Source organism: Scyliorhinus torazame, chromosome 14, assembly GCF_047496885.1.
Source record: "Scyliorhinus torazame isolate Kashiwa2021f chromosome 14, sScyTor2.1, whole genome shotgun sequence".
Classification (NCBI taxonomy): Eukaryota; Metazoa; Chordata; class Chondrichthyes; order Carcharhiniformes; family Scyliorhinidae; genus Scyliorhinus; species Scyliorhinus torazame.
The window spans coordinates 208588639-208732817 of NC_092720.1; the positions used below are offsets into that span (position 1 = coordinate 208588639).

A 144179-nucleotide genomic window follows, 5' to 3' on the forward strand; every position below is an offset into this window, starting at 1 on the left:
GTCAGTCTGTCTGTATTGAACATGATGTGTGAAGTGGTGTGGTTTGTATGCGCTTCATATCATCACTGTTCACATCTGCAAAACAGTTCTTAAATCACCAATTTGTGATGATCAGTTTTATTAAAGGATTATTGAAGATCTTTATCTATGTACCTGTCCATATTAACGACTTGGATTCAATGATAGAAGGTCCTAAAACAAATTTGTAGATGAAACTACAATAGATGGGACACCAAGTTGCAATGAGGAAATAAGAACCTTACAGATAGGTATAGATAGGTCAGGAGAGTGGGCCAAAATGTGGCGGATGGAGTTTAATGTGGATAAGTGTGAAGTCATCCATTTTGGTCGGAAAAATGGAATAGCAACTTTTATCTAAATGGTGACAGACTTCAGGGTGCTCGGATGCAGAGGGATCTGGGCGTCCTCCTGTCTGAGTCGCAGAACACTAGCCTGGTACAGCCGGTAACAATAAAGCAAAGTTGGCATTTATTGATAAAGGAATAGAGGATAAAGGTCAGGAAATAGTGTAGCAACTGTACAAGGCCGGGAGTATTGTGCACAGTTTTGGTCCTCTTATTTGAGGAAAGGGGAGAGGGGAGGGAGGGTGGGGGGGGGGGTGAGGAGAGGAGGAAGGGGGGAGGTGGGAAGGGAGGGTGGGGGGAGAGGAGGGAGGGTGGGGGGTGAGGAGAGGAGGGTGGGGGAGGAGGGAAGGGAGGGTGGGGAGGGAGAGAAGGGCGGGGAGGAGGGAAGAGGGTGGGGGAAGGGGAGCCTCTCAAACATCTCAGGAACAGTCGATGAAGCTGTTGTGCACATTGTCCGGTTATTAGGCACAGACGTGTATGATGTGCAGCTGATGGTCACATATCACTGCACGTTTGAGTGGAGCCCCTTTCGGTTTGTGTAGGGTGGCCTGTGATCTGCACGTGCTCGTAGGGGGACATGCATCCCGTCTATCACCCTGTGGACCGGGGCATGTCGGCGATGGTGGCCTTGCCCGGACAGCCTGGTGGGCTCGGTCCACATTGCAAAAGATGTATTGAGCCGTGGGTATATAGGCCTCTCTGACGCCACGGATGCACCTGTGCACTGAGGCCTGTGGGATTCCAAACAGGTCCCCACTCGGTGCCTGGAAAGACCTTGTGGCGTAAAGTTTCAGGGCACCCTTCACCTTCACCATCACCTTGGGAGCGGGTGTCCTCCCCCAAACCCCCTGCGGTGCCTGGTGTGCCATCATCTGGCAGATATGTCACCTTGTCTCTCTGCTCAGCCGGAGTCTTCGACAGCATGCCCGGTGGTGCTGGTACACACAAGGCCTCAAGTGGCACCTTCTCGGAACCTCCTCTTCGGTCTGTTACACATCTGGTTCTCCATCCTGGACAGCTTCCAGCTGCCCCTTTGAAATGAAATAAAAATGAAAATCGCTTCTTGTCACAAGTAGGCTTCAAATTAAGTTACTGTGAAAAGCCCCTAGTCACCACATTCCGGCGCCTGTTCGGGGAGGCTGATATGGGAATCGAACCGTGCTGCTGGCCTGCCTTGGGTCTGCTTTCAAAGCCAGTGATTTAGCCCTGTGCTAAACTGCTCCACTGCTGCCTGCTCCGCTGCTGCAACATCCTCCTCCTCCTCGAGGAGCTCCCGCTCGTACAGCCGCAGCGCATCCCCCAGGGCTGAGGCGACCAGCAGGAAGGCCACCATTGCTGGTTGAATTCCAATATCCATTGTCTGCAGGCGGTGAATGGCCGACATTTTAGCATGGTGCGTACCCCTGTGCCCAACCTGGTCCACCGGGCTGCACGGTGGGCCCGGTTGACACTGCGGATTCTGCCGCTGCATGTCTCTCCCCCCACATCCCTGGCCCTGTCGGTGTCCGGCACCAGGTGTGGGGACCTCTAGCCCTGCCACCCATCCCTGATGCCAGGGGTCTTGTCAGCTGACACTGCTCTTGCCAGAGGTATACACCGTGGCCCCCTTAGGGGCTGCCCTGGGTGGGCTGCCGGAGGGTGGTGGCCGGGTGGAGGGGGTGGTGTAGCGCAGATGTGGGGATTCGGGGTGGGGGCACCCATACGGCCAGTGTCACTCTGCAGAACCAGGGGCAAAGATGGGCGATCAGTGGGGTGTGCAGCAAGTTGGCTGCGGCAATGGCGGTCTGGGGCCGGACACTGCCCCAATCCTGTGGGGGGTTACCCCAGCCGCTTGACCTGTTCCTCCATCACCTCTCCCTACCCTAGCCCTGGCAGGACCCCAGCATCCCCAGCCAGCCTGGCCAGTGTCCAGCCCGGCAGCCCACAGTCGCTCCTCTCTGTGTCCGACTTCCACTCTCTCCCTCATCAGCCACGGCGGCAGTTTCACGATCTGTAAAAGCACAAGTGAACCGCGCGTTCGGGAACTCAGCCCACAGGAGGAGGAGAATCGCGGAGGCCCTGGAGAATACCGGGTCAGGCCCGCTAATGATATGCAAATGGTGTTTACTGTTCGTGCCTTCCAGAATGCATTGACGCCGCTGTCAAAGAACAAAGAACAAAGAGAATGACAGCACAGGAACAGGCCCTTCAGCCCTCCCAGCCTGCGCCGATCCAGATCCTTTGTCTAAACCTGTCACCTATTTTCCAAGGATCTACTTCCCTCTGTTCACCGCCCATTCATATATCTGTCTAGATACATCTTAAATGATGCTATCGTGCCCGCCTCTACCACCTCCGCTGGCAAAGCATTCCAGGCACCCACCACCCTCTGCGTAAAAAACATTCCACGCACATCTCACTTAAACTTTCCCCCTCTCACCTTGAAATCATGACCCCTTGAAATTGAAACCCCCATTCTTGAAAAAAGCTTGTTGCTATCCACCCTGTCCATACCTCTCATAATTTTGTAGACCTCAATCAGTTCCCCCCTCAACCTCCATCTTTCCGACGAAAACAATCCTAATCTACCCAACCTTTCTTCATAGCTAGCACCCTCCATACCAGGCAACATCCTGGTGAACCTCCTCTGCACCCTCTCTAAAGCATCCACATCCTTCTGGTAATGTGACGACCAGAACTGCACGCAGTATTCCAAATGTGGCCTAACCAAAGTCCTATACAACTGTAACATGACCTGCGACTCTTGTACTCAATACCCCGTCTGATGAAGGCAAGCATGCTGTATGCCTTCTTGACCACTCTATCGACCTGCGTTGCCACCTTCAAGGTACAATGGACCTGAACTCCCAGATCTCTCTGTACATCAATTTTCCCCAGGACTCTTCCATTGACTGTACAGTCCGCTCTTGAATTAGATCTTCCAAAATGCATCACCTCGCATTTGCCTGGATTGAACTCCATCTGCCATTTCTCTGTCCAACTCTCCAATCTATCTATATTTTGCTGTATTCTCTGACAGTCCCTCTCGCTATCTGCAACTCCACCAATCTTAGTATCATCTGCAAACTTGCTAATCAGACCACCTATACCTTCGTCCAGATCATTTATGTATATCACAAACAACAGTGGTCCGAGCACAGATCCCTGTGGAATACCACTAGTTACCTTTCTCCGTTTTCATAGAATTTACAGTGCAGAAGGAGGCCATTCGGCCCATCGAGTCTGCACCAGCTCTTGGAAAGAGCACCCGACCCAAGGTCAACACCTCCCCCCTATCCCCATAACCCAGTACCTCCACCCAACACTAAGGGCAATTTTGGACACTAAGGGCAATTTATCACGGCCAATCCACCTAACCTGCACATCTTTGGACTGTGGGAGGAAACCGGAGCACGCGGAGGAAACCCACGCACACACAGGGAGGATGTGCAGACTCCGCACAGACAGTGACCCAAGCCGGAATCGAACCTGGGACCCTGGAGCTGTGAAGCAATTGTGCTATCCACAATGCTACCGTGCTGCCCCATTTTGAGACACTCCCTTCCACCACCACTCACTGTCTCCTGTTGCCCAGCCAGTTCTTTATCCATCCAGCTAGTACACCCTGAACCCCATACGACTTCACTTTTTCCATCAACCTGCCATGGGAAACTATCAAACTCCTCACTGAAGTCCATGTCTATGACATCTACAGCCCTTCCCTCATCAATTAACGTTGTCACTTCCTCAAAGAATTCTATTAGGTTTGTTAGACATGACCTTCCCTGCACAAAACCATGCTGCCTATCACTGATCAGTCTATTTTCTTCCAAATGTGAATAGATCCTATCCCTCAGTATCCTCTCCAACAGTTTGCCTACCACAAACGTCAAGATCACAGGTCTATAATTCCCTGGATTATCCCTGCTACCCTTCTTAAACAAAGGGACAACAGTAGCAATTCTCCAGTCCTCCGGGACCTCAGCTGTGCTCAAGGACGCTGCAAAGATATCTGTTAAGGCCCCAGCTATTTCGTCCATCGCTTCACTCAATAACCTGGGATAGATCCCATCTGGACCTGGGGACTTGTCCACCTTAATGCCTTTTAGAATACCCAAAACTTCCCCCTTCCTTATGCCGACTTGACCTAGAGTATTTAAACATCCATCCCTAGCCTCAACATCCATCATGTCCTTCTCCTTGGTGAATACCGATGCAAAGTACTCATTAAGAATCTCACCCATTTCCTCTGACTCCACGCATAAATTTCCTCTTTTGTCTTTGAGTGGGCCAATCCATCTCTAGTTACCCTCTTGCTCCTTATATACGAATAAAAGGCTTTGGGATTTTTCCTAACCCTGTTAGTCAAAGATATTTCATGACCCCTTTTACCCCTCTTTATTGCACGATTCAGATTTGTCCTACTTTCCCGATATTCCTCCAAAGCTTCATCAGTTTTAAGTCACCTAGATCTTATGTATGCTTCCTTTTTCATCTTAGCTAGTCTCACAATTCCACCCGTCATCTATGGTTCCCTAATCTTGGCATTTCTATCCCTCATTTTCACAGGGACATGTCTGTCCTGCACTCTAATTAACCTTTCCTTAAAAGACTTCCACATTTCAAATGTGGATTTAACCTTAAACAGCTTCTCCCAATCCACATTCCCTAGCTCTAGCCGAATTTTGTTATACTTGGCCTTCCCCAATTTAGCACTCTTCCTTTAGGACCACTCTCGTCTTTGTCCATGAGTATTCTAACTTACGGAATTGTGATCGCTATTCCCAAAGTAATCACCGACTGAAACTTCAACCACCTGGCCAGGATCATTCCCCAATACCAGGTCCAGTATGGCCCCTTCCCAAGTTGGACTATTTACATACTGTTCTAAAAAACTCTCCTGGATGCTCCTTACAAATTCTGCTCCATTTACGCCTCCAACATTACATGAGTCCTATTCAATGTTGGGGAAGTTAAAATCTCCCATCACGACCACCCTATGGCTCCTACATTTTTCTATAATCTGTCTACATATTTGTACCTCTCCTTCACGCTCGCTTTTGGAAGGCCTGTAGTAAAATCCCAACAATGTTACTGCGCCCTTCCTATTTCTTAGCTCTACGCATATTGCCTCAGTGCTCGAATCCTCCATCGTGCCCTCCTTAATCACAGCTGTGATATCATCTCTGACCAGTAATGCAACTCCTCCACCCCTTTTACCGCCCTCTCTATCCCTCCTGAAGCATCTATACCCTGGGATATTTCGTTGTCAGTCTTGCCCTTCCCTCATCCAAATCTCAGTAATACCAATAACATCATATTCCCAGGAACTAATCCAAGCTCTAAATTAATCTGCCTTACCTGCTACACTTCTCACATTGAAACAAATGCACCTCAGACCACCTGTCCCTTTGCGTTCATCATCTCTTCCCTGTCTACTCTTCCCCTTAGTCACATTGAGTTTATTGTCTCGTACCTTACTGGCTTTAGTTGCTGCCTCTTTACTGACCTCTAACTTCCTAATCTGGTTCCCATTCCCCTGCCACATTAGTTTAAAACCTCTCCAACAGCGTTAGCAAAAGCACCCCCTCGGACATTGGTTCCAGTGCTGCCCAGGTGTAGACCATCCAATTTGTAATGGTCCCACGGCTTCTAGGACCGGTTCCAATGTCCCAAAAATCTGAACCCCTCCCTCCTGCACCATCTCTCAAACCACGTATTCATTCTGACAATTCTTGAATTTCTACTCTGACTGTCTCGTGGCACTGGTAGCAATCCTGACATTACTACCTTTGAGGTCCTACCTTTTAACTTATCTCCTAACTCCCTAAATTCTGATTGCAGGACCTCATCCCGTTTTTTACCTATATCGTTGGTGCCTATATAACTATAGCCCTGTCAGTCTTTTTCCCGCCCTTCTGTGCAGCAGGGCCAGCCACAGTGCCATGAGCCTGGCTACTACTGCCTTCCTCTGGTGAGTCATCCCGCCCAACAGTATCCAAAACGGTATGCCTGTTTAGGAAGGAGATGACCGCAGGGGACATCTGCACTGCCTTCCTGCTCTTTCTCTGCCTTTTGGTCACCCATTCCCTGTCTCCCTCACCAATCCTAATCTGCAGTGTGACCAACTCACTGAACGTGCTATCCATGACCTCCTCAGCATCACGGATGCTCCAAAGTGAGTCCATCCGCAGCTCCATAGCCGTCATGCGGTCTAACAGGAGCTGCAGCTGGACACACTTCCCGCACATGAAGGAGTCAGGGGCATCGGCCGCGTCCCTGAACTCCCACATTGAGCACGAGGAGCATAACACGGGTCTGGGATCTCCTGCCATTTTTACACTTTAACTTAACTGATTACAAATATAATATCAAATAATGAATAAGTGAAAGGAGTAAAGATTTTTTTAAACTTACCAATCACAATACTTACCAACACACGAAGAGTTAAATGTCTCTTGCTAATTGGAGCACTTTCCTTGCCAGCCAATCAGGTCACTACTTTGCTGTGATGTCACTCTTCAAGGTAAGTTTTTAAAGTTTGCAAAGAGGAAAACGTACCTTCCCGACAGACCCCTGGCCACTGTTCCCGCCAAAAATCTGAAGGCCGCTTCTCCGGCAGCTGTGTCCCCGCCGCACTCCTCGCGTTCTTTTATCCTGTGTCCCGTCGCTCTCCTCACGCTTTTTTATCCTGTGTCCCCGCTGCTCTCCTCGCGCTCTTTTATCCTGTGTCTCCGCCACTCTCCTCGCGTTCTTTTATCCTGTGTCCCCACCGCTCTCCTCGCGCTCTTTTATCCTGTGTCCCCGCCGCACTCCTCGCGTTCTTTTATCCTGTGTCCCCGCCGCTCTCCTCGCGCTCTTTCAATGAGTCGCCGCCGCTCTCCTCACGCTTTTTCACTGAGTCTCCGCCGCTCTCCTCGTGCTCTTTTGTCCTGTGTCCCCGCTGTGTCAAGGTGACGGAGATTTGTGATTTTCCATTAAATTGGCACCCGCCGCGAGTTTGGCGTCTGAACTGATTCTCCGCCCAATCGCATTTTGCAATTTCGCCGTTGGGCAGTGGAGAATCCCGCCCCTGATGTTTCTTTGTCAATTCCTGTGTGGGCGTTGACCTTAACATTTGCCTCACAGGAAATTATGCTTTCTAGGTAGGGGAAGTGATAGGTGCCACCAATATTTTGTTGCCCAATAGTGATTGGTTTTTTTTAATAAACATTTTATTGAGGTATTTTTGGTATGGTAACGAGAATAAAATAAACAATATACATGAAACCATAAACATAGTGAAAAAGCCATTTACCTATCATTCAGGTCCCACTCTTATTAGCCCCCCACCCCCCACTCTATTCTAAAGTTCTCTCCCCCCACCCCCCCCCCCTCCCCCCAGTCTGCTGACGATTAATTTCCTGCAAAGAAGTCGACGAACAGTAGCCACCTCCGGGTGAACCCTAACAGTGACCCTCTCAAGGCGAACTTGACTTGCTCCAAAGAGAGAAAGCTAGCCATGTCCGATAGCCAGGTCTCCGACTTCGGGGGCTTTGAGTCCGTCCACGCAAATAGATTTCAAAACCAGCTCATTAATGCAACATGTATAAACTAATGCAGAGCTTTAATACGTAAACATTATTCTTGCACAATTGTAGATGTGAATGTCACATTCTCCAGCTAATCTTTCCAATGGAATGACATTTCCCAGAGGACATGAGGACCCTGGGCTGCTCTCCTCTTTGAAAATGAGAGCTGATTGGTGCTGGTTTAACCTGAGGGTCATTCCCCTACCTTTTTTCTGTACCCCGGTATATTTTTTATATTCAAGTAATCATCTAATTCGCTCGAATATGTCAACTGAACCTGCCTCCACCACACTTCCAGACAAAACATTCCAGGTACTACCCACATTTCGAAACATTTTTTTTTCTCGCAGAACTTTAAGGTCTTTTGCAATTCACTTTAAATCTGTGCCCTCTCGCTCTTGATCCTTCTACGAACGGGAACAGTTTCTCCTCACCTGCTGTGTCCAGCCCCCTCTTGATTTTGAAAATTTCGATCAAATCTCCGCTTAACCTTCTCTCCAAGGAGACCAGTCCCTGTCTATCCTCATGACTGAAGTTTCTCATCCCTGGAAATATTCTTGTAAACCTCATCCTCACTCTGTCCAATGTGTTCACATATTTCCTATAGTGTGACGCCCAGAACTGAACACAATATTCCAGCTGAGTTTAACCAGTGTCTTGTATAAGTTTAGCATAACATCCATGTACTTGCCCCCGATAGCCCTATTAGTAAAGCCCAGAATCCTTTATGTTTTATGAACTGCTCTCTCCACCTGTCATTGACCCAGGGCCAGGATTCGAACCCAGGTCCTCAGCGCCGTAGGCAGCAATGCTAAGCACTGTTCCTCCTCTCAGTTTTAAAGGATCATCCCTTCAGTCTGAGCCCTCGAGTTCTTGTTTTTCCCACAAGTGGAAACTTCCTCTCCATGTCCACTCTATCCAGGCCTCTCAGTATCTTGTGAGTTTCAAAAGGATCCCTGCTCATCCTTCTAAACACAATGACACAGAGTCCTCAACCATTCCTCGTATGACAAGTTCTTCATTCCAGATACCATTCTCTGGACCCTTACCAAGGCCAGCACATCCTTTGTTAGATACAGGGCCCAAAACTGCCACAATACTCCAAATGGGATCTGACCAGAGCCTTTTACAGCCTCAGAAGTACATCCCTGCTCTTGTATTCTAGCCCTCTTGACATGAATGTTTGTTATTTTACCACAACAAACTGTTGTTGAGTCTTTAGAGTCAAAGAAGCAGGAAAATATTGACTTCTACAGTTAGCACTGTTGCCTCAGGGCACCAGGGACATGGGTTCAATTCCGGCTATGGGTGACTGTCTGTGTTGAGTCTGTACATTCTTCTCTTGTCTCCATGGGTTTCTTCCCGGTGCTCCAGCTTCCTCCCACAGTCCAAAGATGTACAGGTTGGGCGGATTGGTCATGATCAATTGCCCGTTAGTGTTTAGATATGTGCAGGTTAGGTTATGGGAATAGAGCGAGGTGGACGGGGAAGGAACATGGCTAGAGTGTTCATCACCGTGAAGAATGGAGAGGATTTGGGAGGTTTGGGGTGGAAACATTGACAGCTGCTCAATGCAGAACCAACACAAAGTCCTGGGAATTCATACAAAGCAGAAGAGTTGAGATATTTTATACATAGTTACATGAAGAGAGGAGCAGGAGGAAGCCTTTTGGCCCTTCGAGCCTGCTCCGCGATTCATCACGATCATGGTTGATCATCCAACTCAATAGCCTAATCCTGCTTTCTCCCCATAGCCTTTGATCCCATTCTCCCCAAGTGCTATGTCCAGCCGCCTCTTGAATATAAAGATTCAGCATCAACTACTTCCTGGTGGTAATGAATTCCACAGGCTCACCACTCTTTGTGTGAAGAAGTATCTCCTTATCTCTGTCCAAAATGGTTTACCCTAAATCCTCAGGCTGCAACCCCTGGTTCTGGACACACCTATCATTGGTAACTTCTTCCATGCATCTACATTGTCAAGTCCTGTTAGAATTTTATAAGTCTCTATGACATTTCCCCCTCATTCTTCTGAACTCCAGCGAGAACAATCCTAACCTAGTAAACCTCTCCTCATATGACAATCCCCCCGTCCATGGAATCAGTCTGGTAAACCTTCGCTGCACTCCCTCAAGAGCAAGAACATCCTTCCTCAGAGAAGGAGACCAAAACTGCACACAATACTCCAAGTGTGGCCTCACCAAGGCACTGTCAAATTGCAGCAACACATCCTTGCTTCTATACTCGAAACCTCTTGCAATGAAGGCCAACATACCATTAGCCTTCTTTACCGCCTGCTGCACCTGCATTCGCATTCAGCGAATGGTGCACGAGGACACCCAGGTCCCGCTGCACACTCGCCTCTCCCAATTTACAACCATTCAGGTAGTAATCTGCCTTCCTGTTTTTGCTTCCAAAATGAATAACTTCACACTTATCCAAATTATACTGCATCTGCCATTGGTTTGTCCACTCGCCCAACCTGTCCAGATGTTGCTGTAGGATCCCTGCATCCTCGTCACAATTCAGCCTCCCACTTAATTTGGTTTCATCTGCAAACTTTGAGCTGTTACATTTTGTTCCCTCATACAAATCATTGATATATATTGTGAATAGCTGTGATCCCGTGGTACCCCACTGGTTACTGGCTGCGCAATTTGAAAAGGACTCATTAACCCCTACTCTTTGTTTCCTCTCTGCCAACCAATCCTATGCGCTTTAACTTTGCACAATAATCTCTTATGTGGGACTTTGTCAAACGCCTTCTGAAAGTCCAAATATACCACATCGACTGGCTCCCCCTTGTCGACTGTACTGGTTACCTCTTCAAAGAATTCCAACAGATTTGTCAAGCATGATTTTCCCGTCATAAATCCATGCTGTCTCTGACTGATCTTGCCACTGCTTTCTAAATGTTCCGCTATAAAGTCCTTGATAATGGATTCAAGCATTTTCCCCACTGCCGATGTGAGGCTTACTGGTCTATAATTCCCTGCTTTCTCTCTACCTCCCTTTTTGAATATCGGAGTGACGTGAGCTACCCTCCAATCTGCAGGGACAGTTCCAGAGTCTATAGAATCCCGGAAGATGACCACCAATGCATCCACTATTTCCACAGCCACCTCCTAAGCACTCTGGGATGCAGATTCTCTTGGGGATTTATCCACCTTCAATCCATTAGTTTTCCCAGCACCATTTCTCTACTAATGTTGATCTCCCTCAGTTCTTCCCTCTCACTAAACCTTTCACTCTCCAACATTTCTGGGATCTGATTTGTGTCCTCATTTGTGAAGACAGAACCAAAGTATGTATTTAATTGCTCAGCCATTTCTTTGTCCCTTATTATGCATTTCCCTGTTTCTGTCTACAATGGGCCTACGTTTCTCTTTCCCAATCTCTTTCTCTTCACATATCCGTGGAAACTCTTCGTGTCACTTCATTTCCTCTCTCTCTTGTGCTTCTCTCTCTCTCTCTCCTGCCCTCTGGAGAAATTATTTCTGGATCCCCTGGAAAGACTTGCCGAATTCCAGTTTGAGAATCACTGAACTGATTCATTTTAAACATGGTGATGTCCCACCAGCTCCACCTATGGAGAAACATGAATATATTAAACAGGATGCAGAATATATTTGAGAAGTAGAACAGCAAAAACAGGAGGTAGTGCAGGTTGCCTTTGAGGTTGTTTTTTCTTGGATGAGCTTGAACATATGCATGGCAACTGTTGTATGTTACACCTACTGATCCAAATATTGCACAATGATTCTTTAGATTTAAATTAGGCTTCCTTGATAATTTGCTGGTTAAACAAAGCCATAGGAGGGCCCCAAATTTTGGGTTCCTGATCTATTTTATGAGGCGACATTCGAGTGGCTGCAGTTGGCCTCGACTGAACTGGTGTTGGGAGTGGAAAGTCAGGAAAGTAGGATTCTCTATGCAATGGCAATCCAGCAATCCATCCCCTGCCACTCAGCATGCTCTCCCTGCCGCCCAGATGTGCAGGTCAGGTAATGTGGTTCTGGGGATAGGGCAAGGTGGATTGGGGGTGTGGACAAGGGCAGAGTGCTCATTTGAAGGGTCGGCGCAGACTCGATGGGCTGAATAGCCTCCTTCTGCACTGTCTATGATTCTATGATATCCCCGTGAACATGACATTCTGGACAATATTTACAGACCTGTACAACCCAGTCCAGTTTGTCAGTGTTCTTTAATCATACAAGGAAGTTACATTATTAAAACACGGTGAGAGTTTGAAGTGAGTCAAACTGACAGATTTATCACGATTACAAGAAGCAAACCAATTAGAAATTAATATTAACAGAGAATGATGGAAATACTCAGCAGGCCGGGCAGCTCGATAACGGCACTTACTCACTGCCTGAGCCCAAACTGAAGACAGCGAGTATCACAGCAGCAGCTGGTCTCCCACCTCCCCTCCCCTCCCCTCCTACTGAAAGTCAATGTGAGACTCACCGCTGAAAACCATGACAGTGAAATGTCCATCACCGTGAAAGAGGGAGAAAATGCGGGAGGATAGGGGGTCGAAATATCGACAGCTGCTCAATACTGAATGAACACTAAATTATTTTTGTTTCATTTTCTCACCCACCTTGTTTTGTGTTCTCCCTCTCTTTTCCTCCCTCTCTCCATCTCCCATCCTCTCAGATAAATTGGAGAATCCTGGAAAGACTATTCAGACCCCAGTATGAGAATCACTGAACTGATTCATCTCAAACACGGTGATCTATCGCCACCTTCCGCCTGTGGAGCAACATTACAGGCAGGAAGGACACCGGCTTCCTGCAGTTCACAACTCATTCTACCCAGTAAGTTCCTCTCTACAATTGAGCTTCTATTTGTTTCTTCTCTCTCCTGGTTTCTCTCTGCACCTGTGACTGACCTTTAATCCCGCAGATTGTCAATGGTGCGGTGTTTCCCGCACCGTCATTCAGTCCCGGAAAGGAGATGGGAAAGATTCAGTGAAAGTGAGGGTGAAAGTGTGGAGATGGGACATGCTGTCCACATTGTAAAATGACATCTGTCCAGCCTCCTAGTCCAGGAAAACCCCGATCCTTTGGGGAAGCTCACTCAGGCTGAGGGGAGTCTCAGAGGGGGAGGTCTTGGAAAAATAGCCACTTCCAGGTTCTAGTTTAACAATCCAAATTCCAAACTCGGACCTGAGGGCGATTAGCTCTTTCCTGCTCACAGACTCTCGGGTCACTCCCAGCCACCACTAGGTTTTCTCCCTCGCCCCCACCTCCCAGTAATGTCTCCCTGATGTGAATCCCTCTGATCCCAGGACACATTCCCAGGGGTTAAACCTTGCCGGGGTGTCCGGGAGCGGCTGCTGTTTGTCGCCGGGTCTCACACTGGTCGGGTCCTCAGACAGGATGAGCCGGGGACTCGCTGTGGTCAGATCCAGAGTCAGAGAGACTGGAGCTGGGGGAAAGTTAAAATAACACAGTCAGTGATTTAAGAGGGAGGGGGACAGCATGAGGAGTGAGGAAGAATCCCAACAGGAAAGAGGGGCGGTGAGGCGTGAGATGGAGGACAAAGGGTGGGGCTCTGGGGAGATGTGAGATGGAAGGGGATGAAATGGGAGTTTTGAGAAAGGGAAGGGGAGCACGTGTGAGAGAGATAGAGCAGACCGTCAGGGGAGGCGAGAGCAGTGTTTTTTCAAACTTTTTTCCCGGGACCCACTTTTGTCAACTGGCCGAACTTCGGGACCCACACTGTGACAGGGAAGCCTTTTTAAAAATAAATTTAGAACACACAAATGTGACATGTAAGCCTGCTTGGTCCACATGATCGCGTTCCAATGAGCCTCATGTCTTGTAGCCTGCCTACCCAGCTTTGTTTCATTTCCTGCCCACAACCCTCCGTTGAATTTCGGCTACTTGCCACCTACATCTTCCACTATCTGCTGCTGCCATTGAGCCAACTAATCTTGAACTTTTTTTGGTCTTGTATTTATTCCACTCATACTTTTAATTGCGATTTTCGATTGTAAGCATAATGATATGGAACATGTTTTGGGGGCTTAGCCAGAGAGAGCGGTACAGCTAGCAGAAAGCATTTGGAAGTTGGGAAGCGATAAAATAACGGGATTGTTCATTGTCCATCCGGCACTGCTCACATTTCTAAGAAACTATTGATCTGTGATCACAGATCCGGGTTCGCCCTGCAGCTTCATGTAATTCTCTCATTCTTAATTCTATTGGGTTTTATACAGACCGGAACACGAGCTAACAACAGCAGTCGGAGCGAAATCATTGACAACCGGTAGGGATTGCCCCGTTCTGGCTGAAATCCTGCCATGATGTTTCCAATATCTCTCAATTTGTTGTCAGATTAAAGCAGACTTTTTTTCCGGGGGTGGGGGGGGGGGGGGGGTAATCATGCATTCCACAGAATTTTTAAAAGTACATTTCAACACTATGAAACATTTTGGTGATACTTCTTCACAGTCATTCCTGTTGGATCAATCCGTCTTGCGACTGGTTCTCGATAAAATCCACAACAGACATCACACTGATCGGCTTTTAATTTCCTCATGGCCAGGTGTTGGAAATCGCCAGTGTGTTGGGAATGTAACCATGTGCAGGCACGGGCTGCTATTGAATCAAATGTCAACAGGTGTAGAGAAACTGACAATGTAGCCCATGTGCTTAAAATGGATCTACCTTGTGAATTTCAGCAGACACCCAATGCTGCCGCTCGATTTGACTGCGGCTGTCGAAATAGTTTCAATAATTGTCTTCAGTGTCAGTATCAATCATGGCATTTTCTAATTGGGTCAATGCCGATGTCCTTTACTTATCAGGATTACTATCAAACTATCAAACTACGAGTCAACACAAAGGTGACAAAATTCAATATTTATTGGAACGCAGCTGAAGGATTCAAACCAAATCGCGTGGTATCAAAGTGAGGAAATAGCAAAATTGCACCGTTCTTGAGTGTGGCCGAACCACCACGCTAACAGTCGATTGCGCTGCCCGATGGAGCTGCAGAGACAGCAACCGCTACTAAAACCAGAATATTGCATGGGACATTTATGATGGGCACATGAGAACGGTCTTGTCTCCTCCATTCTGCAAACATCCATGTCACCATGAATAACTTACCCAGCAGCCTTTGACATTCCGGCCGTTTATTGGCGTTTATGTTTCCAGATTGTCATGAAGCCAATATTACGCTTTATTTCCTGATGTACAATAACTAAAGTCTGGTCAGTTACTAATTCTGCCAATTGCTCCAATCGGTTCAGAATACATCTTTCAGAGTCTGAAAGATGGCAAAAGTGCTTTGGCTATCGCTGTGCAGCCAGCGATCACACTTCATTGACATTTGTTTCCATTCCCCAAAACTCTTCCCAAGACTCATAAAGCTGCAGACTGTGTTTTCTGCCTTGTTCCGTTTCCATTTTACCCTCCCTCAAATGGCAATATTTTACAAAACATTGTGCGTTCTTCCACCTTGCGGAATGTCCAGGGATGTGGAAATTTAATTCGGCAGAGAGCATATGGCCGGCATTCTTCCGTTATATTTTCCCCCTGTTCCTGGGGGAGGAATCATCAATTAAACATACAGTTACTTGTTCAAAAGTCAGTGACTTGAACAGATTTCTGGCCCATTTCCTTAAATATAGCCACCACTTAACTTTACAAATTGCTTAAAATGTATCATGTGGTTTTTATGGGAATTATTATGAATGCCAGATGGGTTGTGCGGGTGGAGTGTCCGTTGTTGGAACAGCATTGCATCGTAACACTCCAGAATTGGCTTGGGGGAAACTTACATAGTGCCTTCAGGTGAAAAGTGCCGATCCAACATTTTGTTTTACAATGGTGTGAACACGGGAATCGTTTCGTTACCTGCCAGGTAAAAGCTGGAGAAGTAATGCTTGCTCTATCAGAAATGAAGCGCAGGAGGGTCAGATATCCAGATACTAAGAATATAAAATCCATCCATTGCAAAGCTGTTTAAGACCGTGGCGGGAAGGTCGCGACCCTGAGCTCCGCGACCCTTCTTCCACCCTCCAGTGACCCACCCGCGGGTCGCGACCCACACTTTGATGACCCCTGATCAACAGGGAAGGCGGTGGGGCAGTTGAGGAAGGCGAGAGGGTCGATATATGAGTATGGTGAGAAGGCGAGAAGGGGTGACATGTGGCGCTGTGAATAGCACTGGGACTGCGGCGCTGAGGGCCCGGGTTCAAGTCCCAGCTCTGGGTCACTGTCTGTGTGGAGTTTGCACATTCTCCCCCTGTTTACGTGGGTTTCATCCCCACACCCCAAAGATGTGCAGGGTAGGTGGATTGGCCACGCTAAATTGCCCCTTAATTGGGAAAAAAAAAGAATTGGGTACTCCAAATTTAAAGAAAAGAGAAGACCAGGAGGATGCTAGCACGCCAGCTCAGGAAAAGGGAGGCGGCCAGGAAGATAGGTAGAGTGAAGGAGGACAGAGGGGGGAACACAGTCTTGGACACAGCCCCAGCGGGGGTGAATGGGGTGTTTCAGGAGTTTTACCGTCGGTTGTATGAGTCGGAGCGCCCAGCTGGGGTGGAGGGGGTGAGGCAGTTTTTGGAAGGTTTGGAGTTTCCAATGGTGGAGGGAGGGTTGGTGAAGGGGTTTGGGAGCCCGATCGGGATTGTAGAAGTAGTAGAGGGATTGGAGGCCATGCAGTCGGGTAAGGCCCCGGGAACCGGACAGTTACCCAGTGGAAGTTTAGAAGAAGTTTTCTGGGATGCTGGGTCAGCTGTTGGTGAGGGCATTTAATGAGGCAAGGGAGCGGGGTGTTCTTTCCCCAACAATGTCCCAATCATTGATCCTGAAGCGGGAGAAGGAATCAGAACAATGCGGGTCATACAGACCAATCTCCCTACTGAATGTGGATGCCAAATTGCTGGCCAAAGACCTGGCCTTGAGGATAAAGGACTGTGTTCCATGGATGAGAGGGTAAGACCAGGCGCGGTTAGTTGGGAATTATCTGTGGGCGAGCCTGGGATGGTTTGGGTTTGGGTAGGGGTTTGTTAACTGTGTTGCTTGCTGTACCAGGCAACGGTGACGAGTGTGCAGACAAACCGGGTGAGTTCAGGCTACTTTAGACTGCACTGGGGATCAAGGCAGGGGTGCCCCTCTCCTCACTGTTGATTGCCTTGGCCGTAGCGCCATTGGCGATGGCACTGAGAGCATCAAAGGCCTGCAAAGTGCTACTCTGGGGGAGGGGGAACACAGGGTCTTGTTATATACAGACGACCTACTCCGATATATTTCTGACCTGTTGGGGGGGATGGGGGAGATTATGCGGATCTTAGGGGAGTTTGGTCGGTTTTTGGGGCACAAATTGAACATGGGTAAGAGTGAGGTTTTTGTGATCCAGGTGAGGGAGCAGGGGAAGGGACTTGTGGAATGGCCATTTAAAGTGGTGGGAGGTTTTGTTACTTGAGTATTCAGGTGGCACGGGGATGGGAGCAGATACATAAATAGCAACATAAATAGCTACATAAAGAGTAGTTTAGCTCAGTGGGCTAGACAGCTGATCTATGATGCAGAACAATGCTAGCAACCAGCTGAGAATTCTGAATTTTCCCTCTGTGTACCCAAACAGGCGTCGGAATGTGGTGACTAGGGGCTTTTACGCAGCAACCTCATTGCAGTGTTAACGTAAACCTACTTGTGACAATAAAGGCTATTTATTTTATTTAATTAAATTTGGCGCGGCCGAACTTAAGGAACTATTAATGGTTGACAATTATCGCCATGATTAGGAAGTGGGTAGTGGGGGAGGAGTCGGTGTGGGAGCAGGTAGAGGTGGTGTCATGTCAGGGCACACGTTTGGGGGCATTGGTAATGAATGCTCTGCCGATCTTGCCGGTCCAGTATGCTACAAGCGCGGTGGTAGTGGCGGCTCTGAGATTTGGGGATGTGGCGAAAGCATATGGGAGCAGACGGAGCATCAGTGTGGGCTCCAATTTGTGATAATCGTCGGTTTGTCCCAGGAATGTTGGATGGGGGGGGTTTCGGAGGTGGCAGAGCGTGGGGATTGAGAGGCTTGGAAGTCCGTTTATTGGTGGGAGCTTTCCCTGTTTGGAGGATCTGGAGAGGAGTTTGAATTGCCGGGAGGGAATGGATTTCGTTATCTGCAGGTGAGGGATTTTGTGCGAAGGCAGGTTTTGACCTTTCCACTTCTACCGCCACAGTGGATACGTGACAAGGTAGTCGCTGTAACGAGAGTGGAAGAGGGGAAGATCTCGGAAATCTATAAAGAACTTATGGAGTTGGAGGAAATCTAGATAGGGGAGATAAAGCGTAAATGGGAAGATGAGTTGGGAACGGAGTTAGAGGCGGGTCTGTGGGAGGATGCGCTGAGCAGAGTCAACATGTCCTCATCATGTGCCAGGTTCAGCCTGATACAATTCAAGGTGGCGCACCGGGCACACATGTGGCCCGGATGAGCAGGGTTTTTGAGGTTGAGGTGTGCAGGAGGGCCCACAAATCATGTCCACATGTTTTGGCCATGTCCAAAGCTTAGGGGATACTGGCAGGGATTTGCGGATATCATGTCCATGGTGCTAAAAATGAGGGTGGCACCGAGTCCAGAGGTGGCGATTTTTGGAGTGTCAGAAGACCCAGGTGGCGCGAGAGGCCAACGTTTTGGCCTTTGCCTCCTTGGTAGCCCAGAGACAGATCTTATTAGCGTGGAGGGACTCGGAACCCCCGAAATCAGGGGTATGCGTTAGTGACATGGCTGTAAGTTTGCCCTGAGAGGATCAATATTAAAGTTCGTTTGGAGTTGGCAGCCATTTATCGACTTCTTCGGGGAAAACTTAACTGTCAGCAGATACAATAAGGGTGGGGTGGGGTGAGGGAGTAAGGGGTCAGCGGAAGTTAGGTTAGTTTGGTTTAGCTCAGGCAGGAACAGTGAGAGGTGGAGGGGATGTGACACACTGCATTATGTTTACATTTGTCTTTGTATCTTTTGTTGTTATAAAATCATCAATGCCTCAATTAAATGTTTGTTCAAAAAAAATCTCTATGGCCTGAGGGCCTTTTACAGTTAGCAGTAACGCTATTTTCCATTCATCAGGCTGCACTTGTAAACCTAAAGCTGCCACGTACAAGGTAAACTGCTGCTTAAACTCGCGTCAATTTGCACCGACGTTACCAGTTACATGAAAACTTTGTGGTGTTTTCAAACCATCCATCTTTTTCTTCTGTGACCAGTTCAGCATTGAGATATTTCTGGTGATGCTCTCCATTTATTAGGTTTTCTTTGTCGTATCATTTCCGAATTTCTTCACTTCAAATCTTCAATTCGCCGATCACCACGGTATCATGTCACGTTCTTCTCTGTTGCAATGATTGAGTAAGTGCACCAAATATCGTTTAGTTCTTGACTAGTTAGATTTCAACTACAATGGGAGAGGTAACACTGAACATGACTATCCATGACGGACTTCTCACTCCGAATCCGCGAGGCTGCAGTGTCGCATGGTGTAACTCGGCTGCCACCTACTGGTTGGAGGTCCAACATATATATACATATCTATATACATCTAGAATTGCTTATGCATATCTTTACAGTTAGCACCGCTGCCTTAGATTGGGCCTGGGTGGGGAGCTGTTTCAGAAGGTCAATGCAGACTCGATGGGTCGAATGTCTCCTTTGGCACTGTAGGAATTCTATGTTGTTTTATATTATTTATGCAAAAAGCGCAGACTCGTATGAATTAGGAGATAAAACATCCCCAGAAAATCGGCATTGAACTCACAGAATATCAGACAATATCACTGCTATAAAACAAGTTATTTATTTCCAACCTACAGTGGACTCTCGTCTCCTCGTTTCCCCTTTCGCGTTACGTTCCCATCAGGAATGCACAAAGAGTTTTAACAAGTCTTTCCAATGTGATTCTGTAAACTCCCCGAAAATGGAACAACGGGATTTTCGAGGCGATGCATGACACGGGAGCAAAAGTGAAAATGCTGGAAAATCTCAGCAGGTCTGGCAGCATCTGTAGGGAAAGAAAAGAGCTCACGTTTCGAGTCCGATGACTCTTTGTCAAAGCTTGACACAGGAGGTTCAGAAGGGGATGGTGACAATATTGATCAGGCAGAGGGAGATGTACTGGTCACAGGAATCTTCGGTCTGGCAATGAGTCTGCTTTTCATTGATTCATTTACCGTGTTCGACAGTGATTGCACATCCACAGAATGTGGAGCAGATTGGTTGAAATATTATTTGGATTCATTAAGTAGTAAAGATCGATGTAAGGTGTAGGAATCTGAAAGTCCTGCTTGTTTCAGGTATGGGGATGACAACATTTTAAAATGACATTTTAAAAGTTACTGGATAGAGTGGTGATTCGGTGGAGGAGAGCTGGGGTCAGCCACTTTCTCAACACAGATGTTGTATCGGGTGAGATACCCTTGCTGCTGAGCAAGCCATGCATGAAAAAGGCACGAAGGGAATTGGACGTAGAACATGACAAAAAAAATAGCCTTTGGAAAGCCAGCAGATTTGCAATTTCCTTGATCCGTTTAACAAATCCCAGCATCTCCACTCAGAATGTTAAAGACGGTTTAACAATATCAGGTGAAAGGAGTTTGAGGAAAAAAATCAAATCAAAATGTTATACTAACAATTTGCTCACCCCTCCTACCATAGATTAAGCAGAGGGCAGCACGGTAGCACAGTGGTTAGCACTGTTGCATCACAGCTCCAGTTCCCCAGGTTCGACCCCGGCTTGGGTCACTGTCTGTGCGGAGTCTGCACGTTCTCCCCGTGTCTGCCTGGGTTTCCACCGGGTGCTCCAGTTTCCTCCCACAGTCCAAAGATGTGCAGGTTCGGTGGATTGGCCATGATAAATTGCCCTTAGTGTCCAAAAAGGTTAGGTGAGGCTACTGGGTTACGGGGATAGGGTGGAGGTGTGGGGATAAGGTAGGGTGCTCTTTCCAAGGGCCGGTGCAGACTCGATGGGCCGAATGGCCTCCTTCTGCATTGTAAATTCTATGATTCTATGAATGTCCTCTCTGCTCCTTTGGGAGGAGGGATTTTACACGGAAGAGTTTCCAAATCGATCCCAATAAAATGCGGTTTCAGTCCGCCCCATTTCCATTGCTCTACTTCACATTGACACGCCCATAACCTGTCAAGTACTTCCTGATGATGGGCGGCATTGTGCGGGACATGAATCCACAGAATTCCTGATCCAGAGTTTGGGGTCACAATCAGATACAAAACAAGCTCTACATACATTCTGTGCGTGTTAAAGTCATTTTTGAATTCAAGCTTCCCTGTCAATGTATTAACTCTCTCTGCCTCAATCAATTCACTGTGACAGCATGTTTCATATTCTCACCACTGTCTCTGTGAAGAAACCGCTCAGGATATTGGAGGATAGATGATGCTCCAAGTCCTTCCAACATCAGTTGATGATATTGTTTGGGCCTCTGACCCTGTGAGGGATGCAGTGAACACAGAGAGTTGTGTTCTGGACAGAGAGCTGTGTTATGGACAGGAAGCTGTGATATGGACAGAGAGCTGTGATATGGACAGAGAGCTGCGTTATGGACAGGAAGCTGTAATATGGACAGAGAGCTGTGATATGGACACATTGACTTCACATTTTTGTGCTTCATTACGAGCGCAATGACAAACGCATTTCAATGAATGGATGCAGATCTTCCTGGTAATGGCAGCGAGTTCAGACTGAAGGACAATACAATGGAATCTCAATTCCGCCCATCCCCCTCGGAAAGGGCACCCTACCTAAGCCCACTCCTCCACCCTATCTCCATAACTCAGGAACCCCATCTAACCATTTTGGACATTAAGGGCAATTTAGAATGGCCAATCCACCTAACCTGAACATCTTTGGACTGTGGGAGGAAACTGGAGCACCCGGAGGAAACCGAGGCAGACTTGGGGAGAACGTGCATACTCCGCACAGACAGCTGCAACACATTCCAGCAGAAGCACTGGATTACCATCAAGCAGTGGGGAGGTGGGGGAAGAGGGCAGCATCTCCGCCTCCTCCCTTATTTCAAGGGCACTTAAAACTAATTGAAATACCTTTAACAGTGCCATACTAAAGATCAACAAACCCCACACAAAACAAGGACCGAACTCCGAACCTTCTGGTCAGTGAGTTCAAGCTAGTGTGCTTGCCTATTTAATGTCTACTAGCCTAAAACCGACATCTACCAGATATTCACTCATTTATTTTGCGTTAGGCCAATGTTTGTTAAACTTGTGGGTTTCCAGTACAGGTATGTTTTTAAATTTCAGGTTTCCAGTAACTTTTATGTTTTGATCTTCATAAAATCAGAATTCTTGATGATTTGGACACCCCTCTCCCCCAAACAAAAAATCAGTATCATATGCACATCCATTTAACTGAGAGAGATTATAATTATCAAGGCAAGTAATTACCTGTAGCGCACCTGTTCAAAAGCAAATTGCGACAAGCTTCTCGGTATTTTGCACCCCCCCCCCCTAAGTTTTACTTCTCTCAGTATTTTGCACACCCCTCTAAGTTTTACTTCTCTGTTGTTCTCTTAAATATTAATGTTGTCGCTTCACAGCACCAGGGTCCCAGGTTCCATTCCGGGTTTGGGAAACTGTCTGTGTGGAGACTGCACGTTCTCCCAGTGTCTGCGTGGGTTTCCTCTGGGTGCTCCGGTTTCCTCCCACAGTCCAAAGATGTGCAGGTTAGGCGGATTGGCCATGATAAATTGCACTTAGTGTCCAAAAAGAGGGTAGGTGGGGTTACGGGGATAGAGTGGAGATGTCGTCATTAGTAAGAATCAGCTATTTGCTTGGATTGCATTTTAGCTCATGACCCCTGCACAGGAGCTGTATAATCATGACCCTTGCACAGGCTCAGTTATATTAATGGATTCCACAACACCGACCACTGGAGCCCAGGCAGTTTCCCACCTGTTTCTGGAATATTTCTTTGCCCAGCAGGTCTGGAGAGATGATGCGATGGGTTTCCTGATGTGGCCGGTTCCTCCCAGACAATTTCATAATTCAGGAAGAAAAGCAAAATACTGCAGAAGTTGGAAATCTGAAATAAAGACACAAATGCAGGAAATATTCAGCAGGTCAGGCAGCATCTGTGGAGGGGAATACAATTAATGTTTCACGTTTCAGAACACTGATGAAAGGTCATCTCGGCCTTTAGTGAAGGAATCATGTGGAATTTTCTCCATCTGCAGCCTGTGGATACTGGGACAATTGCAGCTTCCCAGAGTATCCAGGGTTGTGGAGCTGAGGTGGGTAAATGAAGCTGGGATAAACTCAAACATGATCGACTTGAAAGGCGGAAACATTGGAGAGACTGATTGCCCAACTTGTTCCATTCTCCCTCCGGCCAGCTCAGTCCTTCAGGTGAGATATTAAACCTCGGCCGCGTCCGCTTCAAGTGGGTGCTTCAGATTCCACGGTAAAGAGGAGGAGGGGAGTTCTCCCGGTGTCCTGGACAACATTCCTCCCTCAATCAACACCGTCAAAGAGAGGTTAACTCATGTTCTGTGGCATCTAGCTGTGTGTAAATTGGCCTGTGTATTTTTCTACATATCAACGGTTTCTGTACTTGTGAGTAATCCATTGCACATTCAGTAAGTTTCTGGGATGCGTTGAGACTCTGTGTGAAGTTATCGGCTGGATTCTCTGACTAAGTGCTGGTGCTGGGCAGGATTTGGGGATTTCCATGACAGCAGACCTGGTGCTGCACCTGGGTGGATTCAGTGACTGTTAAGACACCTCGGAGGTCGAGTCCGGGAATAAAACTGTTTTCCTGTCACAGTGTCTCCAACACCATCCACCATCCCAGAGATACTCACTTTGAAGAGGCCCATGGGACACCGTCTGGTGCGTACCACATAGATGTTGCGGTTCAGCAAGTGGAGGTAGGAACTACCAAAGGGCCCGAGGGTCAGAGGGCGAGCCTACCCCAGGCAGTCAGCGGGCATGGGATAGGGGTACGATCAGCCCCGGGAGGGGATAGCTAGCACAGGAGGTGCGAGAGCAAGCGGGGGCCGCGGCTCACCTCCCAGTAGGGACGTAGCATGTCGAGGTGGGGGGGGGGGGCAGGGCCGGGGGGAATGCTAAGGGCGGGTTGGAGAGGGGATTGCACGGGGGTGGGGGGGGAGGGAGGGACAGTAGGGGAATGAGGGGAGAAAGAACACAAAGGGAACACGAAGGGAAGAAAGGGTTGGTCTCCAGATTGGCTTCAGCGGGTAAGCCACAGGTTCAGAGAACAAGATGGCGCAGCAAGCAGCCACTTTGGAGGGTCCCTGAACAAAGGGAAACCCTGGACTGCAGGGGCGCATCTACCAGGTTAGTCTGGCTGATTCCGCAGGAAGGGGGGGGGGGACAAAACCCGCCCCCACCAGGATTATCACCTGGAATGTTAGGGGACTTAATAACAGAATGCGGATCATATCGACCCATTTCACTGCTCAATGTGAATGCAAACCTACTTGTGAAAGTCATGGCTAAGAGACTTGATACGGTCCCACCCAGCAAGAGTGGTTACTGGGAGATCAGATTGGGAGCCAACAATGGGAGAAGGAGGGATTGTCCTCCCGGTAACAGGCCCAGGTAAGAGGGGCTTCCTTTTCATTGAGGCTGTGAGGGGGTGGGGAAGGGGAAATGTCTTTCTCACAAGACCTGTATCTTAAAGCACACACTAGAGCGTGGTACAGTGGTTAACACTGCTGCATCACTGTGCCAAAGACCCAGCTTCAATTCCAGCCTTGGCTGTCTGTGCGGAGTCTGCACTTTCTCCCAGTGTCTGCCTGGGTTTCCTCCGGTTTCCTCCCACAGTCCAAAGATGTGCAGATTAGGTGGATTTGACACGTTAAATTGCCCCTGAGTGTCTGAAAGTATAGGTGGGGTTACTGGATTGGTGCAGACTCGATGGGAAAACTCACAGGGATTCTATGATTCTTCGGGAATTTTCACTGCCCTAAACTGTACAGAATATTGTGTCAGAACAATTCAGTGTCTTTTACACTCATGGGGTTTGAGGCAAAATTCTCCTTAAAGCACATGAAGAAATACAGAGTCAGTCTGAGAAAGTGGATTCAAATTATTTGCTGGTGTTTCTTGTTCCACCTCCACTAAAGGCTCAATGACCTGAAACAGAACGATTGCAACTCAGAAAACCCAAGTTCGATTTGATTTAAACAAAGTATTATTAAAATCAAACTTTTCATGCTCTCTGTTGTTGTTAAAAGCTAATTGTTTGCCCCGCGACTCTTTTGCTCCCCGTTTTCGAAATGAAATGTAAATGTTCCGGTCTTCTGAGCCGGGCTTCAATTCTGGGGCCATTCTGTCCGGAAGTAATATCAACCAGGGATCCTAACAATATTTACAGCATGATTATTTAACTCTTAGACTACAACTACGTTTAACAGAGACAAGAGTTGACGGCGAACTCATTAAATGAATAATAAAATAATATAAGGAGGCATTTTCGGTTCCAAGCACGGACTCCATCAATTCTATTGGATTGCGTTAGTCTCTGATCGTGCGCGGTATGGAACGAGATCAGTGGGGAGAGTTGAACTTCCCGCCACTGAAACCCAGACTGACAAGGATCCTGTTCAGTTTCACAATTATCCACACATTTCTTCCCCACCATTATTGCACTGAAATTGTCCTCGAGACACAGCACTGCCTTGGTGTCAATCTGATTCGGGGAGGTGGCGCGTTTTAAATCTAACTAAATACTGCGACAAATGTCAAAACTTACCCATTTATGGCGATCCTGATGTGTCTGCATTTCCCACACAATTGTACCGATTAAGTGACATGTAATAACAAATCCTCCCCAATGGTAGCCAAGGAATATAATCCAACAATTAAATTGATTGAAATCAATTTTCAGAATGTGGAATTAATCAGATCCAGTGTAAAATGCCCAACAATCAAAATATGATCCAACACAGGCGGAGTTCGGTCCCTCCCATCCGTCCGTGAACCTACAAAGGCACTCCCCATTTCTCGGGCTGTTTTGAATGGGCACCGTAAGAAGTCTTGGTGAAAGTCCAACAGGTGTGTTTCGGATCAGTAGCTTTCGGAGCACAGCTCCTTCCTCAGGTGAATGAAGAGGTCGGTTCCATAAACACATATATAGACAAAGTCAACAATGCACGACTGATTGATATTTATTGTCACATGCACCGAAGTACAGTGAAAAGTATTTTTCTGCGGCCAAGGGAACGTACACGGTACATAGTAGACAAAAGAATAATCGACAGAGTACATTGACAGTGGTGCATCAACAAATCGTGATTGGTTACAGTGTGGAACAAGGCCAAACAAGAGCAGCATAGGGCGTCGTGAATAGTGTTCTTACAGGGAACAGATCAGTCCGAGGGGGAGTTGTTGAGGAGTCTCGTAGCTGTGGGGAAGAAGCTGTTCCTATGTCTGGATGTGCAGGTCTTCAGACCTCTGTATCTTCTGCCTAGTGAAAGGGTCTGGTAGAGGGCAAAGCCTGGGAGTGAGGGGTCTCTGACAATGTCTGCCTTTCTGAGGCAGCAGGAGGTGTATAAAGAATCAATAGGAGGATGGCAAACGTGTGTGATGCGTTGGGTTGAGTTCACCACACTCTGCAGGTTCTTGCGATCTTGGGCCAAGTAGTTGCCACACCAAGCTGTGATGGAGCCAGATAGGATGCTCTCTATGGTACATCTGTCGAGGTTTGTGAGAGTCGTTGCAGACATGCTGAATTTCTTTAGCTTCCGTAGGAAGTAGAGATGCTGTTGGGTTTTCCTGACTGTTGCATCAACGTGAGTGGACCAGGACAGACTGTTGGTGATGGTGACCCCCCAGGAAATTAAAGCTATCAACCATCTCTACAGTCTCAGCAGTTTTATAATCTTTGTTGTCACAAGTAGGCTTACATTAACACTGCAATAATGTTACTGTGAAAAGCCCCTAGTCGCCATATTCCGTCGCCAGTTCGGGTACACTGAGGGAGAATTCAGAATGTGCAATTCGCCTAACAAGCACACCTTTCGGGACTTGTGGGAGGAAACCGGTGCACCCGGAGGAAACCCACGCAGACACAGGAAGAAGGTGCAGACTCCACACAGACAGTGACCCAAACGGGAAATGAACCCGGGTCTCAGGCGCTGTGAAGCAGCAGTGCTAACCACTGTGTCACCATCACCGCCCAGAAACTTACTGCATTCGCAATGAATTATTCGCAAAGGGAGAAAGTCGTTATCGTGGAAATGAAGCGGCTTTCGAAACACAAAGAAGTCACATTCGACTTGAATCCTTAACTCTGCTTCTCCCAGGGAAGTGCGGGCTTTGTTCCCGCGCTATGAAAACTGTGGCGGGAAAAGGGGGCGCAGGAAGGAGGGGGCCTCACATGCAGGGAGGCTAAGGATAAACGGGGGAAGCCGAGGTCAGCCAGAGTTTGCTGACGCCAGGAAGCAATATGGGGGGAGCAATCAAGCTAGAGGGGAATCTAGCGGGGGGGGGGGATTAACTGGGTTGCTGCTGCTAAGGGGAAGGGGGAGCTGTTACGGGATGGGATGGTCGGAATGGGAGGGCGCCGTCTGGGGGACAAGCGGATGCGTGGGAACCGGGTGAGGAGCTGGTTTAAAAAAGGAGATGGCTAGTCGACGATGGGAGGGGGGTAAAGAGCCCCCCAACCCGGTTGATCACGTGGAACGTGAGAGGGTTGAATGGGCCGATTAAGAGGGCAAGGGTATTTGCGCACCTAAAGAAGCTAAAGGCAGACGTGGTCATGCTTCAGGGGACGCACCTGAAACTGGCGGATCACGTCAGATTAAGAAAAGGATGGGTGGGACAGGTATTCCACTCGGGCTTGGATGCAAAAAATAGAGGGGTGGCAATACTGGTGGGGAAACGGGTATCGTTTGAGGCGAAGACCATAGTGGTGGACAGTGGGTGTAGGTACGTGATGGTGAGTGGCAGGTTGCAATGTGAAGCGGTGGTGCTGGTGAACGTTTATGCCCCGAACTGGGATGATGCGAACTTTATGAAGCGTATGTTGGGGCGCATCCCGGACCTGGAGATGGGAAAGTTGGTAATGGGGGGGAACTTCAACATGGTGCTGGACCCAGGGTTGGACCGGTCCAGATCTAGGACTGGGAGGAGGCCGGCAGCGGCCAAGGTGCTTAAGGGCTTTATGGAGCAGATGGGAGGAGTGGATCCCTGGAGATTTACTAGACCGAGGAGTAAAGAGTTTTCCTTCTTCTCCCACGTCCATAAAGTGTACTCCCGGATAGACTTCTTTGTCCTGGGAAGGGCGCTGATCCCAAAGGTGGCAGGAACGAAGTATTCGGCTATAGCCATTTCAGATCATGCCCCACATTGGGTAGATCTGGAACTAGGTGAGGAAAAGGAGCAGCGTCCACTTTGGAGATTGGACATGGGACTGTTGGCGGACGAGGGGGTATGTGGAAGGGTGAGGGGATGTATTGAAAGATACCTAGAGGTCAATGATGACGGAGAGGTCCAGGTGGCAGTAGTCTGGGAGGTGTTGAAGGCAGTGGTTAGAGGGGAGCTGATCTTCATAAGGGCGCATAAGGGGAAACAAGAGGGTAAAGAAAGTGAGAGACTGATGGAGGAGATTCTGAGGGTGGATAGGCAATATGCGGAGGCTCCGGACGAAGGGCTATACAGGGAAAGACGGAGACTACACACGGACTTTGACTTGTTGACCACGGGTAAGGCGGAGACGTAATGGAGGAAGGCACAGGGAGTACAGTATGAATACGGAGAGAAGGCGAGCTGACTGCTGGCCCAACAACTTAGGAAGAGGGGGGGCGGCGAGAGAGATCGGAGGGGTTAGAGACAAGGAGGGAAGGATGGAACAGAGAGCGGAGAGGGTGAACGGGGTGTTTAAGGTATTCTACGAGAGGCTGTATAAGGCCCAACCCCCAGAAGGGAAAGAGGGAATGATGCATTTCCTAGACCAGTTGGAGTTCCTGAAGGTTGAGGAGCAGGAGATGACAGGACTAGGAGCGCAGATTGAGGTGGAGGAGGTGGTAAAAGGAATCGGGAACATGCAGGCAGGGAAGGCCCCGGGACCAGATGGGTTCCCGGTGAAATTTTATAGGAAATATGTGGACCTGCTGGCCCCACTTCTGACAAGAACCTTCAATGAGGCTAAGGAAAGGGGGACACTACCCCCGACGACGTCGGAGGCGACGATATCGCTGATCCTGAAAAGAGACAAAGACCCGCTGCAGTGCGGGTGATACAGGCCTATCTCCCTCCTGAACTTAGATTCCAAGTTATTGGCCAAAGTGATGGCGGCAAGGATGGAGGACTGTGTCCCTGGGGTGGTGCATGGTGACCAAACAGGGTTTGTTAAAGGGAGGCAATTGAATACCAATATACAAAGGTTGTTGGGGGTGATGATGATGCCCCCACCGGAGGGGGAGGTGGAGATAGTGGTGGCTGTGGATGCAGAGAAGGCATTTGATAGAGTGGAGTGGGACTACCTGTGGGAGGTACTGAAGAGATTTGGATTTGGAGAGGGGTTCATTAGATGGGTTCAGCTCCTGTACGGGGCCCCGGTGGCAAGTGTGACTACAAACAGGCAACGATCCGACTACTTCCGACTATATAGGGGCACAAGACAGGGGTGCCCCCTGTCCCCGTTACTGCTTGCGTTGGCAATTGAGCCATTGGCCATAGCGCTGAGGGGTTCTAGGAAGTGGAGAGGGGTACTTAGAGGAGGAGAAGAACATTGGGTGTCATTGTACGCGGATGATTTGTTGTTATATGTCGCGGACTCAGTGGAGGGGATGCCTGAGATAATGCAGACACTCAGGGAGTTTGGAGAGTTTTCGGGATACAATTTGAATATGGGGAAGAGTGAACTGTTTGTGATGCACCCCGGGGAACAGGGCAGGGGAATAGACGATCTGCCGTTGAGGAGGGTAACAAGAGATTTCCGGTATTTAGGGATCCAGGTGGCCAGGAACTGGGGAACCTTGCGGACGCTTAACTTGACACGACTGGTAGAGCAGATGGAGGAGGACTTTAAGAGGTGGGACATGATGCCCCTGTCATTGGCGGGCAGGGTGCAGGCGGTTAAAATGGTGGTCCTCCCGAGGTTTCTTTTTGTGTTTCAGTGCCTCCCCATACTGATTACAAAGGCCTTTTTTAAGAAGGTGGACAGAAGTATCATGAGCTTTGTGTGGGCCGGAAAGACCCCAAGGGTAAAGAGGGGGATCCTGGAGCGCAGTAGGGATAGAGGGGGACTGGCACTGCCAAGTCTGAGTGATTATTATTGGGCCACCAACGTATCTATGATATGTAAGTGGATGAGGGAAGAAGAAGGAGCGGCGTGGAAAAGGCTGGAGATGGCGTCCTGTAGGGGAACTAGCTTAAAAGCACTGGCGACGGTGCCGTTATCGTTCTCCCTGAAAAAATACACCACAAACCCAGTGGTGGTGGCGACTCTGAAGACTTGGGGGCAGTGGAGACGACATAGGGGAGTGACGGGTGCCTCAGTGTGGTCCCCGATAAGGAACAACCACAGGTTCGTCCTGGGAAGGATAGATGGGGGATTTCAATCTTGGCAGCGAGCAGGAATTACGAAGCTGAAGGACTTGTTCTTGGACGGGACGTTCGCGAGTCTGGGAGCACTGACAGACAAATACGGGTTGCCACCTGGGAATGCATTTCGGTACATGCAAGTGAGGGCATTTGTGAGGCAACAGGTGAGGGAATTTCCGCACCTCCCGGCGCAAGGGATCCAGGACAGAGTGATTTCGGGGGCATGGGTGGGTGATGGTAGGGTGTCCGATATATACAGGGAAATGAGAGACGAGGGGGAGACGATGGTAGAGGAGCTGAAAGGAAAATGGGAGGAGGAGCTGGGGGAAGAGATTGAGGAGGGGCTGTGGGCAGATGCCCTAAGTAGGGTAAATTCCTCGTCCTCGTGTGCCAGGCTCAGCCTTATCCAATTCAAGGTTCTACACAGGGCGCATATGACGGGAGCAAGATTGAGCAGGTTTTTTGGGGTAGAGGATAGGTGTGGGAGGTGCGCGGGAAGCCCGGCGAACCACACCCACATGTTTTGGTCATATCCGGTATTACACGGGTTCTGGGTTGGTGTGGCAAAGGTGATTTCAAAGGTGGTGGGGGCCCGGGTCGAACCAAGCTGGGGGTTGGCTATATTTAGGGTTGCAGATGAGCCGGGAGTGCAGGAGGCGAGAGAGGCCGATGTTTTGGCCTTTGCGTCCCTAGTAGCCCGGCAAAGGATTCTACTTATGTGGAAAGAAGCTAAACCCCCAGGCGTGGAGGCCTGGATAAACGACATGGCAGGGTTTATAAAACTGGAGCGGATAAAGTCTGCACTAAGAGATTCGGCTCAGGGGTTCACCAGGCGGTGGCAACCATTCCTCGACTATCTTGCAGAGCGATAAGGGAAAATAGGAAAGATAGCAGCAGCAACCCGGGCGGGGGGGGGGGGGGAGGGTGCATTTGGGTCTTCGGGATTTTTTTGTGTGGTGTTATATATTAGATGCTCATATTTATTTTCTCAATGTTATTATTTCTTTTTGTTTATTATTTGTTGATGGCACTTGCCATTAGTTAATATATTATTTTAAAAACGATCAATGTATATATTGTTACAAGTTGTAAAAATTGAAAATTCTTGGTTGATCGAAAAACTTTAATAAAATATATATTTTTTAAAAGAAACTGACGAGGGATTTGAGCACAGGGGGCTGTAATGAAGTGACGGGGCTGTCAGACTGGAATCTGCCTTGTGTCTCTTTAAAAGCGAGCCTGCACTGAGGGGAGAGCCGCCAGCAGTCAGCCAGACTCGATCATTTGAACTGATAACACGAAAGCTCAGCGAGTGATGCTCTGGAAGTGTGCGCACCATGGAGACTCCAGGAGAGACTTTAAAGACTTGTTTTACTGTCCCTCGCCATTATTATTGTCTGTACATAAAATTATCAAATTCTACAGTGAGAATATGCTCTCAAATATACAACTGGGCTTCATAACAAAAAAAAACTCTGCTTCTCCCTCCACAGATGGGTTTTGCCAGCACTTTGTGTTTTCATTATCTATCCCTTTGGGATGTGGTTTTCAGCCCCTCCCATTTTCCATTGGTCTGCCCCACATTCTTTCCCCCACAGCTGGAATGTACTTTCTCAATGCCTGGGAGGGCAGCCCTGTCTGAGATGTGAATTCACAGATACAAGGTTCCTGATCCAGTCTTTGAGGATCTGAAGATTTTGTTTTCTATTTTCAAACATGACCTTAATTTCCTCAAACAGATAAAAAAAAACAAGTTTCGTGTTCATTCTGTGCGATACAAAGTCATCTTGGAATTCGAGTGTCGCTGTCAATGTGTCAACTCTCTCTCCCTGAATCAATGCCTGTGACAGCGAGTTCCCCATTCTCCCCACTCTCTGTGAAGAACAGTCCTCAACACATAACCCTGCTTTGTAGTCACATTGCTAATGCGTTACCGCACTTTGCAATAAGGTCTCCGCTTCTAAAATATTGAATCGGACAGGAGGGGCTTTGAGACGGGCGGGGTTAGTGGAATGCGCTGCAAAACCGCAGGACTTCACTTGCTGGCAAATAACATCAAACCTCAGGTTCAAACCCTTTAAAGATCTTCTCTGTCGCCGTTATGAAAATTACACTTTGACATTTGTGACACTTCCTGTCCCAGGTCGAGCGCGACAATTCTGAACACAATCCCGTTCATGGAACTTGCACCTTGTTTCACCAGAGGCTTTTTATTCGGCAGCGAGTTCAGGCTGGAGACATGGGCAATGCAATGGGCAATGCAACATCGACTCCCCCCCGCCCCCACCCCCCCCCCCCCCCCCCACCCACCCAACCACTCCCCCTCTCTCTCCCTGTCAACATTCCTGGAGCCCAAAAGGGTTCCATTTTTCCCCTCTGGACTTTGACCCAGTTTATTCTTCACACTGCGCGAGGATTAATCAACTCGTGTGAAAGTCGAGATCACATAGAGCAGTTTGTGATATTTATCTTGAGTATCGCAGCGAAGGTCATCAGCAAATCGCGGAACTGAAGATGTGTAGGAATGCAGTAACACCCAAAAGCGAAACCAGTTTGAATCAGGAAGTGCTGAGTGTGAACATGGCTCTCAGACAGCAGGTCCAGAGTTTGGCCGAGGAGACAATTTGTCCCATTTGTCTTGATTTCTTCACTGATCCGGTAATACTGGATTGTGGACACAACTTCTGCCGCTCCTGTATCTCCCAGTGTTGGGAAAAGGAGATAAACTCCTGCCCGGAATGTAGAGAGGAGTTTCCGGAAAGAAACCTCAGGATAAATCGGGCCTTGGGGAATCTGGCCGAGAAAACTCGAAAATTAAATCTGAATCGGAAAGAGAAGGAAAGTAAACTTCACTGTGAGGAACATCAGGAAGAACTGAAGCTGTTTTGTGAAACTGACAAGAAATTGATCTGTCTGATTTGTAGAGATTCGCGGGAACACAGAGAGCACCGCTTCCTTCCGGTTAGAGAAGCTGCTGAAATCTACAAGGTAAAGGGGAAATATTTTATAAACCGATCAGTTTTATCACATTTTTATGGTCTAACACTTTCATTCTGTGATTTTTACTCCCAATCTCAGGATCAGCTGAAATCTTCCTTAGATTCTCTCACAGTGAAGAAATCGGAGTTTCTCGAAACGGAACTGAAACAGAAAGGGAAGATTTCTGAAGTTAGGGTAAGGTCTCCCTGTGCTGATTTTCTGGGATCTCGGTTAGTTTTGTTCCCTTTATCGCGGGACATTGATTATGTTTCACATTTCATTTGGTAGGAACAATCGAGCAGTCTGCAGACCCACATCACATCCGAGTTCAGTAAAATGCACCAGATTCTCATTGGGAAAGAGCAGCGTTTACTCAGAGATCTCAGGGAAGAAGAGAAGAGGATTCTAGAACCAATGGAGAAAAACCTTCGAGAGATTCAGGAGAATTTAAATTCTATTGAGGAGAAACTCTCAAAGTTTCAGAAACAGATGGAGCAAAAAGACGAGCTGATATTTTTGAAGGTGAGGGAATATATTGCGGGTCAGTTGAGTGAAACTTCACAATTACAAAGTAACTTGATTGTCACATTTTTATTGTCACATGTACCAAAGTACAGTGAAAAGTATTTTTCTGCGCCCAAGGGAACGTACACAGTACGCACATAGGAGACAAAAATTATAATCAACAGAGTACATTGACAAATGGTACATGAACAGTGATTGGTTACATCGTGGAATAAGGGGCCAAGCAAAGCAAATACATGAGAAAGAGCAGCACAGGGCATCGTAAATAGTGTTCTTACAGGTATCAGATCAGTCTGAGGGGAGTCGTTGAAGAGTCTAGTAGCTGTGGGGAGGAACTGTTCCTATGTCTTCAGACTTGCCTGATGTAAGGGCCTGGAAGAAGGCAACGCCTGGGTGGGAGGGGTCTCTGATAATGCTGTCTGCCTTCCTGAGGCAGCGGGAGGTGTAGACAGAATCAATGTGGGGGTGGCAAGCTTGTGTGATGCGTTGGGCTGAGTTCTCCACACTCTACAGTTTCTTGTGATCTTGGACCGAGCAGTTCCCATACCAATCTGTAATGCAGCCAGATAGGATGCTCTCTATGGCACATCTGTAGACGTTTGTTAGAGTCGATACAGACAGGCCGAATTTCTTGAGCTTCCGTAGAAAGTAGAGACATTGTTGGGCTTTCTTGACTGTTGCATCAACGTGACTAGACCAGGACAGACTGTTGGTGATGGTGATCGCCAGGAACTTTAACCTATCGGCCATCTCACTTCAGAGCCATTGATGCAGACAGGAGTGTGAGTGTGAGTCGTGCTACGCTTCCTGAAGTCGCAGTTCCTTGGCATTTCCGACATTTAGAGAGAGGTTGTTTTCGGAATACCATGCCACCAAGTGATTTATCTCCCTTAAATAGTCTGATTCATCATTGTTTGAGATGTGGCACACCTCAGATAACTGATGATAATTGTGAAATAAATATAGAATTTACTGACATAAGAGAAGCGGAATTCAACTGAAATTGTTTCCCTTCCTGAACTGTTCTGCTGTTGGGAACTAACGGTTTCCACACTGTCTGCAGATTCCTGGGAATACATGTCACCTCCTGAGGATGAATTTTCTAGATCTTTGTTTTGCCCAAATTTAATTTTCTCCTGGAACTCCCATTGTAATCTAGTTCCAGTTCCATATTGTGAGTGTGTGGGTGTGTCTGGTACGGTGTGTGAGAGTCACTGTGTCTGTAAACTTTGAACTGTGATGCTCAGTTCCAGTTTATTTGACTCTCCACAACCTTCCTTCCAAAATCCATCACTTCACACCTACGTGTGAAATCTCATCTGCTCTGAGTCTGCTCATTTCACCAGCCTGTCTAACTCCTCCTGGAATCTGTTACAGTCGTCTTCACTGTTCCCCATTCATTTCTTTCAGGAGGAAGCTTGTCGGAAGAGAAGGTAGGACATGTTCTTTCCTGAAACTCTGCAGAGTTTCCTTTCAAAAAGCCTTCGAATTATGTTCTGATTTTTCATTATTTACTGAAATAACTCAGTATAGTGTTCTTAGGGTTTTATTTCTTTGTTGTTGTCCATCAGGCCATGAAAACTCGGTGTATAGTTCACGGACGAGTATTTTATAATAGCCATCTTTATGGTTGTGATTAAACATAGAACATAGAACATAGAAAATACAGCACAGAACAGGCCCTTCGGCCCACGATGTTGTGCCGAACCTTTGTCCTAGATTAATCATAGATTATCATTGAATTTACAGTGCAGAAGGAGGCCATTCGGCCCTTTGAGTCTGCACCAGCTCTTGGAAAGAGCACCATACCCAAACTCAACACCTCCACCCAACACCAAGGGCATTTTGGACATTAAGGGCAATTTATCATTGGCCAATTCACCTAACCCACCCGACGTGCAGACTCCGCACAGACAATGACCCAAGCCGGAATCGAACCTGGGACCATGGAGCTGTGAAGCAATTGCGCTATCCACAATGCTACCGTGCTGCCCTTAAGAACAAATAAATCTACACTATATCATTTTACCGTCATCCATGTACCTATCCAATAGCTGCTTGAAGGTCCCTAATGTTTCCGACTCAACTACTTCCACAGGCAGTGCATTCCATGCCCCCACTACTCTCTGGGTAAAGAACCTACCTCTGATATCCCTCCTATATCTTCCACCTTTCACCTTAAATTTATGTCCCCTTGTAATGGTGTGTTCCACCCGGGGAAAAAGTCTCTGACTGTCTACTCTATCTATTCCCCTGATCATCTTATAAACCTCTTATCAAGTCGCCCCTCATCCTTCTCCGCCCTAATGAAAAAATGCCTCGCACCCTCAACCTTTCCTCGTAAGACCTACTCTCCATTCCAGGCAACATCCTGGTAAATCTTCTTTGCACCTTTTCCAGAGCTTCCACATCCTTCCTAAAATGAGGCGACCAGAACTGTACACAGTACTCCAAATGTGGCCTTACCAAAGTTTTGTACAGCTGCATCATCACCTCACGGCTCTTAAATTCAATCCCTCTGTTAATGAACGCGAGCACACCATAGGCCTTCTTCACAGCTCTATCCACTTGAGTGGCAACTTTCAAAGATGTATGAACATAGATCCCAAGATCTCTCTGCTCCTCCACATTGCCAAGAAATCTACCGTTAACCCTGTATTCCGCATTCATATTTGTCCTTCCAAAATGGACAACCTCACACTTTTCAGGGTTAAACTCCATCTGCCACTTCTCAGCCCAGCTCTGCATCCTATCTATGTCTCTTTGCAGCCGACAACAGCCCTCCTTACTATCCACAACTCCACCAATCTTCGTATCGTCTGCAAATTTACTGACCCACCCTTCAACTCCCTCATCCAAGTCATTAATGAAAATCACAAACAGCAGAGGACCCAGAACTGATCCCTGCGGTACGCCACTGGTAACAGGGATCCAGGCTGAATATTTGCCATCCACCACCACTCTCTGACTTCTATCGGTTAGCCAGTTCGTTATCCAACTGGCCAAATTTCCCACTATCCCATGCCTCCTTACTTTCTGCATAAGCCTACCATGGGGAACTTTATCAAATGCCTTACTAAAATCCATGTACATTACATCCACTGCTTTACCTTCATCCACATGCTTGGTCACCTCCTCAAAGAATTCAATAAGATTTGTAAGGCAAGACCTACCCCTCACAAATCCGTGCTGACTATCCCTAGTCAAGCAGTGTCTTTCCAGATGCTCAGAAATCCTATCTTTCAGTACCCTTTCCATTACTTTGCCTACCACCGAAGTAAGACTAACTGGCCTGTAATTCCCAGGGTTATCCCTAGTTCCTTTTTTGAACAGGGGCACGACATTCGCCACTCTCCAATCCCCTGGTACCACCCCTGTTGACAGTGAGGACGAAAAGATCATTGCCAACGGCTCTGCAATTTCATCTCTTGCTTCCCATAGAATCCTTGGATATATCCCGTCAGGCCCGGGGGACTTGTCTATCCTCAAGTTTTTCAAAATGCCCAACACATCTTCCTTCCTGACAAGTATTTCCTCGAGCTTACCAATCTGTTTCACACTGTCCTCTCCAACAATATCGCCCCTCTCATTTGTAAATACAGAAGAAAAATACTCATTCAAGACCTCTCCTATCTCTTCAGACTCAATACACAATCTCCCGCTACTGTCCTTGATCGGACCTACCCTCGCTCTAGTCATTCTCATATTTCTCACATATGTGTAAAAGGCCTTGGGGTTTTCCTTGATCCTACCCGCCAAAGATTGTTCATGCCCTCTCTTAGCTCTCCTAATCCCTTTCTTCAGTTCCCTCCTGGCTATCTTGTATCCCTCCAATGCCCTGTCTGAACCTTGTTTCCTCAGCCTTACATAAGTCACCTTTTTCCTCTTAACAAGACATCTAACCTCTCTTGTCAACCATGGTTCCCTCACTCGACCATCTCTTCCCTGCCTGACAGGGACATACATATCAAGGACACGTAGCACCTGTTCCTTGAACAAGTTCCACATTTCACTTGTGTCCTTCCCTGCCAGCCTATGTTCCCAACTTATGCACTTCAATTCTTGTCTGACAACATCGTATTTACCCTTCCCCCAATTGTAAACCTTGCCCTGTTGCACGTACCTATCCCTCTCCATTACTAAAGTGAAAGTCACAGAATTGTGGTCACTATCTCCAAAATGCTCCCCCACTAACAAATCTATCACTTGCCCTGGTTCATTACCCAGTACTAAATCCAATATTGCCCCTCCTCTGGTCGGACAATCTACATACTGTGTTAGAAAAGCTTCCTGGACACACTGCACAAACACCACCCCATCCAAACTATTTGATCTAAAGAGTTTCCACTCAATATTTGGGAAGTTAAAGTCGCCCATGACTACTACCCCATGACTTCTGCACCTTTCCAAAATCTGTTTCCCAATCTGTTCCTCCACATCTCTGTTACTATTGGGGGGCCTATAGAAAACTCCTAACAAGGTGACTGCTCCTTTACTATTTCTGACTTCAACCCATACTACCTCAATAGGGTGATACTCCTCGAACTGCCTTTCTGCAGCTGTTATACTATCTCTAATTAATAATGCCACCCCCCACCTCTTTTACCACCCTCCCTAATCTTATTGAAACATCTATAACCAGGGACCTCCAACAACCATTTCTGCCCCTCTTCTATCCAAGTTTCCGTGATGGCCACCACATCGTAGTCCCAAGTACTGATCCATGCCTTAAGTTCACCCACCTTATTCCTGATGCTTCTTGCGTTGAAGTATACACACTTCAACCCATCTCCGTGCCTGCAAATACTCTCCTTTGTCAGTGTTCCCTTCCCCACTGCCTCATTACATGCTTTGGCGTCCTGAATATCGGCTACCTTAGTTGCTGGACTACAAATCCGGTTCCCATTCCCCTGCCAAATTAGTTTAAACCCTACCGAAGAGTACTAGCAAACCTCCCTCCCAGGATATTGGTGCCCCTCTGGTTCAGATGCAACCCGTCCTGCTTGTACAGGTCCCACCTTCCCCAGAATGCGCTCCAATTATCCAAATACCTGAAGCCCTCCCTCCTGCACCATTCCTGCAGCCACGTGTTCAACTGCACTCTCTCCCTATTCCTAGCCTTGCTATCACGTGGCACCGGCAACAAACCAGAGATGACAACTCTGTCTGTCCTGGCTTTCAACTTCCAGCCTAACTCCCTAAACTTGTTTATTACCTCCACACCCCTTTTCCTACCTATGTCGTTGGTACCAATGTGCACCACGACTTCTGGCTGCTCACCCTCCCCCTTAAGGATCCTGAAGACACGATCCGAGACATCCCTGGCCCTGGCACCCGGGAGGCAACATACCTTCCGGGAGTCTCGCTCGCGACCACAGAATCTCCTATCTATTCCCCTAACCATTGAATCTCCTACAACTATTGCTTTTCTATTCTCCCCCCTTCCCTTCTGAGCCCCAGAGCCAGACTCCGTGCCAGAGACCTGACCGCTAGGGCCTTCCCCCGGTAGGTCATCCCCCCAACAGCATCCAAAACGGTATACTTGTTTTGAAGGGGAACGGCCACGAGGGATCCCTGCACTGTCTGCCTGTTTGTTTTTTTCCCCCTGACTGTAACCCAGCTATTCTTGTCCTGTACCTTGGGTGTGGTTACCTCCCTGTAACTCTTCTCAATCTCCCCCTCTGCCTCCCGGATGATCCGAAGTTCATCCAGCTTCAGCTCCAGTTCCCTAACACGGTCTTTGAGGAGCTGAAGTTGGGTGCACTTCCCGCAGGTATAGTCAGTGGGGACACCGGTGGTATCCCTCACCACCCACATCCTACAGGAGGAGCATGTAACTGGCCTAGCCTCCATCCCCTCTTACCTTAAAGAATATAGCTGCTGTGTGGACTAACTAGATCTCCGCCCTCCAACTCTGCTCCCAGTCAGCTACACTTCCTGTAAACTCCTGGCTCTCTTCGCACTCTTTGTGGAAATGTCGGAAACAAAATGAAAGGAGCACCTTACTCCCTCCTCACCTAACTCCCTCGGTCACCAAACTCTCACTATCGCACTCAAAAAGCACCAAATTCAGCACTCAGTGATTATTCAGCAAACAGTATTAGACTTTTTTATATAACTGTTCTACAATATTGTATAAATGACAAGATGTCAGGTAAATAATACAACCTGGTCCCCAAGCTGGAAGAGATCACTTGCCTGATGTTGGCTGTTAGTGTCTGTGACCTTCCGACTGACCCTGAGAGAGCCGCACGGTCCATGTATCCAAGGAGAGGGTCATCCATGTCCCTGCATGGAGCCTGAGCAACCCGAGAAAGTCAGACGTTAAAGGGGGAACGGGTGCTAATTTTATTCGATAACATAAACTGGCTCCGTGTCCTTAACAAAAACAACAGCAACTACTTGTATTTATATAGCACCTTTAATGTAATATAAAGTCTGAAGGAGTTTCCCAGGAGTGTCAAAAGGCACAAATCGACACATACGCACATCAGGAAATATTAATCCGGACGACGGAGGTGGATTTTAGAGAGTGTGATTGAGGAAGAAAGAGAGACGGAGAGGATCAGGGAGGGAATTCCAGAGCTCAGGACCTGGGCAGCTGAAGGTCCAGCTCCCAATGGGGGAGTGACTAAAATCAGAGATATTCAAGATGCCAGTAGAGGAGAGCAGGATTCTCGGTGGGTTGTGGGATCAGTTATTAAGGATGAACATTAAGTTGCAGATGTTTTCAGACTGTCTTTGTTCTCCAAACTTTGTTTGTAAAACAGCAAGTGGACAGGCTAAATGTTTCTCTTCCCCTGTGATTTGTGATATCCCGGTAACTAATCTGTTATCAGACTGTGAACCTTTTTCAGGACATGGGGGTCTCCATTCTCTGCCTTTGAATCTCCAAGTTATCCCTTTCCCAGTTATAGAAACGTGATTAATATTTCACTAAGTATATTTTCTCTATCATCAAAAATGCTGAAAACGTGACCATTTACATACGTTCTAAAATCTTCTAACAAAAATAAATTGATTGCATTTTTTTAACATACAGGATTAGTGAGGAGATTCACAAACTCTCCGTATCTGCTGCCGCCCTGTCTATCGGAAAGTTCAAAGGCCCTTTACAGTACACAGCGTGGAGAGAAATGATAAACTCCATTAACCCCGGTAAAACTCTTCTATTCATTTTCCTGATTTTAAATCCAGTTGTGAAGGGACTAAAGGGTCTCCAAGGTCCCAGATTAAATATTCACTTTACCGGTTGTTAATCCCCGGGAGCCTCTCCATTCTCATATTTGACTCTCTGTGGGTTCCTCTGGGTGAGTGTCTGTAGCCATCAGCACCGTGTGTCAAAGCAGTGAAGGGATCTGTATAACCAGAGGAATCGAGCACCAATCTCAGGATGGGAAACCCAATTTGTAGAGGAGACTGGACTGGTCCCGTCTGTCATTCTGGGAAACATTTTTTATCATTGTTTATCGGGAAGACATTGAGACATTAGAGAGCAAGTGTTAAACAGCAGATAATCTGGTTGTTGGAATTGGACACCTTCATCAAGAGGAGGGGCTGCAGAAACTGTGAGTCTGCACTGGATAAGGGAGGGAGTGTGGTGATCTTATTTCATAGAATTTACAGTGCAGAATGAGGCCATTCGGCACATCGAGTCTGCACCGGCTCTTGGAAAGAGCACCCTACCCAAGGTCCATACCTCCACCCTATCCCCATAACCCAGTAACCCCACCCAACACTAAGCACAATTTTGGACACTATGGGAGATTTAGCATGGCCAATCCACCTAACCCACACATCTTTGGACTGTGGGAGGAAACCGGAGCACCCGGAGGAAACCCACGCACACACGGGGAGGTTGTGCAGACTCCGCACAGACAGTGACCCAAGCCGGGAATCAAACCTGGGACCATGGAGCTGTGAAGCAATTGTGCTATCCACAATGCTACCGTGCTGCATTATTGAAATGTTCAAGGTTCAAAACAGAAGGGAGAATGTAAAAGTACACAGGTTTAACACAGTCACAGAGTCCAGATCAAAGTCAGTATACGTTTCAATCTAGAATAGGGATTTTGGATTGAGTGAGGTTGATTTTTTGAGTGACTCCATTGATGGAGCAGATAGTGAACCAGTGAAGCCACTGCTCACTCTGTGAATTTGCTCAGAGGCCCAGTCCATTCTGAGGGCTGATCTTCAGAACAATATCACTGTCCAGTTTAGAACATAGAACATTACAGCGCAGTACAGGCCCTTCGGCCCGAAATGTCGCGCCGACCTGTGAAACCACTCTAAAGCCCATCTACACTATTCCCTTGTCATCCATATGTCTATCCAATGACCATTTGAATGCCCTTAGTGTTGGCGAGTCCACTACTGTTGCAGGCAGGGCATTTCACGCCCTTACTACTCTCTGAGTAAAGAACCTACCTCTGACATCTGTCCTATATCTATCTCCCCTCAATTTAAAGCTATGTCCCCTCATGCTAGACATCACCATACGAGGAAGAAGGCTCTCACTGTCCACCCTATCCAATCCTCTGATCATCTTGTATGCCTCAATTAAGTCACCTCTTAACCTTCTTCTCTCTAATGAAAACAGCCTCGAGTCCCTCAGCCTTTCCTCATAAGATCTTCCCTCTATACCAGGCAACATTCTGGTAAATCTCCTCTGCACCCTTTCCATCCTTCCTATAATTCGGCGACCAGAATTGCACGCAATACTCCAAATGCGGCCGCACCAGAGTTTTGTACAGCTGCAACATAACCTCATGGCTCCTAAACTCAATCCCTCTACCAATAAAAGCTAACACACAGTACGCTTTCTTAACAACCCTCTCAACCTGGGTGGCAACTTTCAGGGATCTATGTACATGGACACCGAGATCTCTCTGCTCATCCACACTGCCAAGAATCTTACCATTAGCCCAGTACTCTGTCTTCCTGTTATTCCTTCCAAAATGAATCACCTCACACTTTTCTGCATTAAACTCCATTTGCCACCTCTCAGCCCAGCGCTGCAGCTTATCTATGTCCCTCTGTGACTTGCAACATCCGTCCGCACTGTCCACAACTCCACCGGCTTTCGTGTCATCTGCAAATTTACTCACCCATCCTTCTACGCCCTCCTCCAGGTCATTTAAAAAAATGACAAACAGCAGTGGCCCCAAGGCAGATCCTTGTGGTACACCACTAGTAACTGGACTCCAGTCTGAATATTTCCCATCAACCACCACCCTTTGTCTTCTTCCAGCTAGCCAATTTCTGATCCAAACTGCTAAATCACTCTGAATCCCATGCCTCCGTATTTTTGGCAGTAGCCTACCGTGGGGAACCTTATCAAACGCTTTACTGAAATCCAAATACACCACATCAACTGCTTTACCCTCATCCACCTGTTTGGTCACCTTCTCAAAGAACTCAATAAGGTTTGTGAGGCATGACCTATCCTTCATAAAACCGTGTTGACTATCTCTAATCAATTTATTCCTTTCCAGATGATTATACACCCTATCTCTTATAAACCTTTCCAAGATTTTTTTGCCCACAACAGAGGTGAGGCTCACTGGTCTATAGTTACCGGCATTGTCTCTACTCCCCTTCTTGAACAAGGGGACAACATTTGCTATACTCCAGTCTTCTTGCACTATTCCTGTAGACAAAGATGACTTAAAGATCAAAGCCAAAGGCTCAGCAATCTCCTCCCTAGCTTCCAAGAGAATCCTAGGATAAATCCCATCCGGCCCAGGGGACTTATCTATTTTCACAATTTCCAGAATTGCTAACACCTCCTCCTTATGAACCTCAAGCCCTTCTAGTCTAGTAGCGTGAATCTCAGTATTCTCCTCGACAAAATTGTCTTTTTCCTGTGTGAATATTGATGAAAAATATTCATTTCGCACCTCTCCTATCTCCTCGGACTCCAAGTACAACTTCCCACTACTGTCCTTGACTGGCCCTACTCTTACCCTAGTCATTCGTTTATTCCTGACATATCTATAGAAAGCTTTAGGGTTATCCTTGATCCTACCTTCCAAAGACTTCTCATGTCCCCTCCTGGCTCTTCTTAGCTCTCTCTTTAGGTCCTTCCTAGCTAACTTGTAACTCTCGAGCGCCCTAACTGAACCTTCATGTCTCATCTTTACATAAGCCTCCTTCTTCCTCTTGACAAGGGAACCACGGTTCCCTTGCTCGACCACTTCCTCCCTGCCTGACAGGTACATACTTATCAAGGACACACAGTAGCTGTTCCTTGAACAAGCTTCACATTTCCATTGTGCCTATCCCCTGCAGTTTTCCTCTCCATCCGATGCAGCCTAAGTCTTGCCTCATCGCATCATAATTGCCTTTCCCCCAGATATAACTCTTGCCCTGCGGTATATACCTATCCCTTTCCATCACTAAAGTAAAGGTAATCAAATTGTGGTCACTATCACCGAAGTGCTCACCTACCTCCAAATCTAACACCTGTCCTGGTTCATTACCCAGTACCAAATCCAATATGGCCTCACCTCTCGTTGGCCTATCTACATACTGTGTCAGGAAACCCTCTTGCACACATTGGACAAAGACGGACCCATCTAAAGTACTCAAACTATAGCGTTTCCAGTCAATATTTGGAAAGTTAAAGTCCCCCATAACAACTACCCTGTTGCTTTCGCTCCTATTCCAGATTCATCTTTGAAAAACTTTCCTCTACATCTCTGGAACTTTTCGAGGCCTATAAAAAACCCCTAACAGGGTGACCTCTCCTTTCCTGTTTCTAACCTCAGCCCATAGTACCTCAGTAGATGAGTCCTCATCAATCATCCTTTCTGCCACCGTAATACTGTCCTTGACTAACAATGCCACCCCTCCCCCTCTTTTACCACCTTCCCTGCGTTTACTGAAATATCTAAGGCACGGCACCTGCAACAACCATTCCTGTCCCTGCTCTATCCATGTCTCTGAAATGGCCACAACATCGAAGTCCCAGGTACCAACCCATGCCGCAAGTTCACCCACCTTATTCCGGATGCTCCTGGCATTGAAGAAGACACACTTTAAACCACCTTCCTGCCTGCTGGTACACTCTTGCAACTTTGAAACCTTACTCATGACCTCAGTACTCTCAACCGCCTGTATACTGGAGCTACAATTCAGGTTCCCAAGCCCCTGCTGAACTAGTTTAAACCCTCCCGAAGGGCATTCGCAAATTTCCCCTCCAGGATATTGGTACCCCTCTGGTCCCGGTGTAGACCATCCTGTTTGTAGAGGTCCCACCGACCCCAGAATATCCCCAATTATCCACAAATCTGAAACCATCCCTCCTACACCATCCCTGTAGCCACGTGTTCAACTCCTCACTCTCCCTATTCCTCGGCTCGCTATCACGTGGCACGGGTCACAACCCAGAGATAATAACTCTGTTTGTCCTAGATCTAAGTTTCCACCCTAGCTCCCTGAATTCCTGCCTTACATCCCTATCCCTTTTCCTACCTATGTCATTTGTACCGATGTGGACCACTACTTGGGGCTGCTCCTCCTCCCCCTTAAGCTTCCCATGGGTTTGCAGTGTGGGAAGATGTTCTGTGGTTCCTGAGGAGGGGACAGGAGACAGGAAATCCTCCTCTGACTCCTGTGAGGGGAGTGGGGGTGACATGAATATACAGCAGGGGTGAGAGAGGGAAAAGAGCGGCGAATAGCGGCAAGAAAAATCTCATCTCCTGGTCACAGAGAAATCATTACAAAATTGGGAAATAATGGACCTTGAACTTAAAAACTGCCCTCATTCCCGCAGTGTGACCCAAAATGCTTCCGAACCAGTGGAATATTGTTGAGGAACAGTCACTGTTGTAATGTAGGAAATGAGAAAACAAATTTGTGAACAACAAGATCCCAGAAACAGCATTGTGAAAATGATGAAGGTTTCTGTTTTGATGATGTTGTTTGGGGCGGCACTGTTCCACAGTGGTTAACACTGTTGCTTCACAGAGCCCGGGTCCCAGGTTTGATTCCCGGCTTAGGTCACTGTCTGTGCCGAGTCTGCACGTTCTCCCTGTGTCTGCGTGGGTTTCCTTCGGATCCTCAGATTACCTCCCACAAATCCCAAAAGACGTACTGTTAGGTGAATGCGATATTCCGAATTCTCTCTCTGTGTACCGGAAAAGGTGCCGGAGTGTGGGGAGGGGATTTACACAATAACTTCATTGCATTGTTAATGGAAGCCGACTTGTGACAATAATAAAGATTATTGATAAAGTTCATTGGGCAGGACACAGAGAAAATGATCTCCTCACATCATTTCGATGGAGTTTCCGGAGGTCACTTTCAGACTAGTGATTCAACTATTCTACAGACTGTTCCTCTGGATGGGGCACCACGATCTACTGGAGGATCAAGATTGTATTGACTCCCCATCTGAATCAAATGTCTCCAGTTTGTGGAGACAATGAGGCTTCTTCTTGTGTTCAGTGTGGGAACACTGGATACCTGCAGCTGCTACATAACTGCAGAGGGTTTGGTGACATTAGTGGGAGTTGGGTAGTAAGTTCTGTGAATGATTTTGGTCTCCTAACGGCTCCGTTTACTGTGTAAATCTGGAGGATTCTGAAATGAATTTTGCCTGAAGAATCTGCATCTTTCCCTGTGAGGCAGGATTGGATTTGGACCAGCAAACGGCAGGTCAGAATGACCTTGAGGTGGATGGTAAGGGAGCAATCCCCACCCTCCCTCCAGCTTTGTTATCAGGGGAAGCCAGGGTCACCTTGTCTTCACTGGACAGCCCAGTCGTTGTTGAATCTGTGGAAAATCAGGCCTATTTGGACATTGTTATTTATGTTATTTAGCTTAATTTACTCAATCCATTAACTTAGCATCATTCCCATGTATAACACACCACATCCCGGGGGAGGGGGGGGAAGTATAACACACCACATCCCGGGGGAGGGGGGGGGAAGTATAACACACCACATCCCGGGGGGGGATGTATAACACACCACATCCCGGGGGGGAGAGGATGTATAACACACCACATCCCGGGGGGGGGGATGTATAAGACACCACATCCCGGGGGGGGGGATGTATAAGACACCACATCCCGGGGGGGGGATGTATAAGACACCACATCCCGGGGCGAGGAGGATGTATAACACACCACATCCCGGGGGGGGATGTATAACACACCACATCCCGGGGGGGGGGGGGATGTAGAACACACCACATCCCGGAGGGGTGGATGTATAAGACAACACATCCCGGGAGGGGGGAGGATGTATAACACACCACATCCCGGGGGAGGGGGGGGGGGGGGAAGGATGTATAACACACCACATCCCGGGAAGGGGGGGGAGGGGGAGTATGTTTTTAAAAATATATATTTTCTTCAAGATTTTCGATCAAAAAGAATTTTCCATTTTTACAACTTTGTAACAAAATATACATTGACCGTTATTTAAACAATATATTAAATTAACAACAAGTGCAGAAAAAGAACAAGAAAAGAGAAATGATAATACTGAAAAAATAAATATAAACAACTAGCATGGAAAGAAAGAAAAGAAGAAAAAAAAAACCAAACACCGAATACACCCTCCACCCCCCCCCCCCCCCCCCCCCACCTCTCCCCCCTGGGTTGCTGCTGCTGTCTTTCCTGTTTTCCCTTATCGCTCTGCGAGATAGTCAAGGAACGGTTGCCACCGCCTGGTGAACCCCTGAGCCGAACCTCTTAGTGCAGACTTTATCCGCTCCAGTTTTATAATCCCTGCCATGTTGTTTATCCAGGCCTCCACGCCCGGGGGTTTAGCTACTTTCCACATAAGTAGAATCCTTCGCCGGGCTACTAGGGACGCAAAGGCCGAAATATCGGCCTCTCTCGCCTCCCGCACTCCCGGCTCTTCTGCAACCCCAAATATAGCTAACCCCCCGCTCGGTTCGACCCGGACCCCCACCACCTTTGAGATCACCCTTGCCACACCCACCCAGAACCCATGCAATACCGGACATGACCAAAACATGTGGGTGTGGTTCGCCGGGCTTCCCGCGTACCTCCCGCACCTATCCTCCACTCCAAATAATCTACTCAGCCTTGCTCCCGTCATATGCGCCCTGTGTAGAACCTTGAATTGGATCAGGCTATGCCTGGTACACAAGGAGGAGGAATTTACCCCACTTAGGGCATCTGCCCACAGCCCCTCCTCAATCTCTTCCCCCAGCTCCTCCTCCCATTTACCCTTCAGCTCCTCTACCATCGTCTCCTCCTCGTCTCTCATTTCCCTGTATATATCGGACACTTTACCTTCACCGACCCATGCCCCGAAATCACTCTGTCCTGGATCCCTTGCGCCGGGAGCTGCGGAAATTCCCTCACCTGTTGTCTCGCAAATGCCCTCACTTGCATATATCAGAAGGCATTCCCAGGTGGCAACCCATATTTTTCTACCAATGCTCCCAAACTCGCGAACGTCCCGTCCAAGAACAAGTCCTTCAACTTCCCAATTCCTGCTCGCTGCCAAGATTGGAACCCCCATCTATCCTCCCCGGGACGAACCTGTGATTGTTCCTTATCGGGGACCACACCGAGGCACCCGTCACTCCCTATGTCGTCTCCACTGCCCCCAAATCTTCAAAGTCTGGGTTTGTGGTGTATTTTTTCGGGGGGAACGGTAACGGCGCCGTCGCCAGTGCTTTTAAACTTGTTGCTTACAGGACGCCATCTCCAGCCTTTTCCATGCCGCCCCTTCAGGGGGCACCCCTGTCTTGTGCCCCTATGTAATCGGAAATAGTCGGATCATTGCCTGTTTGTAACCACGCTTGCCAACGGGGCCCCGTACAGGAGCTGAACCCATCTGATGAACCCCTCTCTCCAAATCCAAATCTCAGTACCTCCCACAGGTAGTCCCACTCCACTCTATCAAATGCCTTCTCTGCATCCATCGCCACCACTATCTCCGCCTCCCCCTCCGGTGGGGGCATCATCATCACCCCCAGCAACTTTTGTATATTGGCATTCATTTGCCTCCCTTTAACAAACCCTGTCTGGTCGTCATGTACCACCCCTGGGACACAGGCCTCTATCCTTGTCGCCATCACTTTGGCCAGTAACTTGGCATCTACATTTAGGAGGGAGATGGGCCTGTATGACCCGCACTGCAGCAGGTCTTTGTCTTGTTTCAGGATCAATGATATCGTCGCCTCCGACATTGTCGGGGGTAGTGTCCCCCTTTCCTTAGCCTCATTGAAGGTTCTCGTCAGGAGTGGGGCCAGTAGGTCCACATATTTTGTGTAAAATTCCACCGGGAACCCATCTGGTCCCGGGGCCTTTCCTGCCTGCATGTTCCCAATTCCTTCAATCACCTCCTCCACCTCAATCTGCGCTCCCAAACCTGCCACCTCCTGCTCCTCAACCCTCGGGAACTCCAGCTGGTCCAGGAAGTGTATCATTCCCTCTTTCCCCTCCGGGGGTTGGGACTTATACAGCCTCTCATAAAATGACTTAAACACCCCGTTCACCCTCCCCGCTCTCTGCTCCATCCTTCCCTCCCCGTCCCTAACTCCTCCGATCTCTCTCGCCGCCCCCCTCTTCCTAAGTTGTTGTGCCAGCAATTGGCTCGCCTTTTCCCCATATTCGTATTGTATTCCCTGTGCCTTCCTCCACTGCGTCTCCACCTTACCCGTGGTCAGCAGGTCAAACACCGTCTGTAGTCTCCGTCTTTCCCTGTATAGCCCTTCATCCGGGGCCTCCGCATATTGCCTATCCACCCTCAGAGTCTCCCCAATCAGTCTCTCCCTTTCTTTACCCTCTTGTTTCCCTCTGTGGGCTCTTATGGAAATCAGCTCCCCCCTAACCACCGCCTTCAGCGCCGCCCATACTACTCCCACCTGGACCGCTCCATCATCATTGACCTTTAGGTATCTTTCAATACATCCCCTCACCCTTCCACATACCCCCTCGTCCGCCAACAGTCCCATGTCTAATCTCCAAAGTGGGCGCTGCTCCTTCTCCTCTCCTAGATCCAGATCCACGCAATGTGGGGCGTGATCTGAAACGGCTATAGCCGAATATTCTGTTCCTACCACTTTCGGGATCAGCGCCCTTCCTAGGATAAAGAAGTCTATCCGGGAGTACACTTTATGGACGTGGGAGAAGAAGGAAAACTCTTTACTCCTCGGTCTAGCAAATCTCCAGGGATCTACTCCTCCCATCTGCTCCATAAACCCCTTAAGCACCTTGGCCGCTGCCGGCCTCCTCCAGGTCCTAGGTCTGGACCGTTCCAGCCCTGAGTCCAGCACCGTGTTAAAGTCCCCCCCCATTACCAAATTTCCCATCTCTAGGTCCGGGATGCGCCCCAACATACGCTTCATAAAACCCGCGTCATCCCAGTTCGGGGCATATACGTTCACCAGCACCACCGCCTTACCTTGCAATCTGCCACTCACCATCACGTACCTGCCCCCACTGTCCACCACTATGGTCATAGCCTCAAACGATACCCGTTTCCCCACCAGTATTGCCACCCCTCTATTTTTTGTATCTAAGCCTGAGTGGAATACCTGTCCCACCCATCCTTTCCTTAATCTGACCTGATCCGCCAATTTCAGGTGCGTCTCCTGAAGCACAACCACATCCACCTTCAGTCTCTTTAGGTGCGCAAATACCCTTGCTCTCTTAATCGGCATATTCAGCCCTCTCACGTTCCACGTGATCAACCGGGTTGGGGGGCCCCATAACCCCCCCCCCCCCCCCCCCCCCCCACCCCATCGTCGACTACCCATCCCCTTTTTTAAACCAGCTCCTCACCCGGGTCCCACGCACCCGTTTGTCCCCCAGACGGTGCCCTCCCGTCCCGACCATCCCATCCCCTTTCAGCTCCCCCTTACCCTCAGCAGCAGCAACCCAGTTAATCCGCCCCCCGCTAGATTCCCTTCTAGCTTGATTGCTCCCCCCATATTGCTTCCGGGAGTCAGCAAACTCTGTCTGACCTCGGCTTCTCCCGTTTACCCTTGGCCTCCCTGCGTGTGAGGCCCCCTTCCTTCCTGCGCCCACTTTTCCCGCTGTAATTTCCATAGCGCGGGAAAAAAACCCGCGCTTCCCTCTCAGCCCCGCCCCAAGTGGCGCAGTTCCCTCTCCCCTTCCCTGTCCCCTTCCCCGCCGGAGCCCACATTTCTTCGTGTCCCCCCCCTCAGGGGGGGGGGGGGGGGGGAGGGGGGAGAAAAATTCTCCCGTCTAACATTTTTACAGATAAACCCTCCCCCTCTCCCCCCTTTGCATTTCTTTGCCACCACCTCGCTACTTCTTTCCAAACATCAATTCCTCAAATCTAGTCCAACTTTTCTTCTTGAATAAATGTCCACGCCTCCTCTGCCGTCTCGAAGTAGTGGTGTTTGCCCTGGTGTGTAACCCACAGTCTTGCCGGCTGCAGCATTCCAAATTTTACTTTCTTCCTGTGGAGCACCGCCTTGGCCCGATTGAAACTCGCCCTCCTTCTCGCCACCTCCGCACTCCAATCCTGATACACACGGATCACCGTGTTCTCCCACCTACTACTCCGTGTCTTCTTAGCCCATCTCAGGACCATCTCCCTGTCCTTGTAGCGGTGGAACCTCACCACTATTGCTCGCGGTATTTCCCCTGCCTTTGGTCTTCTCACGAAGACCCGGTATGCTCCCTCCACTTCCAGGGGGCCTGTCGGGGCCTCAGCTTCCATTAAAGTCTGGAGCATCGTACTCACATACGCCCCAACATCAGCTCCCTCTGTCCCTTCGGGAAGACCCAAAATCCTTAGATTCTTCCTCCTCGAGCTATTTTCCAGGGCTTCCAGCCTTTCTATGCACCTCTTGTGTAGTGCCTCGTGCGTCTCCGTCTTCACCACCAAGGCCTGTATCTCGTCTTCATTCTCGGCTGCCTTTGCCTTCACTCCACGGAGTTCCATCGCCTGGGTCTTTTGCGTCTCCTTCAATCCCTCAATCGCCAGCAACATCGGTGCCAGCACCTCCTTCTTGAGCTCCTCCACACATCGACGGAGGAACTCCTGTTGTTCCGGGCCCCAGACCATCTGGGCTCCCTCAGCCGCCATCTTGCTTCTCCCTTCTCTCCTCTACCGCTGCTCCAGAGGATCCTTCCCAATCTGGCCACTATTATCGCTTCTTTCCATCCACACCCGGGGGGACTCCTTCCTTTGTCGCCTCACACTGGGTCTGGCCGTAAAAAATTTCCGGTGGGGCTCCCGATAAGAGCCCAAAAGTCCGTTAAAACGGGAGGTGCCGAAACGTGCGGCTTAGCTGGTCATCGCCGCAACCGGAAGTCCAGGGGGGAGTATGTATAACACACCACATCCAGGGGGGGTGGGGAGGATGTATAACACACCACATCCTGGGGGGGGGGAATGTATAACACACCACATCCCGGTGGGGGGATGTATAACACACCACATCCTGGGGGTGGGGGGGCGGTGATGTATAACACACCACATCCCGGGGGTGGGTGGGGGGAGGATGTATAACGCACCACATCCCGGGGGGGGGGGGGGGGGAGGATGTTTAACACACCACATCCGGGGGGGTAGGGGAGGGGTGATGTATAACACACCACATCCCGGGGGGTGGGGGGGTGATGTATAACACACCACATCCCAGGGGGGGTGGTGATGTATAACACACCACATCCCGTGGGGGAGGAGGGGGGATGTAGAACACACCACATCCCGGGGGGGGGGGGTGTGAATGTATAACACACCACATCCTGGGGGGGGGGTGTATATCACACCACATCCCGGGGGGGGGGGGGGGTGATGTATAACACAATACATCCCGGTGGGGGGGGGGGGGGGATGTATAACTCACCACATCCCGGGAGGGTGGGGGAGAGGATGTATAACACACCACATCACGGGGGAGGAGGGGGGGGAGGATGTCTTCCACACCACATCCCGGGGGAGGGGGGCGGGGTGGATGTATAACACACCACATCCTGGTGGGGCGGGGGGGGGGGGGATGTACAACACACCACATCCTGGGGGCGGCGGGGGGGGGGGGTGATGTATAACACACCACATCCCGGGGAGGGGGGCGGAGGGGAGGATGTATAACACACCACATCCGGGGGAGGGGGGGAGGATGTATAACACACCACATCCCGGGGAGGGGGGTGGGGGGGGAGATTTATAACGCACCACATCCCGGGGAGGGGGGCGGAGGGGAGGATGTATAACACACCACATCCGGGGGAGGGGGGGGGATGTATAACACACCACATCCCTGGGGGGGGGAGGGGGGGGAATGTATAACACACCACATACCGGGGAGGGGGGTGGGATGTATAACACACCACATCCTGGGGAGGGGGGGGGGGATGTATAACACGCCACATCCCGTGGGGGTGGGGGGGGGGTGGTGGCGGGGGGTGATGTATAACACATCACATCCCGGGGAGGGGCAGGGGAGGATGTATAACACACCAAATCCCTGGGGGGGGGGGGGGGGGGGATGTATAACACACCACATCCCTGGGGGGGGGGGGAGGGGGGGGGAATGTATAACACACCACATACCGGGGAGGGGGGTGGGATGTATAACACACCACATCCAGGGGTGGTGGGGAGGATGTATAACACACCACATCCTGGGGGGGGGATGTATAACACACCACATCCGGGGAGGTAGGGGGGGGCTGATGTATAACACACCACATCCCGGGGGGTGGGGGGGTGATGTATAACACACCACATCCTGGGGGTGGGGGGGGTGATGTATAACACACCACACCCGGGGGTGGGTCGGGGGAGGATGTATAACGCACCACATCCCGCGGGGGGGGTGGGGGAGGATGTTTAACACACCACATCCGGCGGGGGTGGGGGGGGGGGGGGTGATGTATAACACACCACATCCCGGGGGGTGGGGGGGGTGATGTATAACACACCACATCTCGTGGGGGAGGAGGGGGGATGTAGAACACACCACATCCCGGGGGGGGATGTGAATGTATAACACACCACATCCTGGGGGGGGGGGGGGGGGGGGGGGATGTATATCACACCACATCCCGGCGGGGGGGGGGTGATGTATAACACAATACATCCCGGTGGAGGGGGGGAAGTATAACTCACCACATCCCGGGAGGGTGGGGGAGAGGATGTATAACACACCACATCACGGGGGAGGAGGGGGGGGAGGATGTCTTCCACCCCACATCCCGGGGGAGGGGGGCGGGGTGGATGTATAACACACCACATACTGGTGGGGGGGGGGGGTTGTACAACACACCACATCCTGGGGGCGGCGGGGGGGGGTGATGTATAACACACCACATCCCGGGGAGGGGGGCGGAGGGGAGGATGTATAACACACCACATCCGGGGGAGGGGGGGGAGGATGTATAACACACCACATCCCGGGGGGGGGGGGAGATTTATAACGCACCACATCCCGGGGAGGGGGGGGGGAGGATGTATAACACACCAAATCCCTGGGGGGGGGGGGATGTATAACACACCACATCCCTGGGGGGGAAGGGGGGGGGAATGTATAACACACCACATACCGGGGAGGGGGGTGGGATGTATAACACATCACATCCCGGGGAGGGGCAGGGGGGAGGAATGTATAACACACCAGATCCCGGGGGGGGGGGGGGGGGTGTATAACGCACCACATCCCGGAGGGGGGGGGAGGGGGGGGGGAATGTATAACATACCACATACCGGGGAGGGGGGTGGGATGTATAACACACCACATCCAGGGGTGGTGGGGAGGATGTATAACACACCACATCCTGCGGGGGGGGATGTATAACACACCACATCCGGGGGGGTGGGGGGGGCTGATGTATAACACACCACATCCCGGGGGGTGGGGGGGGGGTGATGTATAACACACCACATCCCGGGGGGTGGGGGGGTGATGTATAACACACCACATCCTGGGGGTGGGGGGGGGTGATGTATAACACACCACATCCCGGGGGTGTGTCGGGGGAGGATGTATAACGCACCACATCCCGCGGGGGGGTGGGGGAGGATGTTTAACACACCACATCCGGCGGGGTAGGGGGGGGGGGTGATGTATAACACACCACATCCCGGGGGGTGGGGGGGTGATGTATAACACACCACATCCCGGGGGGGTGGTGATGTATAACACACCACATCTCGTGGGGGAGGAGGGGGGATGTAGAACACACCACATCCCGGGGGGGGGGATGTGAATGTATAACACACCACATCCTGGGGGGGGGGATGTATATCACACCACATCCCGGCGGGGTGGGGGGGGGGGGGGGGGTGATGTATAACACAATACATCCCGGTGGAGGGGGGGGGATGTATAACTCACCACATCCCGGGAGGGTGGGGGAGAGGATGTGGGGGGGGGGGGGGGGGGGGAGGGGAGGATGTATAACACACCACATCACGGGGGAGGAGGGGGGGGGAGGATGTCTTCCACACCACATCCCGGGGGAGGGGGGCGGGGTGGATGTATAACACACCACATCCTGGTGGGGGGGGGGGGGGTGTACAACACACCACATCCTGGGGGCGGCGGGGGGGGTGATGTATAACACACCACATCCCGGGGAGGGGGGCGGAGGGGAGGATGTATAACACACCACATCCGGGGGAGGGGGGGGAGGATGTATAACACACCACATCCCGGGGAGGGGGGGGGGGTGGGGAGATTTATAACGCACCACATCCCGGGGAGGGGGGGGGAGGATGTATAACACACCAAATCCCTGGGGGGGGGGGGATGTATAACACACCACATCCCTGGGGGGGAAGGGGGGGGGAATGTATAACACACCACATACCGGGGAGGGGGGTGGGAAGTATAACACACCACATCCTGGGGAGGGGGGGGGATGTATAACACACCACATCCCGTGGGGGTAGGGGGGGGTGGTGGCGGGGGGTGATGTATAACACATCGCATCCCGGGGAGGGGCAGGGGGGAGGAATGTATAACACACCAGATCCCGGGGGGGGGGGGGGGGGGGGGGGGGATGTATAACGCACCACATCCCGGAGGGGGGGGGGGTGATGTAAAACACAATACATCCAGGTGGGGGGGGGGATGTATACCACACCACATCTCGGGGGGGTGGGGGGGAGAGAATGTATAACACATCACATCCCGGGGAGGGGGGGGATGTATAACACACCACATACCGTGGGGGGGTTTGGGGTAGGGGGGGTGATGTATAACACACCACATCCCGGAGGGGGGAGGGGGGGTGATGTGTAACACACCACATCCCGGGGGGGGGGGGGGGTCAGGGGGGAGAGGATGTATAACACACCACATCCTTGGGGGGGGGGGGTGAGGCGGATGTATAACACACCACATCCCGGAGGGGGGGGGTGATGTATAACACGATATGTCCCGGTGGGGTGGGGGATGTATAACACACCACATCCCCGGGAGGGGGGGAGCGGGGGGGAGAAGATGTATCACACACCACATCCCGGGGAGGGGGGAGGGGATGTATAACACACCACATACCGGGGAGGGGGGGGATGTATAACACACCACACCCCGGTGCGGGGGGGGGGATGTATAACACACCACATCCCGGGGGGGGGGGGGCTGGGGGTAGGGGGGATGTATAACACACCACATCCCGGGGGGGTGGGGGGTGGGAGTGGGGGGGGGGGGAAGAGGATGTATAACACACCAAATCCCGGGGGAGGGGGAGGAGGATGTACAACACACCACATCCTCAAGGGCGGGGGGTGGGGAGCATGTATAACACACCACATCCCGGGGGGATGGATAACACACCACATCTAGGGCGGGGGGGGGGGAAGGGGGATGGAAAACACTGTTGCTCTTTTTAGCCTTAGTTTATTAGCTCACCTCCCGGTAGGGACGTAGCATCTGTCAGGGGGAGGGGGGGGGGGGACGACACAGGGCCATGGGGAATGCTAAGGGCGGGTTGGAGAGGGGTTGGCACGTGGAGGGGGGGGGGTGTTGCTCTTTTTAGCCTTAGCTTTATTAGCTCTGATAATGTCACCTTTGCTCACGAGTCGCCAGGTATCTTTCTGATACCGCCACGTGTTTCAAGCTCGAGTTTTGATTAATAAGTCAGCTCACCGCTTAGTAAGATTGAAACCAACGGTCATTTATTATATACAACAATTAATGCTTACACAATAATCCTACTATCTATATAGAAACCTACCACTACTGGCCAATACTTAACTTTAGGAAGGGCCCAGCAGGTCAGGGAAATGAATGGCTTATCGAATCGGATCTGGCCCGCGGGATTCAAAAGGCTGATACGGGTCGATGGCTAGGAGTCTTTATCGGGTAGCGATCGCTGGAGTCAAACTTACAGTTTCTGGTCGATGTTCTTGCGAAGGTCTCGAGCAGGAGAAGAAGGGAGAGAGAGCGAGATCTGACCTTGGCCCCTCACTTTATAGGGCTCAGGGGCTTCCCTTCTCTCAGGGCGGCCCTTGACCCTGAGTCCCAAGTGATTGGACTTGTTCCCAATCACTGGGTTCGATATGTCCAATAACGGGGCGATTTCTCGATCGGGGGGTGGTCGTTCACCTGTCTTTGTTTCGGCCACTGCTGGCGCCGACAGGTCTGGCCCAGCATTCAATCGCTAATATGTTGCAATTGTTCCCGGGGATAGCCGATTAAACTGCAGATGTCTGGGTTGATGTGCTGCTAATAGTCTTGAGTATCGATCTGGGCTGACTTCCCCAGAGCCGAATACGCTATTCTGTCTGCAGCTGTCCGTTTGTGTCCTGTTGGCTGCTTTTCCCATCAGCCTTTCCGGTTAGCCATTTTAAATCGGGTTTTGGCCAAATTAATAGGGGGGGATGTATAACACACCACATCCCGGGGGGGGGGTGGAGATGTATCACACACCACAGCCCGGGGGTGGGGGCCGGGGAGGGGGGGTGGGAGCAGGGACACACAACGTGAAATTGGTGACCCCAGAGGACATGGCGGAACTCAAACAGGATTACAAAAAAGTGAAACTCCGCTTTGAGGTCATGGTGTCTGGGGAAGCAGTCAAGTGGAAAATTGAGATGTTGTTTATCCTTAGAGGTGTTCAGAGGGTGAGAGAGACAAAAGGAAATGTCCTGACTCGAGAAAAGCAAATAGAATCTGCTCCTGCTGATGATGATCGGGGTCAATATCAAGAGAGAGAGAGAGAGTCAGGGAGAGAGATAGAGAAACAGAGAGATAGAGAGAGAGAGAGAGAGACAGAGATAGAGAGAGAGAGAGACAGAGTCAGAGAGACAGAGAGGTAGATAGATAGAGAGACAGAAAGAGAGAGCGAGAGAGAGAGAGTGAGTGTGAGAGAGAGAGAGAGAGACAGAGATAGAGAGAGACAGAGAGAGAGAGAGAGAGCAAGAGAGAGAGTGAGAGAAAGAGACAGAAAGAGAGAGAGACAGAGAGAGAGTGAGAGAGGGACAGAGAGCGAGAGAGAGAGACAGAGAGAAACAGAGAGTGAGAGACAGAGAGCGAGAGAGAGAGGCAGAGAGAGACAGAAAGAGAGAGAGAGAGACAGAGAGAGAGACAGAGAGAGTGAGAGAGAGCTCTGTGATCAACAGCCTGAAGGATGAAGTTGGTTCAGTGACATCATCGCAGTCTGACATAGGATCAGCAAATCCTTTTGTGCCAGATTGTGTGACATGAAGCCCACAGCACCACCACCCCACCCCCCACCCCCACCCCCCAGCCTTACTGTCCTCTATCACAGAAATCTTAGATGACACGAGAAAATACACTAAATTTGGTCGAGTTGACACAAACTGCCAGCTCCTTGAGAGGAAGTGACAGTTCATCAGGTCATTTGTGTTTGACTCTGTGAGACTGGATCAGTGTGTGAGAGTTTGATTCTGACTGATAAGCTTTTAGAATCCATGAGGAAAGGCTTCCTCACCTTCACCTACAAGTGGAAGAGAAGAGAGAGGATTTAGAAATTGGTGACATTTCACTGCTTAACATGGACAACAGAATTCTGCCCAAGGTCATCAATCGAGTCAAGTCTGCTCTAGAGTTGGTGATCTACTTTAATCAGACCTCGGCTGCATCCGGAAGGAAGATCTCTGATAGCCTTGTGCTCCTCAGAGATGGAGTACGCAATGGAGTACGGACCCGAGTACTTTGGTGACAGGAATGTGCTGGGGTTGTATACGGAGAGCATGACTTGCTGTCCTACACTGAACTCAGTCGCATGCACTGTCTTATCGAAACAGGCCTTGCTCTGTTTCTTTCTTGTGCCCAATTTCACTGCGGCTGCTAGCTGAGCCGTTTTAACATTTTCCACTAATTGTTTGACTACGTTCTCGTGGGTGAGGGCCGTTACTTCGGGGCTGGTCAAGTCTAAACCTAATAAAAATTCTGTGCCTTTCATGGGGCGTCCGGTCATGAGGGTGTGTAGGGTGTAACCTGTGGATGTGGAAACTGTATTTCGCAAAAACATCAGCGCTAAAGGGAGGACTGAGTCCCAAGTGGTGTTGTTTTGCTGGACCATTTGTCTGAGGATGGATTTTAGGGTCCGATTCATGCGCTCCACGATACCACTCGACTGGGGGTGGTATGCAATGTGGAATTTTTGGGTAATGCCAAATATCGTGAGGACGTTCTTCATGACACGGCCCTTAAAATGGGAATCTTGGTCGGATTCAATGCTGCGGGGGAGTCCCCATCTCGCAAAGATGTGGTGGGTTAAAATCTTGGCTGTGGTCTTTGCCGTGTTAGTTCTGGCTGGGAATGCATCCACCCATTTTGTAAACGTGTCTATCACCACGAGTACATATGTACAAGCATTCCTACAAGGGGGCAATGGTCCTATAAAATCAATCTGGAGGTTAGTCCAGGGGCCATTAACGGGTCGGGTGTGACTGAGTTGAGCCTTCTTGGCATATCTGTCCGGATTATTCTGTGCACAGATAAGACAATTCTCAACGTAGTGAGTAACATCTTCTTTTAAACTCAGCCACCAGCAGAGCTGCCTGAGGTGGGCTGTCGTGGGATCAATTCCCTGATGTCCATGACTGTCATAGAACAAACAAATCAGTTGATTCCTGTCCTGTGCAGGAACCACATAAAGGGTGTCTTTTAACACCACACCATCCTGTGTGGTCAGCGTATTCTTAAACCTCTCCTAGGGTGCTGGATAGTTTCCTTTTAAAATCTCCCTGAGATTGCTGTCCTGCTTCTGGGCCTGCACTAAATCCTCGATCTTAGTCTGCGAGACCTGAACTGCATTCACTGGTGCGCTTTCGGGGGGTGTCCAAAAATATCCATGCCTGCAACCTGCTTTAGCCAGTGCATTGTCTTTTACATTTCCATGGGGGGGAGGAACGATGGTGACTTCGAACTTTGACTATCCCGAACGTCCGGTTTTGTGCTCTCTCTAAAATGTGACGGAGGAATGGGGCTGAGGGGAGGGGTTTTCCGTCTGCGGAAACAAATCCTCTTGCTTTCCACAGGGGCAGGAATTCCGTAAGGCTGTTGCAGACATAGAGGCTGTCCGAGTATATGTCTGCTGGGCTGGGGAAGGAATCTGGGTGTTCCACTATGTATGTGATGGCCGCACGTTCTGCTGCCTGCGCGCCGAAGTGTCCTGGATGTTTTATTGCTATTTCTTCTACGGCGCGTCCCTGCGCGTCCTCGACATAAATACCGCATCCTGTTGTGCGCTTCCCTTCTAATATTGTGGAAGATCCATCCACATATATCTTTATGGGTTTGCACGTGTGTGTGTGCTTGGGGCTCTGGGTTGAACTACCTATCTTTCTGGGGGGTGTTTTAGCAATAAAGGGGCCTGTGTTGTGGTGTGGAGAGATAATTTCACATTCATGGGGGGTTCTGGGGTACTGTAGGTTGTCGGCTAAAAAAGTGTGGGTCTTTGTCCTTTTAACAGTGATGTCCCGTCCCTGCAAAAGAAGGGTCCATCTAGCTGCTCTAATCTGACTGACTGTACCATCCTTGAGTCATCCGTCCAGTAAAAGTTGGGTGGGGGGGTGTATTCTGTGAGGATTGTGATGGGGTTCAGTCCGGTAATGTACGAAAAATACTGTACTGCACAGAATACTGCGAGCAAGTGCCTCTCACAGGCTGAAAATCCCTGCTCCACAGCATCTAAAACTCTGAAGGCGTAAGCCACGGGCCTTAACTGTTCGTGCCGTTCCTGAAGGAGCATGGCCGAAAGGGTGTGGTCTGTGCTTGCTACCTCTATAGCGTAGGGGGAAAGCGGATCTGGAACTTGTAGTGTGGGGGCTGCTATGAGTGCTTCCTTCAACGCATCCACAGCATCCGTATGCTGCGGAAGCCATTCCCAGGTGACTCCTTTCTTTAGGAGGTCTGAGAGGGGCGCTGCCTTGATGGCGAAAATGTCAATGTGGTTTCGGCAGTAGCCAACTTGTCCAAAAAACGACCGGAGGGCTGAAACGCTCTGGGGAAGGGGCAATTTAGCAATCGAGTCAATCCTTTTATGCTCGATCTCACGTTTACCGTGTGTGATAATTGTACCCAAATATATCACCTTATCTTCCAAAATCTGGGCCTTTTTGGGGTTAACTTTACAACCAATTGAGTGTAAGAGTTCCAGGAGTTCGGACAGAAGCTCAATGTGCTCTTCCTTGGTGTCTGTCTGCAGTAGTAGGCCGTCTACGTACTGGACCAGACATTCGGGGCGAGAAAATTTGGCAAAACCATTTGCCAGCTGTCGGTGGAAAATGGAGGTGGAGTTGTGGAATCCTTGTGGAAGGCACGTCCACGTGGACTGTTGGTTTTTAAAGGTGAAGGCAAATTTGTACTGGCACGCCTTTGCCAATGGAGTGGACCAGAATCCATTACTGACATCCAAAACCGTGAAGTATCGGGAATTGAGTCCCTGCTTGAGCATGGTCTCGGGACTTGTGGCTACTGTGGGGGCTGCTGCGGGGGTGATTTTGTTGAGTTCCTGGTAATTGATGATCAGTCGCCATGATCCATCGGGCTTACTCACTGGCCAAATCGGGGCATTATTAGTGCTGGCTACTGATCTAAGTACGCCCTGCTCTAATAATCTGTCTATTACCTTTGAGATTTCTCCCTCTGCCTCCTGGGGAAATCCATACTGTTTTTGGGGTCTTGGGTCAGGTCCTGTGATTTGTACGGAGCCAGTCATTAGGCCACAGTCATGTTTGCGGGTCGCGAATGCTGTCCTGTTTTTCTGTAAAACTGCCCTAACCTGCTTGTCCGTGCTAAGCGTGGACGGGTTGAACCAAAATTCGCCTACTGCGCTAATTTTGTTCGTGTATTCACCTAAGTTGAACGTTGCGGGGCTCTTGCGGATATTGCCACTTTCCAGACACATTGGTTGACTGGATCAAATGATAGGTTGTGGGAATTCATAAAATCGATTCCCAGAATGTGTTCTGCTGTGTGGGGTAGATTGACTAAAACTACGGGGTGCTTGGTGGTGACGTTGCGGATTTGAATGGGTACAGGGGCTGTGATGTGTCCCTGCTGTGAGTGGCCTGTAAAGCCGCTGAGGGTGATAATGGCTGTAGTGGGCCACGTGTCCTTCTGGAACATGGTGGAGGAATTTATTGTGGTGCGGGACCCTCCTGTGTCCCATAGAAATTCGATGGGCTGTCCCCGAATTTTCGCTGCAACTACCGGTCGTCCGGACCTATCCCAAAGGGTGTCGCAGATCCAACTGGGGGAGCCCGAACACCGTCAGTCCGTTCCATTCAGGTCCGTCTGAGCCGAACGGGTGCTAACACTATGAATGGGCTCTGTCTTATTCTTACAGAGAGTGCCTGTCTGCTGGGCTCTCTGTGGCTTTCGTGGGGCATTGCACTCTCTTGCAAAGTGTCCTAAATGGCCACAGTTGGAACACTCCTGTAACTTTTGTGGGGGCTGTTCGTTCCTTCATTTACCCATGCGGGGTTCTGGTGTGTTTTAACGGCTTGTATGTCTATTTCTGCCTGCTTTTCTTCGGGATTTTTAACTGCGGGTTTGTTTTGTACAGACTGCTCCCAGGTGCGGGACAATGTTTATACAACCCATTTCTCGTTATGAGCCTCCTCTGAGGGATCATAATTCGCACCAGCTTTTTGTCCTGTTTCTGTGGCATGGGAGATAAGGGTGCGGGTCCATTTGGCCATGTTGTCTCGGGACAAATGGGTGCTGTCTAAGTCTCCAAAAAGAGCTGCAAAGTGGATCCACAGGCGTCCAGCAAACGCTGTGGGGTGCTCGGTTTTCTTTTGCCTGCATTTGTTGAGGCCATCTACGGGGTCACCCCCGTTATACCCGATCGGGTCTAGGACCGCGGTATGCATTTCTGCAAGGGTGCCTCCTCCTACATTCTGTGGGTCGGGAAGGGCTGCTACGACCGAAGGGTCTAAACTCAAAACTGTGAGCTTTACGTGCTCTCACTCATCCAGGCCGTACATGGTCGCCTGATGCTTTACTCTGGCAAAGAAATGGTGGGGGTCTGAGGTGGGGAGGAACGGTGTGATTTTCTCGCACGTGTCCCATAATTGGGTCACTGTTAAGGGGGTGGTATACAAATATTCCGTATTGTCCGATGTGGCTGTGCGGTGGGTGGTTACTGGGTTCATTGGAGCCTGAACTATCTGCTCTGTGGGGGGTTGGGGCGCTTTTCTCTTTTGTGGCTTTCCCTGCGCACATGTTCCCTGAACATATCTCTGCGCTGTCTCATTTAACTCTTCCCAATCAGGGCCGTCTTCCTCTTCTAACTTTGCTCCAAAGGTTTCCTGGAATCCTTTTTGGACTGAAAGCAGAGATTGCAGCTCTGCAATCTGCTTCTGGCACTTTGCGTGGTCTAGTGAGCTTTGTCTTTGCTCTGTGGTGGCAGCATGGAGTGCTCTTAACGCTGCCTTCAGGTCACTACACTGCCTCTGCAATGCTTCTACCTGCTTCTCGGTTTCTTCACGTACCAGGACTGCGTGTCCTGATAGGCCTTTTCATATGGACTGGAAGCTGCTTAAGTGCGCCAGGCAAGACTGGTCTGCCCACTTGGCATCCTCCACCTCTCCGTCTTTTGCTGCCAACATCCTCCTCAACTCTTAAGTTCTCTCTTTCTACCTCACTGACATCGACCTTACTCATTCGATGTATGCCTTCTACCTCTTTCCAGAGCGTCCTAACGACCTCCTCTGTGCCTTGCAACTGTGCCAAGCAGGACATGATTGCCATCGGCTTGCGAGCTTTCCCTAAGCTCTTCTTGTGAATCTTGCTCAGGTTCTCCCACCAAGTATGTCCTATACTCCCGGGACCTGATTCCTCATTGTTACAGAATTCGCTCCAAAGGGGCCATCCTTTCCCTTTGAGGTACTTCCTGATTTCTTCCTCCCATACGGGACATTGTCCTACTCTACTGCTGCTGGTCACTGCGACCGCAAATTCCTCTGGGTTCATGAGGCGCTGCATTGCCTGCATTGCCATCTTTCCTATTCGAATGGTTCTTTTAAATTTGGAACAGGGGGACTAAGGTGGTGCTGTAATTACGGGTACGGCTTTCACTAATTTCCGAAATACAAACTCCCGACAGTTTTGTTGCAACAAATAATCTATCAGTATTACCTTATAGCCCTGTTAGTTAAGCATGCATACACACACTTGCGAATTATGAGGATTGATCAGAACTGCTTGAACACTTGTGGTTTTCTGTTCCCAATTGGATCTCTAATTCAAATTTTTGGGTACTCCCGGAGAGTTTAAGCCACTTCTAGTTCGGGATTCCAACAGAATGTTGCCAGTAATATGTTGCTAACTTTTGGTTGGTTCAATTGGCTCTGTTTTATAACCTTTGCTCTCGAGCCACCAGGTATCTTTATGATACCGCCACGAGGTTCAAGTCCAAGTAATGATCAATAACTCAACACACCAATTAGTAAGATCCACATCAAAGCACATTTATTATACACAGTAATTGCTACTCATGCACAAATTCTACGTCTAAGCTACTTCTGCAACTAACAGGCCTATACTTAACTTCGGACTGGCCCACCAGGTCTGGGGAACAAATGGCCTTTCGTTCGGAATCTGAAACTGCGGGATTCAAAGCCGGTACGGACTGGGAGCTAGGAGCGCCTATCTCGTAGCGAGCGTCGACTTGAGACTTACTTCAGGGATGTGGCAGCTTGGACCGTTCACTCTCAGGGGTTGCTTCGTGTTGCTGAGTGACCCGGTCAAGGAGAACGATTTGAACTTGGGGCTTAACTTTTATAATCCCCAGGGGCTTCCCGCCTTTCGGGGCGGACCCTGTACCTGGTTCGAGGTGATTGGACTTCGTTCCAATCGCTTGGTTCGATTTCTCCAATACTGGAGCGGTTCCCTGATCGATGGGCGGTCTTGAGGTGTTCGTTAACCTCTTTTCGTTAACCCTGCTGGCGCCGGGGAGTCTGGCTTAGTTTTGTGTGTCCCAAATGTTGCTATTGTTCCCGGGGATTGCTCATTAGTATGTAGATGGCTGCTACATTATTATGCTGATGGTCGCTGGTATCGATGTTATCTGGGCTTCTGCAGAGTTAAATACACAGCAAACCTGCACCTGCTGGTTTCTGCCTGTGTTGGCTGAATTTCCCTTCAGCCTTTGCCGTTCACCATTTTAAATCGGGACTTGGCCAACGTAGGTGGCTACAAAGCCCCACTTCAAAATCCCCAAACTCGATCCCTCTGTATTTATAATTGTTCTCTGACCTTACATTCTTCTACAAAGTCTTCCAGAAATGATCACTCCTGAAATAAATGTACAATTTTTCTGCACATGGATATTTGAACCACAGCAACCAGATTTTCATCCCGATCACAGCGCAGAATGGTCCTAATAAATGACACACATAACGGGTATAATACATTATCCCTCCTCATCCCTCTGAACCTCTCTGCAAACATTGACATGGTCAACACCACTATTCTCATCCAAACTATCTCCTCTATTGCTCGACTCTGTGGCACTGTCTTTATTTGGTTCCACACTTGCTGATTGTATCACAGCCAGAGTATCTCCAGCAATAGTTTCATTTCCCACCTCCATACTGCACCCTAGGGGTGCAGCACAGTAGCACAGTGGTTAGCACTGTTGCTTCACAGTTCCACGGTCCCAGGTTCGATTCCCGGCTTGGGTCTCTCTTTACGGAGTCTGCACGTTTTACCCGTGTCTGGGTGGGTTTCCTCCGGGTGCTCCGGTTTCCACCCACAAGTTTTGAAAGATGTGCGGTTTGGTAATTTGGACATTCTTAATTCTCCCTCTGTGTACCCGAACAGGCACCAGAATGTGGTGACAGTAACTTCATTGCAGTGTAAATGTAAGCCTACTTGTGACAATAAAGATTATTATCGGAGACTCTCAAGCATTTTATCCATGATCGTCTCCTTTTTCTGATCTACTTGCTGCCACTAAGTAACCTCACCCACAGAAAGAGGGACAGTTTTCAGGTGACACCCAGTTCGAACTCTCCATTACCTCTCTTGACCCCCCCACTGCCAGTGTCTTGTCAGCTTATCTGCAGCTCCATCAACACTAAAGAAGTTCAACACCATCCAGGACAAAGTCGCCCGTTTTATCGCTCCCCCTTCCACAAACATGCAATCCCTTTAACCAGAATGAACAATGTCAGCCGTGTGTACCGTCTACAAGATGCACTGCAGAAACTTGCCAAGGCTTCTTAGGCAGCACTTTCCAAACCCACAACCGCTCCCATCTCGGAGGACAAGAGCAGCAGATGCCTGGACACACCACCACCTGGAAGTTCCCCTCTCAGCCACACACTATGCTGACTTGGAAATATATCGCCATTCCTTCATTGTCACTGTGTCAAGATCCTGGAATTCCCTTCCTAACAGCACTGTGGGTGTACCTACACCACATAGACTGCAGAAGTTAAGAAAGTAACGCACCAACACTGTCTCCCTCCCCTGCTTTCTCCCCACCCCTAGCCTATTTAGACCCTTCCCCTCTCCATTCCTCCATTCCTCTCCCCTTCTGCTCCCTAATTCTCTCTGCCCTCCCACTCATCCAGAAGTTGCTGCCAGCCACCTCCCCTTTCGCTGCAGTTTTCTCTCTCGCCTCCCATTCCTCTGCCCTCTCTACCCTCTATCTACACCCCTTCTGCCCACGACCCACAGCTCTCTCCTCGCCATCTCACACATGCTCTGCTCCCTGTACATCCTCTCTCCCACTATCTATCCTTCCCTCGTCTCCCATCCCATCACTCTCACCATTCTGCTGTTCCACACCCCTCAATCCCACACTCTCTCTCCTACTCCCACACACTGTTCCCCACAATCTCCATTCCTTCACTTCCAGCTTCCCTAACCGTCTCTCCCTCTCCTCCAGCATATGCCCTGTCCCCTCTAGCTCACTCGATCCTCCCTCAGTCCATTCACACTCTCCCCGACTCCAAAGTGATGTTCATCACAGAATTTACAGTGCAGAAGAGGCCATTGGCCCATTGAGTCTGTACTGGCCCTTGGAAAGTGCACCCTACTTAAGCCCAGGCTCCCACCCTATCCCTGTAACCCAGTAACCCAACCTAACCTTTTGGACACTAAGGGGCAATTTAGCATGGCCAATCCACCTAACCTGTACATCTTTGGACTGTGGGAGGAAACCGGAGCACCCGGAGGAAACCCACGCACAGGGAGAAAGTGCAAACTCCACACAGACAGTCACCCGAGGCCGGAATTGAACCTGGGACCCTGGAGCTGTGAGGCAGCAGTGCTAACCACTGTGTCACCGTGCCGTGTGTTGATAGTTCAGTTAGTAGATGGAGTATAATGTGGGAAAAGGCAGGAAGAATATAAAGAGAATATATTAATTACATGGAGAGGGTGAGGAAATATATATTCTGGAGATTGTCTTGTGTTGGTTTTCAGTGTGGAACACATGTGGGAGTGACCTTTGAGTTGACTGGAGATTGTAACGTTTCAGGTTCAGGATGTCCCGAGGGTTGACACATTCAGATCCTGGCTCAGGGCAGGAGGCTGAACCCTGATGTGGGGTCACAGGTCAGAGGTCAGCTCAAGGGTCAGTGAACAACAGTTTGTGTTCAGTGTTTTTAGTTTAAGGAGCTGGGAGCAGCAGTTGTTGGCAGCAGCTCAGCTGAGGAGCTGGGACTGTGGGACCGACAGGGCCAGGGGTGAGGGGATGGGGTGAAGGAGATTTGGGGGTAGATCCAAGGAGCACAGGGAGTGGACCATCTCCACCTGGGACTGCGCCAGAACAGACTGCTGCTGTGCCACCTCCCTCTGGGACTGGGCCACCTCCCTCTGGGACTGGGCCACCTCCTTCTGGGACTGGGCCACCTCCTTCTGGGACTGGGCCACCTCCTTCTGGGACTGGGCCACCTCCCTCTGGGACTGGGCCACCTCCCTCTGGGACTGGGCCACCTCCCTCTGGGACTGGGCCACCTCCCTCTGTGTCTGCGCCACGTTGGCCAGGGCCTGGGCAATGCTGCTGACGTTCCCAGCCATGGCCCGCTGTGACTGGGCCATGCTCCGGAGCACCGCTGCAATTTCCAGGTGGCTCTGGGACATGGTCGCCTGTGGGGCCTGAACCCTGTCCTGGGCCTCGGCCAGCGCCTGCACAGAATGCCCCAGGCCTTGGGCATGCCGATCCTTAGTCAAAACCATCGCCCCAATCCCTCCACTCTGGACCCCACCCATGCGGTGTTGCCCTGGGTGACACGCATGGTCGGCACCACCTCCTGCTCCGGCACGCGGTTGGACTCCTCCACCTGCGCCTGCAGGTGTTGGATGCTCGCCGACATCCCCTCATGTAGTCCCTGGCTCTGCGACTGCATCTCCACTATCGATGGGACTGTCTGTTCCAGACTCCCGAGTACATCTGGACGGCAGCTAGTCCCTGGGATCGGCCCTCCGACCGTCCTCCCCCTCGGGTACTCCTACCTCCACCTGCTGTACCGGGTCAGCTGTGTGCTGAGCACCAGAGAGTGTCCCAGGAGCCTCTTCACTAACATGGCCAACCGAGGTGAGTGTCTCTGGGATGGGGGAGGGTGTTGGAGACGCTGTGACGGGAAGTCAGTGTCATCCTCCGACCTGAGCTCTGTGTTGTCCTGGGCCTCGGGCCTCGGGCTGGTGTCCGAGCTGCTCCCATCACTGCTCGGTCACGGGGGGAGGGGGCTCCGGCTGTGGCACTGGCTGGGACGGGGGACGCCAGGTAGACCCACCCTATCTCCAGCAGGTCCTGCAACTCACAAGATAAAATAAACGCTGGTGGGGTGGGGGGAGTGGGGGTGGGCGGTGTTAGTGTGGGGGTGAGGGCGGTGTGGGGGTGAGGGAGGTATGGGGGTGAGGGTAGTGTGTGGGTGAGGGTGGTGTTGGGGGCAAGGGTGGTGTGGGGATGAGGGTGGTGTTGGGGGTGAGGGTGGTGTGGGGGTGAGGGTGGTGTGGGGTGAGGGTGGTGTGGGGGTGAGGGTGGTGTTGGTGGTGAGGGTGGTGTGGGGGCGAGGGTGGTGTTGGGGGTGAGTGTGGTGTGGGGGTGAGGGTGGTATGGGGTGAGGGTGGTGTGGGGGTGAGGGTGGTGTGGGGATGAGGGTGGTTTTTGTGGGTGAGGGTGGTGTGGGGGTGAGGGTGGTGTGGGGGTGAGGTTGGTGCGGGGGTTAGGGTGGTGTTGGGGGTGAGTGTGGGGTGAGGGTGGTGTGGGGGTGAGGGTGGTGTGGGGGTGAGGGTGGTGTGCGGGTGAGGGTGGTGTTAGGGGTGAGGGTGGTGCGGGGTGAGGGTGGTGCGGGGGTGAGGGTGGTGTGGGGGTGAGGTTGGTGTGTGGGTGAGGGTGGTGCGGGGTGAGGGTGGTGTGGGGGTGAGGGTGGTGTGTGGGGGGGAGGGTGGTGTGGGGGGGAGGGTGCTGTTGGGGGTGAGGGTGGTGTGGGGGTGAGGGTGGTGTGGGGGTGAGGGTGGTGTGGGGGTGAGGGTGGTGTGCGGGTGAGGGTGGTGTTGGGGTGAGGGTGGTGCGGGGTGAGGGTGGTGCGGGGATGAGGGTGGTGTGGGGGTGAGGTTGGTGTGCGGGGTGAGGGTGGTGCGGGGGTGAGGGTGGTGTGGGGGTGAGGTTGGTGTGCGGGTGAGGGTGGTGCGGGGTTGAGGGTGATGTTGGGGGTGAGGTTGGTGTGCGGGTGAGGGTGGTGCGGGGTGAGGGTGGTGAGGGTGGTGTGGGGGTGAGGGTGGTGTGGGGGTGAGTTTGGGGGGGGTTCACACATGTTTCCTGGGGAAACGCAGCTCAGCGGAGTGTCAGTCCTTCAATCGTGGCCGAGCTCCACCTCGGCGACCTCCCTTTCCTCCGGACCGCTGGCCACGTCCGGAGGTTGTGTGCGACCTTCTCCTGGGGGGGGAGTGGAGGACACACACTCAGAAACAAAACAGTGTTAAACAATCTGACTAATGCAGCCCAATGGGTGGGTCGCTGGTTCGGGCACCCAGCCATGGCGGCCGGTATGTGGGGCAGGGTGGGGCAGCCTTCTTCCCGGGCCGGGGTACAGGGTCGCCCTAGTCTCCTCCACGGCGTCCAAGAGGGTCTCGAGCTCTGTGTCCGTGAACCTTGGTGCCGCTCTCCTTACAGCCACCGTGTTGGCTGGGATGGTGTGTGTGGGGGGAGAATTGTTTCTGTGCGGCTGCAGCTTGTCAGCCTCCCGAGTGTCAATCACAGACCCGGCGAATCCCACACCGTTTTTCATTCGAATCGATTGTGTTCCACGTGGCGCCGGTGCGAGCCCCTTAATAGTAGCAGAATCGGTGCAGGTGTGGCACCAATGTTTCTGACGTGAAAGTCCACGGATTCTCCGTTGGTGTCAACACTCAGGGCGGGATTCTCCGATTGCCGACGCCGAGATCACGTTCAGCGATTGGCTGGAGAATCCGTGTTTATGCCGAAACCGGGGGTGGTGCAGTTATTCCGATGTTCCGGCCCTTAATAATGGCGGACCCGCTGACTGCGCCGCACGCCGTTGGGACGTTCTCCGCCCTCGATGGGCTGACTTCCCAAAGGCGTGGGGCGCATTTCCTCCGTGATCAGGGACCTCGCGTGGTGGCTGCGGTCCGTGTCCAGCGCCGCCACAGTTGGGGGGGCAATCCGCTGGCCGGGTGTCGCTCCCTCTTCTCCCCCTTCCTTCCCTCCATCTGCACTTTCCCTCTCCCCTGTTCCTCCCAGCCTATTACTCCCACACACTCTCTCTCTCTCTGTTTCATATCCGCTCTCCTTACCTCTGCCCTTCCCACAATCTCTCTCTCCCTGCCATGCACTCACACTGTCCCCTCTGCTCAATCTAACATCTTTCCCTCCCACTCTCTATCTCCTGTCCCCCTCCCACCCTCTCTCTCAGCCCCTTCCATTCTATCTTCCACCTAACCACACTCTCTCTTCCATTTCTCTCCTTCCCTCTTCCCTCATCATTCCGCTATACCTCTCCCTCCACCCTCCCCTCCTCCTGCTCTCTCCCTCCACCCTCCCCTCCTCCCACTCTCTCCCTCCACCCTCCCCTCCTCCTGCTCTCTCCCTCCCCCTCACAATCCCCCATCCCTTCACTTTCTTCCTCATCCCATCTTGTACATTCTCTCCCCCACTCTCTCTCTTCCCCTCCCATTTCCCCTCCCACCTTCTTTCGGTTACGAATATCCCCCCCCCCCCCTCTCTTTTTAACACTCTCCCACTTTTGCACTCATTCCTCGGCACTCTCTCTCACCCTCACACTCTCCCTGCTAACCTGCTGCCTCTACTCCTCCACCTCAGTCTCTCACACCCTCCTACACTCCCTGTCACTTCCTGTTCTCCCTGCCACACCCTCTATTTCCCAACCCTCTCCCAATCTCTCTGTAATCCGGCTCCCACACTCTCAAACCCTCCAGCTTTCCGTCACCCACTTCTGCCTCACTTTCACTCCATTCTCACACTCCCTCTCTCCTTTCCTGCTCTCTCCCTTCACCCACTCCCTGGCTCTGCTGCTCTGATTTCTTTCCCCTGACCCCCTCCCCCTCCCTCACTCTCCTCTCCCTCACCTACCCCGTTGGCCCCTCTCTACCCCTCCCTCTCCCTTCCCTCCCCCTCCCTCTCTAAATCACTGACTGTGTTATTTTAACTTTCCCCCAGCTCCAGCCTCTCTGACTCTGGATCCGAACACAGCGCATCCCCGGCTCATCCTGTCTGAGGACCGGACCAGTGTGAGACTCGGAGACAAACAGCAGCCGCTGCCTGACACCCCGGAGAGGTTTAATTCCTGGCCCTGTGTCCTGGGATCAGAGGGATTCACATCAGGGAGACATTACTGGGAGGTGGGGGTGGGGGTGGGGGGGAAGACTGGGTGGTGGCTGGGAGTGGCCCGAGAGTCTGTGACCAGGAAAGCGGGAATCTCCCTGATCCCTGAGTCTGGATTCTGGGTTTTGGGGCTTGGGCCCGGATTTGGTTATTTTGCCGCCACCTCCCCCTCTGAGACCCGCCTCACCCCGAGTGTGAATCCCGGGAAGATCGGGGTTTTCCTGGACTATGAGGGGGGGCAGGTGTCATTTTACAATGTGGACAACATGTCCCATCTCCACACTTTCACCCTCACTTTCACTGAGAGAATCTTTCCCTTCTTCTGTCCGGGATGGATTAGTGACGGGAAAGACTCGGCCCCGCTGACAATCTGCGGGATCAAAGGTCACTAACAGATCCATCCCATAATTTCACACCATCTCCCTGCCTCCTGCCAGCTGTCAGCTGCTGGGTGTGGGTCTCAGTCACAGGGGGTGCGGATGGTTCCAATGGTTCCTGAGCTCAGGGTGATTCCAGCTGAGTGACAATAATGTTTTGGAGATTTTGTTTTTTGTTTCCTTACTCGGTGAGGAGCAACAAACCCGCGGCAACTTTTCCAGTGACTCCTGGAAAATAGATTAAAATCCCCAAGATAATGGAGAATAATCAAAGCGCAGAGGCGATGGAGAATTAAAACCCAGACAGAAATAAACTCAGGGTCTCCGAGACTCCGGGTGGGAAATTGAACGTTAAGCGGGGCAGGGAAGAGGAACTAGGGTGAGATTGATCACCAATGGCAAGGAAATGACAAAGGAGAAAATCCAAGAGCGGGAAAATTAAATAATACCCAGGGAAGTACAAAGGAAAATTCACAAGTATATAGAAGCAAAACCAATAGGGAACAGGCAGGAGAATCAGAAACACTCACAAACCAGGGGTTGGAAATGAACAAAACAGCCTGGAGTGTTTAAAGGTGTGGAGAGAGAAACCAGGTTAACATTCCGGGTATAAACCCTGTATGGGAACTGGGAACTGAAGATCAGCAAGGACCTCTGTAGGGCTGGGGGGAAAGAGGAGGGAGAGAGAAGAAACAAATAGAAACTCAATTGTAGAGAGGAACTTACTGGGTAGAATGAGCTGTGACCTGCAGGAAGCCGGTGACCTTCCTGCCTGTAATGTTGCTCCACAGGCGGAAGGTGGCGATAGATCACCGTGTTTGAGATGAATCAGTTCAGTGATTCTCAAACTGGGGTCGGGCAGCTTTCCAGGGGGTTTAAAAATAATTTCTCCAGAGAGCGAGAGAGAGAGAAACACAAGAGAGGAAATGAAATGAAACAATCTTAACTATTGCACTTTGTCGAAATTCCCAGGAGTTAGTGTTAGTTCTGCATTGAGCAGCTGTCAATATTCCCACCCAAACCTCCCGAATCCTCTCCCTTCTTCACGGTGATGGACATTTCACTGTCATGGTTTTCAGCGGTGAATCTCACATTGGCTTTCAGTGGGAGGGGAGCGGAGGTGGGAGATCAGCTGCTGCTGTGATACTCGCTGTCTTCAGTTTGGGCTCAGGCAGTGAGTAAGTGCCGTTATCGAGCTGCCCGGCCTGCTGAGTATTTCCATCATTTTCTGTTAATATTAATCTCCAGTTAGTTTCTGTCTTGACATTGTGATAAATCTGTCAGTTTATCTCACTTCAAACTCTCACCGACTTTCAATAATGTAACTTCCTTGTGTAATTAAATAACACTGACAAACTGGGCTGGGTTTGTACAGGTCTGTAAATAGTGTCCAGAATGTCATTGGCCCAGTGGGTAATCTGTAATAAAATTGGAGGGAAATAAATTTGTGTTTCTTTATTTTATTTTATTTAACATTAAAACAGTTTAAAGATGTAAATGATGTGACACTGCTGTGAATGCTGATTTGACAGTCTGTCTGTATTTGACATGATGTGTGAACTGGTGTGGTTTGTATGCGCTTCATATCATCACTGTTTACATCTGCAAAACAGTTCTTAAATCACCAATTTTTGATGATCAGTTTTATTAAAGGATTATTGAAGATCTTTATCTATGTATCTGTCCATATTAACGACTTGGATTCAATGATAGAAGGTCCTAAAACAAATTTGTAGATGACACTACAATAGATGGGACACCAAGTTGCAATGAGGAAATAAGAACCTTACAGATAGGTAGAGATATGTCAGGAGAGTGGGCCAAAATGTGGCGGATGGAGTTTAATGTGGATAAGTGTGAAGTCATCCAGTTTGGTCAGAAAAATGGAATAGCAACTTTTATCTAAATGGTGACAGACCTCAGGGTGCTCGGATGCAGAGGGATCTGGGCGTCCTCCTGTCTGAGTCGCAGAACACTAGCCTGGTACAGCCGGGAACAATAAAGCAAAGTTGGCATTTATTGATAAAGGAATATAGGATAAAGGTCAGGAAATAGTGTAGCAACTGTACAAGGCCGGGGGTATTGTGCGAGGTTTTGGTCCTCTTATTTGAGGAAAGGGGAGAGGGGAGTGAGGGTGGGGGGTGAGGAGAGGAGGAAGTGGGGAGGTGGGAAGGGAGGGTGAGGGGAGAGGAGGGAGGGTGGGGGGGGGTGAGGAGAGGAGGATGGGGGAGGAGGGAAAGGAGGGTGGGGAGGGAGAGAAGGGCGGGGAGGAGGGAAGAGGGTGGGGGAAGGGGAGCCTCTCAAACATCTCAGGAACAGTCGATGTGCCAGGATGAAGGTGTTGTGCACATTGTCCAGGTATCGGGCACAGACGTGTATGATGTGCAGCTGATGGTCACATATCACTGCACGTTTGAGTGGAGCCCCTTTCGGTTTGTGTAGGGTGGCCTGTGATCTGCACGTGCTCGTAGGGGGACATGCATCCCGTCTATCACCCTGTGGACCGGGGCATGTCGGCGATGGTGGCCTTGCCCGGACAGCCTGGTGGGCTCGGTCCACATTGCAAAAGATGTATTGAGCCGTGGGTATATAGGCCTCTCTGATGCCACGGATGCACCTGTGCACTGAGGCCTGTGGGATTCCAAACAGGTCCCCACTCGGTGTCTGGAAAGACCTTGTGGCGTAAAGTTTCAGGGCGCCCTTCACCTTCACCATCACCTTGGGAGCTGGTGTCTTCCCCCATACCCCCTGCGGTGCCAGGTGTGCCATCATCTGGCAGATATGTCACCTTGTCTCTCTGCTCAGCCGGAGTCTTCGACAGCATGCCCGGTGGTGCTGGTGCACACAAGGTCTCATGTGGCACCTTCTAGGAACCTCCTCTTCGGCCTGTTACACATCTGGCTCTTGCCAGAGGTATACGCCGTGGCCCCCTTAGGGGCTGCCCTTGGTTGGCTGCCGGAGTGTGGTGGCCGGGTGGAGGGGGTGGTGTACGTAGGTGTGGGGATTCGGGGTGGGGGCACCCAAACGGCCAGTGTCGCTCTGCAGAACTAGGGGCAAAGATGGGCGATCAGTGGGGTGTGCAGCAAGTTGGCTGCGGTAATGGCGGTCTGTGCCCGGACACTGCCCCAATCCTGTGGGGGGGTTACCCCAGCCGCTTGACCTGTTCCTCCACCACCTCTCCCTACCCTAGCCCTGGCAGGACACCAGCTTCCCCAGCCAGCCTGGCCAGTGTCCAGCCCGGCAGCCCACAGTCGATCCTCTCTGTGTCCTACTTCCACTCTCTCCCTCATCAGCCACGGCGTCAGTTTCACGATCTGTAAAAGCACAAGTGAACCGCGCGTTCGGGAACTCAGCCCACGGGAGGAGGAGAATCGCGGAGGCCCTGGAGAATACCGGGTCAGGCCCGCTAATGATATGCAAATGGTGTTTACTGTTCGTGCCTTCCAGAATGCATTGACGCCGCTGTCAAAGAACAAAGAACAAAGAGAATGACAGCACAGGAACAGGCCCTTCAGCATCCCAGCCTGCGCCGATCCAGATCCTTTGTCCAAACCTGTCTTCTATTTTCCAAGGATCTACTTCCCTCTGTTCCCCGCCCGTTCATATATCTGTCTAGATGCATCTTAAATGATGCTATCGTCCCCACCTCTACCACCTCCGCTGGCAAAGCATTCCAGGCACCTACCACCCTCTGCGTAAAAAACTTTCCACGCACATCTCCCTTAAACTTTCCCCCTCTCACCTTGAAATCGTGACCCCTTGTAATTGACACCCCCACTCTTGGAAAAAGCTTGTTGCTATCCACCCTGTCCATACCTCTCATAATTTTGTAGACCTCAATCAGGTCCCCCCTCAACCTCCGTCTTTCCGACGAAAACAATCCTAATCTACTCAACCTTTCTTCATAGCTAGCACCCTCCATACCAGGCAACATCCTGGTGAACCTCCTCTGCACCCTCTCTAAAGGATCCACATCCTTCTGGTAATGTGGCGACCAGAACTGCACGCAGTATTCCAAATGTGGCCTAACCAAAGTCCTATACAACTGTAACATGACCTGCGACTCTTGTACTCAATACTCATACAGCAAGCATGCTGTATGCCTTCTTGACCACTCTATCGACCTGCATTGCCACCTTCAGGGTACAATGGACCTGAACTCGCAGATCTCTCTGTACATCAATTTTCCCCAGTACTCTTCCATTGACTGTATAGTCCGCTCTTGAATTAGATCTTCCAAAATGCATCATCACGCATTTGCCTGGATTGAACTCCATCTGCCATTTCTCTGACCAACTCTCCAATCTATCTATATTTTGCTGTATTCTCTGACAGTCCCCCTCGCTATCTGCAACTCCACCAATCTTAGTATCATCTGCAAACTTGCTAATCAAACCACCTATACCTTCGTCCAGATCATTTATGTATATCACAAACAACAGTGGTCCGAGCACAGATCCCTGTGGAAGACCACTAGTCACCTTTCTCCATTTTGAGACACTCCCTTCCACCACTACTCTCTGTCTCCTGTTGCCCAGCCAGTTCTTCATCCATCTAGCTAGTATACCCTGAACCACATGCGACTTCACTTTTTCCATCAATCTGCCAAGGGAAACTATCAAATGCCTTACTGAAGTCCATGCATATGACATCTACAGCCCTTCCCTCATCAATTAACGTTGTCACTTCCTCAAAGAATTCTATTAGGTTTGTAAGACATGACCTTCCCTGCACAAAACCATGCTGCCTATCACTAATAAGTCTATTTTCTTCCAAATGTGAATAGATCATATCCCTCAGTATCTTCTCCAACAGTTTGCCTACCACTGACGTCAAGCTCACAGGTCTATAATTCCCCTGATTATCCCTGCTACCCTTCTTAAACAAAGGGACAACATTAGCAATTCTCCAGTCCTACGGGACCTCACCTGTGCTCAAGGACACTGCAAAGATATCTGTTAAGGCCACAGCTATTTCGTCCCTTGCTTCCCTCAGTAACCTGGGATAGATCCCATCCGGACCTTGGGACTTGTCCACTTTAATGCCTTTTAGAATACCCAAAACTTCCCTCTTCCTTATGCCGACTTGACCTAGAGTATTTAAACATCCATCCCTAGCCTCAACACCCATCATGTCCCTCTCCTTGGTGAATACCGATGCAAAGTACTCATTAAGAATCTCACCCATTTCCTCTGACTCCACGCATAAATTTCTTCTTTTGTCTTTGAGTGGGCCAATACTTTCTCTAGTTACCCTCTTGTTCCTTATATACGAATAAAAGGCTTTGGGATTTTTCTTAACCCTGTTAGTCAAAGATATTTCATGACCCCTTTTAGCCCTCTTTATTGCGCGTTTGAGATTTGTCCTACTTTCCCGATATTCCTCCAAAGCTTCATCAGTTTTAAGTCGCCTAGATCTTATGTATGCTTCCTTTTTCATCTTAGCTAGTCTCACAATTCTACCCGTCATCTATGGTTCCCTAATCTTGCCATTTCTATCCCTCATTTTCACAGGGACATGTCTGTCCTGCACTCTAATCAACCTTTCCTTAAAAGACTTCCACATTTCAAATGTGGATTTACCCTTAAACAGCTGCTCCCAAACCACATTCCCTAGCTCCTGCCGAATTTTGTTATACTTGGCCTTTCCCCAATTTAGCACTCTTCCTTTAGGACCACTCTCGTCTTTGTCCATGAGTATTCTAACTTACGGAATTGTGATCGCTATTCCCAAAGTAATCACCGACTGAAACTTCAACCACCTGGCCAGGATCATTCCCCAATACCAGGTCCAGTATGGCCCCTTCCCGAGTTGGACTATTTACATACTGTCCAAAAAACTCTCCTGGATGCTCCTTACAAATTCTGCACAATCTACGCCTCCAACATTACATGAGTCACATTCAATGTTGGGGAAGTTAAAATCCCCGATCACGACGACCCTATTGCTCCTACATTTTTGTATAATCTGTCTACATATTTGTATCTCTCCTTCACGCTCGCTTTTGGAAGGCCTGTAGTAAAGTCCCAACAATGTTACTGCACCCTTCCTATTTCATAGCTCTACCCATATTGCCTCAGTGCTCGAATCCTCCATCGTGCCCTCCTTAATCACAGCTGTGATATCATCTCTGACCAGTAATGCAACTCCTCCACCCCTTTTACCTCCCTCTCTATCCCTCCTGAAGCATCTATACCCTGGGATATTTAGTTGCCAGTCTTGCCCTTCCCTCAGCCAAGTCTCAGTAATACGAATAACATCATATTCCCAGGAACTAATCCAAGCTCTAAGTTAATCTGCCTTACCTGCTACACTTCTCGCATTGAAACAAATGCATCTCAGACCACCTGTCCCTTTGCGTTCATCATCTCTTCCCTGTCTACTCTTCCCCTTAGTCACATTGAGTTTATTGTCTAGTACCTTACTGGCTTTAGTTGCTGCCTCTTTACTGACCTCTAACTTCCTAATCTGGTTCCCATCCCCCTGCCACATTAGTTTAAAACCTCTCCAACAGTGTGAGCAAAAGCACCCCCTAGGACATTGGTTCCAGTACTGCCCAGGTGTAGACCATCCGATTTGTAATGGTCCCACCGCCTCTAGAACCGGTTCCAATGTCCCAAAAATCTGAACCCCTCCCTCCTGCACCATCTCTCAAACCACGTATTCATTCTGACAATTCTTGAATTTCTAAACTGACTGTCTCGTGGCACTGGTAGCAATCCTGAGATTACTACCTTTGAGGTCCTACCTTTTAACTTGTCTCCTAACTCCCTAAATTCTGATTATAGGACCTCATCCCCTTTGTTACCTATATCATTGGTGCCTATATGACTATAGCCCTGCCAGTCTTTTTCTCGCCCGTCTGTACAGCAGGGCCAGCCACAGTGCCATGAGCCTGGCTACGACTGCCTTCCCCTGGTGAGTCATCTCCCCCAACAGTATCCAAAATGGTATACCTGTTTTGGAGGGAGACGACCGCAGGGGACATCTGCACTTCCTTCCTGCTCTTTCTCTGCCTTTTGGTCACCCATTCCCTGTCTCCCTCACCAATCCTAATCTGTGGTGTGACCAACTCACTGAACGTGCTATCCACGACCGCCTCAGCATCGCAGATGCTCCAAAGTGAGTCCATCCGCAGCTCCATAGCCGTCATGCGGTCTAACAGGAGCTGCAGCTGGACACACTTGCCACACATGAAGGAGTCAGTCCCTGAACTCCCACATTGAGCACGAGGAGCATAACACGGGTCTGGGATCTCCTGCCATTTTTACACTTTACCGTAACTGATTACACATATAATATCAAATAATGAATAAGTGAAAGGAATAAAGATTTTTTTTAACTTACCAATCACAATACTTACCAACACACGAAGAGTTAAATGTCTCTTGCTAATTGGAGCACTTTCCTGACCAGCCAATCAGGTCACTGCTTTGCTGTGATGTCATTCTTCAAGGTAAGTTTTTAAAGTTTTTAAAGAGGAAAACTTACCTTCCCGACAGACCCCTGGCCACTGTTCCCACCGAAAATCTGAAGGCCGCTTCTCCGACAGCTGTGTCCCCGCCGCACTCCTCTCATTCTTATATCCTGTGTCCCGTCGCTCTCCTCGCGCTCTTTTATCCTGTGTCCCCGCCGCTCTCCTCGCGCTCTTTTATCCTGTGTCCCCGCCGCTCTCCTCGCGCTCTTTTATCCTGTGTCCCAGCCGCACTGCTCGCGCTCTTTTATCCTGTGTCCCCGCCGCTCTCCTCGCGCTCTTTCATCCTGTGTCCCCGCCGCTCTCCTCGCGCTCTTTTATCCTGTGTCCCCGCCGCACTGCTCGCGCTCTTTTATCCTGTGTCCCCGCCGCTCTCCTCGTGCTCTTTTATCCTGTGTCCCCGCTGCTCTCCTCGCGCTTTTTCACTGAGTCTCCGACACTCTCCTCGCGCTCTTTTATCCTGTGTCCCCGCCGCTCTCCTCGCGCTTTTTCACTGAGTCTCCGCCGCTCTCCTCGCGCTCTTTTATCCTGTGTCCCCGCTATGTCAAGGTGACGGAGATTTGTGATTTTCCATTAAATTGGCACCCGCCGCGAGTTTGGCGTCTGAACTGATTCTCCGCCCAATCGCATTTTGCAATTTCGGCGTTGGGCAGTGGAGAATCCCGCCCCTGATGTTTCTTTGTCAATTCCTGTGTGGGCGTTGACCTTAACATTTGCCTCACAGGAAATTATGCTTTCTAGGTAGGGGAAGTGATAGGTGCCACCAATATTTTCTTGCCCAATAGTGATTGTTTTTTTTAAATTAACATTTTATTGAGGTATTTTTGGTATAGTAACAAGAATAAAATAAACAATATACATGAAACCATAAACATAGTGAAAAAGCCATTTACCTCTCATACAGGTCCCACTCTTATTAACCCCCTCCTCTAATCTAAAGTACTCCCCCCACCCCCCCTCCCCCCAGGCTGCTGACGATTAATTTCCTGCAAAGAAGTCGACGAACAGTAGCCACCTCCGGGTGGAACCCTAACAGTGACCCTCTCAAGGCGAACTTGACTTGCTCCAAACAGAGAAAGCTAGCCATGTCCGATAGCCAGGTCTCCGCCTTTGGGGGCTTTGAGTCCGTCCACGCGAATAGATTTCAAAACCAGCTCATTAATGCAACATGTATTAACTAATGCAGAGCTTTAATACGTAAACATTATTCTTGCACAATTGTAGATGTGAATGTCACATTCTCCAGCTAATCTTTCCACTGGAATGACATTTCCCAGAGGACATGAGGACCCTGGGCTGCTCTCCTCTTTGAAAATGAGAGCTGATTGGTGCTGGTTTAACCTGAGGGTCATTCCCCTACCTTTTCTCTGTACCCCGGTATATTTTTTATATTCAAGTAATCATCTAATTCGCTCGAATATGTCAACTGAACCTGCCTCCACCACACTTCCAGACAAAACATTCCCGATACTACCCACATTTTGAAATATTTTTTTTTCTCGCAGAACTTTAAGGTCTTTTGCAATTCACTTTAAATCTGTGCCCTCTCGCTCTCGATCCTTCTACGAACGGGAACAGTTTCTCCTCACCTGCTGTGTCCCTCTTGATTTTGAAAATTTCGATCAAATCTCCGCTTAACCTTCTCTCCAAGGAGACCAGTCCCTGTCTATCCTCATGGCTGAAGTTTCTCATCCCTGGAAATATTCTTGTAAACCTCATCCTCACTCTGTCCAATGTGTTCACATATTTCCTATAGTGTGACGCCCAGAACTGAACACAATATTCCAGCTGAGTTTAACCAGTGTCTTGTATAAGTTTAGCATAACATCCATGTACTTCCCCCGATAGCCCTATTAGTAAAGCCCAGAATCCTTTATGTTTTATGAACTGCTCTCTCCACCTGTCATTGACCCTGGGCCAGGATTCGAACCCAGGTCCTCAGCGCCGTAGGCAGCAATGCTAAGCACTGTTCCTCCTCTCAGGTTAAAAGGATCGTCCCTACAGTCTGAGCCCTCGAGTTCTTGTTTTTCCCACAAGTGGAAACTTCCTCTCCATGTCCACTCTATCCAGGCCTCTCAGTATCTTGTGAGTTTCAAAAGGATCCCTGCTCATCCTTCTAAACACAATGACACAGAGTCCTCAACCTGCAGCTTGTCAGCCTCCCGAGTGTCAATCACAGACCCGGCGAATCCCACACCGTTTTTCATTCGAATCGATTGTGTTCCACGTGGTGCCGGTGAGAGCCCCTTAATAGTAGCAGAATCGGTGCAGGTGTGGCACCAATTTTACTGACGTGAAAGTCCACGGATTCTCGGTTGGTGTCAACACTCAGGGCGGGATTCTCCGATTGCCGACGCCGAGATCGCGTTCAGCGATTGGCTGGAGAATCCGTGTTTATCCCGAAACCGGGGGTGGTGCAGTTATTCCGATGTTCCGGCCCTTAATAATGGCGGACCCGCTGACTGCGCCGCACGCCGTTGGGACGATCTCTGCCTCGATGGGCTGACTTCCCAAAGGCGTGGGGCGCAGTTCCTCCGTGTTCAGGGATCTCGCGTGGTGGCTGCGGTCCGTGTCCAGTGCCGCCACAGTTGGGGGGGCAATCCGCTGGCTGGGTGTCGCTCCCTCTTCTCCCCCTTCCTTCCCTCCATCTGCACTTTCCCTCTCCCCTGTTCCTCCCAGCCTATTACTCCCACACACGCTCTCTCTCTGTTTCATATCCGCTCTCCTTACCTCTGCCCTTCCCACAATCTCTCTCTCCCTGCCATGCACTCACACTCTCCCCTCTGCTCAATCTAACATTTTTCCCTCCCACTCTCTATCTCCTGTCCCCCTCCCACCCTCTCTCTCAGCCTCTTCCATTCTCTCTTCCACCTTACCACACTCTCTCTTCCATTTCTCTCCTTCCCTCTTCCCTCATCATTCCGCTATACCTCTCCCTCCACCCTCCCCTCCTCCCGCTCTCTGCCTCTCCACTCTCCTCCCACTCTCTCCCTCCCCCCTTGCAATCCCCCCCGTCCCTTCACTTTCTTCCTCATCCCATCTTGTACATTCTCTCCCCCACTCTCTGTCTTACCCTCCCACCTTCCTACTGTTGCGAACACCCCCTCTCTTTTTCACACTCTCCAACTTTTGCACTCATTCCTCTGCACTCTCTCTTCTCTCACCCTCACACTCTCCCTGCTAACCTGCTGCCTCTACTCCTCCACCTCAGTCTCTCACACCCTCCTACACTCCCTGTCACTTCCTGTTCTCCCTGCCACACCCTCTATTTCTCAACCCTCTCCCAATCTCTCTGTAATCCGGCTCCCACACTCAAACCCTCCAGCTTTCCGTCACCCACTTCTGCTTCACTTTCACTCCATTCTCAGACTCCCTCTCTCCTTTCCTGTTCTCTCCCTTCACCCACTCCCTGGCTGCTCTGATTTCTCTGCCCCCTCCCTCACTATCCTCTCCCTCACCTACCCCGTTGGCCCCTCTCTACTCCTCCCTCTCTCTTCCCTCCCCCTCCCTCTCTCTTCCCTCCCCCCCTCCCTCTCTAAATCACTGACTGTGTTATTTTAACTTTCCCCCAGCTCCAGCCTCTCTGACTCTAGATCTGAACACAGCGAACCCCGGCTCATCCTGTCTGAGGACCGGACCAGTGTGAGATTCGGAGAAAAACAGCAGCCGCTCCCGGACACCCCGGAGAGGTTTGATTCCTGGCTCTGTGTCCTGGGATCAGAGGGATTCACATCAGGGAGTCATTACTGGGAGGTGGGGGTTGGGGAGAAGACTGAGTGGTGGCTGGGAGTGGTTCGAGAGTTTGTGGACAGAAAAGCGGGAATCAACCCGAGATCTGGGGCGTCATTCTCCGACCCCCCGCCGGGTCGGAGAATGGCCGTTGGCCGCCGTGAATCCCGCCCCCGCCCCCGCCGAAGTCTCCGAAGGGAGAAAAGTCGGCGGGGCGTTAATGGCGCCGCTGCCGCGGAGAATGTCACGGGTCTGCGCAAGGCAGCCGATTTTCGGCCTGCCGATATTCTCCCTTCCGGATGGGCCGAAGTCCCGTCGACGTGATGACCGTTCACGTCGACGTGAATCAAACCTCCTTTTCATCGGCGTGACCCGGTGCTCCAGGCTCACGCCGACCAGCGAGAAGGTGAGTGACGGCCTGGGGGGTTGGCTCTGGGCAGGAAATGGCGTGGCCGCAGACTGATTGCGTGAGGAGAGGTGTGTCTCGGCTTGTGTGTGTGTGTGTGCGGCGGGGCGGGGGGGGGGTGGTTAGAGTAGGCTGGGCTCCGGGGGAGTACCGGGAGGGGGTCCGTGCCGGGGTGGAGGTTGGGGGTTGGGGGGGGTCCGTGCTGGGGTGGAGGTTGGGGAGGGGGTCCGTGCCGGGGTGGAGGTTGGGGAGGGGGTCCGTGCCGGGGTGGAGGTTGGGGGTTGGGGGGGGGGGGGTCCGTGCTGGGGTGGAGGTTGGGGAGGGGGTCCGTGCCGGGGTGGAGGTTGGGGAGGGGTCCGTGCCGGGGTGGAGGTTGGGGGGGGGTCCGTGCCGGGGTGGAGGTTGGGGAGGGGGTCCGTGCCGGGGTGGAGGTTGGGGGGGGGTCCGTGCCGGGGTGGAGGTTGGGGGTTGGGGGGGGGGGTCCGTGCTGGGGTGGAGGTTGGGGAGGGGGTCCGTGCCGGGGTGGAGGTTGGGGAGGGGGTCCGTGCCGGGGTGGAGGTTGGGGGTTGGGGGGGGGTCCGTGCTGGGGTTGAGGTTGGGGAGGGGGTCCGTGCCGGGGTGGTTGGGGAGGGGGTCCGTGCCGGGGTGGAGGTTGGGGGTTGGGGGGGGGTCCGTGCTGGGGTGGAGGTTGGGGAGGGGGTCCGTGCCGGGGTGGAGGTTGGGTGTTGGGGGGGTCCGTGCTGGGGTGGAGGTTGGGGAGGGGGTCCGTGCCGGGGTGGAGGTTGGGGAGGGGGTTCGTGCCGGGGTGGAGGTTGGGGAGGGGGTCCGCGCCGGGGTGGGTGATGGGAGGGCAAATGAGTTGGTCCACCTGGCCAGGTGCCAGCCTCCAACAGTTGGACCCATGCGGTCCATGCCACCTGGCTGGGGGGAGGAGGGGATATGGGCAATGATGACATGTGGTCGTTCCCCTCCCCCCCACCAGGCCGTCATGTTTTCAGACCATCCAGCGATGTTGGCCGCCGTGGTGGCAGCCGCTCATGTCTATGTTGCCCTGGATGAGGAGGAGGAGGAGGAGGAGGAGCGTGCCAGAGAGGCGGCGCAGGCTGCCGCACAGGGGCAGGCGGCAGCCGCCCAGGCTGGAGGGACACCTGACCGACAGGACGAGGCGGGGGAGGAGGACGTCGCGGCCCCACGGCAACGGAAGCACCCGAGGGCACCCCGTGTGTACCGGCCCCGGCAGTCATACCAGGACCTCACGGACCGGGAATGCAGGAGGAGACTCCGGATGAGCCGGGAAACCGTGGCACACATCTGCCACCTGCTGGCACACCTGTCACCGCGTGGCACTGGCGGGGGACACCCTCTCCCCGTGTCCGTCAAGGTTACGGTGGCCCTGAACTTTTATGCAACGGGGTCATTCCAGGCACCGAGTGGGGACCTGTCCGGCATATCGCAGACATCGGTGCATCGGTGCATCCGGGCAGTGACAGATGCCCTTTATGCCATGGCGCACCACTACATCCGCTTCCCCGTGGACCGGGCCAGCCAAGATGCCCGGGCCGTGGGCTTCTCTGCCGTTGCCGGGTTCCCCATGGTCCAGGGCGCGATCGATGGGATGCACGTCGCCGTGCGGCCACCTGCAGAGAACAGGGCCGTGTTCACTAATAGGAAGGGGACCTATTCAATGAACGTACAGGTGGTCTGCGACCACCGCATGATGATCCTGCACGTCTGCGCCCGTCACCCAGGCAGTGTACACGACTCATTCGTGTTGTCGCGGTCATCCATCCCCGGCATGTACGAGGGACGCCATCCCCGGCTGAGGGGCTGGTTGCTGGGCGACAGGGGCTACCCATTGCGATCGTGGCTGATGACGCCTATACGGAGGCCACGCAATGAGGCGGAGAACCGCTACAATGATGCCCATGTAGCGACAAGGGGAGTGATCGAGAGGTGCTTTGGCGTGCTGAAGATGCGTTTCAGGTGCCTGGACCTCTCTGGGGGCGCCCTCCAGTATCGGTCAGATAGGGTCGGCCGCATCATTGTGGTGTGCTGCGTCCTGCACAACATAGCCCAGCAGAGGGGCGATGTGCCGCAGGCAGAGGAGGGCGGAGTGGAGGAGCAGCAGGAAGAGGCCCAGTCCTCCCCAGATGAGGGGGATGGGGGCAATGGTCAGGGCAGACGGGGTAGACACAGGCGGGTGGCTGTCCACCGTTACCGGCTGGCCCAGCGGGCACGGGACAGACTGATAGACGCCCGCTTCACTGACTAGATGGGCGTGGGAATCGGGTAGTATGGCCACAGACCGCACACCATGACAACAGCCAACCACCCACACCCCCCACCCATCCACCCACCCAGCACCCTCAACCCCCTCCCCAACCCCACACACCCCACCCGCATGCACACCACCCCCCCACCCCCAATTGCCGATCCACCGGCGGCACAACGGGCCGGGCTCACCCAGTTGCGGGTGGACGCGTGTCTAACGCAGGCCATGGAGGATGATGACAACCTGCCTCCGATGAGCTCCTGGCTCTACATCGTTGGACTATGTCTGACCCATGGCCACAGTACCACCATCCACCCGGACCATCCCTGCATGCGGCTGTGACACTGCAGCGCACGGTCCCGTCCTCTGCCCGGGGGATGTTGATGGCGGCCCAGGGGGAAGGGGGCAGACTCACCTGGGGCTGAGGTAAGACCACCCGTCACACACACACTTGCGCTCAACGTACATGACACGCCCGCACACTTTGGACAGAGCACAAAGGCAGCTTCGGTAGGTGTAACATTGACTTTAATAACCAAAGGAGTTCATGCACGTGCCCTAGCGCCTAAAACTCATCTGTGCCCTGCACCCGTGCCAACTTACTCAGTGTCTAATTGTTTGGCCTTACGGCCCCTTTGACTACATCTACGTGGTTCCCCAGACGGTACAGCAGAACTGGAGGTGGACTCCTGTGATTCCTGCCCTCTGACACTGGATCCCTTTGGCGGCCGTTTCCTGGGGCGTCCTGGCCTAGATGGGCCAGGCTGCGGCCCGGGCGACTGGGATGGCGAGCTGCCAGCCTGTCCTGCCCGTTGCCCACCCGATGCACCTGGGACGGAAGGGGGGAGTCCGAGGTGTCGCGGTGTACCGGGACCTCACCTACAGAGGGAGCCGGGACGGACCACACCACCTCCTCCTCCCTCGGGGTGCCCGATGGCCCCCAGGCCTATACATGGGTGGGGGATGCGAACGGACTGGCCATCCGACGCGCCCCCGACATCTGGCGCTGCCAGTCCTGGAGGCCCGTGCTGGTATCGACAGGGGTCTGCAGGTTTGCAGCCATGGAGCCCAGGGGGTTGTCGAACCCTGTCTGCGACAGTGCGACGCCAGCTCGCACATGGCCACTGGCGCCGATGCCCTCAGCGATGGCCTGCTGAGACTGGGCCATGGCCTGCAGAGACTGGGCCATGGCCTGCAGAGACTGGGCTATGGCCTGCTGAGACTGGGCCATGGCCTGCTGAGACTGGGCCATGGCCTGCTGAGACTGGGCTATGGCGTTGAGCGCCTCTGCCATCTGGCGCTGGCACTGGCTCATGGCCTCCTGTGAGAGGGCAGCCATTTCCTGGGCCACAGACGCCGCCTGCACGGAAGGCCCCAGGCCTCGCAAACCGTTCCCCATGTCTGACACCGTCGCACCCATTGCCTCCACCGCGGACGCCACCCGTGCGGTGTCAGCCTGGGTGGCACGCAGGACCGGGACCACTCCCAGCTCCTGGACGCGGGTGGACTCCTCCACCTGCGACCGCAGCCGCCGCAAGCCACCCGTCACCCTATTCGCTCGTCTCCGTGTCGGTGGTTGCATCGGATCTATGTGTGGGTGTGGTAACTGCAGGAACCCGGGATCCATCTGGGCGGCAGATGTTCGCTTGGCCTGGGCTGCCCTCCGACCGCCCGGTCCCTCTGCTGCTCCTACCTCCACCTGCTGTACCGGGACGGCTGTGTTGTGCGCACCAGTGAGTGTACCAGACGCCTCATCACTAAAGTGCCCAACCGTGGTGAGTGTTTCTGCGATGGTGGAGGGTGTTGGTGACAGCAGTGGCTTTGTGTCGTGCTCTTCGTCCCACTCTGAGTCCATGGCACTTTGGGGTGGGGGTTCGTCTCCACCCATCCACTCTGAGTCACTGTCCGGTATTTCGTCTTCCCGGGTAGGGGTGTCCTGGGTAGTGCTGTCCCGGGTAGTGCTGTCCCGGGTAGTGCTGTCCCGGGTAGGGGTGTCCTGGATAGTGGTGTCCTGGATAGTGGTGTCCTGGGTAGTGGTGTCCTGGCTCAGATGTGACGGGGGCCTGTGGCTGCCCCCCTCATCGCTGGGTGGTCGCTCCCGCACGTGACGGGGGTGTCGTCTCCCTGTTGCTCCAGGTCTCTCCGTCTCCCGTGGTGTGCGAGGCGCATCCTGCGGGCGTCGCATGCTGGAGGGTCCGGGTCTCTCCGTCTCCCGTGGTCTCCGAGGGGCATCCTGCGGGCGTCGCATGCTGGAGGGTTCGGGTCTCTCCGTCTCCCGTGGTCTCCGAGGGGCATCCTGCGGGCGTCGCATGCTGGAGGGTGCGGGTCTCTCCGTCTCCTGTGGTCTCCGAGGGGCATCCTGCGGGCGTCGCATGCTGGAGGGTGCGGGTCTCTCCGTCTCCTGTGGTCTCCGAGGGGCATCCTGCGGGCGGTCTGCATCTGCGGGGATGGGTGCCTGGACGTTTGGTCCTGCGATACACAATGAAGCATGCATGGTTAGACATCAGGCAGTGATCAGGTGATACGGGGGGGGGGGGATATAGGGGAGGGGGGATATGGGGACGGGCTGTTGGTGGCTCACTTGCTCGTGGGGCCCCGACCTCTGCATCAGCAACCTCCCGGTCCTCAGGTCCGCCAGCCAGTTCCAGGGCCCTTTCCTCGTGTTCGGTCAGTGGCCTCTCATCAGCGGGCCCTCCTCCAGTCCTCACATGCTCCCTATTGTTGTGTGCGTGCTTCTCCTGGGGGGGGGGGGGTGGTGGCAGGGGTAAAAGGCAACAGTGTTAGGCAGGTATATGAATGCACGCCATCGGTTGCGCGTGCATTGCAGAGGTTAAGGTTAGGGCTGGATTCACTTGGGGATATGGGGGAGGGGGGGATATGGGGGAGGGGGGATATGGGGGAGGGGGATATGGGGGAGGGGGGAATATGGGGGATATGGGGAGGGGGGATATGGGGGAGGGGGGAATATGGGGGAGGGGGGATATGGGGGAGGGGGGATATGGGGAGGGGGGATATGGGGGAGGGGGGATATGGGGGAGGGGGGATATAGGGGATATGGGGAGGGGGGATATGGGGAGGGGGGAATATGGGGGATATGGGGAGGGGGGATATGGGGAGGGGGGATATGGGGGATATGGGGGAGGGGGGATATGGGGGATATGGGGGAGGGGGGATATGGGGCAGGGGGGGATATGGGGGAGGGGGGATATGGGGAGGGGGATATGGGGAGGGGGGATATGGGGGAGGGGGGATATGGGGGATATGGGGGAGGGGGGAATATGGGGGATATGGGGGAGGGGGGAATATGGGGGATATGGGGGAGGGGGGGGATATGGGGGAGTGGGGGATATGGGGGAGGGGGATATGGGGGATGGGGGATATGGGGAGGGGGGATATGGGGAGGGGGGAATATGGGGGATATGGGGGAGGGGGGATATGGGGGAGGGGGGATATGGGGGAGGGGGGGATATGGGGGATATGGGGGAGGGGGATATGGGGGAGGGGGGAATATGGGGGAGGGGGGATATGGGGGAGGGGGGATATGGGGGATATGGGGGAGGGGGGATATGGGGGAGGGGGGGATATGGGGGAGAGGGGGATATGGGGGAGGGGGGGATATGGGGGATATGGGGGAGGGGGGATATGGGGGAGGGGGGATATGGGGGAGGGGGGATATGGGGGAGGGGGGATTTGGGGGAGGGGGGATATGGGGGAGGCTCACCCTGCCTGCTCTGACGAGGTCGTTCACCTTCTTGTGGCACTGGGTGCCTGTCCGTGGTGTTAGGGCCACAGCGGTGATGGCCTCTGCCACCTCCCTCCACAGACGCCGGCTGTGGCGTGGGGCAACTCTGCGGCCGTGCCCGGGATACAGGGCGTCCCTCCTCTGCTCCACCGCGTCCAGGAGCGCCTCCACATCGCGTGACTCGAACCTCGGGGCTGAGCGACGGCGAGCCATCAAGTCGGGTGTTGCGGTCGGCTGTTCCGGTCGGGTGGGGGGGAGCTGCGCGGCCTTATGAGCCGTCACGCCGTGCAGCGCGTATGACGCTGCACGGCGTGAACCACTGCGCAAGCGCGGATCCCGTTACGTCGCTGCTAGCCCATTTCGGGCCGCAGACTATCGGCCCATTTTTATGACGTGACGCAAGTGGGATTTGCGCCGTTTTTTGCGCCGATCGGCGGACTTTCCGCCGATAATGGAGAATTTCGCCCATTGTGTCTGTGAGCGGGACTGATGCTCAGTTCCAGCATGTTGTGAGTGTGTGGGTGTGTCTGGTACGGTGTGTGAGAGTCACTGTGTCTGTGAGCGGGGCTGATACTCAGTTCCAGTTCCATGTTGTGAGTGTGTGGGTGTGTCTGGTACGGTGTGTGAGAGTCACTGTGTCTGTGAGCGGGGCTGATGCTCAGTTCCAGCATGTTGTGAGTGTGTGGGTGTGTCTGGTACGGTGTGTGAGAGTCACTGTGTCTGTGAGCGGGACTGATGCTCAGTTCCAGTTTATTTGACTCTCCACAATCTTCCTTCCAAAATCCATCGGTTTCCACTTCCGTGTGAAATCTCATCTGCTCTGAGTCTGCTCATTTCACCAGCCTGTTTAACTCCTCCTGAAATCTGTTACTGACATCCTCACTGTTCCTCATTCATTTCTTTCAGGAGGAAGCATGTCGGAAGAGAAGGTAGGATATGTTCTTTACTGAAACTCTGCAGAGTTGATTTTTAAAAGCCTCAGAATTGTGTTCCTATTTTTCTCAGCCGATTTCTCTTCTACTTACGTTAATTACTGGAACTCTGCAGTTTATAAAATAACTCAGTCAATTGTTCTGATGGATTTTTTTGGGTTGTCACAACTTTAAGTGTTCGTCCATCGGGCCGTGAAAACTCGGCGTATAGTTCACTGACGAGTATTTTATAATAACTATCTTTATGGCCGTGATTAAACAGTATTACATTTTCTTTAACTGTTCTACAATATTGTATAAATGACAAGATGTCAGGTAAATAATACAACCTGATTCCCAGGCTTGAACTGATCATTTGCCTGATGTTGGCTGTTAGTGTCTGTGACCTTCCGACTGACCCTGAGAGAGCCGCACGGTCCATGTATCCAAGGAGTGAGTCATCATGTCTCTGCATGGAGCCTGAGCAACCTGAGAAAGTCAGACGTTAAAGGGGGAACGGGATCTAATTTTATTCTATAATATAAACTGGCTCTGTGTCCTTAACAACCACAATGGCAAAGACTTGTATTTATAGAGCGCCTTTAATGTAATATAAAGTATAAAGTAGGTTCACAGGAGCATTAAAAAGCACAAATTGACATAGAGACACATGAGGACATATTAATCCGGATGACGGAGGTGGAGTTTAGAGAAAGTGATTGAGGAAGAAAGAGAGACAGAGAGATGGAGAGGATCAGGGAGGGAATTCCAGAGCTCAGGACCTCGGCAGCTGAAGGTCCAGCTCCCAATGGGGGAGTGACTAAAATCAGAGATATTCAAGATGCCAGTAGAGGAGAGCAGGATTCTCGGCTCTGTGGGATCAGTTACTAAGGATGAACATTAAGTTCCAGATGTTTTCAGCCTTTGTTTTTGTTCTACAAACTCTGTTTGTAAAACTGCAAGTGGACAGGCTAAATATTTCTCGTCTCCTGTGATTTTTGTGATATCCCGGTAACTAATCTGTATTCAGACTGTGGACCTTTTTCAGGACATGGGGGTTTCCATTCTCTCACTTTGAATTTCCAAGTTATCCCTTTCTCAGTTATAGAAACGTGATTAATATTTCACTTTCTACATTTTCTCCATCATCAAAAATGAAAAACTTGACCATTCACATAGGTTCTAAAATCTTCTAACCAGACAAATTTATTGCACCTTTTTTAACATACAGGATTAGTGATGAGGTTCACCATCTCTCAGTAGCTGCTGCCGCCCTGTCTATCGGGAAGTTCAAAGGCCCTTTACAGTACACAGCGTGGAGAGAAATGATAAACTCCATTAACCCCGGTAAAACTCTTCTATTCATTTTCCTGATTTTAAATCCAGTTGTGAAGGGATTAAAAGGTCTTCAAGGTCCCAGATAAAATGTTCACTTTGTCGGTTGTTAATCCTCTGGAACCTCTCCATTCTCATATTTGACTCTCTGTGGGTTCCTCTGGGTGAGTGTCTGAAGCCATCAGCACCGTGTGTCAAAGCAGTGAAGGGATCTGTATAATCAGAGGAATAGAGGGCAGCACGGTAGCATTGTGGATAGCACAATTGCTTCACAGCTCCAGAGTCCCAAGTTCGATTCCGGCTTGGGTCACTGTCTGTGTGGAGTCTGCACATCCTCCCCGTGTGTGCGTGGGTTTCCTCCGGGTGCTCCGGTTTCCTCCCACAGTCCATAGATGTGCAGGTTAGGTGAATTGGCCATGCTAAATTGCCCTTAGTGTCCAAAATTGCCCTTAGTGTTAGGTGGGGTTACTGGGTTGTGGGGATAGGATGGTGTTGACCTTGTGTAGGGTGCTCTTTCCAAGAGCCGGTGCAGACTCGAAGGGTCGAATAGCCTCCTTGTGCACTGTAAATTCTATGAATAGATCACCAATCTCAGGATGGGAAACCCAATTTGTAGAGGAGATTGGACTGGTCCCGTCTGTCATTCTGGGGAACATTTTGAGATGGATAGGAAACTGGTTGGCAGACAGGAAGCAAAGAGTAGGAACTAACGGGTCTTTCCAAATTGGCAGGGAATGGCGTTATGATCCCAGCAATTCACAAACGACATTAATGATTTAGATGAGGGAACAAAATGACATATCTCCAAATTTGCAGATGACACCAAGTTGGGTGAGAGATCCCTCAGTGTGATTTGGACAAGTTGTGTGAGTGGGCAATTGAATGGCAGATGCAGTATAATTATGATAAATGCGAGGTATCCACTTTGGTAACAAAAACAACAGTATACATTAATGATCTGGAAGGAGGAACTGAACGCACTGTTGCTATGCTTTCAGACGATGCAAAGATCTGTAGAAGGACCGGTAGTATTGACGAAGCAGGCAGGCTGCAGAAGGACTTGGACAGGCTAGAAGAGTGGGCAATGAAGTGGCAGGTGTAATACAATGTAGAAACGTGTGAAGTTATGCACTTTGGAAGGAGAAATGGAGGCACAGGCTATTTTTAGATGGGGGAATGCTTTGGAAATCAGAAGCATAAAGGGACTTGGGAGGCCTTGTTCATGATTCTCTTAAGGTTAACACGCAGGTTCAATCGGCAGTTAGGAAGGCAAATGCAATGTTAGCATTCATGTCGAGAGGGTTAGAATACTCGACCAAAATGCAAATAGTCAGTTTCTAGTCTGGGATCTTAATCAAAATTGTGGTTCTGGTCCGGTCCCATAACAATTATTTATGTTAGAATGTAAGATAGATATCGTACTAACTGTTTCCGTTGTTGACTCTTGCATAGTTAAATTCTTCTGTTTCCAATCATGGAATTTTATGGATTTAGTGTCTTAGCAAGTAATTGGGATTTCAAATTTGGTCCTCTAACAAAAAAATGTTGATGGTTCGTAATCAGAAAATAACTAAATATAGGAGTATCCTCCAAGATTGTAACAACTTTGGGGACCTGGTCTGATATCGTACTAAGGGGAATTGCAGAACCTTATGGTATCCTGGTACACAAATCACAAAAGGCTAGTCTGCAGGTACAGCAAATGATTAGGAAGGTGAATGGGATGTTATTGTTTATTGCAAGGCTAGCGTCACTTGGGAGGGTTTAAACTAGTGTGGCAGGGGATGTGGGAGCGAGAGCAGTAGGTCAGTCGGTGCAATAACTGAGGGAGAGCTGAAGACTAAGGCCAGTGAGAATAAGAGGAAGAGCAGGCAGGGAGAAGTTGCTGAAAACAGCCGAACGTTTGGCCTGAAGTGCATTTGTTTCAATGCAAGATGTGTACCAGGGAAGGCAGATGACTTTAGAGCTTGGATTAATTTTTTTAATAAAGATTTTTATTAAAGATTTTTAAGTATACAAGACAAAGGCAATTGTTAACATGCATTGAAAACAACAGAAAACTAAAGAAAAATTATAAATACATTGGTTGTCCTTTGCTATTTACATCGGTTGCAGCTTCTTGTTTTGCTTTCTCCAGTGGGTGCTTATTCCCAGCCAGGTCCCCCACTTTCCTCCCCCACCCTTTCTTCTCGACCACCCCTCCCCTTCTAGTCACTCTTTCATCTTCAGCTCCTGTATTTTGTTCCTGTGTGATTGGTCTGACGCTGTGTATTTTGTTATTTGCTGATCTTTGTTGGGCTCCATGTTTCTTTGCCCACCCCCCTCATTAGCATTTGTTGTTGTTCGTGGCTTTCAGCTCCCTCTGGTTTACTGGCTGTTGGCTGCAAACAGGTCTTGGATCAACAGAGTGAGCGGCTCCCACATTCATCCAGCCCTCAAATTTGATTTTCTCCATCTGGAGAAATTCTGATTGGTCGGACGGGCAGTCTGCAGATTTGGGTGGTGCTGACGGTCGCCAGCCGAGCAGGATTCTCCTGCGGGTGATTAGGGAGGCAGAGGCAAGGGTGTCAGCCCTCCTCCCCATGAATAGATCTAGCTGTTCGGAAACCCTAAAGACTTCCACTCTTGGGCACGGCTCCACTCTTATCCCCACCACCATGGACAACACCTCGAAAAAGGCTGTCCAGAACCTGACAAGTCTGGGGCAAGACCAGAACATGTGGGCATTGTTGGCCAGGCCTCCTTGGCACTGTTCACATTTATCCTCCACCTCCGGGAAGAACTTGCTCATTCGGGTTCTGGTTAAGTGAGCTCTGTGTACCACTTTCAGCTGCACGAGGCTTAGCTTTACAAGTGGAGGTGGAGTTGACCCTATGTAGTGCTTCGCTTCAGAGTCCCCACCGTGTTTCAAAACCCATGTCCTCCTCCCATTTTTCTCTTGTCACGTCCAGTTGTGTGTTTGCCTCTCCCAGTTGTCACCCATACAGGTTTTTGCAGTTCCCATTCCCATATCCGTATCCAGTAGGTCCTCAAACAACGACTGTTGCGGTGATCGTGGGTGTACCACGCTTCCCCACATAAGACGTTTTGGACCTGCATGTATCTTAGTTTGTTCCATTCGTCAGCTGGAACCTCTGTGTCAGTTCCTCAAGTGTTGTCAGTCTCTTGTCAGTGTAGAAGTCCCTAACTGTCCGCGTCCCTCCATCTTGTGTCCACCTTTTGAAGGTGGTGTCCATTGTCGCGGACGTGTGGTTATTGCAGACGGGGGCCTGAACGGACATTTTGGTTAGCCTGAAATGCTGTCATAGTTTGTTCCACAACTGCAGTATTGCTATCACCACTGGGCTTGTTGAGTGGGTGGGGATGGGAGTGCTGCCGTGGCCAGGGCGTGGACGGACGTCCCCTGCAGGAGCCCTCCTCCATATTCACCCACTCGGCTACTGGCTCTTTTATCCATCCCTTTACCCCAGTGTTTTTCACACTTTTTTCCGGGGACCCATTTTTACTAACCGGCAAATCTTTGGGACCCAAGCCGCCGACCTTGGCGACCAACCCTGGCCGGCCTTCGCGACCCATGCCGGCCGGCATTCACGATCCACCATTTTTTCTTACCTTTAATGCGAGAGGTGAGCTTGCTTTGTCCTCATGATCTCACTCCAATCAGGTTCACAGGAAGAGAGGGCTTTGCGCATATCGGGTGCAGGATTCAGCCAGTTCCTTTGTGCCGTCTCCATCTTTGTGAGGACGGAAAATCCAAACTCGCACATGCAGGTCATTGTGAAGGGCTAAAGCAACAAAATGCTTGTTTTACTCAGCTCCCGATACTCCTCGGAGACGCGAGTCCAGAATGCCGACAGCCTCATTGACTTGTGCCGTGTTTTTAATATGCTGTCACAGCTGAGGCGCAGAATCTCAGTTTCTTCATTTGGAGTCAGCTGCAAGTTAAGAACTGATTTCGGGGTCTCAAACTCAAAGGGATTTTTCACCCACCTCTTCTTTCTCAAAATCTTAAACTTCTCCTCTGGAAAGTAGCGAACAAAATTGTTGATCAGCACCGTCAGATGCAACTGAATAAGGCTTGCCAATCCATTTACAGTTTCCTTCCTAATGCTGTTTTCTTCGATGTGTTGAAGCAGTGTGGGAAATATGTAGTAATTTTGACTATGCAAACGCAATTGTCAAACTTTCAATGTCTTTTGAAAAGATTTGATTTCTTCACAGTGCCGAAAGCAATCATCATCCTTCCCTTACGATTTGAGGTTCAGTTCATTTAGAATTGAAAAGATGTCTGCAAGGTAAGACATAGTTAGCATCCAAGTTTCAACTACAAACGAATCAGCCAGAGAGGACAATTTCTCGAGGAGGAAAGCATGGATTTCACAGCTCAGTTCATAAACTCTGAATAGCACCCGAACCGTTGACAGCCAGCGTACTTCTGTGTGGAACAATAAATGTGTGCGCTCAGCCCCCAAATCAGAACACAGAGTGTCAAAAAGTCTGGTATTGAGTGGGCTGCGTTTAATGAAATTCACAACTTTCATAATTCCTTTCAACACCACTTCAAGATCGGATGGAATTCCTTTCGATACCAGTGCCTCATGGTGAATAAAACAATGATTCCAAACAATGTCCTGACCAGCTGCCTCCTTAATCCTTACTACAACTCCGCTGTTTTTCCCAGTCATGTTGGCTGCTCCATCACTTGTGATTCCTCTGCAAAGAACCCAGTCGAGCCCGCACTTTCCAACCACAAAACTATTCAAAGCTTCAAAATGTTCTGCCAGTCGTGTGGGTTGGTAAAGTCAGGTAGCAGAGCAAATCTTCAACAAATTCATTGTGCCAAATCTACCTAACATAAACTAGCAAGGTTGCACAATCTGAAACGTCTGTACTTTCATCCAGTTGTATTGAGAACTCCTGCGCGGAGTTTAAACAAGAAATAAGCTGGGCTTCTAAATTCTCAGCAATATCACAAATACAGCGAGCAACTGTTTTATCACTAAGTTTTTAAAAAAATGTTTTTATTCAAGGTTTTTCAATAATTTTACAGAACACTCCAATAAAGAAAATAATACAAAGAAAACAGGGCAATATGCCAACAAAACAAAACAACTTAACCCTCTAAACGATTAACAATTTAACACCCAATCCGTAGCAAAGTGGGGCATGCGCCCATTATAAAAAAAAAAGAAATCATCCCCCCGCCCCCCCCCCCAGCCCCCGGGTTGCTGCTGCTGACCTCCACCTAACGTTCCTCAAGAAAGTCCAGGAACGGTTGCGACCGCCTGGAGAACCCCTGCAAGGACCCTCGCAAGGCAAACTTTATCTTCTCCAACCTAAGAAACCCCGTCATGTCATTGACCCAAGCCTCTACGCCTGGGGGCTTTGCGTCCCTCCACATTAACAAGAGCCTTCTCCGGGCTACCAAGGAGGCAAAGGCCAGAACTCCGGCCTCTTTCGACTCCTGCACTCCCGGATCGTCCGATACCCCAAATATCTCTATCCCCCAGCTCGGCTTTACCCGAGTATCCAAGACCTTGGACATAGCCTTTGCAAAGCACTTCCAAAATTCTATAAGCGCAGGACATGTCCAGAACATATGGGCGTGGTTTGCTGGGTTCCCCAAATACCTCACACACCTGTCCTCCTCCCCAAAAAAATTACTCATCCTCGTCCCTGTCATATGCGCCCTGTGCACCACTTTAAACTGGATTAGGCTGAGCCTGGCGCAAGATGAGGAGGAATTGACCCTGCCCAGGGCGTCAGCCCACAGGCCCTCATCCAGCTCCTCACCCAGCTCCTCCTCCCACTTCCCCTTCAGCTCCTCCACCGAGGCCTCCTCCGCCTCCTGCAGCTCCTGGTCTATCTCCGATACCTTATCCTCCCCAACCCACACGCACGAAACCACCCTGTCCTGTATCCTCCGGGCAGGCAGCAGCGGGAATTCCCCTACCTGCTTTCTCACGAATGTCCGAACCTGCATGTACCTGAAGGTATTCCCCGGGGGTTGCCCAAATTTCTCCTCTAGCCCACAGACTGGCAAAGGTCCCATCTATGAACAAGTCCCCCATCCTTTGGATTCCCGTCCTGTTCCAGCTTAGGAACCCACCATAAAACCCACCTGGAGCGAACCTGTAGTTGTTCCATATCAGGGTCCAGACTGAGGACCCTACCTCCCCCCTATGCCGTCCCCACTGCCCCCAAATCCTCAGTGTCGCCGCCACCACCGGCTCGCGGTATACCGCATTGGCGGAAGCGGCAACGGTGCCGTCACCAGTGCCCCCAGGCTGGTACCTATACAGGACCGCCGCCTCTAGCCTTTTCCACGCCGCCCCCTCTCCCTTCATTACCCATTTCCGAATCATAGACACATTCGCTGCCCAGTAATAGCTGCACAGGTTCGGCAGCACCAACGCCATGGCCAGTGGCTCAATCGCCAGGGCAAAACGCAGGGGGGACAAAGGGCACCCCTGCCTCGTTCCACGGTACAACCTAAAATACCCTGACCGCAGCCGGTTCGTCGATACACTCACCACCGGTGCCTGGTACAACAATTTAACCTACCCTACGAACCACTCCCTGAACCCAAACCTGCCTAACACCTCCCACAGATACTCCCACTCCACCCGGTCAAAGGCCTTCTCCGCATCCATTGCCGCTACCATTTCTGCATCCCACCCCCCCCCCGAGGGCATCATAATCACATTCAGGAGCCTCCGCACATTCGTGTTCAGCTGCCTGCCCTTCACAAACTCCGTCTGATCCTCATGTATCACTCCAGGGACACAATGCTCAATCCTAGTGGCCAAAACCTTCGGCAACAGCTTATCATCCACATTGAGGAGCGAAATCGGCCTATAGGAGCCGCATTGCAGCGGGTCCTTATCACGCTTGAGGATAAGCGAGATCAAAGCCTGCGACACCGTCGGGGTAAGAATTCCCTTTTCCTTCGCCTCATTAAAGGTTCTCAGCAGCAACGGGTTCAACAGTTCCGAGAACCCAACCGGGAACCCATCCGGCCCTGGGGCCTTGTCCGCCTGCATACTCCCCAACCCCTTAACTAGCTCCTCCAGCTCGATCGGGGCCCCCAAACTCTCTACCCGCCCCACCTCCACCCTTGGAAACATCAGTTGGTCCAGGAACTGCCGCTTCCCCTCGCCCCCCCCCCTCCGGGGTTCTGACTTGTACAAGTTATCATAAAAGTCCCGAAAGACCTTGTTTATTTTAGCTGGACTCCGCATCGTGTTCCCCCCCATCCCTGATTCCCCCAATCTCCCTGGCCACCTCCCTCCTCCGCAGCTGATGCGCCAACATCCGACTCACCTTCTCCCCATACTCATACACTGCTCCCTGTACCTTCCTCCACTGGGCCTCAGCTTTCCCCGTGGTCAGCAAGTCGAACTCCGTTTGGAGGCTCCGGCGCTCCTTCAACAGACCCTCCTCGGGGGATTTCGCATATCTCCTATCCACCCTCAGTATCTCCCACACCAGTCTCTCCCTCTCCATCCTCTCCCTCTTCTCCCTGTGAGCCCTGATTGAAATTAGCTCCCCCCTGACCACTGCCTTCAGCGCCTCCCAGACCACACTCACCGACACCTCCCCATTATCATTAGCCTCCACATATCTTTGGATGCACCCCCGAACCGCCCACAAACGTCCTCGTCTGCCAGCAGTCCCACATCCATGCGCCACAACGGGCGCTGGCCCCTCTCCTCCCCCAACTCCAGCTCCACCCAGTGCGGGGCGTGATCCAAAATCGCAATGGCCAAATACTCCGTCCCCTCCACTCTCAGGATCAGCACCCTGCTTACCACGAAAAAGTCTATTCGCGAGTAGGCCTTGTGCACATGTGAGGAGAAGGAGAACTCCCTCGCCCTTGGCCTGGCAAACCTCCACGGATCCACTCCCCCCATCTGTTCCATAAACCCCCTCAGGACCTTGGCCGAAGCCGGCCTCTTACCCAACCTCGATCTAGACCGATCTAATGCCGGGTCCAGTACCGTATTGAAGTCCCCTTCCCATTATCAGATTACCTGCCTCCAGATCCGGAATCCGGATCAACATCCGCTTCATGAACCCTGCATCGTCCCAGTTTGGGGCATATACATTCACCAGCACCACCCGGGTCCCCTGCAGCCTGCCACACACCATCACATCGACCCCCTTTATCCGCCACAATACCACCGCCTCAAATGTCACCCGCTTACTCACCAAGATTGCGACCCCTCCTATTTTTCGCGTTCAGCCCAGAGTGAAAAACCTGCCCCACCCATCCCTTCCTCAGCCTGGTCTGATACGCGATCTTCAGGTGCGTCACCTGTAACATGGCTATGTCTGCCTTTAGCCCCTTTAAGTGCGCAAACACCCGGGCCCGCTTGACCGGCCCATTCAACATTCAAGCCTCTCACGTTCCACGTGATCAGCCGGATCGGGGGACTGCCCGCACTGCCCGCAAGCCCTCCCCCCCCGCCGCTGACTAGCCATCACCTTTTAGGCCAGCCACGTGCCCGCGCTTCCCGCACTCTCCAGCCCCCAGGCAGAGACTCCCCGCCCCGACTCTCCCTCTTACCTCCAACTCCCCCTCAGTTCACCTGCAGCCTCGTCCCAATCCCCAAAGGCCCAGGGCCACAGATCCACCACCCCCCCAAGCAAGCGTGGGGAACAACCTCCCCCCCAAACAAGCACAAATACAGAAAAAACATTGCCCCCTCCCACTCACCAGCATCCCCCATAACATGCTACAAACCTCTAATTTGAGTCCAACTTCTCATTTCTGATAAAGGTCCACGCCTCGTCCGGCGTATCAAAATAGTGGTGATGGTCCTGATAAGCGACCCACAGCCGCGCCGGCTGTAACAGCCCGAACTGCACCCCCTTTCCGTGGAGAACTGCCTTGGCCCGGTTGAATCCTGCCCTCTTCTTGGCCAGCTCTGCACTCCAGTCCTGATAGATGCTGATTTCGACATTCTCCCACATGCTGCTCCGCTCCTTCTTCGCCCATCTCAGGACACACTCCCTGTCGGTGAAGCGGTGGAACCTCACCAGCGCGGCTCTCGGCAGCTCATTCGCCCTCGGCCTTTCGCCAGGACTCTGTGTGCCCCATCCAGCTCCAGGGGCCTCGGGAAGGCTCCTGTGCCCATCAGCGTACTCAGCATCATAGCCACATACGCCCCAACATCCGACCCCTCCACGCCTTCAGGGAGACTCAGAATCTGCAGGTTTTTCTCCTCGACCTGTTCTCCAGATCCTCGAACTTCTCCTGCCACTTTTTGTGCAGCGCCTCGTGCGCTTCCTCTTTGACAGCCAGGCCCAGGATCTCGTCCTCATTATCAGAGGCCTTCTGCTGCACCTCCTTGATCGCTGTCCCCTGTATCTTCTGGGTCTCCACCAGCCTTTCAATCGACACCTTCATAGGGGCCAATATCTCTGCCTTCAATTCCGAAAAGCAGGTCCTCAAAAACTCCTGCTGTTCCCAAGAACACTGAGCACACGCTGCCTGGTCCCCGCCCACCACCATCTTGCTTTTTCGCGCCCGTTCTCCTCTCTTCTCTAGTGCCACTTTTTTGACCGCTCCGCTCCTGGTCCACTCCATACAGTGCTGGAGGAACCTCACTTCTTCCTTCCCACACTAGGAATCATCGTCCAAGTGCTGCTGGGACTCCTTAAAAGGGCCCAAAAGTCCGTTCTCGGCTGCCGACCGTGCGACCTACCCGGGCATAGCCACAACCGGAAGTCCCATTTCACTTTTTCAACAAACCTCTCATCTATGACCATACAAAGTATATCTAACGCTGCAGGGAGAATTAATTTCTCTGCCACAGTGTGGGGCATTTTCTTTTTAGCTACACGGTAAACTACCATGTAAGAGGTTAATTGTACTTTGTCGATCAATGTAACATTTCTGCTGAGGACTGCAGCTGATGGTTTAAGTTCTCGTTGCATCCTTCGAAAAAAATCAAGAGGTTTTCCTCGAACTCACCATGCTTAGTCTTCAAATGCCTTTGAAGTTTTGAGGGTTTTAAACTTTAATTTGACAGCAGTTCCCTGCATATAATATACATGTGCCTTGCATCCTGATTTGCATTGGCACAATTAATAAATCCAAACCTTAAAAAATCGTCTTTATACTGCTGTGTGCCTGCTTTCAGCTTCTTCTTAATGGGCTGTTCACCAGAGTCCCTGGAGCTCACACCAGCACTGCTTTGGCCTGCTGTGGATCCTCCTGAACAGTTCATACCAGCACTGCTTTGACCTGTAGTGGATCGTCCTGAACAGCTCACATCACCACTGCTTTGTCCTGCTGTGGATCCTCCTGAACAGTTCACACCACCACTGCTTTGTCCTGCTGTGGATTCTCCTGAACAGCTCACACCAGCACTGCTTTGGCCTGCTGCGGATCCTCCTGAACAGTTCACACCACCACTGCTTTGTCCTGCTGCGGATTCTCCTGTACAGCTCACACCAGCACTGCTTTGTCCTGTTGTGGATTCTCCTGAACCACTCTCTTCGGAAGGTTTAGTTGTGAGATCCTGTCCTGTTTGTGTCTCTGGCCCTCCATTCCTTATAACAAAACCATCCATTTTAAATTTGACCTGTTTGCTACTGAACTAAATGGAGGAATCGCGATCACGCCCATAGCTCGTCACATCAGCGTTCAGGGCGCTTGACCTGCTCTCTGCCTCGCTTCAGGCAGCAAGATTATAATGAATTTTTAAAAAAATCTTCTCCTGCGTCAGCGTTTGAAAACCTTGTCGTGGCCCTCATTTTCAAAGCTGTTTGCAGCCGGCATTGTTTAAAGACGGCTGCTGCGGCTGTTGCGCGCAACTTAACGCGGTCGGGAACGCCACGATGGACGGCTCTGCGACCCTCTCGACTGCTGCCCATGACCCACCCGCTGGTCACGACCCCCACTTTGAAAATGCTACCCAGTGGTTTAGGAGGGCTAGCCCCCCCCCCCACCCTCCAAATATGGCTCTCATTCTCTGCAGCACCTTTTTTTGGTAACCTCGTGTTCTTACCCCGTCCTCCCCAACACACACACACACACACACAAACACCATGATCGATTTTTCTAATGCGTTGAAGATGGCTTGGGGATGTAGATCGGTATGGATCTGAACAGGAAGAGGAACCTGGGCAATATGCTCATCATCATCTGCACCCTCCCTGCCAGGGAGAGTGGGAGAGTGTCCCATATCTGCAGGTCCCTTTTTAACTCCCTCCACTGGACTGGTCAGGTTCCATTTGTGGATACCTGAACAGCTCACACCATCACTGCTTTGTCCTGCTGTGGATTCCCTGAACAGCTCACACCAGCACTGCTTTGTCCTGCTGTGGATTCCCTGAACAGCTCACACCATCACTGCTTTGTCCTGCTGTGGATTCCCTGAACAGCTCACACCAGCACTGCTTTGTCCTGCTGCGGATTCTCCTGAACAGCTCACATCACCACTGCTTTGTCCTGCTGTGGATTCTCCTGAACATCTCACACCATCACTGCTTTGACCTAGTAGTGGATTCTCCTGAACCACTCTCTTCAGAAGGTTTAGTTGTGAGATCCTGGCCTGTTTGCATCTCTGGCCCTCCCTTCCTTCTAATAAAACCATCATCCTGTCATGAGTGATTTGGATCCTCAGGTAGTGGAATTTGTGGCTGGCCTGCTTAAATGGCATTCCCTCCAGCTCTGCCCCTCCCCCTTGCGGGTTCTGAAAGACCTGAGTTTTGCCCAGGTCGAGCTTGTAGCCTGAGAAGGCTCTGAACATTTTTTTCAAGAGCGGCATGATTCCTTCCGTGCTGCTGTGGAGATCCAATATGTCGAGGAGCAGGTCACCCGCATGGAGTGAGACTCTGTGCCCTCTGTCTCCTCTTCGGATCCCCTTCCAATTCCGTACCGCCCTGAGCGTGATTACCAGTGACTCGATCACTAGGGCAAGCAGCAGCGGGGACAATGGGAATCCCTGACTTGTGCCTCTATGCAGCTGGAAGTATTTAAACCTGGTGATATTTGTCCATACGCTCGCTGTGGGTGTGCTGTACAGGAGTTTCACCCAGGCAGTGAACCCTGCTCCAAACCGGAACCACTCCAGTACCTCTATGAGGTACTTCCATTCGACTCTATCGAAGGCCATTTCTGCATCCAGGGAGACGATCACCTCTGGTGTTCTCTCCCCAGATGGGGTCATGATCATGTTCAGCAGGTGCCTGATGTTCGACATTAGCTGTCTACCCTGGACAAAACCCGTTTGGTCTTCTGCTACCACCCCTAGTACATTCTCCAGTCTCTTGGCTAGGATTTTGGCCAATATCTTCACGTCTATGTTTAGCAGTGAAATGGGTCTGTAGGACGGACCCGCATTCTGTTGGGTCTTTGTCTTTTTTAGGTGTCAGCAAGATTGAGGCTTGTGCTAGCGTGGGCAGCAGGATGCCCCTTACCAGCAACTCTCTGAACATCTCCTGCAGGTGCGAGGCCAGTGCTGTCGGGAATTATTTGTTGAGTTCCCCCGGGAATTCCATCCCAAATTTTACGCCTCTCATGTCTAGAGCTGCTTTTGTCCTGTTGAATTCTACCTGGTGCTTAGCAGATCAGTCCCAATGTCCTGGTAGATCCTGATCCGGTGACCTTTCCAGTTACAGTTCTTTGTCTGTCCCGCCCAGCGCTGGATTCTTTCCCGATCTTGGTGCCAATGCATTTTAGCGATTATCACCCTCAGGTGTTGCCGGCTTTTCATTTCGGGTGGGCTGGGAAAGCTATCCCTTCCCACCAGATTGCCCAGTATTTGGGCGCTACATAATCTGTGGAGTTCCTACCTTCAATCCACAGGCAGCAAGTTTTGGCGCCTCGATCGCTTTTCTTGCTCCTCAACCTTTCCTTTCAGACTACCCTGCATTGTGACCAACCTTGATATTTCTTTTTCCAGGGCGATAATCCGGTCACCCTGGTCTGTTGAGGCCTCCTCCAGCTCCTTTATGGTGCTTTCCTGGGCTCCCAATTACCTCCACCTTGTCTAGGGCCTCCTGCACGGTGCCACCACCACCCTGACCACAGCCTGGATATCGGTTTTCATCTTCTCTCAGTTCCCTTGACAGAAACATCCTCCACCCATCCCCTGGTGAGGGGGTCAGGGTTGGGGGGGGGGGGGGGGGGGGGGGGGGGGGGGCGGGGGTTGGTCTTTCTCGGTCTGGAGAGGCTGGAGTTTCACTGACTCGTTTGTCTGCCGGCTCAGCCATTTGCTTCTCCTGGCTTTTTCCACGTCTTATTTGTACGCGACTCTGGAGTGTCTGTTGTGCAGCATCTCCCTTCGTGCCCTTTGGGCAGCACGGTAGCATTGTGGATAGCACAATTGCTTCACAGCTCCAGGGTCCCAGGTTCGATTCTGGCTTGGATCACTGTCTGTGCGGAGTCTGCACGTTCTCCCCGTGTGTGCGTGGGTTTCCTCCGGGTGCTCCGGTTTCCTCCCACAGTCCAAAGATGTGCAGGTTAGGTGGATTGGCCATGATAAATTGCCCTTAGTGTCCAAAATTGTCCTTAGTGTTGAGTGGGGTTACTGGGTTATGGGGATAGGATTGAGGTGTTGACCTTGGGTAGGGTGCTCTTTCCAAGAGCATGTGCAGACTCGATGGGCCAAATGGCCTCCTTCTGCACTGTAAATTCTATGAATTCTATGATGTTGGCTGAACTGCGGGGATATTTTTGCCTTCGTATTAGTGGGCTATTTTGGGTGAAAGAGCCTATTTTGGGTTCATAGAAGGAGAGGCACCTGATGTGAGACTTCTCAGCACGTCCCCGTCACCGGAAGTCAGAGCTCGGATTAACACCTGGAACGATGATGTTGTTACTATTACAGAGACTTGGTTGAAGGAGGGACAGGATTGGCAGATAAACGTTCCAGGATTTAGATGTTTCAGTTAGGATAGAGGGGAATGTAAAATGGGTGGGAGTGTTGCATTACTGGATCAAGAGAATATCACAGCTATGTTGAGGGAGGACACCTCGGAGGACTCATGCAGTGACTCATGGGTAGCACTCAGGAACAGTAAGGGTGCAATCACAATTTTTACTACAGGCCTCCCAACAGCCACCAGGAGATAGAGGAGCAAATACGTAGCCCGATTTGGGAAATAGCGAAAAACAACAGGGTTGTTTTGTGGGTAATTTTAACTTTCCCTGTATTGACTGGGATTCACTTAGGGCTTGGATGTGGCAGAAAATGTAAGGAGCGTCCACGCGGTCTTCTTGAAACAACATGTAAAGAGTCCAACTCGGAAAGGGGCCATACTGGATCTGGTATTGGGGAATGAGCCCGGCCAGGTGGTCGGAGTTTCAGTAGGGGAGCATTTCAGGATCAGTGACCATAATTCCGTAAGTTTTAACGTACTCGTGGATAAGATTAAGAGCAATCCTCAGGTGAAGGTGCTAAATTGGGGGAAGGCTAATTACAAACATATTAGACAGGAACTGATGAATTTAGATTGGGGAAATCAACATTTATACAATTATAATCTTTATTGTCACAAGTAGGCATACATTAACACTGCAATGAAGTTAAAGTGAAAAGCCCCTAGTCGCCACATTCCAGTACCTGTTCGGGTACACGGAGGGAAAATTCAGAATGTCCAAATTATCTAACAACATGTCTTTAGGACTTGTGGGAGAAAACCGGAGAACCCCGAGGAAACTCAAACAGACACGGGGAGAACGTGCAGACTCCGCACAGACAGTGACCCAAGCCGGGAATCGAACCTGGGACCCTGGAACTGTGAAGCAACAATGCAAGCCACTGTGCTACTGTGCTGCACATTTGACATGTGGAGTCTTTCAAACGTCAGGACCGCCATGTTCCTGTGAAGGTGAAGGATAAGTACGGCAAGTTTCGGGAACCTTGGATAACGAGGGATATTGTCAGCCTTGTCAAAAAGAAAAAGAAGCATTTGTAAGGTCTAGAAGGCTAAAAGCATACGAGCCCCTTAAAGAAGACAAAGAAAGTAGGAAGGAACTTAAGCAAGGAGTTAGGAGGGCTAAAAAGGGTCATGAAATTCCTTGGCAAAAAGGATTAAGGTGAATCCAAAGATATTTTATATATATATATATATATATATAAAGAGCAAGAGGGTAGCCAAGGAAAGAGTTGGCTCACTCAAGAACAGAGAAGGAATTCTATGCATGGAACCAGAGGAAATGGGTGAGGTCCTAAATGAGTACTTTGCATTGGTATTTACCAAAGAGAAGGATTTGGTGGATAATGAGTCTAGGGAAGGATGTGTAGATATTCTGGGTCATGGTGATATCAAGGAGGTGGAGGTTTTGGGCATCTCACAAAGTTTTTTCAGGAAGTGACGAAGATAATTGATGAAGGAAGAGCAGTGCATTTGTCTACTTGAACTTCAGTAAAGCCTTTGACATGGTCCCTCATGGCATACTGGTACAAAAGGTGAAGCCACACAGGATCAGTGATGAGCTGGCAAGATGGATTCAGAGCTGGCTCGGTCAGAGAAGGCAGAGGGTACCAATGGATGGGTGCTTTTCTGAATGGAAGTGGTACTCAGCAGGGATCAGTGCTGGGACCTTTACTGTTCATTGTATATATAAATGATTTAGAGGAAAATGTAAATGGTCTGATTAGTAAGGTTGCGGACAACACAGATTGGCGGATAGTGAAGAGGATGTTAGAGGATACAGCCGGAACTGGATCCGTTCAAGACTTGGGTGCAGATATGGCAGATGGAGTTTAGTGTGGACAAATATGAGGTAATGCATTCTGGAATGTTTAATACAGGTGGGAATTATACAGTAAATGGAAGAACCCCGAGGAGTTTGACAGGCAGAGAGATCAGCGCGGACAGGTCCACAGATCATTGGAAGTGGCAATGCAGGTGGATAAGGTAGTCAAGAAGGCATAAGGCATTGGTCGGGGCATTGAGGATAAAAATTGGCAAGTCATGCTGCAGGTGTACAGAGTTAGGCCACATTTGGATTATTACTTACAATTCTGGTTACCACACTACCAGAAGGATGTGGATGCTTTGGAGAGGGTACAGAAGAGGTTTACCAGGATGTTGCCTGATCTGATGAGGAGCGTTTGGATAAACATGGATTTTTTTTCACTGGAACGATGGAGGTTGAGGGGCGACCTGATAGAAGTTTGCAAAATTATAAGTGGCATGGACAGAGTGGATGATCAGATGCCTTTTCCAGGGGTGAAAAAGTCAGTTACTAGGAGATATTGGTTTAAGGTGCGAGGGGGGAAATTTAGAGGAGATGTGCGAAGCAAGTTTTTTTACACAGAAGTTGGTGAGTGCCTGGAACTCGCTGCTGGGAAAGGTGGTGGAAGCAGGGACGAAGGCGGCGTTTAAGAGGCATCGTCACAAATACATGAATAGGATGGGAATAGAGGGATATGGACTGAGGAAGTGCAGAAAGTTTTCGGTCAGACGGGCATCATGATCGGCGCAGGCTTGGAGGGCCGAAGGGCCTGTTCCTATGCTTTGTTCTTTGTGAATCAAATATAAAAACATGTTGCTGCAGCTGTACAGGGCTTTAGTGAGGCACATCGGGTGTATTGTGTACCATTTTGATCTTGTTACTTATTGATTTAGCATTAAATTAGAAGCAGTTCAGAGAAGGTTCACTCGCCTGATTCCTGGGATGAAGGGGTTATCTTATGATGAAAGGTTGAGCAGGTTGGGCCGATAACCATTGGGGTTTAGGAGAATGTGAGGTAATCTTATTGAAACATATAAAACGCTGAGGTGACTTGAGAGGGTGGATGCTGAGAGGATGTTTCTCTTGTGGAGGAGTCGAGCATGAAGGGACAGTTTAAAAATGGGGGATCTGACATTTGAGACTGAGATGAGGAGAATTTGTTTGCTGTCAGAGGGTTGTTAGTGTTTGGGATTCTCTTCCCCAGTGAGCAGTGGTGACTGGGTCATGAAATATATTCAATCAGATCAGCCATGATCTTACTGAATGGTGGAGCAGGCTCGAGGGGCCGAATGGCCTCCTCCTGCTCCTAATTCTTGAAATGTAATTTTTGTCTGGTGTCCTACAGGCTCAGATTGTGTACAACGTGTGCAGTGACATCGAAACGCGGCTTAGCGGAACTATCACTTCCCACCCGCACTCTCCCACTTTTGTTTTCACCCTCCTGCTCTTTGTCACACACACACACACACTTTCTCCCTGCTACCCTGAGCTCTCTACCCCTCCATATCATTCTCATAGCCTCCTATACTATCCTTCTCTGTATTTGCTGTCCTCTCTCTCTCTCTCACGCTCTCTCTCATCCCACTCTCAAAATCTCTCTTTACTCTCCACTCCCTCTCACTGCTGCCCAGTTTTCTCTTCTCAACTGCACCCCTCCCCTCTCTTTTCCCTCTCTCTCTGTCATTCCCTCTCTCCCCCTTCCTCCCCCTCTCTCCATGTCCCCATCCCATTCTTCTGCACCTCTCTCACATTCTCTCTGAACCCCATCTTTCTCCCTCCATTCCCTGTCACACTCTATCCCCTATTCCCATCAATGCCTCTTCTCGCTCATCCTTCTATAGAATCCTTACAGTGTAGAAGGCCATTCAGCCCATCGGGTCTGCAGCAACCCGAAGAAAGAGCACGCTACCACTCCCCTGCACTATTCCTGTAATCCTACGCAGTGATAATGTCCAATCCACCTAACCTGCACATGTGGGAGGAAACCGGAGCAGCCGGAGGAAACCCACACAGGCAAGGGGAGAAAGTGAAATCCCCACAGTCACCCAAGGCTGAAATTAAATCCGTGCTCCTAACGCTGTGAGGCAGCAGTGCTAAACACTGTGCCAGCCTGCCACCCTCCACCTCCATTTTCTCTCTCCCCTTTTTGTACTCTCTCACTCACTTTCCACTCTCCCTTTCTCTCTCCCTCTTTTGCTTCCTCTCTCCTTCTTCCCTCAGTATTTCCCACAATCTCTCTCTTCCCTTCCCCACAGTCACTCCCTCTCTCTCCCGTCTGTCCCTCCAGCTCTCTATCCCCATTCTGCACCCCTCTCCCTCTCAGCCCCTTCCCATTCCCTCTTCCACCTGCCCATTCTCCCCACTTACTCTACTTTCCCCTCATCATTCTACTAAACCTCTTTCCCTCACCCGCCCCTTCTCACGCTCTTTCTCTCTCCTTTCCCTTTCCGAATTTTCTTCCCTGCCACATCCACTTTATTTTCCATCCAGTCTTGCACATTCTCCCTTCTGTCTCTATCTCACTCACACCCTCCCATTCCCTCTTCCACTTTCCTGCTCTCACTCACCATCCCTCTCTCACTTTCTTACTCTCTCCCACTTTTGTATTCACCCTGCTGCTCTTTGTCACACACACACTTTCTTCCTGCCACCCTGAACTCTCTACCCCTCCATATCATGCTCATAGCCTCCTACACTATCCTGCTCTCTATTTGCTATCCTCTCTCTCACCCTCTCTCTCATCCTGCTCTCAATCGCTCTCTTTATACTCCACTGCCTCTCACTGCTGCCCAGTTTTCTCTTCTGAACGGCACCCCTCCTCTCTCTTTTCAATCTCTCTCTGTCAGTCCCTCTCTCCATGTTCCCATCCCATTCCTGCTCCCTTTCCTCTACCACTTTCTCTTCTCCCCTTCCCTCACAAACTCTCTCCTCTGCTCCCCACCCCTCACACACTCTCTCGCCCTCGCCCCCTCTCTCTAAATCCCCTCACACCCTCTCTCTAAATCACTGACTGTGTTATTTTAACTTTCCCCCAGCTCCAGCCTCTCTGACTCTGGATCTGAACACAGCGAATCCCCGGCTCATCCTGTCCGAGGACCGGACCAGTGTGAGATTCGGAGACAAACAGCGGCCGCTTCCTGACACCCCGGAGTGGTTTAATTCCTGGGAATGTGTCCTCGGATCAGAGGGATTCACATCAGGGAGCCATTACTGGGAGGTGGGGGTGGTGGAGAAGACTCGGTGGGAGCTGGGAGTGGCCCGAGAGTCTGTGAAGAGGAAAGGGGGAATCTCCCCAAGCCTGGATTCTGGATTTTGGGGCTGGAGCCCGGATTTGGTTATTTTGCCTCTACCTCCCCCTCATGGACCCCCCTCACCCAGAGTGTGGATCCCTGGAAGATCGGGGTTTTCCTGGACTATGAAGGGGGTCAGGTGTCATTTTACAATGCGGACAACATGTCCCATCTCCACACTTTCACCCACACTTTCACTGAGAGAATCTTTCCCTTCTTCAATCCGGGATGGAATATCGACAGCAAAACCCCAGCCCCGCTGACAATCTGCGGGATTGAAGGTCACTAATAGATCCATCCCATAATTTCTCACCATCTCCCTGCCTCCTGCAAGCTTTAAACGGATGGGAAACTGTTCATATTCTGGTTATTATATAGAATTATCATTTACATTGAGGCCTCCATGATTACGTTTGTAAAATGATTCTTCAAACAAAACAAATCTGAGAACCACTGGAATAGAAACAGTTTTTCTCAAAGTTTACACAGTTCATCATTAAATCCAAGAAGCAGAATCTCAACATGTTGTTTGTATCGTCACTGAGTGAGGAAGGCGGGCTTCCGGGGAATGGGGAAGAGGATTGGCCGGAGCTCCTGTTACTCAGAGTGAGGGAGGAGGGTTTCCGGGGAATGGGGAAGAGGATTGGCCGGGGTGTCTGTCACCCAAAGTGAACACAGTAAGAAGTTTTAGAACACCAGATTAAAGTCCAACAGGCTTGTTTCTAATCACTACCTTTTGGAGCACATTTCCCTCACCAGGTGAGTCACCTGGGGCTGAATTCTCCGAGTCTCCGGGGCAGCGAATGGCCGTTTACCCAGAAATTGGGACCGACGCCACTGTAGCGATTCTCCGGTCCCCGGAGAATCACTGGGGAATCCCTCCCATGCAATCGGCGCGGGTAGGTGGCCATTGACAGAGCCCCCCCCCCAACGATTCTCCGCGCAAAATAGGGCTGAGTTCCCGACGGCGTGGTTCGAACCACATATCGGCCGTCGGGAACCTCGGGTGGCAGATGCAGACTCAGTCCAGGGCCGCCCTGATAGGGGCGCGGGGATCGATCACCTGGGGGAGGGGGGGCCTCATGGCCGGCAGAGGAGCGACCGGGCATCACGGAACCGCAGGCATGCGCGATCTTGGGGGGGGGGCTGCATTCTGCATGACGGTCCGTACTGTGGGTACACCAGGGGTTCGCATGCGCATACTCCCGACAGGAAGTCCGGGGCCCCGTATCCGGAGCCAGAGCTGTGAGATGCACTCCGGGGCCCTGCTGGCACCCTGCAGGTAGGAGAATCGCTCAGGTCTTTCTTAAGGAATGGTGTGGTGATGCCTGCGTTGGATTGAGGTGAGCACAGTAAGATGTCTTACAACCAGGTTAAAGTCCAACAGGTTTGTTTTGAATCACTAGCTTTTGGAGCACTGCTCCTTCCTCAGGTGAATGAAGAGGTGGGTTCCAGAAACATAGATATAGACAAATTCAATGATGCAAGACAATACTTTGAATGCAAGTCTTTGCAGATAATTACATCTTTACAAGTCCAGGCAGAGCAACTGGAGAGAAGGATGATCACAGGTTAAAGAGGTGTGAATTGTCTCAAGCCAGGACAGTTGATAGGATTTCACATTCCCAGGCCAGATGGTGGGGGAGGTGAATGTGAATGTAATGCGACATGAATCCAAGGTCACGTTTGAGGCCGTACTCATGTGTGCAGAACTTGGCTGTAGGTTTCTGCTCAGCGATTCTGCATTGTCGCACGTCCTGAAGGCTGCCTTTGAGAATGCTTACTCGAAGACAAGAGGCTGAATGTCCTTGACTGCTGAACATTCCTGCCTGGCGATTGTCGCGTGAAGTCCGTTTATCCATTGTCGCAGCGGCTGCATGGTCTCACCAATGTACCATGCTTCGGGACATCCTTTCCTGCAGCGTATGAGGTAGACAACATTGGCTGAGTTGCACGAGTATGTACCACATACCTGGTGGGTGGTGTTCCCACGTGTATTGGTGGTACCCATGTCGAAGATCTGGCAAGTCTTGCAGAGATTGTCATGGCAGGGATTTCTTAAGGAAAGTCCAGAGTGAAACGCCAGCGTCAGGGACATAGCCCCATTTTTGGAGAATCCAGCTCCTGATGTCTCCCTCAGAATGAGGGAGGCGGGTTTCCGGAGAATGGGGAAGCGGATTGGTCAAAGTGCCACTCACAATGAAGGTGGTATCGGAAGCCGGCTGGAAATCGGAAGCCTCCCCTCCCAGAACAAGGATAGAACCCCCCTCGACCTCACATTTCATCCCATCAGCCTCCGTATGCAAAGTATAATCCTCTGCCATTTTCGCGAACTCCAGCGTGATGCCACCACCAAACACATCTTCCCTTCACTCCCTCTGTCAGCATTCCGCAGAGACCGTTCCCTCCGAGATAACTAGTCCACACCTCCACCATACGCAGTACCTCTCCCATCACCCATGGCACCTTCCCATGCAATCGCAGAAGGTGTAACACCTGCCCTTTTACCTCTTCCATGCTTAACATCCCAAACCCAAAGCACTCATTCCAGGTTAAGCAGCGTTTCACTTGCACCTCTTCCAATCTGGTCTATTGCATTTGCTGCTCCCAATGTGGTCTCCTCTATATCGGAGAGACCAAACACAGACTGGGTGATTGCTTGCCATTTTAAAAAAAGACCCTGCTCACCTGCCCACATGTCTGTCCTTGGCCTGCTGCAATGTTCCAGTGAAGCTCAATGCAAACTGGAGGAATAACATCTCTGATGCGACCCTCAATTCACACGAGACAGAGAATAGAAGTGAACAATGGCTGCCTGCGACTGCTCTGCAATGAGAGCCGCCTACAGGGCAGCTGCTCTTGATACCTGCGCTCAAGGGGGCGGAGCCAGGGCGGAGCCCACAAGGGCACCAACATGATACAATCAGTGTAGTACAGTACACTGGTCCATAGGTGGAGCCCACATGGGCAACAGCGTGATACAACACTTACCATAATACATTCACCACAATCTCATCTTCCGGTTAGGCACGCTACAGCCTTCCGGTCTCAACATCGAATTCAACAACTCCAGATGATTTTTAAAAAAATATATATTTTATTAAAGTTTTTCGATCAAACAAAAACAAAATTTTCCCATTTTACAACTTTGTAATAATATATACATTGATCGTTTTTAAAATAAATAATATGCTAACTAACGGCAACTGCCAACAACAAAATAAGAAACAACAGAAATAGTCTAAAATAGTAACTTCGTAAAATCTAATATAAATAACTAATATATAAACACACACATAAAACCCCTGAGGACCCAAATGAATCTTCCCCCCCCTCTCCCCCCTGGGTTGCTGCTGCTACCTTTCCTATTTTCCCTTATCGCTCTGCGAGATAGTCGAGGAACAGTTGCCACCGCCTGGTGAACCCTTGAGCCGAACCTCTTAGTGCGTACTTTATCCGCTCCAATTTTTGAACCCTGCCATGTTGTTTATCCAGGCCTCCACGCCTGGGGGTTTAGCTACTTTCCACATAAGTAGAATCCTTCACCGGGCTACTAGGGACGCAAAGGCCAAAACATCGGCCTCTCTCGCCTCCTGCACTCCCGGCTCATCTGCAACCCTAAATATAGCCAACCCCCAGCCTGGTTCGGCCCGGACCCCCACCACCTTTGAAATCACTTTTGCCACACCCACCCAGAACCCATGCAATACCGGACATGACCAAAACATGTGGGTGTGGTTCGCCGGGCTTCCCGTGCATCACCCGCACCTATCCTCCACTCCAAAAAATCTACTCAGCCTTGCTCCAGTCATATGCGCCCTGTGTAGAACCTTGAATTGTATCAGGCTGAGCCTGGCACACGAGGACAAAGAGTTTACCCTACTTAGGGCATCTGCCCACAGCCCCTCCTCAATCTCTTCCCCCAGCTCCTCCTCCCATTTTCCCTTCAGCTCCTCTACCATCGTCTCCCCCTCGTCTCTCATTTCCCTATATATATATATCTGACACCCTACCATCACCCACCCATGCCCCCGAAATCACTCTGTCCTGGATCTCTTGCACCGGGAGCTGCGGAAATTCCCTCACCTGTTGCCTCACAAATGCCCTCACTTGCATATAGCGAAATGCATTCCCAGGTGGCAACCCATATTTTTCTGTCAGTGCTCCCAGACTCGCGAACGTCCCGTCCAAGAACAAGTCCTTCAATTTCGCAATTCCTGCTTGCTGCCAAGATTTAATTCCCCCATCTATCTTTCCCGGGGCGAACCTATCTATCTTTCCCGGGACGAACCTAACAACTTCAGATGATTAACTCCACCCCACCTCAACCCATTTGTTTTCATCCCATTTCAACTATCTTTTACCATTTCTTTCACTCTTGTCTTTCTAAATATATATTTTACCCCCCCCCCCCCAACTTATCCACCTTTCCTTCCCCCCCTTTGCTTCTCCTCCCCTCCCCCCCCCCCCCCGCCCCCAACATCTCCATCTGTCACAGTTTAGCCTCTGGTGTTAGTTTCTCTGCTGTTCGGCCTCTCAGACCTCTTGTTCTTTCTGGGGACTGCCATTAACCGTTTCCCTGGGTTTCTGTGGCTATGACTCATCTTTCATTCTCACTCCACAGTATAAATATTTCCCACTTTCTCTGTCTGTTAGCTTTGACAAAGAGTCATCAGACTCAAAACGTTAGCTCTTTTCTCTCCCTACAGATGCTGCCAGACCTGCTGAGATTTTCCAGCATTTTCTCTTTGGTATTGGAAGGGCATTGGTCAGTTATACGGTCGCTCAAAATGAGGGAGGCGGGTTTCCTGACAACGTAGAAGCCGATTCGTCAGACGGTCTGTCACTCAGAGTGAGGGAAGCGGGCTTCTGGGCAATGCGGAAGCGGATTGGCCGCAGTCCCTGTCACTCAGAGGGAGAGAGGCGAGTTTCCGCGGAATGGGGAAGTGGATTGGTTGCAGCTCCAGTCACTCAGTGAGTAAGGCGTATTTCTGCGGATTGGAGGAGCGGATTGGTTACACCTCCTGTCACTCAGCTTGAGGGAGGCGGGTTTCCCTGTAATGCGGAAGTGGATTGGTCAAAATGCCGCTCAATGAGCAACCGAGATCCGAGCGTGGTATCGGAAGTAGATTGGTCAGTCATTCAGTCGCTCAGAGTGAGGGAAGTGGGCGAAGCCGATTGGTCAGAGCTCCTGTCACTCAGAGTGATGACGCCCTGTTGCTGACAGCAGAGGTCAGTGCGAGGTCAGTGAAAGTCCGACCTCACCACAGCCTGAAGGCCCCACCCAGCAAGAGCGGTTACTGGGAGATCAAATTGGGAGCCGACAATGGGAGAAGGAGGAATTGTCCACCCGGTAACAGGCCCAGGTTAGAGGGGCTTCCTTTTCATTGAGGGGGGGTGGGGAAGGGGGACTGTCTTTCTCACAATACCTGAATCTTAAAGAACACATTCTTTAGGAGTTTTCACTGTCCTGAACTGTACAGAATATTGTGTCAGAACAATTCAGTGTCTTTTACACTCATGGAGTTTGAGGTAACATTCTCCTTTAAATTAAATGAAGAAATACAATGGACAGACTCAGCCTGAGAAAGTGGGTTAAAATTATTTTCTGTTGTTTCTTGTTCCACCTCCACTAAAGGCTCAATGTCTGTGACATGGAACAGACTGATTGCAACTCAAAAACCCAAGTTTGATTGGATTGGATTTGTTTATTGTCATGTGTACTGAGGTACAGTGAAAAGTATTTTTCTGCGAGCAGCTCAACAGATCATTAAGTGCATGGGAAGAAAAGGGAATAAAAGAAAATACATAATAGGGCAACACAAGGTATAAGCACCGGCGTTGGATGAAGCATACAGGGTGTAGTGTGAATGAGGTTGGTCCATAAGAGGGTCATTGAGGAGCCTGGTAACAGCGGGGAAGAAGTTGTTTTTAAGTCTGTTTGTGTTCTCAGACTTCTGTATCTCCTGCCCGATGGAAGAAGTTGGAAGAGTGAGTAAGCCAGGTGGGGGTGGTCTTTGATTATGCTGCCCGCTTTCCCCACACAGCGTGATGCAGTCAGATACCATGCTTTCTATGGTGCATCTGGTCAGGGTTAATGTGGACATGCTGAATTTCCTTAGTTTCCTGAGGAAGTATAGGCGCTGTTGTGCTTTCTTGGTGGTAGTATCGACATGGGTGGACCAGGACAGATTTTTTGGAGATGTTCACCCCTCGGAATTTGAAACTGCTAACCATCTCCACCTCCGCCCTGTTGATGCTGACAGGTGTGTGTACAATACTTTGCATCCTGAAGTCAATGACCAGCTCTTTAGTTTTGCTGGCATTGAGGGAGAGATTGTTGTCGCTGCACCATTCCACTAGGTTCTCTATCTCCCCCCTGTATTCTGACTCGGCGTTATTCGAGATCCGTCCCACTGTGGTCGTATCGTCAGCAAACCTGTAGATGGAGTTGGAACCAAATTTTGCCACGCAGTCATGTGTGTACAGGGAGTAGAGTAGGGGGCTAAGTACGCAGCCTTGTGGGGCCCCAGTATTGACGACTATTGTGGAGGAGGTGTTGTTGTTCATTCTTACTGATTGTGGTCAGTTGTCAGAAAATCGAGGATCCAGTTGCAGAGTGGGGAGCCAAGTCGTAGGTTTTGGAGCTTTGATATGAGCTTGGCTGGAATTATGGTGTTGAAGGCAGAGCTGTAGTCAATAAATAGGAGTCTGATGTAGGAGTCTTTGTTGTCAAAATGCTCTCTGGATGAGTGTAGGGCCAGGGAAATGGCGTTTGCTGTGGACCGGTTGCGACGGTATGCGAATTGAAGTGGATCAAGGCGTTCTGGGTGTATGAAGGTGATGCGCTTCATGATCAACCTCTCAAAGCACTTCATTACGACTGAAGTCAGGGCCATCGGATGGTAGTCATTGAAGCACGTTGCCCGGTTCTTCTTTGGCACCGGTATGATGGTGGTCTTCTTGAAGCAGGTGGGGACCTCGGAGTGGAGTCGGGACAGGTTAAAGATGTCCGCGAACACCTCTGCCAGCTGGTCCACGCAGGCTCTGAGTGCACAACCAGGGAACCCGTCCGAGCCCGTCGCCTTCCGAGGGTTCACTTTTAGGAAGGCCGATCTGACTTTGGAAGCTGTGATGGTGGATATGAGTGAATTATGGGCTGCTGGGGCACTCGATAGCGGATTGTTGGTTACCTGCTCGAACCGAGCATAGAATGTATTGAGTCCATCGGGGAGGGGTGCGCTGCTGCCGGAGATACTGCTTGGCTTCGTTTTGCAGCCCGGTATGTTGTTTAGTCCTTGCCACAACAGCCGAGAGTCTGTGACTCTAGCTTGGTTTGGTATTCTCGCTTGGCATCTCGGGTGGCTTTGTGGAAGTCGTACCTGGATTTCTTGTGTAGGTCAGGGTCGTCTGACTTGAAAGCCTCAGATCTGTCTTTCAGTCGGGAGTCAATCTGACCTTGTGGAAGGTAGGTGGTTGCGTCTGGTGGGGTCCAGGGCCCTGGCGGGGACCAGGGCGCTGTCCTTAGTTTAAGAATGGGAACATTTAGCCAGGATCCCCACTCCTAATAGTGATTCAGTGCCTTGTTGTCAATTGCACTGTTATGGACTTAAAGGGAAAGCATGGTGTTCACTGCCAGTGCCTCCCCCCGGCATGAAAGTTTCAGCCTGCACACCGCCCTCTCTGTGCATAGAAGCCCAAAATCTCAACTGTAGCTTCTTCGTCCTAGCCAGCAATTCTGGTGTCTGATCGAGTATTGACGGTCCACCTCTAAGATGGCGTCCACTAACCCCCCCCCACCTCCCTGTGCCTTTAAAGGAGACAACCTCCCCTCTAATGACCAGCTTCAGTACATCCCATAGTGTAGAGGGGGAAATCTCTTCACTCCTATGAGAGCTCAAATATTCCTCCATGACCGGGAAAATAGAGAGTTGTGATCAATGGCTTTTTAAAGTTTGGAGGAAGGTTTTTAGTGGATTCGACGGGTCTGTATTGGGACCCTTGCTTTTTCTGATATATATGTTAATGACCGAGACACGAGTGTGCAGGGCTTGATTTCATAATTTAGAGATGACACAAAGATTTGAATAATTGCCGACTATGATGAGGATAGTCTTGAACTTCAAAATTGACATTGGATTGGGCAGACAAGTGGCAAATTAAGTTCAATTCAGAGAACTGTGAAGTGATTCATTTTGTTAAGAAGAATATTGAGAGACAGTCTAAACTAAAGGGAAAAACTGTAAAGGAGGTGAAGGAACAGAGGGACCTTGGTGTCCATGTATGTAAGTAATTGAAGCTGCCAGGACATTTTTGAAAGAGCAGGTAAGAAATGAATTTGAAATCCAAGTTCAAAACTGGGGGCAGGCAGACTTTAATAAGATCAGAAATGATTTGTTCAGAGTGGTCTTGGACTGGACACGTTTAGATTAATCTGTGACTGAACAGTGAGACACATTCAAGAAGGAAATTGTGAGAGTGCAGGGCCAGCATGTTCCAACAAAGAAAAAGGGTGGAACCAACAAATCCAGTGAATAATTGTACCACATTAACAAATCCAGTGAACCCTGGATCTCGAGGGGTAAAAATAAAAAGGGAGGTTTATGGCAGATAGTGAGGGCTCAGAACAGCAGAAGCCGTCAAGGCGCATCGGATGTGCAAGTGGGAACATTATAGATGAGCAAAAAGAGAATATAAAAAGATAGTGCAGGTAAATAAAATAAAATCCGAAGTTGATATCCAAGTCCATTAAGGGTAACTCGGGAAAGAATAGGGCCCATTAAGGATCAGAATGGTAATTTATGTGGAGCAGGAGGACATAGGCAGGGTTCTAAATGAATACTTTGTGTCAGTCTTCGCTAGTGAGAGGGACGGTGTGGGTACAGAAATCAGGGAGAACAACTGTGATGAAATTTGAGAAGTTGACATTGATTCTGAGTGGTCTGGCAGGCTTGTAAATTGGCAAATCTCCAGAGCCAACTGTTGAGTGAGGCTAGAGAGGAAAATAGCAGGGGTGCTGGTAATAATTTCCAATTCCTCTCTGGCCACAGGAGGTGCTGGAGGATAGTCAATGTGGTACCATTATTCAACAAGGGAGGAATGGATAAACCAGGAAATTACAGGGCAGTCAATCTTAACATATTGGATGTAATTCTGAGAGACAGAATTCATCTGTATTTGGAGAGGTAGGAATTAATCAAGAAAGTCAGCATGGTTTTGTTAAGGTGAGGTCGTGTCTGACCAACTTGATTGAATTTTTCAAAAGAGGGCAATACATCTGACGTAATCTACTTGGAGTTCAGCAAGGATTTTGATAAGAGTCCAGATGGGAGACTGATAACAAAGGTACGAACCCATGGGATCCTAGGAAATTTGGCAAATTTAATGCAGAATTGGCTGAGTGGCAGGAAGCAGAGGTTGATGGCCGAGGTGTATTTTTCTGACTTGAAGCCTGTGACCAGTAAAGTCCCGAAAGGATCAGTGTTGGGGCCCTCGCTGTTTGTGATTTAAATATAGATTTTGACTTTAATGTAGGAGGGTTGATCAGTAAGTTTGCGGATGATCCAAAAATTAGTGGGGCAGTAATTCGTGAAGATAGCCTTAGATTACAGGAGGATAGAGATGGACTGGTCAGATGGGCAGATCAGTGGCAAATAAAGTTCAATCCAGATAAGTGTGAGGTGATGCAACAAGGCAAGGGAAGACAGGATGAATGGCAGGACCCTGGGAAGCACCGAGGATTGGAGGGACCTTGGTGTACATATACATCAGTTCCTTAAGATAGGAGGGCAGATGGATACAGTGGTTAAGAAAGCATATGAGGCAGCACGGTGGCGCAGTGGTTAGCATTGCTGGCTTATGGCGCAGAGGTCCCAGGTTCAATCGCAGCTCTGGGTCACTGTCCGTGTGGAGTTAGCACATTCTCCCCGTGTTTGCGTGGGTCTCGCCCCCCCCAACCCAAAGATATGCAGGGTAGGTAGATTGGTCACGCTAAATTGCCCCATAATTGGGAAAAATGAATTGGGTACTCTAAATTTAAAAAAAGAAAGCATATGGTACAGAGGCTTAGAATTGAAGAAAAGGGAGATTATGCTGGAACTGTATAAAACGTAGACTATTGTGTGCAGTTCTGGAATCCACATTGTAGAATGGATGTGATCGCACTGGAAAGGGTGCAGAGGAGATTGACCAGCATGTTGCCTGGGCTGGAGAGTTTTAGCTATAAAGAGAGATTGGATAGACTGGGGTTGTTTTCCTTGGAATGGAGGGGACTGAGGGGGAACGTAATTGAGATGTATAAAATTCTGAAGGGAATGGGTGGAGTGGACAGGAAGCACCTTTTTCCCTTCGTTGAGGGATCAGTGACCAGGGGGCATAGCTTTAAGGTAATTGGCAGAAGGTTCAGAGGGGATGTGAGGAAAACCTTTCCACCCAGAGGCTGGTGATAGCCTGGAACTCACTGCCTGAAAACATGGTGGAGGCAGAGACCAATAACATTTACAAAGTATTTAGATGTGCAGTTGTGATGCCAACAGCAATGTCGACACAAGGAGAACACTCGGGACCCTGTTAACTGTGTTCACGTCAGTGGTGAGCTGTTAACGGAGCCACTTGAAGTTGTAGCTTATAAAATTCAGCAGTGATCGACTGTGGGAGAAGACAGACTGTCTTCACTGGTCATCCTGTCTGTCGAAAATGATGCGACTCCAATATCTTGGTGAACAAGGTTTCATTTTTATCATTATCATTATTTATTAGTTCAGTGTTTACTGTTTAGATTATTTGCCATTGAGCTGAAATATTATTCTTATGATTCTTTGTAATTTAAATAATAAACGCCTGAGATTAGTTTTATTTCTGAAACTTTCACTAAATATTCCTACAAACAACTCAAAGGGCATCAAAATACAAATTTCTCCTGAAAGAGCATAAGAACAGCAGCGGGAGGCATTTAACCCTCGAACCTGTTCTGTCTTTCAGTGAGACATTGGCTGAGCTATCTCCAGATACTCGCCTTTAACACGGTGGGCTATACAGCTGCCTTCTAATTCAAAACAAGGCAGCAGCGCGGGTTCAATTCCTACAAGCCTCTCTGAACAGGCACCGGAATGTGGCGACCTGGGGGCTTTGCACAGTAACTTCATTGCAGCCGACTTGTGCCAATAAGGGATTATTATTATTTCCCATTAACCTTTGCTTGACAAACATCTCTCTATCTCGGATTTGAAACTCAATTCGATCCAGCATCAGTTGCCAACTGGGGAAGGGAGTTGCAGACGCCTACCACCCTCTTTAATTGAACTATTTCCTCATTTCACTCCTGTGAGGTCTGGCTCTCATTTCCAGAATAATCTCATCATTTCTTACTTTGTCATTTACTCCTTCCGGCTCCTCCAGTACCTTTTGACATTTATCTTCAATGTGCACAGACCTGTGTTCAGGTAACTAACTCCATCATCATTCCCACACTCATCACTACCCACAGGCAGAATCTCCCTGCACCTTCCCAACTCCATCTTTATCCTAACCACGTTCTCTGGGTTCTGAACTATCCCCTCCATGATAGGGTCTCTTCATTTAATAGAATTATGGGACAGGCTCAGGGGGCTGAATGACCTCCTCCTGTTCCTGTAGTTTCACATTGTTGTGCCTGTCTCACTGTCTTTATAAGTGTTCTTCCTGGTGTCAGTACATCCTCTATTATTTTCTGTGTTTGCATTTCCCCAGCACTTATTCATGTTTCTTGCTGACCCTGTGCCTGTCGGTAAAAATCGCTGTCACAGTGCTCCAGTGATTCACCCTCAATATTGAGCACCAGCCCGTCCACTTCACTGAACCTTTACTCGATTATTCCTGTATTTTTCACTCACCTTTTCTAATTCGCTTTCCAATCGCTTCCTTCCATTAATTCACATCCACTCCTGTCCAAGACCCAAAACTTTCCCTTCAGCTTCTTGGCAGCTGAGATCAGCAATTTGCTGAACATTTTACTATTGACTCTTGTTTTCTTTCACGCTGCAAAGTCGAGGATTTTTTAGTCGATTTGTGGACGGCCATCAGTTTACTGTGTGTTAACATTTGTGTTTTTGTTTATTTCAGGAGAGTACATCCGACGGCACGTTCTCCAAAAATAACTGAGCAACATTATAAAGTAACAGATTGAAGTGTTTGTTTTATTTTCTGTTATTAAACATTTCATATTTACATAATTAGTGAAGAAGACTATCAGCCAATCCCAGCAGAAGGCAGTCTGTCTCTGGGAGCGTTTACAGGATGCACCCAGTATGTGGAATGGAGACGTGTCATAGGCCTTCTCAAACCTGGGACTGAGATCTTTTCTTGTTTTCTTATTTAACCCAGAAACTCCTCAAGTGTCCACATCTACTGAATATCAGACAAGAATGTAAATATTATTCATACTGACTTGAAATGAGAAATAAATGAAATGGTGGCTTTTATTTATCTGATTCATGGATTTGAATGTAAATAATAATGAAAAATGTTTCAGAAAGAAGAGATGAAAGAAACGTTTTGCTCTCAGCGATCGAGCAGTCAGCACAGTGACGGTTCACTCGATTGGTTCCTGCTCTGAGACGGTTGTCCTGTGATAATAGGCTGAGTAAATTGGACCTAAACTCTCTGGAGTTCAGAAGAATGAGAGATGATCTCACTGAAGCATACAGGATTCTGGGCAGGGAATCTCGATCATTGGGAAACAGGATAAGGGAATGTCATTTAGGACTGAGATGAGGAACAGAAAAACATACAAATCAGGAGTCGGCCATTCAGCCCCTCAAACCTGTTCTGTCATTCGATGAGATTGTGACTGATCTGATTGTGGCTTTAACTCCACATTGCTGCCTGTGTCCGATTATCCCTTCACTCCCTCATCAATCTATTTCTGGCTTTAAAATATTCAATGACTCTGCTTCCACTGCTCTCTGGGGAATCGTTTCAAAGCCAAGAGACCATCTGAGAAAATGTTTCTCCTCGGCTCAGTCCTAAATGGAAGACCTCTTATTTTTAAACTGTGCCCCAAGTGCAAATCACTCCCCTGAGTGTAAACATCTTTTCACCATCCTCCTCATCATGTCCCCTCAGGATCAATAGGTTCACCTCTCAATCTTCTAATCTTCAGTGGATACAGGGCAAACCTCCACAGAATCCCTACAGTGCATAAGGAGGCCATTTGGCCCAGCGAGCTTGCATTGAACCTCCAAAAGAGCAACTTACCACGGCCCATTCCCCTGTCATATCCCTGTAACCCTATCTAACCTGCACATCTTCAGACACTTAGCATAGCAAATCCACCTAACCTGTACATCTTTGAACTGTGGCAGGAAACCAGAGCACCCGGAGGAAACCCCCGCAGACACAGGGAGAAAGTGCAAACTCCACACACAGTCACCAAAGGCTGGAATGGAACCTGGGTCCCTGGTGCTGTGAGGCAGCAGTGCTAACCACTGTGCCAAGATGCTACCTCGTTTAACCTTTCCTAAGATATCACAACCACCCCAATCCCACGTAGCCGTCCACCACAACACATTTGTATTACTAAAGTGGAAGAAATGGATTTGAAGGATGTGGAACATAAGGAAAGTTGAAAACATTTGATAACTAATTGAAGTTAATTAGACAGCAATGGCTCACGTTTGGAATGTGTTTGTAAAACCTACAGGAGAGATAGTTAGAGATGTGAGGCCAGAATTTCTCCATCAATGTGATGTCAGTGGTTGACTGATACATTTTCACCAAAAGGAAGGATTACGGTGTTGAGTGCTCTGTGGTGGAGTTTCCCCACCGCCTGTCCTTTACCACCGTGAGGTCCTTTTGAGGCTTCTGGGATGTAATTATCATCAAATCCTCTTTTCAGAGTAAATGCTGCCTCTGTTTTATACTTTAATAACAGGGCTCGACAGTAAAGGTGTTTTCACTGATTCATCTCAAACACTGTGATTATCCACCACCTTCGACTGTGGATCAACATTACAGGACCCTTTGTACATCAATTTTTCCTAATCTGTCACCATTTCAATAATTATCTGCCATCTGTTTTTCCTGCTGAAGTGGAGAGCTTCACACTTATCCACAGTATACTGCAGCTGCCATGTATTTGTCCACTCACTCAACTTGTCCAAATCACCTTGAAGTCTCTGAACATCCTCCTCACCACTCACATTCCCACCAAGTTCTGTGTTGTCAGCAAACATGGAAATATCACATTTGGTTCCTCATGGTGCTTACCTAAAGAAATGCAACATAGACGTCAACACCTGGGAGATTTGCTCAGAAGAGACCGACTTGGAGGAAGCTTCTGATTGACGGGAGGAAGCTTCTGATTGACGGGAAACAATGCTTCGAGGACACCCAACTGCTCAGAAGAGACTGACTTGGAGGAAGCTTCTGATTGACGGGAAACAATTCTTCGAGGACACCCAACGCCAAGAGGAGACCTGGATGAGGAGCTGGGGAAAGGAATATCATCGATCTAGAGTCCCAGGACCGATCCCACTTTCTGAAAAGTGTGCGGTTGAAGATGTGGCTCCAGGATCGGGCTCTTCAGCCACTCATGGTCCCACAGAACCCATGATCAGTAACACAGAGTTCTTAGGTGGACAATCATACTCATTACTGAGTGATTGCCGAAGAAGATATATTGTGAAGATCTGGGTCCAAGCACTGATCCCTGTGCCACCTCACAGTCACCTCCTGTCAATCCAAAAAATACCCATTTATTTCTGCTCTCTGTTTGCTGTCTGCTAACCCATTCTCAATATGTTAACCCCAATCCCATGTCCTTTAATTTTGCACATTAACCTATTATGCGGGACTTTATGAAATGCTTTCTGAAAAGCCAAATTCACCACATCCACTGGTTCTCCTTCATCTATTCTGCTAGTTACATCCTCAGCAAATCCAGTAGATTTGTCAAATATTATTTCCCTTTCAGAAATCCATGTTCACCTGTGTCTAATTCCATTGATATTTCCAAAGTATCCTGTTACATTCTTTATAATAGACTCGAGCATTTTACCTGCTACTTTCCCACAGCAGCAACTTCAGTTCTATGATTTCCCGATGAATTTCACTGTAATATTTGGGGAATTTTCATAATAACTAATCTGATTAAATAATTTGAGTGTCTCACACAGGAACATGAAACCTAGCACAGTATGAGGGGGAAACAGTGTTAGTGCACGAAGAGGAACTGAACGCAATCGGGGCAGGCTCAGCTCCAAGAAATGTTGACAGTGGAGAGACAGAGACAGACAGAGAGAGGGAAGAGGTGGAGATGGGTGGGATCGAGATTCCATTACATTTTTCTCCAGTCTGAACTCGCTGCCGATTACAAACCCTCTGGGAAACTCAGTGTGAGATCCAGGTGCAGAAACTGAATTGTGTTCATGACAGCAGCCGCTCACATTAGAACACAAAGTACTGTAAAGGTCAAGGAGATATTTTAGATTACTGGGACTGAGAAGATGTTTCGAGGGATTGAACCTGTGAACTTCGATCTTACTTACGCTCAGAAATATTTGCACTTAAATAGCGCCTTTCTCCACTCTGGGACGTCCCAAACTGCACGAAGGACCAGGTTTGATGTGTAGTCACAAGTTAGGTTTTGGGAAATCAGCCATGATCTGATTGAACGGCGGAGCAGGCTCAAAAGGCTGAATTGCCAACTTATTTCCCTGATTCCTGTGTTCTTATGTTCCAATGAAATATTCATATTACACAGAGAAAATTTTTAGAGTGGAGGAAAATGTGAGATTCGTTTTTTTTCTGCGAGGAAGCAAAGAACAAAGTTTCTTTCACCGCCCCTGGGGCTGCTGAGCTGATTTGAGATCCGCGAGATCCCTCCAATTCCGGTTCTGTGCTGAAGTGTGTGGAGTTGGATCGATCCCACTCACTTCTCACTCAGCGATTAGGGCGCTGCCACTGAATCACAACTGACACTGACCACTGGAATCCAGGCAGTTTCCCACCTGTTTCTGGAGTGTTCTTTTGCCCAGCAGGTCTGGGGAGATGATTCGATGGGTTTTCTGTTGTGGCAGGCTCCTCCCAAACAACGGTGACACAGTGGTTAGCACTGATGCCTCACAGCCCCAGGGAACTGAGTTCCATTCCAGCCACGGGTGACTGTGTGGGTTTCCTCCGGTTTCCTCCCACAGTCCAAAGATATGCAGGTTAGGTGGATTGGCCAACCTAAATTGCCTGTTATTGTCCAAACGTTTACGTGGGGTTGCTGGGTGGAGGCGTGGGATTAAGTAGGTTGCTCTGTCCCAAGGGCCGATGCAGCCTTGATGGACCGAATGGCCTTCTTCTGCACGTAGGAATTCTACGATAACTCCAGAACACAGGAACAAGAAGGCGGTGGCATGGTGGTACTGTCACTGGACTAGTAAACCAGAGACCCACAATAATGCTCTGGGGATCCAGGTTCAAATCCTGCCATTGCAGATGATAATCTGGAATTCAAAAAGTCTAATGATGACCGTGAAACCATTGTCGATTGTCGGAAAAACCCATCTGGTTCACCAATTGGGCGTCCTTACCTGGTCTGGTCTACATATGACTCCAGACCCCACAGCAGTGTGGTTGACTCTTAACTGCCCCTTCAAGGGCAATTGGGGATGGGCAATAAATGCTGAAATGGCCTGCGATGCCCACGTCCCATGAACAAATAAAAAGTAAAATACTGCGGGAGCTAGAAATCTGAAATAAAAACAAAAATGCTGGAATTACTCAGCAGGTCAGGCAGCATCTGTGGAGAGAAATAGAATTCAGGTTTCAGAACACTGATGAAATGTCATCTCGACCTTTAGTGCAGGAACAAATGTGGAACTCTCTCCACCCGCAGCCTCTGGATACTGGGACAATTGGAGATTGCCAGAGTATCAATGCTGATGGAGCGAAGGTGTTGGGATGGAGTTGGGATAAACTCAACCCTGATCTACTCGAAAGGTGGAAAAGAATCGAGGGGTTGAATGGCCCACTCCTGTTATTATATTCCTCCGACCAACTCAGTCCTTCGGGTGAGATATTAAACCGCATCTGACTCAAGTGGGTGTTTCAGCTCCCACGGTAAAGAGGAGAAGGGGAGTTCTCTCTTGGACAACATTCCTCCCTCAACCAGCATCACCAAAGAGGGGTTCACTCCTTATGTATCTGTTCATCGCTCTGGGATCTTGCTGTGTCTAAAGTTCCTGCTGCATTTTCTGATTTATTGGTGGCTCCTGTACTTGTGAATAATTAATTGGGGATGCAGTACATTTTTGGGATTTGTTGAGACTGTTTGAACTCAAATCTTACATGGTTACAAAGTAAGGAGTCTTACAACACCAGGTTAAAGTCCAACAGGTTTGTTTTGAATCACTAGCTTTCGGAGCACTGCTCCTTCATCAGGTGAATGAAGAGGTAGGTTCCAGAAACACATATACAGACAAAGTCAAAGATGCAAGATGACCTGTAAAGACTTAATTACCTGCAAAAACTCTCATTCAAAGTATCGTCTTGCAACATTGACTTTGTCAATATATATGTTTCTGAGACCTACCTCTTCATTCACCTGAGGAAGGAACTAGCTCCGAAAGCTAGTGATTCGAAACAAACCTGTTGGACTTTAATCTGGTGTTGGAAGACTTCTTACTGTGCCCACCTCAGTCCAACGCTAGCATCTCCACATCATTGTTACAAAGAGCACCGCTGCCACCTGCTGACCGAATGTCGGTGCTGCAGGAAAGAATTCCCCATTAAAAACAGCCCGAGAAATGGGGAGTGTCTTTGAAGGTTCACAGACACGATGGGCCGAATGGTCTCTGTCCACTGTGACATCATATTGTGATTGTTGCGTCACTGAGATTCGGATCGGATCAAATCCACATTTTCAAAGTTGATTTCAGCTGAAAATTGTTCCCTGAGAAGAGGACGAATAGACTCGGTTTCTATTTCCGGAGATCAAACAACACTTCAACTTCTCACTGGGTGTGACCCAGGGTAGACGCTGGAAGGATGGTTCCTCTGGCTGGAGTTTCCAGAACCAGGGACTTTAGCAGCTTGATGGTAACGTTCCTGGAGAAAGAACCCAGACTCTAACCAATGGAGAGTTTCCCCCCTGATTGCCATGGAGTTGGGTTTTGCTGCGGCTCCTTGATGCCACACTGGGTGAAATGCTGCCTTGATGTTCAGGGCAGTGACTCTCACTCCACCTCTGGAATTCAGCTCTTTGCTCCGGCTCGGGCAGATGTTCAGTTTGGATTCCTCCAGGAGCACTGGGCTCCAGACCTCATTGCAGCCTTGGTGCAAACTCTCAGGAGGCCATGGAATGGAGTCAAACTGGACATCCCATTAGAAACTGTTGGCCTCATAACAAAGGAGGAGTTACGTGAGCGCCCAGGATGAGGCTCCGAGCGGCTGAGGGGGGAAAGCGGCCGCTCGAGAGGAAAAGCTCCGGCCAGGGCGCGAGGAGCGGCCGCGCGCTGACCTCCAAGCCCAAGGTCCGAGCGCGAGGAGCGGCCCGAGACAGAGAGCGCGGGAAGAAGAGCGGCTCTGATTGGAGGATCAGACAGCGTCAGCGAGGGAAGGGGCTGTACTCCGCACTGCATCACGTGGTGAGAAGCGCGCCAGTGAGGGAGGGGAGCGCGGGAAAGGCCTCGGAGCCCCGGGCTTCAGAAAGTGACAATGTCTCAAATTCAGCTGGTTTATTCTGTCATCCTGAGTCCCACTGATTCACCAGCTCCATTCAAACATTACACACACTGATTGACACCCACACTGCACCATTACATTGTGCTCTTGATCTTCTGATTCCCCAGTTCACATCATTCCTGCCCAAAACACACAGGAAATATCTCCACATTATCACCAAGTTTATTGTCAGGCGGGATTTCCGGGGCCCAACCAGCGGTTTTTTTCAATCCAGTCCTGAATCTGCCCAACAGCTAATAAAAAACACTGAACATTTGAGAGTTACTGAAGTAAATATATTTCAGGGGTCCAAAAATTTGATCCAGATGATGGGAAAATGAGCATCTTAACGTGAGAGACAGAAGCCTCGGGAAAAGGTCATCCACCGAGAATGAAGGGAAGCGGGAACAGGTCTGAAAGAGAGGGAGGGGGGAGTAGGACTGGACCCAGGAATGTTCTATGTGTTGTACAGCAATAACTAGAACCCACGCGGATCCCCATAGCAGTGCCTTTTGTTTGGATGAAGTGTGTTGAGATCCAGGAGAAGCTGCTCAAAGTGAGAAGTTCAGACAGAGGGAGGAGGCTGCTGCTGGATGTAGTTCTGGTCAGGGACCTGAGGGGTTAAACCTGGTCCCGTCTCATTTTCTCACCGGTTTTGCTGGCTGTGCAGCATTTTTATGACCCACCCCCGATCGCTCTGTTGGCACAATTGTTTTCTGTAGCTCAAATCAAAGCCAGGTAAATAGTGAAGAATCTATCAAACCTTGTACATTGATGGAGAATCTTAATTGGCAAATCATTTCGGAATGATTGTGAATTTCAGTGTGGGACTTTCCAGCTAATATTTCCCAATGATGCTCACAGAATTGGATCAAATTAATTTTGAAAATCCGATGTATTCTCCAATTATTTGTTTTCAGACATTACTGAGATTAAATCGTTCTGTTGGGGCAATGGGCAGGGTGCAATCAGATTGCTTTTGGGAGCGCAATTCAGAACTGGCTGAATACAAGGCCGTGTGATTCATGTTGCCATGGAGTCAGACTTTGGGAGAGGGAGATTCCATTGGAACCCATTCTGGGAATTGGGTTGCCTGGATTTGCTAAATGTCGCTGAATCTCATAGACAGTGGACACTGTCAGGATCTGGGTGATAGGAGCAGCGAGAGGTTAAAGTCTATCTGGTTAAACACACAGGAATGTGGCTGGGAGTTCGCATCTGGATTGAAAAGGCCGAATTCATGAAGATCAGCCGAGCCTGTGCGAGACAGAGAATCTCCGGGAAAGATGCTCATCGTGAAAGACAGTTCTGGGGTGCAACGGTACAAAAATGGGAAAGGAAAATAATTGAAGTAAACACTGAGGAGCCAATGAACATTTGCGAATAGTTCCAGGAGAATTCAATGTATACATAAAGGACAGTGTAAAGCTAGTGACATCGAAACAAACCTGTTGGACTTTAACCTGGTGTTGTAAGACTTCTTACAGTGTACAGTGTACAGTCGGGAAATTGGATATTCAGTTGTGTTCAAATTAAGAGGCTAAAGCTATTTTCGAATTCAAAATGCCCAAAATAATGTTTACTCAAAGTTAAAAAAGGTCGAGAGGATTATAGACCAGTGTGTTTTAGTCAATACAATGAAAATTCTCTGATACAATCTCCTGATCACTCGGTGAAGTTATTCAGGCGAGTCAGCAGCGCAATAACAATGAAACTGAAAGCAGTTTGAATCAGGAAGTGCTGAGTGTGAACATGGCGCTCAGACAGCAGGTCCAGAGTTTGACCGAGGAGGCAATGTGTTCAATTTGTCTTGATTTATTCGCCAATCCGGTAACACTGGATTGTGGACACAACTTCTGCCGCTCCTGTATCACCCAGTGTTGGGAAAATAATGAGATAAACTCCTGTCCGGACTGTAGAGCGGCGTTTCCGGAAAGAAACCTCAGCACAAATTGGGCCTTAGCGAATCTGACCGAGAAAGCTCGAAAATTGAATCGGAAAGAGAAGGAAAGTAAACTTCACTGTGAGAAACATCAGGAAGAACTGAAACTGCTTTGTGAAACTGATAAGAAATTGATCTGTCTGATTTGTAGAGATTCGCGGGAACACAGAGAGCACCGCTTCCTGCCGATTAAAGAAGCTGTCAAAAAACACAAGGTAAAGGCGAACACATTCCTTAAACTGATCATTTCTCCCCATGTTCAAGGACTAACACTTTCATTCTGTGATTTTCTCTTCCAATCCCAGGATCAGCTGAAATCTTCCATAGATTCTCTCACAGCGAAAACATCGGCTGTTCTAGAAACGGAACTGAAACAGAAAAGGAAGATTTCTGAAGTTAGGGTAAGGTCTCCCTGTGCTGATTTTCTGGGATCTCGGTTAGTTTTGTTCCCTTTATCGCGGGACATTAATTATGTTTCACATTTCATTTGGTAGAAACAGTCGAGCAGTCTGCAGACCCACATCACATCCGAGTTCAGTAAAATGCACCAGATTCTCACTGAGAAAGAGCAGCGTTTACTCAGAGATCTCAGGAAAGAAGAGGAGAGGATTCTCGAACCAATGGAGAAAAACCTTCGAGAGATTCAGGAGAATTTAAATTCTATGGAGGAGAATCTCTCAAAGTTGCAAAAACAGATGAAGCAAAAAGACGAGCTGATATTTCTGAAGGTGAGGGAATATGTTGTGGGTCAGTTCAGTGAAACTTCACAGTCACAAAATAACTGTTGATAATTGTGATATAACTATAGAATTTACTGACAAAATAGAAACAGAATTAAACTAAGGTTGTTTCCCAGCCTGAACGGTTCTGCTGTTGTCTCTGAACTAACGGTCCCCACACTGTCTGCAGATTCCTGGAACCTCCTAAGAATGAGTTTTCTTCATCTTCACACTTTCTTTGTTTTGCCCAAGTTCAATTTTGTCCAAGAAATACCTTTTTAAAAATGTGTTTATGGGAGTGGGTGTCGCATACTGTGCCAGATTTATTGCCCATCCCGAATTGCCCTTCAGGGGGCAGTTAAGAGTCAACCACATTGCTGTGGGTCTGGAGTCACATATCGGCCAGGCCTGGTAAGGGCAACAGGTTTCATTCCCTAAAGGACATTGGTGAACCAACTGGGTTTAAAAAAATTTTTTTTTAGCATAACCAATTCATTTTTTCCAATTAAGGGGCAATTTAGCGTGTTCAATCCACCTACCTTGCACATCTTTGGGTTGTGGGGACGAAACCCACGCAAACACGGGGAGAATGAGCAAACTCAGTGACCCAGAGCCGGGATTGAACCTGGGACTGCAGTGCTACCACTGCGCCACTGTGCTGCCCTGACCAGCTGGGTTTTTACGACAATTGACAATGGTTTCATGGTCATCAGTAGACATTTATTTCCAGATTTTTATTGAATTCAAATTTCACAATTTGTTGTGGAGGGATTTGAATCTGGTCCCCAGAGCATTACTCTGGGTCTCTGGTTTATGAATCCAGTGACAATTCCACTATGCCACTGCCTCCCTTAATGCAGTTCCATGTTGTGAGTGTGTGGGTGTGTCTGGTATGGTGTGTGAGAGTCACTGTGTCTGTGAGCGGGGCTGATGCTCAGTTCCAGTTCCATGCTGTGAGTGTGTGGGTGTGTCTGGTACGGTGTGTGCGAGTCACTGTGTCTGTGAGCAGGACTGATGCTCAGTTCCGGTTTATTTGACTCTCCACAATCTTCCTTCCAAAATGCATCACTTTCCACTTCCGTGTGAAATCTCATCTGCTCTGAATCTGCTCATTTCACCAGCCTGCCTAACTCCTCCTGAAATCTGTTACTGTCATCCTCACTGTTCCTCATTCATTTATTTCAGGAGGAAGCTTGTCAGAAGAGAAGGTAGGACATGTTCTTCACTGAAACTCTATAGTTTGATAAAATAACTCGGTAAAATGTTTTCATGGATTTATTTCTTGGTTGTTCTCATAATTTTAAAGGTTTGTCCATCAGGCGTCAACAATTCCATTCATAATTCACACATAACATAAAGGGGGATAGAGTGGAGGCATGAGTCTTGAGTAGTGTGCTCATTCCAAGGGTCGCTGCAGACTCGATGGGCTGAATGGCCTCCTTCTGCACTGTAAATTCTATGATTCTATGACAACTGCTTGAAAGTAACTAATTTTCTTGCAGCAATTGTACAGTATTACATTTTATATAACTTTCCTGCAATATTGTATTAAAGATAACATTAAGGAAATAATACAACCTGGTTCACAGGCTGGAAGTGTTTACTTGTCTAATGTTGGCTGTTAGTGTCTGTGACCTTCTGACTGACCCTGAGAGAGCCGCACAGTCCATGTATCCAAGGAGTCGGCCATCCATGATCCTGCATGGAACCTGAGCAACCCAAGAAAGTTAGACATTAAATCTAAACTGGCTCTGTGCCCTCAAGAACCACAATAGCAAAGACCTGTATTTATAAGGTGCCCTTACTGTAATATAAAGTCTAAAGGAGGCTCACAGGAGTGTCAAAAGTCACAAATTGACAGAGAGATACATAAGGAACTATTAATACGGATGACGGAGGTGGATTTTCGAGAGAGTGTTTCAGGAAGAAAAAGAGGCTTAGAGACAGATAGGATCAGGGAGGGAATTCCAGATCTCAGGACCTCGGCAGCTGAAGGTCCAGCTCCCAATGGGGCAGTGACTAAAATCAGAGATATTCAAGATGCCAGTAGAGGAGAGCAGGTTTCTTGGCGGATTGTGTGGATCAGTTATTACAGAGTTGAACATTAAGTTCCAGATGTTTTCAGCCTTTGTCTTTGTTCTACAATGTTGATGTTTGTCATGTGTACGGAGGTATAGTGAAAAGTATTGTTCTGTGTACAGTCCAGGCAGATCATCCCATACATGACAAACACAGGACATATGATAAATACACAATGTAAATACATAGACATTGACACTGGGTAAAGCATAAGGAGTGCAGTGCTATAACTGTAGAGAAGATGTGTAGAAAGATCAGTTCAGTCCATGAGAGGGTCATTCAGGAGTCTGGTACCATTAGGAAAGAATCTGTTTTTGAATCTACTAGTGTGCATTCTCAGACTTTTGTATCTTCTGCCCGATGGAAGAAGTTGGAAAAGTCAATAATCTGGGTGGGAGGGGGCTTTGATAATGCTGCCCACCTTCTCAAGGCAGCGGGAGGTGTAGACAGAGTCAATGGATGGGAGGCGGGTTTGCGTGATGGACTGGGCTGTGTTCAGGGCCCTCTTTAGTTTCCTACGGTCTTGGGCCAAGCAGTTGCCATACCAAGCTATGATACAGCCAGATAGGATACCTTCTATGGTACATTAATAAAAATTGGAAGAGTAAGGGGCGGCATGTGGCACAGTGGTTAGCACTGGGACTACGGCGCTGAGGACCTGCGTTCGAATCCCAGCCCTGGGTCACTGTCCGTGTGGCATTTGCACATTCTCCCCACGTCTGCAGGGGTTTCACAAGGATGTGCAGGTTGGGTGGATTGGCCACGCTAAATTGCCCCTGAATTAGGAAAAATAAATAATTGGGTACTGTACTCTAAATTTATTTTTGTTGTAAATTATAAATTATAAATTATAAATGTGGCCGTGCCGAATTTCTTCAGTTTCCTGAGGAAGTATAGGACTGTTGTGCATTCCTGGATGCAGCGTTGACATGGGTGGACCAGGACAGATTGTTGGTGATGTGTACATGCAGGAATTTGAAGCTTTCAACCATCTCCACCTTAGCATCATTGATTTTTTTTGTTTGTTTTATAAACTTAGAGTACCCAATTATTTCTTTTTCCAATTAAGGGACAATTTAGCATGGCCAATCCGTCCAGCCTGCACATCTTTGGGTTGTGGGGATGAAACCCACGCAGACATGGGGAGAATGTGCAAATTCCACACGGACAGTGACCTAGGGCTGGTATTCGAACCCGGATCCTCAGCGCCGTAGTCAACAATGCTAACCACTGTGCCACCATGCTGACCTTGGCATCATTGATACAGACAAGGATGTGTTCAACACTTTGTTGCCTGAAGTTGATGACCAGCTCCTTAGTTTTGCTAACATTGAGAGAGATATTGTTGTCATTGCATCACAGAATCACAGAATTTACAGTGCAGAAGGAGGCCATTCAGCCCATCGAGTCTGCACCAGCTCTTGGAAAGAGCACCCTACCCAAGGTTAACACCTCCACCCTATCCCCATAACCCAGTAACCCCACCCAACACTAAGGGCAATTTTGGACACTAAGGGCAATTTATCATGGCCAATCCACCTAACCTGCACATCTTTGGACTGTGGGAGGAAACCGGAGCACCCGGAGGAAACCCACGCACACACGGGGAGGATGTGCAGACTCCGCACAGACAGTGACCCAAGCCGGAATCGAACCTGGGACCCTGGAGCTGTGAAGCAATTGTGCTATCCACAATGCTACCGTGCTGCCCGGAATATTATAACGGGTTCCAAGGTAAAGCCGAGTAGAATCTCCAGCATCATGCGTCTAGGTTCTCTATCACATACATCGTTGTTTAAGATCTGGCCCACTACGGTCATGTCATCTGCAAACTTGTAGATGAGTTGGAGCCGAATTTTGCCACATGGTCATGAATGTATAAGGAGTATAGTAGGGGGCTAAATACGCAGCCTTGCAGGGCCCCGGTATTGAGGACTATCATGAAGGAGGTATCGTTGTGGTCTATGGGTCAGGAAGTCAAGGATCCAGTTACAGAGGGAGCAGCCATGTCCTAGGTTTTGGAGTTTGGATATGAGCGTGGCTGGGATTATGGTGTTGAAGGTGGAGCAGCAGTCAATGAATAGGAGCCCCTGTTGCCGAGATGCTCCAGGGATGAGTATAGGGCCAGGGAGATATCGTCTACAGTGGACTGATTGTGACGGTATGCCTAATGTAGTGGATAAGGCAGTCTGGATGTATGGAGCTGATGTGTCTGATGACAAACCTCTCAAAGCACTTCATAATGATCGAGGCCACTGGATGGTAGTCATTGGGGATGTCGCCCGGTTCTTCTTTAGCACAAATATGGTTGTGGTCTTCTAGAAGGTCAGAACCTTGGAACAGAGTAGGGAGAGGTTGAAGAAGTGCGCGAACACGCACGCCAGTTGGTCCATCCAAGATCTGAGTGCATGACCAGAGACTCCATTGGGACTTGTTGCTTTCTGTGGGTTCACTTTCAAGAAGCCACTCTGACTCCTGAGACTGTGACGGTCGGTATGGGTGTGCCCGAGGCTGCTGGGGCAGTTCACAACGGTTTGACTACCTGCTCGAAAAGAGCATAGATTGCATTGAGTTCATCGGGGAAGGGTGTTCTTTTGCTGGAGATTCTACTCGGCTTTACCTTGGAACCCGTTATAATATTTAAGCCTTGCCACAACCAACGAGAGTCGGTCATTAGTTTGTGACTCTAGCTTAGTCTGGTATTGTCTCTTGGCATCCCTGATGACTTTGCAGAGGTCGTTCATAGATTTCTTGTACAGGTCAGGGTCGCCTGTCTTGAATGCTTCAGACCTGGACTTCAGAAAGGAGTGGATCTCCCAGTTAAACCAAGGTTTCCAGTTGGGGAACGCACTTGCTACCTTCTTTGGCACGCAATCTTCGACACACTCACTGATGAAGTCTGTGACGGTGGTGACAGACCTGTCTCGGTTGGCCGCTGATGTCTTGAATGAGGACAAATACACTGACTCCAAGCAGTCATGGATTCATAGAATCATAGAATCCCTACAGCGCAGAAGGAGGTCATTTGGCCCATGAAGTCTGCACTGACCGTCTGAAAGAGCACTCAACTGAGGCCCACCCCCTTGCAATCCCAAAACCCAACCTAACATTTGCACACTAAGGGATAATTTAGCATGGTCAATCAACTTAACCTGCACATCTTTGCAAAGTGGGAGGAAATTAGAGCATTCAGAGGGAACCCATGCTGACATGAGGGATCGTGGAAACTCCACACTGACAGTCCAGCAAGGCAGGATTTGAACCGGGTCCCTAGCGCTGTGAGGCAACAGTGCACAACCATTGTGCCACCGTGCCGCCCAGTCACATAGGATTCTTCCATTGCACTCGGACCAGCATTACACGACCTTCTTAACCTGATTCTCCCGCTTAAGATTCTGCTTGTGTGCAGGGAGAAGGAGCACCGTCTTGTGGTCCAATTTTCAGAAGTGCAATTGGGGGATGGATTGGCAGGTGCCATTGATGTTTGTGTCACAGGGGTCAAGGATGTTGGAGGCCCTGGTGGGACAGGAGATGTGTTGGCGAAATTTTAGTAGTACACTCTTTAGGTTGGCCTGGTTGAAGTCACCGGCCAGGATGAACAAGGCCTCCGGGTATTCTGTTTCAATGCTATTTATAGCGGTGTTCAATTCATCTTCTCCTGTGATTTGTGATATCCCGGTAACTAATCTTTTATCAGACTGTGAACCTTACTCAGGACATGGGGGTTTCCATTCTCTGCCTTTGAATTTCCAAGTTATCCCTTTCTCAGTTATAGAAACGTGATTAATATTTCACTTTCTACATTTTCTCTATTATCAAAAATGATGAAAACCTGACCATTTACATTTGTTCTGAAATCTTCTAACAGACAAATTTATTTAATCCTTTTTAACATACAGGAATAATGACGAGTATCACCTACTCTCAGTATCTGCTGCCGCCCTGTCTATCGGGAAGTTCAAAGACCTTTTACAGTACACAGCGTGGAGAGAAATGATAACCTCCATTAACCCCGGTAAAACTCTTCTATTTATTTTCCTGATTTTAAATCCAGTTGTGACGGAACGAAAGGGTCTCCAGGGTCCCAGATTAAATATTCACTTTGCCGGTTGTTAATCCTCGGGAGCCTCTCCATTCTCATATTTGACTCTCTGTGGGTTCCTCTGGTTGAGTGTCTGAAGCCATCAGCACCGTGTGTCAAAGCAGTGAAGGGACCTGTATAACCAGAGGAATAGAGCACCAATCTCAGGATGGGAAACCCAATTTGTAGAGGAGACTGGACTGGTCCCGTCTGTCATTCTGGGGAACATTTTTTATCATTGATTATCGGGAAGACATTGAGACATTAGAGAGCAAGTGTTAAACTGCAGATAATCTGGTTGGTGGAATTGGACACCTTCATCAAGAGGAGGGGCTGCAGAAACTGTGAGTCTGCACTGGATAAGGGAGGGAGTGTGGTGATCTTATTGAAATGTTCAAGGTTCAAAACAGAAGGGAGAATGTAAAAATCCACAGGTTTTACACAGTCACAGAGTCTAGGTCAAAGTCGGTATAGTTTTAAATCTAGAATAGGGAGTTTGGACTGAGTGAGGTTGATTTTTTGAGTGACTCCATTGATGGAGCAGGTCGTGAACCAGTGAAGCCACTGCTCACTCTGCTGAATTTGCTCAGAGGCCCAGTCCATTCTGAGGCCTGATCTTCAGAACAATATCACTGTCCACTTTCCCACGGGTTTGCAGTGTGGGAAGATGCTCTGTGGTTCCTGAGGAGGGGGCAGGAGACAGGAAATCCTCCTCTGACTCCGGTGAGGAGTGGGGGTGACTTGACTGTAGAGCGGGGGTGAGAGAGGGAAAAGAGCGGCGAGCAGCAGTAAGAAAAATCTCACCTCCTGGTCACAGAGAAATCATTACACAATAGGGCAAAAATGGACCTTGAACTTCAAAACCGTCCTCATTCGCACAGCGTGACCCAAAACGCTTCATAACCAGTGGAATATTGTTGAGGAACAGTCACTGTTGTAATGTAGGAAATGAGAAAACCAATTTGTGAACAGCAAGATCCCAGAAACTGCATTGTGAAAATGATGAGTTTTCTGTTTGTGGTATAAATATTGGGCAGGTCACAGAGAAAATGAACTCCTCACATAATTTTGGATGTGTGTTCTGGCAGTCACTTTCAGACCAGTGATTAATAATAATAATCTTCATTAGTGTCACAATAACACTGCAATGAAGGTACTGTGAAAATCCCCAAGTCACCACACTATGGCACCTGTTCGGGTACACTGAGGGAGAATTCAGAAGATTAGACCATTCACAGACTGTTCCTCTGGGTGGGGCATCACTGTCCAGTGGAAGATCAAGATTGTATTGACTCCCCATCTGAATCAAATGTCTCCAGTTTGTGTATTCAATGAGGTTTCTTCTTTTGTTTACTGTGGAACACTGGATACCTGCAGCTGCTACATAACTGCAGAGGGTTTGGTAATATTAATGGGAGTTGGGTAGTAAGTATAGTGTGTGATTTGTTCTCCATTTACTGTGTAAATTTTGAGGATTCTGAAATGTAAATCACTCCAAATATTTTATGTGGAGGGTGTCGAAAGTAAGTGATGAGGTTTTGCCTGAAGAATCTGGGTCATTACCTGTGAGGCAGGATTGGATTTGGACCAGCAAACGGCAGGTCAGAATGACCTTGAAGGATGGTAAGGGAGCAATCCCCACCCTCCCTCCAGCTTTGTTATCAGGGGAAGCCAGGGTTACCTTGTCTACACTGGACAGCCCAGACTTTGTTGGATCTGTGGAAAATCGGGCCTGTTCAGACATTGTTATTTCTGTTATTGAGCTTAATTTACTCAATTCATTAACTTAGCATCATTCCCATGTTCACCACACCACATTCCAGCCTGTTTCCCCGCATGCCCCTGATAGAGACCATGAACAACCGTACTGCAGAAAACCGGGTTGCAGGGGCAGGGTGGTGGGGGAGGGGGGGGGGGGGGGGAGGTGGCATGGACACGCAACGTGAAATTGGTGACCCCAGAGGACATCAAGGAACTCAAACGGGATTACAAAAAGGTGGATGCCTTTGAAACTCCTCTTTGAGATCCTGGTGCCTGGGGAAACAGTCAAGTGGAAAATCGAGATGCTGTTTATCCTTAGAGGTGTTCAGAGGGTGAGAGAGACAAAAGGAAATGTCCTGGCTCGAGAAAAGCAAATAGAATCTGCTCCTGCTGCTGATGATCGGGGTCAGTATCAAGGAGGATCACCAAGAGGTGAAGAGTCAGCATGACTCGCTCTTTGCTGCAGAGGCTCCAAGATTATCATTCATTCCAGACTCCGCTCACGTTTCATCTTCCACAGGTTACAGAGAGAGAGAGACAGAGAGAGACTGAGACAGAGAGAGAGAGAGAGAGAAACGCACTCAGACAACATCCCCCCCCCCCCCCCCCCCGTCCTTACTGTCCTCTTATCACAGAAATCTTAAATGACACGAGAAAATATACTGGGCTGGATTCCCCGTTTCAGCGGCTAAGTGCCATTTCGAATGGAGCGGGCGTTTTCCGATGCCAAAATTGCCGCCGAACCCTCACCGATTCTGGGACCGGTGAGGGGCTAGCAGCGGCGCCGCATGAAACCTCCGGCTCCCGCGCCAAAAACGGAGGAGAATGACCGAGTCCCTGGCCACACATGAGGACAGCGACGATCCGCAGTGGTCGCGCCGTACACCGTTGTAGCGGCCGTGCGCGGACCCGAACTGTCAATCGCGGCCCTACAGGTCACCCCTTGGCCATTCCCCATCAGTACCCCCAGCCCTCGCAAAAACTCCCCCGGCCACTGGCATGGATCCTGGTCGCGTGTGACGACACTGGTCACAGTTCGCAGCAGCCATGCTGGGTTCTCGACCGCTGAGACCACACCTGTCCCGCGCGGTCGGGAACTCGGCCCCTTGGGGGCGAAGCATCGTGGGAGGGCCTTCCGATGACGCACCAACGTCAACAAGTGGAACGGGAGAGAGTGGAATTAGAAATTGGGGACATTTCACTGCTTAACATGGACAACAGAATTCTGTCCAAGGTCATCAATCGAGTCAAGTCTGCTCGAGAGTTGGTGATCTACTTTGATCAGACCTCTGCTGTATCCGGAAGGAAGATCTCTGATAGCCTTGTGCTCCTCAGGGATACAATCACCTATATCTGGGACAGAATGTAGACACCTGCCTCAGCAGCTTGGATCAGGAGAAGGCCTTTAACAGAATATCACCCACCCACATGGTCAATCTGCTCTCCAAAATGAAGTTTGAGGAGTAAATCTGCAAATGGATCCAACTGCTCTGTACAAACGAAAATACCGCAATTTCAATCAATGTGTTGAAACTGAAAAGTTTTCCAGTTAAATCCGGAGTCAGACAGGGCTGTGTTCTCTCTCCGATCTTGTTCCTGTGCTGTCACCTCCTGTTAGATTCCTGTTCAGAGTTTTAAGCCCCATTTCAAAATCCCCAAGCTCGATCCCTCTCTATTTATAATTGTTCTCTGACATTACATTCTTCTACAAATGATCACTTCTGAAATGAATGAGGGCGGCACATGGAGCAGTGGTTAGCACTGGGACTACGGCGCTGAGGACCTGGGTTCGAATCCCGGCCCTGGGTCACTGTCCATGTGGAGTTTGCACATTCTCGCCATATCTGCGTGGCTTTCACTCCCACAACCCAAAGATGTGCAGGGTAGGTGGATTGGCCACACTAAATAGCCCCTTAATTGGAAAAAAAAAAATTGGATAACCTAAATTTATAAAAAAAACACTTCTGAAATGAATGTCCAATTTTCCTGCACGTGGATGTTTGAACCACAGCAACCAGATTTTCATCCCAATCACAGACCAAAATGGTCCTAATAACTGACATACATAACGAGAGATGCACTGCAGAAACTCGCCAAGGATTCTCAGGCAGCACTTTACAAACCCACAACCGCTCCCATCTCGGAGGACAAGAGCAGCAGATGTCTGGACACACCACCACCTGGAAGTTCCCCTCTCAGCCACACACTATGCTGACTTGGAAATATATCGCCATCCCTTCATTGTCACTGTGTCAAAATCCTGGAACTCTCAACTTAACAGCACTATGGGTGTACCTACACCACATAGACTGCAGAAGTTAAGAAAGTAACGCACCATCACTGTCTCCCACCCCTGCTTTCTCCCCACCCCCAGCCTATTTAGACCCTTCCCCTCTCCATTCCTCTATTCCGCTCCCCTTCTGCTCCCTAATTCTCTCTACCCTCCCACTCGTCCGGAAGTTGCTGCCAGCCACCTCCCCTTTCGCTGCAGTTTCCTGTCTCACCTCCCATTCCTCTGCCCTCTCTCCCCTCCATCTACCCCCTTCTGCCCACGACCCACTGCTCTCTCCTCGCCATCATCCACATGCTCTGCTCCCTGTACATCCTCTCTCCCACTGTCTTCCCTCCCCTCCCATCCCATCCCACTTCCCATTCTGCCGTTCCACCCTCCTCAATCCAGTCTCCCCGCCCTACCCATCCCACACACTGATCCCCGCAGACCCCTTCCTTCACTTCCAGTTGTTGGCAGCAGCTCAGCTGAGGTGCTGGGACTGTGGGACCGACGGGGCCAGGGGTGAGGGGATGGGGGGGGGAGGGAGATGCGGGGGTGGATCCTGGCATCTGGCAGTGCCAGTCCTCGTGGCCCGCTCTGGTCTCGACCAGGGTCTGCAAGCTGGTGGCCAGGGAGCACAGGGGGTGGACCATCTCCATCTGGGACTGCACCACATCACCCATTGACTGTGCCACCACCTTCTGAGTTTGTGTCACACCAGCCAGTGACTGCACCATCTCCCTCTGGGACTGGGCCACCTCCCTCTGTGTCTGCGCCACATTGACCAGTGCCTGGGCAATGCTGCTGACGTTCCACGCGGACGCCACCCGTATGGTGTTGGCCTGGGTGACACGCATGGTCGAACCACCTCCTGCTCCTGCACGCAGTTGGACTCCTCCACCTGCGCCAGGTGTTGGATGCTCGCCGACAATCCCTCTGCGACTGCATCTCCACTATCGATGGGACTGTCTGTTCCAGAAGCCCGAGACCTGTCTGGATGGCAGCTAGTCCCTGGGATTGGCCTGCCCTCCGAAGGTGGGGAGGGGGGGTGGGGGGGGGGGGGGTGTTTGTTCATACACAATTCTTGGGGAAACACTACTCAACAGGGTCTCAGTTCCTCACCCGTGGCCGAACTCTACCTCGGCGACCTCCCTTTCCTCCGGGCCGCCGGCCACTACCAGGCCCTCTGCTCTGCCACGGTGAGG

The 144179-nt window shown here is 50.0% G+C and overlaps 2 protein-coding genes and 1 long non-coding RNA gene across 3 annotated transcripts in view; all 3 read left to right on the forward strand.

The window, feature by feature from the left end:
* The first annotated feature begins 32821 nt into the window (after positions 1-32821).
* LOC140390422 (zinc-binding protein A33-like) lies at positions 32822-74243 on the forward strand. The gene is made up of 6 exons (XM_072475565.1): positions 32822-33466; positions 33557-33652; positions 33746-33979; positions 35393-35415; positions 41025-41140; positions 72033-74243. The coding sequence occupies exons 1-6, from the start codon at positions 32993-32995 to the stop codon at positions 72587-72589; spliced, it is 1500 nt and encodes a 499-aa protein (XP_072331666.1). The 5' UTR covers positions 32822-32992; the 3' UTR covers positions 72590-74243.
* Positions 74244-116603: 42360 nt separating this feature from the next.
* On the forward strand, positions 116604-123891 carry LOC140390425 (uncharacterized). The gene is made up of 2 exons (XR_011934636.1): positions 116604-116799; positions 123533-123891. It is a non-coding gene; the product is annotated as an uncharacterized lncRNA (long non-coding RNA).
* A 7460-nt stretch (positions 123892-131351) lies between these two features.
* Positions 131352-144179, forward strand: part of LOC140390419 (zinc-binding protein A33-like) — a 16355-nt gene continuing 3527 nt past the window's right edge. Inside the window, exons 1-5 of the mRNA XM_072475564.1 lie at positions 131352-132277; positions 132368-132463; positions 132557-132790; positions 133967-133989; positions 138760-138875. Of these exons, the coding sequence (XP_072331665.1) occupies positions 131873-132277; positions 132368-132463; positions 132557-132790; positions 133967-133989; positions 138760-138875 (874 nt within the window). The 5' untranslated portion in view covers positions 131352-131872. The remainder of the gene's footprint in view (positions 132278-132367; positions 132464-132556; positions 132791-133966; positions 133990-138759; positions 138876-144179) is intronic.

What these genes read in the sequence shown, in the direction of transcription:
- LOC140390422 (XM_072475565.1), top strand. Translation starts at nt 32,993, where the DNA reads ATGTGTAGGAATGCAGTAACACCCAAAAGCGAAACCAGTTTGAATCAG. An exon ending in GAAGCTTGTCGGAAGAGAAG is followed by an intron (nt 35,416 to 41,024) that starts GTAGGACATGTT and finishes TTTAACATACAG; the next exon opens with GATTAGTGAGGAGATTCACA. An exon ending in GATAAACTCCATTAACCCCG is followed by an intron (nt 41,141 to 72,032) that starts GTAAAACTCTTC and finishes ACTTTCCCCCAG; the next exon opens with CTCCAGCCTCTCTGACTCTG.